Source organism: Myripristis murdjan, chromosome 2 (genome assembly GCF_902150065.1).
Source record: "Myripristis murdjan chromosome 2, fMyrMur1.1, whole genome shotgun sequence".
Classification (NCBI taxonomy): Eukaryota; Metazoa; Chordata; class Actinopteri; order Holocentriformes; family Holocentridae; genus Myripristis; species Myripristis murdjan.
Genome location: NC_043981.1, coordinates 15,667,906 through 15,780,829, shown reverse-complemented (window position 1 = coordinate 15,780,829; position 112,924 = coordinate 15,667,906). Strand labels below are relative to the sequence as shown.

Genomic DNA, 112,924 nt, shown 5'->3' with positions numbered 1-112,924 from the left:
TTTTAATTATTTTTACTTGTTTTCATTTTTAATTCATTTTTTTGGAATATTTTATATTTGTACAAACAGAAATATATATATATTTTTTAATTTAATGTTAATTGTAATTATTTTTTATTTAATTGTTTTAATTTATATTTTATTTTTTAGAATATTTGATGTATGTAAAAACAGAGAACTGCCAGGTATGCTACCTTATTTTTTTGTTCATTTTTTATTTTTATTTTTATTTCTATTTGTGTTTTTAATTTAATTGTAATATTTTTAATTCAATTATTTTTTTACTTCAGAATATTTGATTTGTTTGCTGCTGTTATCATTATCATTTCTTTATTCAACATGTTTATTGTTATGTTATCTTTATGCTAAATTATTGTTTGTATCATGACCAAATTAATTTGGGCTCTTGTTGATTGGTGTGACTGGTTGGCCACATTCTGTTTTAGTTATATCTTCCTGGACAACATATAGAGGAGCGACTAATCAGTAACCACCTGCAGATTAAAGTTCATTACGATGTTCATAAATAATGACTACATGTTTTTTGTTTTTGTTTTTGACTGGAAAGCCGTATTTTCAGCAGACATTACACCAACAAACCACCTCATCAGCCTGCTGAACGCCTGTTTTGAAAGAAGAGCAGATGGGTTCAGACTGGGACTGAGAGACGGAAACAAGAACCGGTGGAGCAGTTTGTGGAGAACGCCGCCGTGGAAGAAGGATCTTTCTTCATTTGTTTTTATTTGCACTTCACATCATATGGAAGTGGCTTGTTGGCACATTGGAGTTACTGGAAAACTAGTAAACCCAGCCAGTCAGCATCATCAAACAATACTTTTACTGAAATTAATAGTTTGGATTTTTATTTGTTTTGATGTTTAGTTACACATCATGTGAGTGTAATACATCCACCAAGTCTGGTCCCTTAAATTCCTCCCTGTCGCATAACGAGAGCACCACCAGCAGTGTGCCGCTCCAACAGGATTTAAATAGATAAACAGTAGAAAACAACACTGGATTTGTATGTAATTTGGTGTTACTGAAAGACAAAAATGATAATTTGTGGTGTGTGTCTGTATGTAAAGCACCTGGAGGCTGAAGTTAACTCTGAACCCAGAGGAGAAACCCAATCACTGACGGAGCAGGCTCAGATATTGAGGCTCACATATTGAGCTTTTCAAAAGGTATCGCCTTGATTGCGAGGATATTATGATTTCACTTCAGCTTCAAATGTTTTATCAGCCATGGTCACTGTAGTATCTAGATAATACTTGAGAAGCTGCTTATATACATATTTTCTAATTGTTTAACAAAATACAGATGCATAAGAAGCTGCTGACAGTCAGTTCAACATGTGTTTGATTGGCCTTTATGTTGTTTAATCAGAGAAGGCCACATTTTTTATTTTTCGATCTTTACTTAACTATTCCAAGAGCATCATAATTCCTCTTTCTGCAGTATTTTTAAGATCAGATCCCTCACAAAGACCCATTTCCTATCAACTAATCACTGCAGGCATAGCAAGTCAACTTGTTCCTGAAACATGACATCACCCATAGCAGCAAGGTCTTAGCTTAAGGCTTAAGGGTTTTCTAAGTTCCTTTTAAGAGGAAACTCCTAGTTAGGAGGTTTTAGTGACATTTAAGGGTTCTCTTATTGGTAAGATAAGAGGTTTTGTGTTCTCAGGAAAATGAGCCGCATCGTCCACAAGGTGGCAGACCGCAACTTCAACTTTACTGTCCGAGGTGATGAACATCAATGGGAAACGCTTGAGCTTCGGCTTACACAGAATCATTTTTCACTTTTTTATTTCTTTTTTTAAAACAAATTGCTCTGAAATAAAATGTTCATCTGCTCCAGAAGAGAAACCTGTGGATGACGTTCTCCTCAGTTGCTGCCTTTCATTGTGTTTCAGAAATGTTGTTATTAGATTTGAGTCTGTTTGAATGACACACACACACACACAGGCATGCAGCGGTGTGTCACCATGGCAACATGTCCTGAACTCTGTGGTGGAGAGACGATCAAACTGACCTGCTGTGGCTGAAACTGCAGGGATCGACCGATATTGATATTGATTAGTAATAGTCAGGGTAACCAATATTTAAGGCCAATATTTGTTTGCTGAATGTTTAACACACTAAAAAAATGTACCATTAAAATATAAATTACAGCGTGACCTTCTGGTGTGTTGGTGTCATTTTGTCTTTACTTGGAGTTTTTATTTACTTATTTACTTATTTGTTCGTTTGTTTGCGAGAGTTCATATCTCGCTCATTTTATTACTACGTTTATTTTTGCTGTTTTTTGTTTTGTCTCGTTCTTATTGGTCTTCACTGTCCTGCCGCTGCTGTTTCCTCAGCTCCTGCTTGTCTGTCTGTTTGTTTGTTTGTTTGTTTGTTTGTTTGTTTGTTTTTGGAGGGGTTGGCGTGTTGTTTTTTTAAATTGTTTTGCTATGTGCAGCACTTTGTTTTCATGTGTTTGTATGGAAAGTGCCATATGAATAAAGTCTGGTTGATTGATAGAGAGTGGTATCTGTTCTCCTCATGTTCTGTTCATTTTGGAAATATTATTTGATGTAGAGAGACAAAAACAGTTTATTAGAAATCCCTCATGGCCACCGTTCACTGTTAAAGTTTTTGTCATGAAATTATTTTATCAGGTGTTTTTTAAAGTGAAGACCTCTCCTCATTGTTGGTTTTCTTTTCATTTGAGCGGCAGTGCATGAGTAGAGAAAACCTGCAGGAACAAACTGAGAGTGGTTTAACCAACATGATCAGAGGGAATTGAACTCGCAACACGCTGAGGCAACACAGACCTGCTGGGTTTCAGACAAATTCACTGACATGCATCGACTTCTCTGCAGGGAAAAGAGAAACTTGTCAAAGAGCAGAAAGAAACTCCAGATCAGCTGTAGCTCAATCAGATGAAGAGCTGCCTCCTATGCAAGAGGTTGGCATTTTGAATCCCAAGTCTGTCAGCCTCAGTGTTAAAATGTTTCACACTTTTAGAAATAAATTGATGACCACCCACTGCAGAAAGTGAGGAGCAGCTGAGCAGCATCACACATGAGTTTCATCAGTCGTGTGAGATGTAAAACAAGAGAAAGAAACTCTACAATCTGTGATCTTTGGACTTTTTACACAGAGAAATGCTGGAACCGTAGATTAAACACACATTGTTGTCTAAAGCTGATAATATAATACAATATAATATACAAATTAAATGTGTCATTTGTAGCCAAACAAGAAAAACCTGGTCAATAAAGGGTTAAACTGGGAGGGGGTGGGGGCTTTAGTTTTAAAAACTGTTCAGGAGCAGTTCAGTCAAAGTCAGGGGAAAAATTAGGGTTAGAACTGTTTTTTGTAATTTTTTACAGTGCAGCTCCCCACTGTTTCCCACATCACCGTTTTAAAAACTGTCCAGTTTGACTGTTCAGAAGCAGTTCAGTCAATATTCTAAACGAATGTGGAAAAGAAAAACTTGTCAAAGAGCTTGAGGAAAGACTGAGCAGCTCATCAGCTGTAGCTCAGTCAGATAAACAGCTGCCTCCCATGCAAGAGGTTGGCAGTTTGAATCCCAAGCCAGTTGTTCAGAAATCCTTCTGAGCTCTTCAGACCAGTTCCCCACTGGAAAACTATGTTGTCAGGAAGCACAGCCTCCAGTTTGAGCAGCTGCTGCAGGGTTTTCATCAGTTTGTTGACTGTTATGTTAAAGTTGAGGATGAGGCTGGTTTCACATCTCAAAGTACTGATGAAGATCACTGTGATCCTGCTGAGCTGCTCCTCACTTCCTTCAGCTTTGTCATGTGATTCCTACAAAGGTTGAACACATAGAAAAACTTCAGACCAACAGACTTGGGATTCAAACCTCCAACCTCTTGCATAGGAGGCAGGTGTTTATCTGACAGAGCTACAGCTGAGGAGCTTGTGAGGCTTCACTTTTCCACACAGACACATCAATGAACTTTTAACTTTTTGCAGCGGGGAGCTTTCAAGTCAGACTGAATGTCTGCACTGGAAAAAAAAATCAGTTTCAAATTTCATTGACTGGACTGTCAAACTGATCAGTTTTACAAAATATGCAGACCCCCCCTCACCACCAGCACCCCCCCCCCCATACCCTCACTGCCCCCACCCCTAAAGTTTCACCTATTATTGAAGTGTTTTCTCTCTCTCTTTTTTAAAAAGTATGATGTTGTTTATATTTAGTTTTGTTTTGTTTTGTTTTGTTTTTTATGAACAGTGCACTTCAACTGTTAAGAACCAGTTCAGTCAAAGTCAGGCTGAAAATTAGAATAACAACTTTATTTTTAAAATTTTTTACAGTGCAGTCATGAAGACTCCCCGCTGCAAAAAGTCAACACTGGGTGAAAGGTGTGAAGATTTTTTATGCCACCTCTTTGGGTGATCGACATAGACAGAGACATAGAGAGCGAGTGCAAACGGTCAGTTTGTGCACCAGTCAGCTGCTCAAACTTCAACCTGCAAAAACCTTTTACAGCGGGGAGCTGTACTGTAAAAAATTACAAAAAAGTTCTCACTGAGCTGCTTCTGAAGTGTCAAACTGAACAGTTTTTAAAACTAAACCCCACCACGTCCACCCTCCACCCCCCATCCCCCCTCTGCAGTTTCATTCCTTATATAAAAAAATGTTCACAGCTTTCAGTCAAACTTTTTTTAATCTGCACTGTAAAAAATTCCCCAAACTGTGCAAATTCTGACACTTTTTCTGTCTTTGCTGAACTGGTTCTGAACTGTTGAAGTGCACTGTTCAGAAACCTGTTCAGAAACCCCCTCCACTCCACCCCCCAGCCCCTGTACCCCCTAACCCCCACCCCCCACCTCACCAGCCTCCTCACCACCCCACCCCCCTCCTCCACCCTCCAGTTTAACCCTTTATTGACCAGGTGTTTCTTGTTTGGCCACAAAATAAAATATTTAATTTCCCTAACTTTCTGAACTTCTGTAATATATTATATTATATTATATTATATTATATTATAGTATATTATATTAAAATAAAAAGATAGAAATATGAGTGTATTTATCCCTTTGGATTTTAAGGCTTTTTAAAAAAACGTTTCACTTTTTACAGTGGAGTCCTGTAGAAACAGACAAAGTGATTTAAGAAGCCTAATAAGAGGATTTGAACTCACAATGTGCTGAGTTCAACATGAACACTTCATCCTGCTGCACCAACAAAATTTCACTGGTGTAAGAGGCAAATTTGATGAAAACCATTGACTTGTGTGTGTGGAAGAGAGAAACTTGTCACAGAGCTGGAGGAAAGATTTAGCAGCTCATCTGCTGTAGCTCAGTCAGATAAAGAGCTGCCTCCCATGCAAGAGGTTGGCAGTTTGAATCCCACGTCTGTGGGTCAGAAATCCTTCTGAGCTCTTCAGACCAGTTCCCCACTGGAAAACTATGTTGTCAGAAAGCACAGCCTCCAGTTTGAGCAGCTGCTGCAGGTTTTTCATGGTTTTGTTGACTGTTATGTTAAAGTTGAGGATGAGGCTGGTTTCACATCTCAAACTCCTGATGAAGATCACTGTGATCCTGCTGAGCTGCTCCTCACTTCCTTCAGCTTTGTCATGTGATTCCTACAAAGGTTGAACACATAGAAAAACTTCAGACCAACAGACTTGGGAGTCAAACCTCCAACCTCTTCCACCAAAGGAAGCTGCTTATCTTTCTGAGCTACAGTTGAGGAGCTTAGGCAGCTTTCTTCCAGCTCTTTGACAAGTTTCTCTTTTCCACACAGAGACAATGAACTTAACTTTTTGCAGCGGGGAGCTTTCAAGTCACACTGAATGTCTGCACTGGAAATAAAATCAGTTTCAAATTTCAAAAATCTGAAATTTGTATTTAATATTGACTGAACTGTCAAACTGATCGGTTTTACAAAATATGCAGACCCCCCCTCACCACCAGCGCCCCCCCACAACCCACACCCCCCCACTGCCCCCCCACCCCTAAAGTTTCACCTATTATTGAAGTGTTTTCTCTCTCTCTCTCTTTTTTAAAAGTATTATGTTGTTTATATTTAGTTGTTTTTTTGTTTTTTTGTTTTTTATGAGAACAGTGCACTTTAATAGTTGAGAACCAGCTCAGTCAAAGTCAGGCTGAAAATTAGAATAACAACTTTATTTTAAAAATTTTTTACAGTGCAGTCATTCAGTCTCCCCGCTGTAAAAAGTGAACACTGGGTGAAAGGTGTGAAGATTTTTTATGCCACCTCTTTGGGTGATCGACATAGACAGAGACATAGAGAGCGAGTGCAAACGGCCAGTTTGTGCACCAGTCAGCTGCTCAAACTTCAACCTGCAAAAACTTTTTACAGCGGGGGAGCTGCACTGTAAAAAATTTTAAAAAAGTTCTCACTGAAGTGCTTCTGAAGTGTCAAACTGAACAGTTTTTAAAACTAAACCCCACCACGTCCACCCTCCACCCCCCATCCCCCCTCTGCAGTTTCATTCCTTATATAAAAAATGTTCACAGCTTTCAGTCAAACTTTTTTTAATATGCACTGTAAAAAATTCCCCAAACCGTGCAAATTCTGACACTTTTTCCGTCTTTGCTGAACTGGTTCTGAACTGTTGAAGTGCACAGTTCAGAAACCTGTTCAGAAACCCCCTCCACTCCACCCCCTCCATCCCCCCAACCCCTCCACTCCACCTCCCTCCCACCAACACCCTCAACAACCCCCACCCCCCAACCCCCCCTACTCCCCATCCCCTCCCCTCCAACCCAGTTTAACCCTTTATTAACCAGGTTTCTCCCTCCTTTTTCAAGTATGAGCCAATATCAAAGTTGTGGTGGGGGGTTGAAAATGTATCATTGAAAAATTATTATATTATATTATATTGTATTATATTATATTATATTATATTATATTATATTATATTATATTATATTATATTATATTATATTATATATTGTATTATATTATATTATATTATGGACTACAGAAAACTATCTAAAGTTCCAAAAATTCTCTATATTAAAAAAAAATCAAAGTTTCAACCATTACAGATTTTATCTTCCTGAGCTGTAACTGACATTTTCCGATCCATTTCCATTAACCGATACTTTCTCACCGATTATATTCTGTGATATTATAATAGATTACGTTGTAAAGTTCCCCATCTCAGTGTTTTTAACCGTCTGTTTTTCAAGTGTTTTTTGAAGAAACACATGTCAGCGTTGTTCTGTCTCCAGTTTTGTATTTATTTGATTGGTTGTGACTGATCAGAGAAGTCCTGTGGAAACTGATTTAACAAACATGATGTGTGGGATTTGAACCCATAACGTGTTGAACACATGATGAACGCTTCATCCTGCTGAGCCAACAGGACTCTGCTGTGCTGGAGGGAAACTGTCTGACATTCATGGACTGTGTGCATGGAGACATGTGTAGGAGGATTCAAACCAGCAACCTCCTGCTCATCAGGCAAACATTAATCTCAATGTGCAAAGACTCAGTGTGAGTTTATTTAATGCTTGTACATCACACTCTGGAGAAAAGAAAGGAGGAGTCCTGCCTCATGTAGAGCAGGACTTTAAACAAATTAGCTTCATAAGGAATATAAGGGGAATGTATAAAAGGTTTTCAATATTTTTTTTATTTTTTCTACATTGTTATTTCAGTGTTTACAGTACAATATGACTGAATACTTTCTTGATTACAGATGGTGGTGATATTCTCTGTCCAGTCCAGCTTGTTATCCACATAAACACTTTGCAGGAGGAGATTTCAGCTGCTTGTCCTTCAGTCTGGATCAGGGTCACCTCAGCTTACTTTCTTCTAAAATCAATAATGAGCTCCTTTATATCTTTATTTTTTTTCCTCACAGGACTGAATGACAGAAGATTCAGCTCTCGATCCCAATGGCATCAACCTAAACAGGAGCACTAAAAAAGCAACAAGAACAACAAAGCAAATACCAGCTGAAGAAGTAATAACATGACTCCAAACATTAATTTTGAATGAGTTTATTGGCCTTCAACCCTCCACTAAAACATTGCACATATTGTTCTGGATGTGCAGCTCATGTTAACATCAACACAACATACCTGACACCTGTTTAACACTGATCTGACACGTTTGCTGCTGTCTGGCCAGGATTTAAACCAGCACTTTACACCCTGCACCTCCTAGTTTTTTTTTTTAACCAAGCCATAGGCTATTATTTTGTTTATTTTTTAATTTGTTTTATCTATTTTATTTTATCTTGTTTTATTTTATTTTATTTTATTTTCATTGTTTTGTATTTTATTCATCCAAATTACTTCTAGTTTTTTTTTTTTTAACCAAGCCTACTTGAATAGGCAACACAGAGTACATAGTCTATATTTTGCATTTAATTTAATTTAATTTAATTTTTATTTCTAAATTTTTTATTTTAAATCTATTTTTTTAAATTTTTTATTTATTTTATTTTCATTTTGTTGTATTTTATTCATCCAAATTACTTCTATTTTTAACCAAGCCTACTTGAATAGGCAACACAGGGTACATAGTCTATATTTTGCATTTAATTTAATTTAATTTAATTTAATTTAATTTTTATTTCTAAATTGTTTATTTTTAATCTATTTTTTATTTTATTTATTTTATTTTCATTGTGTTGTATTTTATTCATCCAAATTACCGCAATTTTTTTTTAAGTAGAAAAAAAAAAAAAACCTTTCAAAATACATAAACACTGACACTACCAGCTGCTGGCAACTTGACTCCACATCAGTATCAGCCTCCTCAGAGCTGTCCTGGTCTGGACTGATGTGAAAACCTCATCGGGCTGTTGTCTCTGTAAAGTGGCTGGTAAACCTGGAGTGTCAGTCCGCGCCCCTCCAGAGTCACAGATCCACCAGGGAAAGGTCATTGTCATTTAATAATGGCAGTGGGACAGAACGAGCTGCGGAGGCCGGCTACTCTCTGTGTCACTGCATACATCAACTCCGCTGAGCAGAAAATTAAAATGGAAATTCGGGCCTTGAACGAGGCGGCGGGTCCCACCGACCTGCGCTGGATGATTTATGTGAGCCGATCACGACTCTGTGATGGGACCTCGCCGGCTGAGCTCGTTGGATCCCACTTTCACCACCAATCACCATCGTTTTCCTGACACTGTCACTTCACTGATCATTAATATCGTCCTCCAAATCTAAAAATCAATAACCATGTGCCTGTAACGTCTTAAACCCCATTTATATTAGTTTGTGGACACATTCCACAGTACCTGGATGGAGAAGTGGTTTATCATGGTCGTTTGGCTGGTACACAATAAAATAGTGATTATGGTTGGTTGCTATGGGAACGGTGCTCCTAGGTGTGCAACACATGTTTGGGAATGATGGATGGAGATACATTGTACTGTGGCTGCAGCCTAGAAGAAGAAATGAATGAAGGTACAATAAACATCTGAAGGTGTGTGTTTTTTGTGTTTCTAGACAACAGACAGGTAATCTGCTGAAATCTGATATTTGTGAGCTCCTCCACTCAACACCTGCAAACAAGCAAATATCATTACACACACCTTTAACTCTTAAATGTTACAAAATGTCAGAGAAAGAAACGTGTTCGTTAACTTCTAACAGCTAAATGAAAATTGCTTAAAACAAAGATTAAGTGCAACAATAACCAGCTATAAGCACTTCTACTCACCTGTGCAAAGATGATAAGACCTTTGATCCAACCTGCTTAACAAAAGGCAACAGCAGCTTTAAACGACGCCACCTAGTGACAGCTTGATTAGATGCAGGGAGACCAGTTTGAATCCACTTCAAGGTTACCACTTTGACCCAGAAATTTCTGTCCACTTGAGGATGTTGACTTTATTTTCCTTTAAGAGACAAAAAAATCGTTTCAAACTAGACACAAACCAAGGTTCGGCCTTTTGGTCCGGGGAGATTTCACGCGTGTGATTGGACCCAACAAGGTTGGTGTGAAAGGCTCCTTAGATTTCAGATTTTATTTATTTGCACAGCAGAACAAAAAAGCAGAACAAAGCAACAAATGAAAGAGAGAAAGTTCAGGTGAGATGTAAAAACCCCAAGATGTTCACAGAATGGATCTTAATAAAAATAAAAAGCAAGTAGAAACATTCAAGTTGCTCCGGTGGCAATGCATGTAGTAGTAAAAGTGTCTTTCCACTACTTTGGTTTTTGCTGCAAGTCCTGTAGTGGAAGTTCGCCCAACAACGGCGTCCTGCGATGTTGCTCGAATGGAAACGCCCTCACCTCCTAATGTGAAGGTGTTTGTGGGCGTGGCTTCAGTCAGTCAGAGCTGCTCCCCTCGCCATCTGCTGAGTGGTGTACGTACATCAAGCTCATGCGTTCATGCAGAGGCCCATTAGGCGGCTAATGGGGTTTGATAGCTGCGGAAACGAGCTGTGACAAATGAAGACGCGTGCTAATGGATGGACAGCTTCAGCGACACAGGCACAGAGCTTGATGGAGGGGACGGGACGCCTGGGCGCTGCTCCAAAATCTGCCTCCTCAGGGGTTTTACATATCAGATAAAACTGGACTAAAATTGCCTTTATTTAGGTTTATCTCATCTTCACTTTCAAATCACCTGGCCAAGCTCTAAAAAGAAGGACTCACAAAGTTTAATGGATTATGGGCTGTTGCTGTTGTGATTTGTTTTTTTTTTTTTCCTCTTTACAGCAACTTTGTTTAATTTTGCAGCTTGTAAGAGCATATTCAGTCTGCAACACTATCATATAAAGCTGCTCGCTGAAATCGCTATTTTTTAACACAGCAATACCTTCTTTTTTTTTTTTTTTTAACCAATGGCCAACTTGCCGTCTTCCTTTCAGTCATGTTTGTAGCTGGTTGCACAGGCTCAAGCAATAAGATTTAAATGAAAGTGCAGAGCAGGCACAATATTGTGTGCTGCATTTTAAAAAAAAATAGGTTAAATCAATTGTGATACCTTGCTATAAATACAATAAACGAATGGGACAAACGAGAGGTGATGTGAGGGGGAAGGAGGGCGGATGCCACCCCTCTTGTTAGCAAAATGACCAAAATGCATCTCTCTTGTTAAGCGACCATCCCCGCCTCTCCCTCCAGAGTAGCAGAGGGAGTGCAGGGGTTGTTTAGCTGCATATGTTCGTCTCATCTGCCTGACTCATCGATCCTTTATCCGACTGAAGTTTGAATCTCTGGTCCATCGGCCGCGGCTCTGAAACACCAACATCCTCACTGTGCTGTGTATTGATAAATCCATGGCGCTGTCCGTGGTGCTGAAGTAGGAAACTGATTTGTAACTGCGCCTTTTTCTCTCAATCCTGCCCTTCAGTCAGTTTCATCTTGGGCCAATAATATTCTTTAACCTTCATACTACTGTATAAATACTCTATTTTATGCCTTATTGTAGCCTGTGTTTTCTAAAGTAGTATCACCTTCATGATCAAAGTGACCAGTAGCTGCAGAAGAGCAAGTGGATCATAGCAACACACTGCTTCCTGTAGTACTCCTATAATATTTCTATGATCATTCAGTAGCGTCTGTGCTGCTGAAAATACACCCCACACTGAGCCTCCTCTATGACAAAATATTTTAGGGGATAAGTGAGATTTACAGATATAGTTTTTCCTCAATAGCTCCCCCGTCCCTCAGTTAACCTACTGAATCAGACCATGATAAACATCGATCCTTTGCCTGCCAAAATGACAGTGAACTGCCGATTATATGCATCCAGTTTGCTCAGAATAAAGCTTAAAGACCTTGTACGAGTTGTGGAGGCCATGAGGTCGTCCAAGAAGATCACACTAAACAATAGAGAAGAAAAAAATACATTTTGAGGCATGGTAAACTATGACATATAGCACTGCAGACATACTTAGCTTTTTTTCTATTTAACAAGGGATAAAGAGAAACACAAAGTGATATATGTCAAAATATGTCAATCAGACTCTGGTGTGTAAAAGTTGGGAGGCCAAAAAGTCAATTTCAAGAAACTTCTTTCAAGAAACTAATTCACAGACTGCTTTCAAAATCTCATGTTTCATACACGTATAATTTTGCAAACACATCTTATTATAAATCGACTGACTGTGGCTTTGAAGTATAATTTTTTGCATGCCATGAGCAGAAAATAGCCATGTGGTTACCTTGACACACTCGAGTATTATAAAGTGGTCGAATGGAAGACTTAAACTCGCTGAGGAGAAGGTCCATTTTATGTTTCACCTTTCAGAGACTTACCCCAGGAACATAATTTGCAGATAAATTGGGAGAGGGGAAGTATGAAGAGCTGTTTTCACTAATCCCACTTCACCTTGAAGATGTTTGACTTCTGACTTTTTTTTTTTTTTTTTTTTTTTTTTGCCAAACTCTAACCATCAGCTCAAATCCCAAGACCTGGAAACTAGACTAAAGAAAAAAAAAACTTTCTTTCATGCTCCCATATGTGGGCTAGGGAGGGAATGAGGCCAGCAATGCATGTGGAAAAAAAAATATCAATATAGAAAGGTCTCTTTTTGTCGGGGCTCGGCTGTTCCCTGGTGACGCAGAGAGGACAGGTAATCCACAGTGAGATTATCTCACTCTCTCATGTTGCACAGGTGCCAGTGGCTGATATGACACAAAGTAATAGGCCGCTAACACCCCGTGTGGAGACAGCGGTCAGGAAAGCTTTAGATAGCAGCCGATAAACAGCAGCTGCCTGGCATTATGTCAACAACAACAAAAGCACTGCACCACTGCCAATATTTTACCCAGGACTGACTTTTAGCATTTTGACATCACACCTGAACAGGCGGGGGACATCCACACATGGAGGAGAATGACTTGACAGCTGCCACGTAGTAATAATAATAATAAATAATTATGACTGACACACAAGAGGGAGTGCAGTTATACTGAATATCAGCACGGCTGTGATTCGGTTGGCCTCGCGCCTCCTTATCGTCTTCCTTTTAAAAAGTTCCTGTGGCAAGTCCCGTGGAAACAACGCCATTTTCTTGTCAAATAGTTCCACCATAATGCAAAATAGTTTATGTTCATTTCAGTTGAAGCCTGAGTTGTGACTGGGGACGTTCCCGAGCTGTCACTCCGATCGAGTCTGGCCAATAGAGACATGTCGGGCGAAGGTCCCGCCCACGAGATCCAGCTCAACATCAAGCAAAAACATTAGATTAGCAAACACAAGTTTTAGATTCGCAAATAAAACTCTTGGATTTGCAAACCAAACTTCCTGACTTGCACTTTAATCAAAAATTGCAAAAAAACTGCAGTGTTGATAGTTTTGCTCTCAAATCTATTTTTTGATTGCCAACCTACTCTGCATAATAAAGAAACCAGAAACAGTCCATGTGTTCGGGCTTTCATTGACCATCATTTCGTAACCAGTCTGCCTGGACACTCCTCTGACAACAAGTGACTTGAAGTAAGGCAAAACTCAAAACGTGGAGGAGCTACACACACTTTGTTTCCCCACAACTACATGTAGCTTCGATTCTGCTGTCAGGAAGCAGAACCCTGAAAAGCTCACGTATGTCAGCACATGAGCTGTACGAATAAAGTGAGTCCGTCGTCTTCAGCGTCCACTTCACTGCAGCCGACAGCAGATCTCTGGATGTGGTGACGGATCGGTTGTCGGTCAAAGTCGTCTTGCAGCTGCACCGATGCTCGCCAAAGCCTCAGTGTCATCTGTACGTACCGACGCTGCTCGTCTGTTGAACGGCCTTTTGGTTCTCTTGATGCTTTTTTCCTTTAGCGTGGCTGACCAGAGCTGCTTCCCACATGTTGTCAAACGTTTTAGTGCAAAGCCTACATCCAGTGCAGCTCCAGTCTGCCTCTATCAAGCCTCATTCTTGATCATATTTGTCGTTCGAAAGTTACAAATGAACAAAACACACACTTCTCGGGTATTTTTTGCCGATGAGCAAACTGCCAGCAAGGCTTTCTAGCAGTTTACTCACTTGTTAGACATTCAGGATCAGAATCTGAAATATTTTACTGATCCCCGAGGGGAAACTGGGTCAGCTGCAGTTGCTCAAATTCTCACGAGAAAAATAGATTACAAGCATATGTGAAATTATAAGAAATAGAAAAGAAATAAGAAATAGAAAAACAGGGGCATTAGAAATTTGTAAAAAAAAAAAAAAAAAAAAAAAAAGTGTGCATTGTGTATAAATATGTTGTTTTTGTAGTTTTAATTCCTACAAAAACATTACAACTATGAATACAGGAATAAGAAAATAAGCACAATACCCACGGTGTGTCAATGTGAATCATGTGAGTCAATGTGATGTTTCAGTATTTATGCAGTGCAGCACTAGATTTTAAATCTGTAATACGAGGAACTTATTACGTTAAGTTTTATGATTTTCATGACCAAAAATAGCCCAAAACAATGTGCCTTCAAAACTTTTCCAAAACATTCTGTCACCTCCAAACCATTTTTCCACAAATTTCATGACGGTGGGAGCCCTGCAAACCTCTTCAGATGTTCATCAGCAGCACTGTTAGTGGCAGAATTTATTTCCAAACACCACAACTGGAGCCTTCCAAGAAAAGCAAGGACAATCGTGCAAAATGACTACATTAGCATTTTATTAAACCTCTAGATCAGTGACTCGACTCATTTTCTACATCTTTTACTGTATATTCTGTATATTTTGATGCTTTTTTCATGCTTTACAGGTAGAGCTCATGCATTAGGCCCCACATTCTTGCTATATTATATGGGGGGAAAATCAATAACAAAGTGCATGAACCTATCCAGGACTGGGCCACCTACCACCGACACACAGACAGAGATTACTGACAGACAGTACACCGGATCATCTTTTCCCAATCATGAACGTCTGCTTGACTTTAAGGACAACATAAAAAAAAACTCATTGGTCTCCTTTAAAACGTGCCAGTAGGGAGTCTCCAAAAACCCTGAGGGCCTGAGCCTAGAGCAAGGTGTGCTGAAACAGGAGCGGGTTTGCACGTCACTGAAGGCGAGACGCGTTTCCACGCCTCAGCGAAAAAACGTACGTTCAAAAACATTTTATGGGACGAATTCAAAACACAGTGAATAAATTATGTGATTATTCTGCATGATCGAGTCAAAGTTTGAGGACTTTCACAGGGGTAAAAGATTTTAAAAAAATCAAATAAATACAAAGAGGAGCAGGATTTACAGACAAGAGGTTGCAAAACACAGCACAAGAAGGGAGTTTCAAAGCGACCAAGACATAATGTGACATTCAAATCGGATCAGGACATGAAATCCAAACAAAAAAAAACAAAAACATGATTCACAAATTTGGGATTCTGTCTTGTTTGGTATCAAAGAGCAGAGCTACACACGACTGCACACACGTCATCACAGATGTTCACGAAATGGCTAGAAAAACATCGAGTGTAGAGGCAGATCACTGACAAAAAAAAAAGTCATTTGGAAGTTTGGAAAACAGGAACAACCTGAAACTAAAAGATCTACGGAGGCAGGACAGATGCAGACGTCATCTTTGGTACGCTCTGGTGATGAAAATGACTTAAGCCGTATGTTTAAACTGTCAGTGGCTGCATTCTGCGATGTGAACGCAGGAGCACAGAGGTAACTCCCAACAGGGTTTGGCTCTTCTCTGGAAATGACTGCATATGGACGATCGCTGCGTTTCGTTGCATAAGGGCTGATCTCACCCTCCTCTAGTGCAAAAGGGCAAACGACAGGGGCTGTTTTGGAGTTTTAGGGTTCGTTAAACACCCAGTGTTTTCCTCTCAGTTCATTTTCTTTGGCCGGACAAGAAAGATGAGATTTCCGATTCCGATAAACTGCATCAACCACAGTTTCCACACTTATTTGTCACTTCAACTTCAACACTTTCCCATGATTTTTCCATGACAACATACTACAATTTCCATGATTCTGCCGTGTAGTTAGTAAAGAAAGATGTGTAACTGAGAGTGTGAGAACTGCAAGACAAATAAAACTGTTTCCTAGAGCGACAACAAGTTGATTTGGAGAGAAAAAAATCTATATTGTTTACTTAGTTGTCTTCCCTTTTCAGGTTTCACTCTTTTACCCCCCAAAACATTTTTAAAACGCCATGACTTTTCCAGGATTTCCATGGAAGACATTTTCAATTTGCATGACCTTTCTTTTTTTCCCCAAAAACATTTACAAGGTTGGCAAACATTTTTCACATTCCATGCCTTTCCTGGGATTTTTATGGAAAAAATGTTCAAATTCCATGACTTTTACAGGATCTTCATGAAGAAAAATTTCCTTTCCATGACTTTTCCAAAGTCTTGTCATCTTTTTACTCCAAAACATTTATAGGGCTGAAAAACATTTTCAAACTCCATGACTTTTCCAGGATTTTCATGGAAACTGTTTTCAATTTGCATGACTTTTTTGAATTTTTAAAATCTTTTTTTCCCCAAAACATTTACAAGGTTGGCGAATATTTTTCAATGACTTTCCATGACTTTTCCAGGATTTCCTAACTGTTGAAACCCTGGTCAAGATGCCGTTCATAGGAGTGGGAACATGATGAGGAATTATAGATTCAAGGAGACAAGACACTGACATCTGATATTAGGCTGTTAAATCAGCCTGAAAAGTGTAGAATAACAAAACTGATGCTCATATCCGGTTATTTCCTCATGTGTTCTTCACTGACATGAACACCTGAGAGGAGACAGACAAGTCCATCATGTCTGAATAAAGTTGAATCTGAATTGATTTTTTTTCTTAATCTAAACGCTGATCGAGTCCATGTGGCTCTTGTTTGAAAAGCCCTGGCTGGTTTGTAATTGGACATTATGAACCAAAATGAACCAAACACAAAAAACAACAACAACAAAATAAACATTTCATCATGGTCTGGCCCAAAGAAAACAAACTGTAGGTGTGATCTGTGACTGAAAAGCAGAAAATTGGATGGCAGAGCTGTACAATTTAGCCACAGCGGCGTGCAAATACAGAACTAATGTGCTAAAATAACATTTCTTTAGCAATTTGTGTCGTTTACCATGACGGGAACAGGAAAAATTCAAGCAACATTTAACAAAGTGTTCTCGACCACAGTTATGAAGTTAAAAAAAAAAAGAATCACACTCTTAGATTAAAATAAAACACAGATAGACCTGCGAACAAAACATAAAATAACACCGCTATAAGAACCTACAGGACATTAAAATGGTTTCACAATAAACATGGAACACAGAAAGTGACAGCAAACCTGGAGACATTAATTCATTTGGTATAATCACACATGCAAAATGAATAAATTAACATTACTTACACAGGCAAGTGCCATTTGCAACTGACAATACTGTATACAATTTTCCATTTCGAAGTATCGCTTTTCTTTTCAGTTTTGTCCTTTATATAAAGTTGCATAATTTACTGGATAGTAGCTTTCTCTTTTACTTTCTCATTTTTTTTTCCAAAGCAACATTTAATGTGTAGTGCTGGCTGTGGGGGAAGCAGCACGAGGTTGTATAAAAATTAAAGATTGAATGCAAAATTCATGGAGCGTGACTTCTGGATCGTCAGCGTTTGGTGCCAGTCGTCCCAACAACACACAACCCAGTCTTTAAAAAAAAAAGGAGTGAAAGGAAGAGTCCCGCCACTGAACTCGCTGCAGGTTTAATTTTGTTTGTTTTTTTCTTGGCGTCTGAACAGTTCCAGAAAGTAACGCAAGCGATCTCTGACTCACCCCACCCCTCCCGCCGCCCCGGCCGTGGCTCAGGTGGTGAGGGAAAACTGGTCCTGCTCGATGGGTTTCTTCACCCAGGCGCCCAGTCCGGCCTTCTGGAAGGCTCTGATGAGCGTGTGCTTGGCGACGTGGTACTCCACGGCCGCCTGCTTGGCCTCGTGGTAGCTGCTCGGCTTCACGGCTCGGATCCGCAGGGTGGAGAAAAGCTGCGGGACAAGGACAGACGGGATGCAGTTAGGCAGTGATGAACCTCGGTGATCCTGATGAGATCCTGATATTATTCTCTTTGTCAGGTGGCAGCCTGGAGGGGATCATGTGTTTTTAGCGTGCATCTGTATCTGTCTGCAGCTAATCTCCCATACCACTCAGCCTCACATTTTTTGTGCATAGTTATAACCTCACATTTTTTGTGCATAGTTATAACTGTATGATCAAGCACTTCTTGTGGCTATGGTGATTCAAAACTTTTCAGAACCTGTTTTATACCACCTCGGCTCGTTCCTCACTAAGCACCGGAGAAGGGGAGATATGCAGGCAGTGCATCCATATTTTCCCTTCTCCTGGTAAGTGAAAAGAAAAAAAAACGTTTAGGAATTGGGTTTGGGAATTGTTCCTATCCAGATTTGCACACCAGTTCAGACAGAACGTCTTCTGGTTTGTTTTAGTTTGTTTTTTGTGTGCCAAGAGATAATCTGCACTTCCAGCCGGGTCGGAAGTAAACGATATCGCTAAAGAAGGAAGTGTGTGAGAGTGGAGACTGACGCACAGAGCCGACATTTTACTTTTGTTAAAACTCAGATGTGGTCCAGGGTGGTTGATGATGCTCACCAGATGCCACATAAAGTCAGTGTCCACTTTATGAGCTCCACCTGTACAGTCTAATGCACTTCAATGCAGCAGCTCTGCCATAAATTCTACCTTTTAACAAAGTTTATAATGTTCAGTTTTTGTTGGAGAATGTGTAAATTTAATTCTGTGTTTATTACTGAGGTTGTAGTTTGCAGAGGTCTTGTACTGGACTACATTATATTGAGAGGTGTTTCCAATTTTTTGTCCTCATTTATTTAATATACATGAGGTGGGACAGAATAGTGGAAACAGCTGTCAGTAAAATGCAGTCCAGTCCAACAGCAGCACTAACTATGAGCTCAATGCCAAACATAGAAGTGAATGAACACCTCTGTTACTGTGACAACAAGACAAGCTGAGCATTATAGGCAGCAGGAGAGGAAACTTTATAGCACAACAGCTGGATTGGATTAGATTAGACAGTACAGGTGGAGCTGATAAGGTGGACACTGAGCCTCCACACACACATCAGTCAGTCCTGGTGTGAAACTGTGGATGCTCTGCCTCCAGGTGATGATGTGGCCGGTACCTTGCAGTGCAGGCGGACCCAGCGGCTGTAAAGGGTGTGTTTACAGAGTCTGGAGGGCCGGCCCAGGTCGTCTTTCCCCGTTGTGGCGTTGATGACCTCCAGTCCCTGGTCTCCCACCGTCCAGTTCACGCTGAAGTTCGGAGCTTTTCCTGGCTGGCGAGCCTCGGCGTTGCTGATCCCTGCGGAGCACAGCGACATGTGAGGGTTCCCACACAGTTGACTGAGAATTTGTCTGTGTCTGGCATTTTTTGTTTTTATTTTTTTTATTGAAAATGCCAATGACTTTTTTTTTTGCGACCAAATTTACATTGTTTTTCTCTTCCCCCCCCTTTTTTCAATATGGAAGAGACACCACATAACAAAATCAAATAACTGAAATATCGACACTGCATAACACAATCAGTTCACTGAGGTAATCACATATGCATTGTAAATGTACGTACATTTGCATACACATGAAGGGATGGACTGAAATATCAAAATTAATGAAGTGAACAAGACAAAAACAGGAATGTGTGCTCAGAAGCCAAGAGAAGAGTATTCGTGTGGTCGCCAAACGTTGAAAAAATAAAAAAAGGAAAAATTAAATCGCAATAACCCGCCCCCAATTTCATCTTTTCATTAAATCTTACATAGATATTATTACGTCCCTGGAGAACAGATTGTATTCCCTGCCTGGAATAAATCCTTCAATTTTATGGTAATCCAGGAACACCATAAAATAAAATATACAATATAGAGACATGAAGAGGGGGAATCTAGGGTTAGGGTTTAAGTGTTTTCTTTTTCTTCACATTTTCTTTACACAGTCTCTGTTTAATGTCCCATGTTAGTTATTATATGAATGCATGTGATGTCATGTAGCGTCTATCTGTTGCTTCACCAATAATAAAAAAGACAGAGTGTCAGGTGTAGCATCTTCCTCCTCTTCCTCCTGGGGGAAAAATTAAATAAAAACCTTCATGGAGATCAGTGAGGTGTAAAAGCGTCTCACCACTGAGGAGCGGCCGGTTCAAGGCGAACGGCGGCGGCAGGCCCTCGATCTCGGTGATCCTCTGGTACATGGCCCGGGAGAGGTGGTCGGCGTGGTACAGGCTGCCCAGGATGATGCTGGAGAAGTAGATGGGCTCGGTGAAGTAGCTCATCAGAGAGCCCTGAAATCCCACCACGTTCCACCTGCCGGGAAACAAAACAACAACAGGTTTATTCCATTTATTCCAGTCTGCAGGGAACAAATGCACAGGAAAACACATTTGACTCGACTGAATTTTGCTGAAGAGTAGTTTTACGCGTCAGTGACCTTTACACGTGGATTTATCTTCGTTTCTCATTATAGCTTCTCGTATTTCGATATGAAAAAGCAAAAGTTTGCCGACGCGTCTGTTCCCTTTCCAAGCTGAGGTCAGAAGTTGTGTTTTCATTTCTCACATTCTCCTGTCACTTTTATCTGTCCACGGAAAATGTCATGATATTTCGTCCGTGCTCGTTTTCATTTTTGTCTTCGAAAAAATTGTTGTTGACGAGCAGAACTGGAAATTAACGCCGGTTCAACGGTTCTGAAGGAAATCTGACCGCAACCTGGATAAAGTGAACGATTTCATGAGCAAATAACTTCAAAGTTATTCAACTGTGAGTTTTATTTGAATGTCAGAGATCAGTTTGCAAGAGCTGGTAATAATTTCATCAAACTTTAGAATAAAGGGTTTTCATGACTTATATTCCTTTTGTATGAAGCTACTGCATGTACTAAAAAAAGATATGGCCTTTATTTTCTTTGTGATTTTCTTTTATTGGTAAAAAATCAATATTAAAATAATAATCTGTGACATTTCCATATAAATAAATGCCTGTTTTGATCCCTCTGATTGCTACAACACAACAGTGATTCAATCATCAGTTCATGAAACTTTTATTTTTACTTCCTCTGGTGCACAGGAAGTAGTTATGAGCATTTAGCACCAAAGATGGCCACAAAATAAACATTAAAAAATTGTGGAGATTACCACTTTAACATTTGCCTTTTCATGCAAAAGCCTTCGAAGCCTGATTTTAGTGGAAAAAGATTTAAAAACACATTTGTATCCAAAATGTCATTTTATTCATCAAAATAAGAGGAAGGCTTTTATCTGGGCTTCAGTGTCGCCATTTGCCGTAAAAGTCGCATGATTAGTGAGGTTGTTCGCCCGACCCGGGACCTTTTCAGTCATTTTGTCAACATTTTGTGCTCCGTTTCGAAAAACCACCTTGACGTGGAGGGAAAAAGGGGGAAACTGAGGTTCACTTAAAAAGCAGAATGGGAGCCTGAGCAAGGAACGTAAAACACACAAATCTTAAAAAAAAATCAACATCATTGTTTGTGGTAATTCTCCAGATAATGCACAGTTGATTCTGGTCCGAGGGGGGGCCGGCGGCTCTGCGGCTCCCTGGCGATTAATCAAGAAGTCTAATCAAGCCTCCGGCGGCCTAATGACACCTCGAGATCTGCAGCTCCCAGCCGAGTGATTGCGGCATGACAGAGAGTTAATTTAGCCTCTTTTAAAATGCACCTAATCATAATCATTAGGATTCCAAGTGACTTTGATCAAACACACACTTCAACACCATAACGGAGAACGCAGAGCCCCTTTTCCTATTCTGAAAAGAGAAACCTATACAATGCAGCCAGATTATAGACCCCGTCGATCCACATGTATAATTAACTCATTCATATGTTTGACTGGTGCGATACAAAGACATTTCTCAAGCTGCGCGAGGGAACACTCATCTGTCTTCTCAGTCTGGGGTCGGGTAAGGACGCACCTCCACACGCCGGAAACCACAAATCAAAACTGCAAACTTGAACTCACCAGCGTTAGATCTTATTCCTCTCTCATCACTCTCAGCACCGTTTGCTCTTCTGGTATCATTTTCCTTGTACAAGTGACCCAGTTCTGATCTTACGCTCACGTGTCGTCCACATCGGATGTGCATTATGCAAATATGAGCGAGAAAAAAACGAAGAGGAACCAAACAGTGAGTGGTTGCCTTCCCCCCGGTCCAGACCCACACCTCCACACCTGCACACGTCCTGCTAAATGTCCCTGTTTTTCCACTTTTCCACTGTTTTTCCACTACATGGTACCGGTTGAACTTCACTCTACTTGCTTTACTTTGTGGATTTTGTTTTTCACTGCACTCGAAGCCTCGCCGGTCGGTCGTGGGCGTGTTCAAGAGTGTGTTCGAGCCCCCAGACGAGGTGTTTTATTTTCCAAAAATCGACAACACCACCTCGAAATGGCTGCTTCACATGAACAATGAGCGCAAGGAAGAGATTCACTGAGAAACCTATTTTTTTTTTTTTTTTTTTTACATGCATCCCTCTAAATGTCCCTCGCTGGTCGTCCATGAGTGAGGGAGTGAGCACAATTTGCCATGCATAGCCCACAGTGGCCGTGCAGCGTGCACTGTGGGCGAAAACGCATATCTGCAGATCCACTTTTGGCTTCACGGGTCAACACATGCCTACATCAGGCAGCCTGTCCTGCAAACAATTCGAAACAAGTTGGATAAAAGCAATGAGTAGGATGATGGAGGATGAAGGCTCAGGCCAGTGGAGTAATCCCGAGGTTATGTGCCTTTTGAGTCTATGGGGTGAAGAGTTAATACAGGCTACAATAAAGGGGAAACATCACCAACAGAGCCGCCTGAAGAGATTTCGATTGGAGAGCAGGGATCTAACACAAACTCAAAAGGCTAAAAGAAAAAAAACAAGGAGGTAAAAGACTAAAACAAGAGGAACCACAGTGGCCGTATTACAGGCCCTTTTTATGACCAAATGGATTGATTGCATTTTAGGCAAAAAAAAAACAAACTCTCATCTGCGCATGTGGGTAGTTTTATACACAACCTTTTTTCTTTTGACTTTTTTCTACTGATATAATCATGCTAATAAACATTTTTTTCAATTAACATTAACATTTGTGAATTCAAAGCAAGGTTTGCGATAGTGAATCTAATACTGAACACTACTATTTCAAATTTACTGTAAATGAATCTTGGTCCTAAATATTGGGTATCGGTGTCCTATTGGCCCTAGCAACCATGTCCAAACAGACTCTGCTTCCATGTGGAGTCAGAGGGAAAAGCAGGAGGATGAATTACAAACCTGGCAATTTTGTCGCTGCAGGACATGGTGAGCAGCCTCTCGCCCTGGAGGACCCCGTCCCACGTCTGGATGGTGTTGGTGGAGCGCACCGGGATGGTTCCCTCCCCCGACTCGATCTTGGTGCGCAGCTGCCCGCGGGCTTTCCTGTTTGGATGTCTGTCTCCCTGGTCTGTGGCATGAAAAACATCACATGCAAGCCATTTTGAAGCTCTTACAGTAACTTTTACTGCTCTACAACTTCATCCTATCGTGGAGTTAACAGACACACGAGATAAAGTGGGATTAAACATCATGTCTTAGTCTGGGCAAGTCAGAAAAAGGGGATTTTGCCCAAAACGTTGGAGTTTGGCCACACTAAACAACATTATTTTTTCACTTCATCCACTAACCCTCCGCTCCAGCCTCGTGAGGAGAGAAGATGCGGGCGTCCCCACATGGCGAGGTGCTGATGTAGAGGTGAAACTGGACGTTTTCCTTCAGCCGGAAGCCTTGTCTGTTGTCGCAGGCAGTGAAGACTGACTTCTGGTGCTCCTCTTTGTTGTTACTGGAAATACGAGGAATCAAACAGGGATAATGGGTAAGTTAGCCGAGACACTGCAAGCATCAAATGGCATTATTTTGCACCAAGGATTAAGGTTTTGTGTTCCCCCTAACAGAGTATTAATACATACTCAACATCTTAACGCATTAAGGAGTTATAGTCGTGTCAAGAAAATCTGTTTTTTTTTCATTTAAGTCCCAAAATCCAATCAGATCATTTTCAATTTTCATTTTCAAAATCATGTATTGTCTCTACATGAACATGAAAACATGTTTTACTTATTGTAGATTAGATTGGCTATACCTTTACTGAGCCCCCTAAGGGCAAATTCAAATAACACAGCAGCAGTAGCAGCAGTTGGCATCAAAGTTAACATTAAAGCAAGAAAAAGGGAGGTGATGTTGGAATAGAACACAATAGATCCATCTATATATATCTATATCTATCTATCTATCTATCTATCTATCTATCTATATATATATATATATATATATATATATATATATATATATATATACAACTATATCCTGATCCTATTCTGTACTGTTCTAGATATAAAACAAAAAGCATCGCATGGTGAAAAAAATAAGATGCCCAATAGCTATATGTAAGAGTAATAGTCCTTAATATCTGATTAATTTTTTGTTTAAAGTCTTCTTCTATGCCAGGCCTATTCAATTGGCGGCCCACGGGCCACATGCGGCCCAGAAGCAATTCCCGAGTGGCCCAGCTCGTGGTTCAACCAAAAAAGCAGAGAAAAACATTCGCAAGAATGAACTCGAAATCCCTGCAGTAGTTCAGAAAGTGAATGCAACACTCCACGTTGCCTAGCAACACACAACCAAGTCACACTGCAGCGCGTTGTTTTGAAAGTTACTGATGCTAGCGGCTCAAAAGTATGTCTTTTTCAACCCTTAAACGAAAAATTGACGATGAAAACCGCCGTTTTAACCCTGTCTGGACAGACAGATACTGTTTTATTTTACCACCAACTCCAAACGCCAAACCTATGTGTTTACTTTGTAATGACTGCGTTGCGGTACTTAAGGAGTACAATGTCCGGAGACACCACCTGGAAAAACACCCGACTTTCCGGGTAAACTTTCCCGAAGGATCTCAGCAGAGAACCTCAAAGGTGCAAAGTTTAATTGCATCTTACAACCGGAGCAGTACTACTTTGGTGCGGACATGTACAACACAAGAGAGAGCCACAGCAGCTTCCCTTCGTGTGATATGGCTGCTTTATACAAAAATTAAAATGACAAAATGATGAATAAACATCACTTGTTATTTCATTATGTTTCTGTTGGTTTGTAATTTGTCATTACCTCCTGCTTACTGACCACTGAAAATGCCTGGCCCAGCTTAAGGTCTCGGTTAAAAATCTGGCCCAACTGAATTTGTAATTGAATAGCCCTGTTCTATGCCATAACTAAGTCAGAGTGCTTCAATAATAATAAATGATGTCTTTCTTGTTTGTTAATGTTTTTCTTAACGGGTAGACTGTCTGGTTTGCATTCCAGTGGAGTTGAAAACCTCAGCATATGGAATATATATACATTTTCCTATATCCAAGTGACCAATTTGTAAAATTTGCTGATATTCCCCGACTCCCCAAAAGATTTTTTTTAATCATATTTTCTCAGTTTTCCAGGCTGGAATACACCATGATTATCCAGAAATTCTTTGAGCATTGACTTTTTAAAGACCTGCAGCTCTCCTGGTGCATTAGAGATGCACATAAAGACAGATACAGTACAGTAAACACAGTCCAACTAATTTTTTTTCTAGACACAGTCCCTCAGTTTTCCGCTGCAGTTGGACTCACCTGAGAAAGTGCTCCAGCTGGGAGTACAGGTACCTGATGAGTGACCGTCGAGCCACAATCTCAGCGTGGCAGTCGTTCAGTGCCAACCCCCGGTCGCTCATGTATTCACCGTTTATGCACTTGGTCCCTGTGGACACGCAGATGACCTGGGCCTCCTTCACATCTGTGCCTGGACACACAAATTTGAAGAGAGACATTTGCAATGGAAAACAGACATTTGTTCCAGTGAAGGGTCTGACAGCTGCTCTGTACCTGCAGATTGGACATATTCCAATATTTCTTGGAGGCCAAACTTCCTCAGAGGCAGAAATAAAGTCACAGTTTGAGATAAAACCTCAAAAGACAGAGCCAAAAAAAACATTTTCAGAATGCAAGTTAGTTGCCTGACAAATCTGAATGCTAAGGATGGAGCTCTGGTCAAAACTTGAATCAAACACACAAGTGTCAAATATTATTTCTTCCTTGGTAAGTAGTTTACACAGATCCCAATAGGCGAGCAAGGCCAGTTGTCCCCCATGTCTACGTGGACTTGCTGAGCCTCTGTTTGCCCAATTTAGACAGAATTTGGGGGAATGATAGATTGTGATACTGACATTTTGAATATAAACCTGACTGGCCCACCACAGTGCCACCACCAACACTCACTATTGTTATAATGTGTTGAAAATGTACTGATACTGCAAACAAAAGGACTCAATTCACCAAAGTTTCAAGTTTTATATTGAAAACAAATGAAGGTGCAACATTATGCACTTTTTGTTTGAATAAACATAAAAGTAGTCGTATAGCCAATACCTAATGTAAACATATAACAAACATATCAAATGTGCATTAAAGGGTAATTTCGGTATGTTTAAACCTGAACCCAGATGTCGCCATCATTTGGGGTCTAAATGACAATTACAGTTGCAAATATTACATTGCAGCCTGTTTTGCACCTTAGGTAATCTCACTCAGTACTGGACCAACAGCAACAATGTTTCCCTGGGGATCATTTGACCCAGCATAGCTCCACCAACAGGACAAAATGTTCACAGGCTTCAAGCAGCAGTGTCTCAGACACTGCTGTCCCAGTTTTGCAGATGACATAGCTTCATATTGTGATGTTGAGTCTTTATGAAATGAAACTGATTGGCCCACAGCAGCAGCACCAACAGAGCAATAAGGTTTGTGCTCATGAAGCTGCCTGGCCAAATCTGATGAAGCTTTGGTCACTGATGCATTTTTACACTGAAATGAATTGGCCCACCGCAGTGCCACCAACAGACCAACAATTACCCAAGCTTCAAGTGATCTCTTGTTTGTAGCAAAGCAGGATGAGTCAGTCATACCTGTTGTCATGACCACACCAGCCAAGACTTTCCGTCGAGCATGGGGGGACGTGAAGTTGTCGGTCAGTTCACTGAACTTGTCAACAACCAGACGAGAGACGGCGTCTGCAAGCACCTGAGACAGCAAAGCAAGAGACACATTTGAAAAAAAAAAAACAGCTTTTGAGGAAAAAAGAAATACAGGGAGAAACAGAGAAGCTTTTGGAGGTTTTGGTTTGAACCCAAAGGAAAAATTTAGACAATCTCTCCAAAGACAAATGACTGGAATGTGCTGAAAGTCCTCTTATCCACATTAAAACTATGACTAAATATTTCAATTAAGCAGGGTTGCACTGGTGTGAACGCCGGCCAAGGCGTCTGAGAGGCTTAACACAGTCAAATCCTCTCCTTCACTGACTGATCTGTAAATAAAACAGACTTTACGGGGGAATGCTTGTATAATCAATAGCTGTGTTTGAATAGCAGTCAGGGGTGATGTTAATTAAGATAGCACCATTGTTATCTGTGGCCAGGGATTACAGGCAGGGATTAGGTTATGTGTAAATAGATTCCCAGTGCACACCGTTTTGAACCTCTGTGCTTTATTGGTCTTATTTTCAATAAGACTTTGGCAGAGGTTTGTAGTTGATGTGTGACAGCTGTAGACACATTTTTTTTCAGTATTAATTAATATTCACCCCCTTCAAGTGCAACACTGATTTTGTTGTGAGGTGTTGCATGAGGCCATGATCGCACAGGACAGTGGTCTTCAAAGTGGCATTCGAGAACCCTCAGGGGCCCTTGAGGGGCTTCCAGAGGGCCCTCAGCAAAATGATGCAAGGTTCAGTTCCACTATAACTCACTTCGCAAGAAAGAATTACAGAACTAAAAATGTGTGAGTGATGTTTGAGTAATTATGTTATTCAACAGTGATAATTCAATATTTTTTACCATCAATCAATCAATGAGATTTTTCTGCTCTGATCACTACCCTGTCACATGCCACATTCACAGTCTGAGGTGCAGATTTTGGACGACATCTGCTGCAAACAAACCACTGAATATAATCAAATGGACAGATGCGTTCAAATGCAAGTCCTATGTAATCACAACCTTATGCATCACTGTATGCCATCATTAGCTTTGCATATTGCAGTTATCTTACTTAATTAGGCTCAACAAAAAAAGAATGACACTGGACAGCAAAAGAATGCCATCATTCAGAGCCTGCTTACCTGTGGCAGGTGAAGCTGCAGTCCTTCTCTCGGTATTGGTTGTCGTGATGGTGCTTGGTCCAGCTTCATGTTAAAGAGAGCTGAGAGAGCAGCCTGGGCAGCCCGGGCCTTGGCCAGCTTCTTGTTCCGCCCAGAACCCTGGAAGTTCTGTGCATCTACAGTCACCGACATGACAAAGTTCTTGGCGTGGCTCTCTCCGCTCTCAGACACAAAGTCATACTTGAGGCCCGGCCGCAGCTCGTTGAGGATCATGACGGGGTTCTTGCCATTTGTAGGAGCGATGAAGGTGGCGGGGGCCTGAGGTACCGGTAAAGGGGCCTGGACCAAGTTTGGGACAGGGGAGGCTAGCAATGGGTACTCTATTCCCAATGAGCTGAAGGAACCATTACTGTTGGATGCAAGGTAAAATGGGTCATCCGCTGGGGGAGATGTTTCAAAGCCATTAAAGAGCATGTCTGGAAAGTCCGCCTGGTCAGAGGTGAAATCCGTGTGGACGGACAATGTCCGACCCATGGCCATGTGGGCTTCAGATGCGTTGGGGAACTGGACGAAGGAGCGCAGCGCCTTCTCAGCTGCGTTCAGCTTGGCCTTCTTCTTCGTAGGACCTGAACCCTCAAAGAGCTGCCCATTGACCTCCACAGTCATCACAAAGACAGGAGCATGGACCGGCCCGGTCTGGGAGAGCAGTTTGTACTGCAGCCCCGGCTTGATCTCATTCAGCTGCATGAGGGCATTCTTAGGTAGAATGGGCCCGGGGACTTTCTTACGCTTCTTGGGCCTGTACTTGGAATGTGTGTGCCCATTATTGCCCTCCTCTAAGGGCCGCTTCCTCCCACCCCCACCGCTCCCATTGGGGAGCTGAGCAGCCTCAGCTGCAACCCCCTCTTTGGAGAAGAGGTTGTCCAAGTTCCGATTTTCCTTAACATCAGTGCTGCATGAACCTGCGGTGCCCAGAAAGAGTAACTTACAACGCCTTCGTTGCAGGATCTTGTAAATGTAAAATTTAGAGATTCCTTTACCTCTCTTTGTAACTGAACAAGTGATGTGTGTTCCTTATCAATATTTTAGGGGTGGCATTGGAATAATCAAGTGACAGTAAATTATGTTGGCACACTTACAATGGATAAGCAAGTCTACAAAAGATAATGATACCTTAATTTATCACATCAAAATAGTAATTGTAACATAAAAAACATGATTAACCAAGCGACACAACATTTAGAAGAAATGACAATGAAAATTTTCTACTTTTTAATACTTCCCTTAACAAGGTAACATGAGCTTTGAGAGTTTAATTGCCATTAAAAAGTATTTATATGACTTTGTTTATTGCAGTGAGTTAGCCTTTGTCTTCCTCCAAATGAAGAAAACTACAGCACAAATTTAAACTAAGCCTTCTTTAAAAGACAAAAGGTATTGTTGCTATTCTCTGGAAGATCTGTGTTTTAGGAACACATATCACCGGGCCCTGTTAACAAAGCCGATGGAACTTAATGTAAATTTCCATTTATAACATCCTCCAGCAAAAGCTCGATAGGTTACTCCTTTCGGTGCTCAGGACAGAAAGTAATCCTTCTATAAAATGCAGGTTTATGGGGGTTGTGGGGGGAAGATGAGGGTGCAAACAAGGATGTCAACTTTCCCAAAAATGGATTTGCACTTGAAATAATGATGCCTGAAGGAAGCTGCTCAAGAGACTTAATCAACTCTCAGGATTCATTTGGTTAAATGTGGTCATTTCAAACAGGAAACCAGGAGCCACACTGAAAATGAATTTGGGTAAAAAAAATTAAAAAATAAAAACAAAACAACAAAAAAACAAACACTGCTAGCTCGTCTGTGTTAGGCGGTCAAGAAATCTTGTGGCAACCAGCTGGAGACAGACGGGCAATTTGCTTAATAAATCAACAACAGTTTACACATTGCAATAGAGTGACTTCGACACATAAAAATCTATCAATGTAAATCGAGATGTTCATGTGCCGGCTAACAATGCAAGACCAATTTATTTTACTGGAAGCCAATATGCATTGCGAGTCACTATGTCCTGAAACAGAGTGCACAGCGCCCAGACAGAATTGTCTTTGGCTTGCCGTCACAGCACAGTAGGCTATGCAAAGTAAATAACATGCATGCGAGAGGGGGTGGAAACTCAAACAAGAAAAACACAATGGCAGTTAATGCCCTGAGCAACAAGAGGGGGGGAGTGATTATAGGCCTATTGGGTGAAGAGAGAGAAGAGATTTAACATATTGTTGTGACTTCACTGAAATAGCAACTGCTGCAGCTTGGCAAGGAAACCGCTCCGAACAACAAAAAAATCTGCAGGAGACACATCAACATGAAGGTCAGTTGTCCATGCATCTAAATGGGGTGTCTTAGATTTAAACGGTCCGATCAAAACTGTTTTTTGGGAGTAAAGCTGCATCAGAAAGCCCTTGGACAACCTTGACGACTTCCATCATCAGCCTGCTACCGACCCTCCCCGTGCTGTTAGGCATAATCCACATGCTCTCCCGACTGGTTTCGCTTTGGCTTACACAGAACAGGGAGGGGATTACTGGTGTCCAAACACAAATAATGAAGCATATAAAAGGGGCCCATCAGTTAGTGCTGGGGCAAAGCAGCATCGGGCCAAAACACGGTGCCAAATTGGCGATCCGGTTCATGTCTTCAAGCACATCCATCTACCCGGACAAATGGATCTCTGTCTCTTAGCTTGATGATCACATCATTTTTTTTCCAACTAAACTTGTGTCTTTTCCCTCTGAATTAAACATTCTCAAAAGCTCAGGCTTCAGGATTGAATGGTGTCAGTTTAAAGTGAAACATTTTTTTTTTCTTTTTGCCCGGCCTTGCATGCGTTTTAACTTTAACACAGAATCCTGCTCCATCCGTATTTTCCATTCACTGCTATGGGAGGTTTATTCTGGGTCTGGGGCGGTTTGAGGCTGAAATAGACCTCTGCTCTAAATCCAGAGGTGGAGCTCCAGGGGGCTTTAGGGAGCTTTTTTAGTTGAGAGCAGGGGGGGACAAGCTTAGAATCGGTCATCAAAACGGGCTGAAATAACACAGCAGATACACTCTGACCCTGGGATTAAGCTCTGATCCTGCCACCTGAGCTGGGAAAAAATGAATTGGAAGCCACATTTTCAAGGACAATCCTTTAACACAGCAAAACAAAACTGCGCAACAATGGAAACATAAGGCATTGGATTCCTTTTTCCTACATGCATGCATCTAATATTGCGTGTAATTTGAGGCACATAAAAGGGTCATCGCATCTAGTGAAAAATCACACCACAATATTCTACGAGTCAAAACTGAATTGTTTTCAGAGCTTAAAAAGGAAGCTACAGTTTATAGGAAGTTGATACAAAACATGTGCATTAATATTTCTGACTGGGACTCACTCATACTCTCCTCTTCGTCCCCCTCGATGGTGAGCAGCCTCTGTTGGTTTCGAGGTGGCCGGGCTCCAGCTCGACCTGCTGGAAACACACAAATAAAACCAATTTCGTTGCGGCATGCCATATCCTAATCAAACTGAAACCAGAGGGAATTCTACTCTGGTGTTCTTCTTTGCCAGGAATTTTTGTACGGAAAAACTTTCGGTACATTTTTGTCATTTTTCACTGGAACAAATAAGTCTTTCTGACAATCTTAAAGAGGCCTTCATGTAATCTGTAGTCTTTATCAGCTTTTGCGGTGGCCAGTAGAAATTTTAAAACTTATATCAATAGAAGCTGTCGCCTCCAGAATAGGTTTTAACTGCATGATACCTCAGTCAATACATACACCGACAATACACCGACTGTTATGAAGCCTGTTTTCCTCCTCTTTTTTCCTTTTTTTTAATTACTGAAAGGTAAAGAGGATAAATAGAATTCATGAAAACAATGGACAGACTAATACACTGAAATGAAATTAGTTTCTGACATCTAAATGTTTGTGAACGCCGTCTGAACGTGCCTATTTTCTGATGGTTGCTAATTTCTTGCCATATATTGGGGTCATTTCTTGCTAATTTTATAATTATGGGGGAATTCTTCCTTCTGCAAGATGTTCTTGAGAATTCTTTGTTTTACGTGCATCATGGGAGAGCCACACTTCTGCGTATCCTGTATTTATTTATTTTTTTATGGTTGAATAAAATCAATCAAGCAATCAACCTCAGAGATGAAATGCAGTTCTCAATCAAGCTGAGGATTCTTATCCAAACTCAGACAATAAACAGTCATAATACGAGGCAGTTTCCTCATGAAACACACGATGAAGGCGATGACCCTTAATCTGAGAATTCCCTCTTTCCACAGGATTAAGGTAACTGTACCCTGAGGCAGCACAACACCACGTGTCTCGAACATGAGATGGGACACACACCCAGTTCACCCAGAGGTCTCAGCTATTATCTCTTCCTCTGACACACAGATAGATTCAGGAGTTCATCACATGTCCAGCGACATCTAGGTCCCTTGCAAAGCTCGTATAGAGCACAGTTTACCTCTGCAATGTTTCAAGAATTAATATTTTTCCCACATCATCAACTATTTTACCATGGGTTTTTTAACTATTTAACACAGCAAAACAAATGATCTTTTTTTTAATATCAGGGCTCCAAGGACAAAATCATTTCAAATGTGATGGGTGGCATAATAAAAGTCAAGTTTCTGGATCTGGAAAATGAAAAAGTATGAAAACCCCCAGCCAACAGTAAGATACCAAACTTCACCAAAATATTAAAGTATGTTCAGTCTGCATGTAACTGTATTTCCTCAAATAGCGGCTGGGGCCTTTATTTACCTAAAACTGCAGAGGATACGAGGCCTTTACTAGAGAAATGCCTTTATTTGTAACTTCCTGTTTCATAAGTATATTTGTTCATATTTTAGTGCAAAGCCTCCTTGTTTTCTGATCTGCTTCTGTTTTGGGCAGCTTCTTGTAAAAGTGCTTTATATCCCAGTTTCAGCGAATGCCACACCGTTAGCCGAGTGCAAGTGAAAGCATCATTTGAAGGCGTGACAGCTATACATAGAGGCTCAGCGAGTTCGGTGTGCAGGAAACTCTCGACAGAAAGTGGATCATCTCAAGAGTTACTGGACTAGATGGTGAGTTCAAAACGAAAACAGTTAGAAAGAAAACCGGACAGTGAATCCACTCTCTTTTTATCTCCGACCATGACGACCAAACCCCGGGCAACATTTATGCCAAATGATGACATTATGATATCTAAAATCCCAGATATTATCTAGCCTCAAATCACTATATTGATATAATATCATTATAGTGCCCAGCCCTAATGTAAGGTGACAAGATGCATTTGATAGACAAAAGTAAAATGTAAAAAAAATGAAAAGGTAACTGTTGAGAAGGCTTGAAAGTTATTTTTTTAAATATGTGAAGGATGAAAACTTGCTTGTTTTTTTTTTTTTTTGGTGTTACACACAGTGAGAAGTATTTTTAATCACACCAAAATGGGGTTGATTTTGTGGTAATTATCATTCCAAACAAATGACATGGGGCTGGGGAACCTTACAGCAGTTACCGTCAGTCTGACATTTTCCCACCCGCTCTCGTCTCTCAACTCCTTCTTTGCCAACGTGTCGCAACTCGTCGCCAAACTCCCCCCTTCAGCCATCAGCCTGCCTGGAGCCAGCCCTCTCAGGCGGAGGGACTCGCCTCTCGGGGTGATAAGACACACCGAGCCGACATTATTTCCTGCAGCCTAATCAGGAAACTGTCACTCAACATGTCATTCTCGCACATAAATAAATAAACTCCAGCCGGGATTAAATACAAGATAATTATTGCTGATTTGTGGGCTGAGGGTGGCAGGTTTCCGCTCCTCTGGCTGGCTGAGCGGAGTCAGTTTTCCAAAGTGACCTGGGACTCTTATTTTGGAGGGATGAGAGGGGCTGTCTTCATCACGTTACTGCCCAATCCCAATCCCACAATTTCACAACAGAGGCCATAAACTTAAAAAAAAGACCTGTGAGGCAAAACAGGTTTAGCTACCTGTAGAGTCCAGGTGTATTTTAATATATTTTCTGATATAATCTGATATAATAAAACAGCAACAGAAGCTGATCAGTGTTACTTGACAAAGATAATGCAAGAACCACTTGTGTGAACACATGCAATTGTACATGGCACGTGAGAGAAGTTACCGCATTCACCAGGTTTATGAAATATAAACCTGTTGTATTATTTCCACAATCAGACTGGATCCCTGAACATAAAAAAAAATGTGTACATAAAATTAAAAAAATTAAAATTGAAAAATTAAAATTAAAAAATAAAATTGAATAAATTAATTGCCATATTGGCCTGAGTATAAGACAATATTCATCCCTCATATGTTAGAGAAATTCATCTATCATATCTTACTCACCTCGTTTTATCCCATGCTTTAAATGCTAAAACATTATTAACAAGGTGTTATAGAAAAGACAGTATAGAATCAAATGAATTTGTTGTCCACCTCACAATATTCACAATTTTTTTCACCTTCAATCACAATCTCTGCATCCTCCTGTTTCAATATATAATGATCTCTGACTTTTAGGCAAATTAAAGGCTACTTAACATATTTTTCCACATTTGTAATCTTTCTTAAATAAACAATAAGTTCTCTTTTTTGCAAGATTAGAGAGAGAGAGAGAGAGTGCAAGGGAGAGAGAGGCCACATTTCAGCACCATGGACAGCAGCCCCAGTTTAACCAAAGATCCTCGGGTAAAGGAAGATGACCCACTACCAAAACCCCACAGAGAACCACAGGTGGTGACATCACCTGCCACCAAAGAGCAGGTGCCCTCCTTTTTCCCACCACTAGAGGTCAGTCTTCACACAGACATGGGTTTAGGGTAAAGTTCCTCTTTAAGTATTGTTTCCTGCTGCAATTCAGATGTTACTTGACGTGGTTCATGAAACCAGAGATTAAAATTACTGCCTGACAGAATGGCAATTAACATTCTGTTAAAAATGTACATTACTATTGCCTCATTGTTATTATTATTATGAATAGTAGTTATGCCAGTGTATCACAATTAAGCTTACAGTGATATATTGATTTTTAACAGTGCAGCCACACTACAACACCTTTATCGTATCATGTCTCAGCAGCAAAGCTTATCTCATCTCGCCACAGAAACTTCTGGAAGTATCATTCAGAGCGATGAACCGCTGACAGAGGCTCGTTAATTCTCCTGTGCACAGGTTCATTTGAGTGTCGAGTATTGAACAAGCAGTCAGATTAGAGATTAATGAGCTCTATTTGTGGACAAATGATAGTCTCAATCTGACGGTCGCACCCCCGCCTCCCTCTCCATACATCCATCATATAGAAACAGGCTTTATATATTCATGTTATGCCGATCTGAGGATTTATTCATGCAAAACCAGCCCAAATAGCCTGTCGTACCGCGTGTGCACGACACACTGATCGCAGCTAAACAGTCAAGCCGAGTGTAACGCATCCAGCTTCTAGCACGGGATTGTTTTTTTGTGAATTTTTTAAAAATGTCTTGACATTGTCTGGCAATCGAAGAAATACATCCTCATTCTGTGTTATTTATCCTGATTTCAGCAAAGCTAAGAATAAACAGAACAATCTAAGCTTAAGTATTGATTCAAAAATGAAATTAATAAGTACAAGCAGAATTTAAAAGCATTTAAAATATGTTTAAATGTCTTTTTGTGCTGTGACAACATGATTATTTTCACTATTTATTAATGTTTTGACTGTTTTCTTGATTAATTGATTAGTTGTTTGGTCCATAAAATGTCAGAAAACAGTGAAAAATGTTGATCACGGTGCCACACAGCCCTCACGGAAACATCGTCAAATATCTTGTTTTGTCCACAACCCAAAGATATTTAGTTTACTGTCATTGAGGACAAAAGACACCAGAAAATATACACATCTGAGAAGCTGGAATCAGAGAATTTGAACATTTTCTTATTAAAAATGACTCAAAATAATTAATTGATGAATGTCGATTAATTTCTGACCAAATGGCAAATGCCAAATACCTCAATATTGTTATTGTAGGGGTGACTGCTGGCAAGATACTTACACAAGAGATTATTGATAAACAGTCATTAGTCATGTGAATATGACAGCCAATCAGGTAGAGGCGAGTAACACAACAAGATCTGTCTATTAAGTTCAGAAAACTGCCTCCCTTAACTGTTAAGAAGCCTTTAAAACTAGAATATGACTTAAATGGCGTATCATGATATTAGGATATCCAAAAGCCCAGACGATATCTGGTATCATGTCACGATATCAAGTGCAGTTTTCATTCGCAGCACAACAAAACCTTACCTTAACCCAAGTTGTTCGCCTTTCTTAATTAAACCAAACTAATCTTAACTTAACTTTTCTCTGTGACAAACTCTTGAAACTGGCCTGATCAACTTCTTTTATTCATTCACGGTGGAGGAATCTTTACATTATTCATATCACAACACCTGACTGGTAAAGGAAGAGATATTGAGAATATGAAGCAATTTTCGATTTTTTTTTTTCTTCTTTGTCTCTGCAGGAATCCCCTGTTTAAAAGCTGGTGGTTTTCTGTGTTTTTATTCTCGGCTAAGAGTGACAAGAGCTCAATTAGACCCGACGAAATGGCTAATCTGCTTTGCCCCGGCTAGAAGAACAGAGCGAAACTCCAAACCAATGGGATTGACAGGAGAGGCCTCCTGCTCGGGTCTCCATAATCGCTCCTCTGTTGGTAGATATGGCCTTCTGCCCCACTGCCACTCAACGCCGGGGCTCCAAACATTATAAATGACAATGTTATCAGGGTGGCGGGCTGAGCGTTCGACTGGCTCTATTGTGAGAGACGGGTGGAAGGAGAGCAGGGCTTAGGTTGCCATTCCCAAGATAATGGAGGGAGAAAATTAGCTGTGGAACGACGCAAAATGTCAACAAATGTAGTTATCGGGGAAGTTTGTGTGATGTCGTCGAGAGGAGGAGCGCAGAAACTTTTGAGGATACTGAAACTGCATTTTGTTCAGTGAGGAAAAAAACCCAACATAAATCAGGGCTCCTGGTTGCTGTTTGCATGCCGATGCTGAAAGAATTATTGCTTTAATTTCACACGTGAGCACATGAGGTATCCTATAACACTGGATCTTTAATGTTCATCTTCCACGTTACATGCTGTTCACATCCTGCAGAATCACCGAAGTACAAAAAAAAAAAAAAAAAAAAAAAAATGAAATGCTATTTGTTGGGGAGTAATGCAGAGGTCCGTCCAACAAATTGGAAACAAAATGAAATTCCTGAGGATAAACAGCCGTGGGAATGGGAAGTGGCATGTATATTAAAAACGGGAATACGTGGCCTGCCATCCATGTCGTGTGGAGAATCAGCTTATCAGACAACCAGGACCAAGCAGATGAAAATCTATTTGTGCCGTCTCTCCCGCCACGCCGCGACACACTTCTGCCTTGGAGATCACGCGCCGCCGCACGACGAGCGCCACGCCTTCGCAAAACGAGCCGCTTCCTGCCTGCGACGCCGTGACGGGGGATTTGTGCCACCGGACGCCACAAAATGACCATCAACCATCTGCAGACGTTTCCAATTTTTCTTAAATTTAACCTTTAATTGTACAAAGAGGCCAATGAGAGTCAGCCACTCTCTTTCACAGAGTACAAATACAAATACATACACATACATACAAGAGAATACAAATAAAAACAAAGTAAGAATAACCAATAATCATAATTAACAGGCTACAGTTAGTTAAATCATCATCATAACATGCAATTAAACACTACAGGTAGAGGTTTGGTTAAGTTATTTAGGTTATTTATTTATATAGGTATTTATTTATTAATTCATTGTATTTGGCCTAACAAATACGGTCTCCTGATATTGTTCCTCGACATGTAGAGGAAATGGTGCATATGCATATGTTTTTACTGCTTGGGAACATCTTTTTAGCTTTTTAAGATTCAGATAATCACCTTGAGGTGCAATAATCAGCCCTATACTGGGTACATTTGTGTAGATTGTACCATGGTGGGGCAGAAATAGACTTGTACGGTACCTTTATGTCTGACAGTGTGTAGCAGTGTGGTTGAAAACCCACCACTTGACCCAGAAGATGGTCCTCTTCCACAACTTTGCTTATTCAATAACTCTAAAATATTTACTATATCACCTTAGTCAGAGTACAATAAATTAAAATCTGTATTACACCTGATTTTATACCTTTCAATTACTGGGCCAAGATCAAGCTCTCTGCCTGCCACTTTTTTTTATTTTTACAGTCAGTATGTCTTTCTACACCATTAAATTAGTCAACATAATGGTGTCTAAGGTTTGCATCCTTTACGAAAAAAACAGTAATAATATCTATTTATGAAACTCAACACATCAGATTACATATCATAACTACATAAAAAAGCGACTTCTGTCATTACTTTGCTTATAGCTCCTGTGTTGAAAAAAAGAAAGAAAATAGACAAACTGATATGAGTAAAAAAATGCAAAAATCATGTGCAATGACATCAGGAGGGATAAATCAAGAGGGTAGACATGATCTGGATTTCGCAAAATGCAGCTAAAGCAGTTAAGGAGGCAACAAATCATACAATATTGTGCATTTCTTGAGCACGGAAAATAAAGTCAGGCACATTTTCCTGTGTGAGCCCCTCGTCCAGGCCCGAGGAAACCCCGTCAGAGAGGGGCGAGGGCGCTCGGACAGCGGTAACGAGCGAATGAGCCGATGGTGACGAGGTGATAAATGGATTTCGCCGCCTCGTTCTGGCGCTGGAGGCGAGTTCCCGCCACAGCCGGAGAGGGCAAACAACTGCAAAACAACTGTCAGGGAACTATTCCAGCGCCTTAATGCAGACGGATCGATGTGGCGGGCGGGAAAAACCGCGGCCTCCGACATGCGACGAAATAAAAAAATAAATAAATAAATAAAAAACTTTCTCGAACACAGCCGGCAGCACTGTGCCTTTCTCACACACAAACTCCATTTTCCACCCATGAAATGACATTTGGAGACGTGCTGAATTTGGAGAGTGTGACATATTGATAGGCCGGCGAGAGGTGATGAGATGGTGGATGTGACGGGGCGGAGAGAGGCAACCTGGAAACACTGGAGGGAAGTGTGTGTGTGTGTGTGTAGGGCACCATCACATCCAGTGGGGAAAAAGTGTGTCAGGCTATAGCGTTAAGAAAATGAAAAGTAAAACTGTTTTGTGAGTCTATTACAAACACTTAATAGAGTATGCATTCAATTACTAAACTGTCCTAAATCAAATAATGGGATCTACAGTGTGCTTTTCCACCAGAATGTAAATCTAATTGAAGATTCGACAGAGAAAACCGACTTCATGACGGTTTGCACGGAAGTAAAGGCGCTCAACAGAGACGTCGTAACTTTATTTATATCAGGGGCCACGCAGATTACATTAATCCCAAACAAAGAGGAAAGATGCTTTGTGCCAAATTTAGTGACGAGCTCATTTCCGTCTGTCGTCGCCGGGAAGTCACTTCAACAAGCTTGACCTTTTCAGCTCGACAGGCGCAAACAGAGAGATTATTAACCTGGAGGTCTTTGGAAGTTTCTATTCATATATTAATTTATTTTGGTTATTTATTTATTTATTTTTTTAATTTCAGATTTTTTTTTTTTTTTTGTGGTGAGTGAATGGAAATGTGACATTTGCAGCAGATTAGGACAAAATCCAGTTTGTGAGTGAGAAACAAATACCAGAGTCTGCCTAACACATCCCTGGCATAATTTAATCAACCTCAAATGATAAAACGCACATAAATTAGCAGAATACACTTAAAAACACAATTCTGATTTAACTGCTAGGACTGGGATATGTTAGTGTAAAAGCACTGTGATGCTTTTATTTGTCTTAAAACACTCCAGCCTCACATCTTTTATGTTTGATGCTGCATTTTAAGATTCATCTTAACCTAAAAAGGTGATAAAACTCTGCTCCACAAATAAAAAGGTGGTTCAAATGACTGTTGGGTTTTTTTCCTTCAACACACTTCACACTCCCTGTGAGCAGAACTTGTGCTGCAGCATTACAACAGCTCTTTAATATAGGTCAGCTGCACCGGGGGTGCTGAACTACAGGAAGAAAAAAAAAAAAAACCCTCACCGCTTCTCAAGGACTCGTGGTGGGTCATCTATCTCTCTAGCATTTTCACAGGGGCTGTGTGAAATCTTTATGACGGCTTTAATTTGCTGTGCGGCCCTTACAGTGGCTCCGGGGCCAGGGGGACTGCTGTGTCGATTCCACACGCTAATGCGAGTCACTTAACCACCAGGACCTTCACGCAGACCACCGCCTCCAACCCAGCCCGGCAGATCTGAGCTGCTGACAGCAAACTATTCAAACCTGCTCTCTTCTGGGGGGGCTGACCAGAAGTGCCGGACCTCCCGAAGGTGAGGCAATGAAGTGGATTATCTGCTTCCAAACTGCGGCGGAAACAGAGGGAGCGCTCTCAAAGTTCATTGCAAATGAAAGCCTCGAGGAACGACCCTCCGACTAATGTAGTCACTTCTATCAGAGCCGAACAGTTTGAGGTCCCGCACATCACCTGAAACGACGTAACTCAGCCTTTAAAGCTGCAATCTGCAACGCCACAGCCTGAGGAACTGTTAAAGGGACAGTTCACCTATTTCGAAAAATGATATTATTACTGGACAGTAGTGGTGCTGTCTTCCTTTCATTGTTACTGAGAGGTGGATACTGGCTGGATGCTCCAAATGCTAACTGTTAGCCTCCTGCCACTGAGGTGGGCTTCCCCCCGGCTAACACACTTAAAAAACAAAAACAAAAAATACCTTATTTGTTCATCTGACCTTATCAAATGAACAAACTTTGAGTTTGATGATGTGTAGCAGAACTTTTGCAGCCCAAAATGGTGTTTGCCATTCTCAAAAATTAAATTATCAAGCCTCCTGCCAGTGCAGTGACCCAACAGAAAAGCTCATTTTAGGGCAAATACCCTGATATGCTAATTATAAGGAATAGATCCTGTTTAGTTTTTGTTATTTTAATACGTATTTTGTTTGCTCATGTCATTTTTTATTTATTATGAGACTCATTAATCACTTGTAATAATATAATAAGCAACATTATCATTGTACTTAATATATCATTATATAGGTAAGAGTAATGAGGGTATAGGCAGCATATGAATGAGAAAATCCTCCTTATTTTCCACAGTGTGTGAGGAGCACAGCTATACACGGACTTGACTTTGGTCTGAGTTATGTAATCCGATGGGAATAAGCAGTCCAAGCTACATCATGTTACCTTGACGATTCAACATATGGCCTGTATCTGCAGGACCAGATGATGCATTGGAGATCACTTTAGGACAAGAAAAGGCAAGAAAAGGCAAAGGCAGCGACTACATTTCAAAGATTTCACCGCAGCTCTAACACACAGATTTCCACCGCGATATTTAACCCGAGTCACCCTCGAGCCCGAGCTGAGCGGCGTCTCCTGTGTGAAACTTTTCCCAATTTATTCCCGCTCCTCTCCACTGTTCCGCTGGCACACACGCTCTCATTTTCATTTAACGCCGTTGCAGGTAGCCGTGGCCTCCTGGGCCTGAAAATTGCTGCCAACTCCATGCTCGTGAAAGCTCTGCTTGTGGTCGCCAACTGGGACACACGGCCCCGCGCCTTCCTGTGAGAACACCACCGTCTCACAATGTCATTTTGGTCGACGGAGAAAGAAAAACTCCTCCATGCATCCTGGGATGAAGGTAAATAAAATGTGTTCAATTCAACATCCAGCATCGATTCTGCAGCTGTTGGCCGGGGTTTTCTTTTGGGTCGGTTAGTTCGGAAAAGTGCCTTGTTTCTCTTTTTTCTCCAGTAAAGATTTCCAACAATACACTTAGGAAGGTGTCATATTCAAACACTTAATTTTTTTTAAAAAAGGTTAGGAATTTCTGTGCTTTAGTACATAATTTGGTAAAATCAACTAAAAGACACAAATTAAATAATAATAATAAAAAAAAACACCGGTGTATGATTACCTAAATGAAACCTGACCCTACTCATATTTAATAAAAAACAAAAACAAAAAAATGTACAATAGTTCTTTGTTCACAGTTCACTGACCTCCTGTGATATTTGATCTAGAAATTGAGTCCTACTCTTGCACACATTGGAAGTTTCTCCGGATAGAAGCACGAGCTAAATGCCTAATATGTACATTTTTTCACGTGGTTTCCTCTTTGCCTGAGCGGCGACCCTTCAACTCTCTGCCAAGGTAAACCCAGGTGACAGGTTCTGGCCTTGGTTCGTGTCAAGTCGAGTGTACTGGGGCTCAGTCACTTTCCTGAGGGTTTGTGTTTTTCTTGAGGTCTCGGAGGGAACTAACCCCCCCCCCATCGCGCTCGCCGACTGTCCTCCAACCCCATTCTCTCTGCATCAGTGGCCTCGCTGCTCACAACAGATGGCTATCGCTGTATTCCTCACCCGAGTCAAGGCCGGGCCAGCTCCTCCGCTATCTCCCCGGGAGAGTGAGAGAGAGAGAGAGAGAGAGAGAGAGAGAGAGAGAGAGAGAGAGAGAGAGGGGAAAGGATGGAAGCTGGGGGCTGATGTTGAATTTCACACCCCACGGCCTCGGGATTAGTGAGACCAGAGGTTGACGGACAGGCAGGTGGTGGTGGTGGTGTGTGTGTGTGTGTGTGTGTGTGTGCGCGTTAGGGTTCGACTGATATGGATTTTTCGAGGCCAGTATCGATGCAGAACAGGCGAGCTCTGTCCTCACAAGCCTCCACCTGCGCAAAAAGTGCATGTGTCGATTCATTCATGAGCGCATGCCGAGGGATATGTGCTCACCAATCGATCGACACACACACACACACTTTCTGCGCAGGTGAAGGTGTGCTGATGTCTTATAGGATCCATATGTCACAATTAGCAGGGTGACGGTTCAATAAACCCACAGTTCGGCTTGTATTGCAGTTTTAGGGTCACGGTTTCGGTTAGTTTTGTACATCAGGTAGAAAAAAAAAAAAAAAAACACAACCATTTCCATTGTTCTCTGTATTTTGTCTTATTCACAAAAATAACTATATGAAATCAACAATTATTCTTCCAAAGGCAATCAAATGTTTTTTTTTTTTTTAAGGGTTCAGTTCTACACCCCAGCTAAAAAAAGGTCCTCCTGATACCCTTTAGATAAACTAAAGGGTATCAGGAGGTTCCTACTTCTGCAAAATCCTCCTCTCATGCAGGGAGTGTATCCATCCAAGCTGCTCGTACCGGAGAAACACACACCTCATGACCTGCGGGACTCGCCTTTGCAGCAAAATTTGAGCGAAAACCTGTGTGTTTGGTACGCACTGAGCATGCGACCGGACTTCAGAGACTTGGATTACAACAGCAGGGCGAACGAGAGCTTCGCAAACAGAACTTTGGATCGCATTTTGCCGTTGTAAAATTAGGAAATCCGTTGAAGACTAAAGGCAGCATTCATAGGAAGCACTTGATAGGAAAATTATGCATTACGGGTGAAATGTCCCTTTAACCCCTTACTGTTCTGACAGTAAGGGGTTAAACACCTGACTTACTGTCTTTCAGAGGCTGTAAAGAGCTCATTTTTAAAAGGTAGAGTGAAGACACCGGTGTTACATGAAACTACACTTTGAAACGATATTGACCATAAGGAGTTTCTGAGCAATTTCCAGACAGAATGCCCATCATCAAAAAAAAAAACAGAATTCTTACAGAAATCTCCAAAAGTCCAAAATTTTGACACCAAATCACAGCCTGAATTTTTCTATGGCGTTCCTCAACATCTCGGTGTCCTAATGTAGTGTGACCATTTTTATTAACCCTCATGTGGTCAAAATGGTTAAATTTTGCACAAAATATGTGTAACAAATAATATCAACTCCAAAAAAACTCACCAAAAACATAACTGAGCATGGGAATGGCCATCATATACTTCCATCACAATGTTCTACACACTAAATAAATTTTAAAAAATAATAATAAATAGACATCTAACCAAAACACTGTGTTTATTACTGAGCTGCATCTCAAAACAATCTTCAGATTCCCAGATTTCAGATGATGTTCATCACATCTATGTGGCAGTTGTTGACCTTTTATTTCCCTCTGAGGATCGCCCGTCCCCACACTGAAGCTGGTCTGAGAAAGGGCCAGAATAGTGAAATCTCTCTGAGTGAAACTCGAATAATAATAATAAAAAAAAGCCAATATCGGCACACTGGTGTATCAGTGTGAGCGTCGACGGCGTGGAGGAGGAAGTGGAGCGAGCAGAGCTGCCTCCATCTCCATCGGAGGGGGCAAATTGATAGAGGGTGGAGGCGGAGGACGACCCCGAGCCTCTGGGTTTTCGGTGGAGACTCTGGTTATCAGCAGAGCCTCAGGCAAAAAACCCGGGCGGGTGGGGGGGGTGGGGTGCGAGGGGGATGGAGGGGGGTTTCTGTATCAACCGCACCAAATCACAGAGCGAAGGCTGTTTGCCAGACAGAGATCTGCGGCTGAGGTTTGGGCCGACAGACACATCCCTTAGCGCCGCGTGCCGTACACGCATCACGGAGCACATCCGCTTATACCTTGTCTGAAATTCACTTTCGCTCCCAGTAGATTAAACTCACACCTCAGTTCATCTCACAACACCCCGCTTGGCAGGGACACGGAAATGATGGGCTTTTTACTCTCCCCGCATGCAAAGTATGAACAATGGCTACAAGTTTGTTGCCTCCTCTTTTTTTTTTTTTTTTTTTTTCTTTTTTTATTTTATTTCCCAAACAGTGTTTTACCCTACTTTCTGTGGATAATAGTTAGGGCTAAACTGACTGTTCCCCCAAGTGGGATGAAAAGCTGAAAAATCCTGCAAATGCTGCGTAGGCTTTTTAAGAGGACACAAGAAATCTGAATAAATGTGAGGATTAAGTGAGCTGGAGTTCTTTAACTAGTCAAAATATTAGCCGTCGCCTGCAATCACATACAAACCCAACGGAGCAGGAACGGAAAATTACCTCAGCAAAACCATAGATGACCCAAAAAAAAAAAAAAAAAGACTCAGATCAAAATAAATACGGTGTGTCACATCTACTGCTTTAAATTAAGAAAGCGTGAATTCAAGCAAAATGCATCCTCTCTTAAATTTGGCCCCATTCAGGCACTGATATTCATGAGATTATGTGTCATTAATGGCATTTAAAGACAGGAGGGGTTCGGCTGCTCTGACAGGGGGGCTGTAGTCTACAGGTTAAAGGCTTGCATGCATAAGTAAAACTGAGCTAAAGGGCTTCATAGTGAACCGGAGCCTCCTGAGACAATTACATTATTAGAAAGATAACAGGATGCAGGCTGCAGGGGCTCCAAAATGTCTGTCAACTGCTTAAAAAAAAGCAAAAAAATAATCACAATAAAAGAGGACGTCCATTTATGAACAGAAATCCCTTCCAGTTTCTGTCTTAGCCGGTGTTAAATCCATCTGAGGATTTCTTCATTGGTTTTTAATCTTTTTGCTGTAGAGCTTTCTGATTTTTTTTATGGTGATGATGTCACCAAAAAGCACAGAGAAGGTTATGTTTGCAATGTTAAAGGACCCCACCAGTGATTTTGAATGTTCGGCCCATTTACTGCAGTTTCCACACATTTTACATGACAACAAACCATTTTGTAAAGCATGCAGGGGAACTAAAGATTTCACAACATGTCATCAAAATGTGAATTTCTGGTTGAAACAGCCACCTTATAATGTTTTGTTTATGTTGCTAACAAAGTCGTCAGCATTCATAAATCACAGAACTGATAATTGGCTGTGGAAAGCAAACATTTGCCCGGGACTATTTTCCTTGGCGGAAGAAGCATTTCACTGTGCCTCCAGTTTCAAGTCATGAAAACCCAACAGTGCTGCTGCTTTTAGGAAAACTAATGTGGAGGACTTTATTCTGGTGATGGGATATGGGTGTGAAGAAAGTTTGAAGTCTCTGAAAGTTTATTTTCATATTGTAGTGGAATGAATGGAAACCAACGGCTGGAGAAAAGGGAGGAAAAATGATACCGCAGTTTTAAAATCTGACTGCTTGATTTGGGAAACGATCAACAGAAATGTGAAGTGAATACTTTTGTAGATATTACGCTGAATGTGCAAAATCACTGTGCTGGTCCTTTAATTAAGATTAGACTTTATTGTTTCTCAAGAGAAATTCATCACAGGACACAGTATAGACTCAAAATATATATCTGAAAATATCACACACTCCCCTCAGTTATCAGTGTTTTACACTAAGACAAGCAAAATGAGGAATAATTTAATTTAACTCAGTACAAACTGTTAGGGCGCAGAAAATGTATGAAAGATCGTTTTAACGTTTCCTTGTTTGTGGTTTAAATCTTACGACGATTTGTCAGTGTTAAAGTATGACGTGGAAAACAGTTTAACACTTTGAAAGCTGAGCGAATTCACCTGAGTCACGGGAAAAATGGTGGTTGGAAAATTGGCGAAAAATAACCACAACATTAGTAACAAAAAAACAAAAATAAAAAAATAAAAAAATGAATAAATGGATAAATGAATAATTAAATAAAAAAAATAAAAAATAATAAAATAAAAAATAAATTCTTATTAAAATTTAAATTAATTAAATTAATCCTTTTGATAATGTGTCAGTGTCAGATTTCTGAACTCAAACCAAAATATCCCTAGATATCAGGGATCCTGTAAGGGACAATCACATTATATGGGGGTCCACAGCTTGTTGAAATTTGACTTGGGGGTCCACAACATGAAAAAGTTTGAAGATCCCTGCCCTCGGTGGTGCAGTGGATCACACAGCGGTTTCACACTACAACATGAGCGACAGATGAAGGTCGAGCCCAACCTCTTGGGAATAATTTCAGACCTAAAAATTGTTTTCAATATCAGGAGACAAACATTCAGCTGTCGTCATGGAGAAAGACGCAAAAGTCAAGTGATCTGTATTGCCCCAGCATGACAGAAACTTATCATTACCTGCATTTAAAGCACTGTATGACTATGTGATAGGTGGTTGGTGGTGGGATGTGTCTGTACATCTGCATGCAAACACTAAAATAAAGAGGCTAATCCCCTCTTTAGTCCTAATTACCTCCTCGGAAAAAAAAAAAAAGTTCATGAGAATCTAGCCTCAAACAAACTGCGACTCTCTACTGACTTTCAATTACACATTAAACAACCTCATGGACAAAAAAACAAACAAAAAAACATAACTGTTGTGTACTTTCTACAACCTATAATAATAATAAGAATTTAAAACATCTAACTACACAATCTTAAAGTATCACAGATCATGAATATGTCAGGGCTTTTTTGATTAAATTTTAATTTAAGTCAGATTTTACAGGTTCACAGTTTGGTAAACTGTAAATTCATTGCCTATAACTCTAAAATATTGCATATATACCAATGTAAATCTGTAAATTATGACTGGGGAACACAGGCGATGCCTAAAGAAGCCAATCCATTCCCTGTTTCTTGTTTCCATGAACAAAAACAAAGAAAGAAACTCAACAGAACGACACAAAGAAAGCAAAAAAGTAAAATGACTTTTGGTTCATCTGAAATCTAAAAAGCACACTCACTGATTCCTTTGCATGAACTCATATAAAGTGTTTTCATCATTTGGGAGGCAAAGTCATTGTCAAAAATATTATCCAGAAGAAGAAAAAATATATAAATAACTGCCAAATCTCAAAGCTACAAGATCAAATGAGGGAGAAAAGATCACTTTTTGTTCATCGCAAGAAGAGGGGAGCACAATTTCTAATCTAAAAGACAACAAGAGGCTGCAACACAGATCAGTTAGTTAAAGTCAGTAACCTGCAGAGATTCATCTGATGAGAAAAACAACATCTTCCACGCTTCAGCTCACGCAAACCAACGCCATCCTCTGCTTGGTCAAACACAAGAGCAGCATCTCTCAGCAACCAAAACACAGAGACGGTCTCACAAACGGACGCCCGGCGCCCCAGCCCGGGTCAGCCAGGTATGGTGGCGTACCTTTGCGTTCGGAGCGCTTCTTGCGTCTCCTCTTGAACCTCCGCCTGACGAGGCAGTAGTAGGCCGCCGTGGTCTGAGAGCCGTCCAGCAGCAGAGCCATGGAGCCGTGCGGGGAAGCGGGGAGGGGGGCTTAGAGGCTTTAGAGACGCCGATCTGTCCCCTGAGCTGTCCTGGAGGGTCTAACGGGAGCCTGCCTCTGAGCCGAGCGCTAAGTGCAGATACAGAGCCTCCCTGTGCAACTTTGAGGAAAGAGGAGAGAGAGGAGGAGGAGGAGGAGGAGGAGGAGGGGCAGCCGGTCGACCATGACGAAGGCGGAGAGCTGCTGGCACATTGACTCGCCGTGGTAAATGGCTGTCAAATAAATGGGCTGGGATCCCTCTCTGTCTCCTCCTCCTCCTCCCTCCTGCGTCCGACTTTCCTCTTCTCCGGCTTCCTCTCTGTTCCCGCTCCCCGCTGTGAAATCCATCCATAAAAACGCCCTCTGAAAGTCCCTTCTCTCTCCTCCCTGCAGTAATGACTCCCCTCAGCGCCGGCCAAGGTAGATACAGTGCACGCGTATTTGTACCGGGGTTCAGCCGAAGGCCAGCGCCGGTGCTTTGGATTGAAGCTGCTGGTGTAACTCTTGAAATTTGTCAATTTTCATGCCAAAAAGTTTCAAAATTCAGTGTTTCCTCCAGGATGTTAGTGTCTGGTGATGGTGCAAGCACATCTGCAAAAGCTTCTCCATCATCACAAGACACTAAAACTCTTCATCAAAACCCAGGACAGCGATTATAATAATAATTACTATCACAACATGCAGTATTTCTACTTACGCTCGGTGGCCACTTTATTAGGTACAATCCAACTATGGGGCCATAAAGTTTCCTTTCCTGCTGCCTATAATGCTCAGGTTTTCTTTGTGTCACAGTAATAGAGGTGTTCATTCACTTCTGTGTTTGGCACTGAGCTCATAGTTAGTGATGCTGTTGGACTGGATTGCATTTTACTGACAGCTGTTTCCACTATTCTGTCCCGCATCATGTATATAAATGAACGAGGACAAAAAATTGGAAACACCTCTCAATAAAATGTAGTCCAGTACAAGATCTCTGCAAACTACAACCTCAGTAATAAACACAGAATTAAATTTACAAATTTTCCAACAAAAACTGAACATTATAAACTTTGTTAAAAGGTAGAATTTATGGCAGAGCTGCTGCATTGAAGTGCATTAGACTGTACAGGTGGAGCTCATAAAGTGGACACTGACTTTATGTGGCATCTGGTGAGCATCATCAACCACCCTGGACCACATCTGAGTTTTAACAAAAGTAAAATGTCGACTCTGTGCGTCAGTCTCCACTCTCACACACTCGTTCTTTAGCGATATCCGTCTACTTCCGACCCGACTGGAATCGCAGATTATCTCTTGGCACACAAAAACCAAACTAAAACAAACCAGGAGACGCTCTGTCTGAACTGTGAATCTTATTTTCCTGAGGAAGCGGGTCAAGAAATCTCAGGTTTGACTGTGAGGCCGAAGCCGTGATGCTTTGAGAAACAATAATATGAGACAACAAGCGAAAAACTCTGACATTAGAAACACTTGAGACTATTTTTTAAAGGTGAACAATTAACTGCTCATTAATCCAATGAAGACACATTTATTGATTCTATTTAAAATCACTACAGGTACCTTAACATATCAAATCTACTCAGGTATTTTTATTAACTTAAAGGGGTAGTTCACCCATTTTTTGGTTTGTGTACCTATCAGACACCTTTTTTTTCTTGGTCAGGCTAAAAATTCTGCTCTACATCATCAAATTCAAACTTTGTTTATTTAACAATCTGAGTGGATTAAAGCGGTTACTTTAAAGAGTGTCGAGCGCAGGGGTTTACTATATTATGCAGCCCTTAGAAGGCACTCACAATGTGCTGATAATGCGTTTATGGTGCGTTATAATGCCATTGGGAGAATCACTTCCAGTGTGTTTACATGTGGCAGTGCAGGCAGTGATATCCACCAGTACAGTAATGTCCTCGTCTCCCAATATGACCAGTTCATATCTGAGAGAGCCATGCCACTGCAGCTGAGCGCTCAGTAGGAACAGGAGTCCTGGTGGGCAGACGTGCGTTAACGCAGCGCACGGTGGACAGAGGTGAGCGAGGTCTCGTAGGTGAATAATGGAGATTTTATTATTATTTTTTTAGGGGGAAGACTGAGTGTGAACACAGCGGCAGAGATAACAGTCAGGGAAATTATCTGCTATTGGCATTTCACTCATTCATTTCAGCTATGAAGTGGTGAAGTGAGAGAGGTGAGCGTCCAGTGATGCTCTGCCAGTTGGAAGGCTTGCATCGCCCCCCTGTGGCCTGGACCGGAATCACAACCCCAGTGAAAAAATAATGTACTGACCATTTAAAATGCACTAAAATGCGGTGCTCAGTATGGTTTAAGTTCATTGAAACAAATGCTCTTAATCCTAATGTAGCAAAAATTGATTTATTTTATGCTTTCATCAAAACTATATTTTGAAAATCCTTAAAATAAAACTGATATATATAGTGTTATGTCTTTTAATGAATACCTTTTAAAAAAATGCATGATAGTAAAATATATTTTTCATTAAAATTTAATGTAATATCTTGACTACACTTTACATGATGTCTGTGTATTTTCACGAAGTGTGTTAAACATGATTAGCAAAATAATAAGTTAAAGCACTTCTACAATGTAAATTTTTAATCTGCTGTTCAGAAATTATACATATATATATTTTCTAAGCATATTATACTAATACAGTGTTAAATATATATAAATAATAGTTCCAAAGTCACACTACTTAATGGTAAAAATATTTTTTGTATTTCGCAACATATTGTATTTACACTTACAGTAGAAGTAGTACAGCACTAATAGTACAGTTTGTATTTTAAATTGACTGGAAGTTTCTCAATACCACCAACTTAATGTAAATATATTTGCTATCCGTTAGTGGTACATCTTATGTCCAGACAAAATGTAATTAAAACAGCTTTTAAATGTATTTTAATTGCACTTCAATATAAATTAAAGCATTTGCAATCTTACATTAAGTAATACTTTGCAGTTTGATGCAGCTTTCATAAAATTTAAATTTAAAAAATATAAAAAATCCACTTTAACACACTTAAAGCACACTACTTAACAGTCTGTGTTGCAGCACTTTAATGTGCTGCAGCACATTAATATTTATGGTGCTTTAGTCTATTTTTTTTTCACTAAAGTGCACTTACTATTGTATTATGATAATTTTTATTCAGATTAGATGAAACATTAATAATCTTGCAATATGATTCAATAGTGAAATTGGGGTGTATTGCACATAATGCAACTTACGTGTCCTTCTTATTAAAAATAGCAAAAGTTATTAATATTAATATTAAAAAGATGAAAAGTGCAAAGTTGGACATAACGTGAATCACAGCCATGTGAGGATGTGCAAAACAGCAGCAGCTAAACATCCTGAGACAATCAAGAAATGCGATTCAAAAGTGTGTGTGTGTTTGGTCAGATAATAAGTTTTCTTGAACTTGTTTACTGCTGCTGTATAAAATAAAGTGAATTCAACAAACACATAAGCAAACTGTCAGCCGCAAGAAAGAATACTGGACACGTCAGTAACAAATTAAAGTGCTGCATCGTGACTGAAACAGCTGAAAATCAAATGTTCGCTGGTTAAACACCAGTCTGACATCGAGCAGAAAGTCTTACCAACTATAGAAATATTACATTTGAACACACGGTTGAAAAATAAGAAATTCCCAGTTGACCAACCTGGTTTATGTCTGTTTTGCTGCAGGATCTGGACGGACTGGAAACCGGATCTGAAACAGAGAAAACAGTCATGTTACCGACTGAGAAAATGTCAAAACAGACGAAATATTAGACTAAAGCCTATTACAACAACAACTACTACTACAACTACTACTACTACTACAACTACTACTACTACTATTACTACTACTACTACAACTATTACTACTACTTCTACTGCTACTACTACTGCTGCCACTACTATTACTGCTGCTACTACTACTGCTACTACTGCTGCTACTACTACAGCTACTACAGCTACTACAGCTACTACTACAACTACAACTAATACTACTACAACTACAACTACTACAACAGCTACTACTACTACAACTACTACAACTGCTACTACTACTACACCAGCTACTACTACAACCGCTGCTACTACCACTACAACCGCTACTACTACTGCTACTACTACTGCTACAACAACAAAAACTACTACTACTACTACTACTGCTGCTGATAATAATAATAATAATAATAATAATAATAATAATGATAATAATAATATTGATAACAGTGAATAATAATCTTTATTGTACAGCCTTTGCTTTAGAGGCTAATAATCAGAAATTGTTCTGCTTCCATATAGGGTAAATATCATCCTTTTATTTATCATTTCATTGATTACATACTCATTGTCAAATTGATTAATACTGTGCTGGTTGTCTGTGGGAAAGCCTTAAACTGAACTGATTGTAATTCGATGTTTTGAACTTTTTTTTTTTTTTTTTCATTATTCATCATCTTGTGTTTCAGTGGAGGTTTCAGCGATAGTCTAAATGCTGTTTCCAGTGCAACAAGCAACCAAATGTGAGGACAACAGGGAAAAAACTGAATTCTTGTTTTGTGTTGTTGTTTATTTAACACTATAAAAATGGTTAAATACACAAATACTAAATACCAGACATAAACTTTTGAATTTTAATGATGACTGAGGTGTAGTCAGTGAAACTTGTAGTTATATAAGAAAGCCTGTAGGTGGAGCTGTTGTCATTCACATCCACATGTGGATTTGGCCTGAGAGCTCGATGTACATGTGATGTGATATTCCTCCTCTCTACACGGCTCCCTGTCCTCTGACTCTTATTTGGAAATCTGAACATTCGTCACAGCTGCAGGAGGAATGAAAGCAGGGTTTTCACAATAAGAGTACAATGTGGAGTGACAGGGAGGGAACAGACACACACACACACACACACACACACTCGATGGCAGACATAAGTAAAACCACATGTGCTAATTGCGAAAGCAGACCGCTTACACCAACACAGTACGAGACAAGTGAATGACTCCTGTTACTATAATTGAGCAGAATACCTTTTGCATTATTTGTTTTTTAGTAAATCTGAGTAATTTTACTTTTACAGAGGTATGTTTTGACCGTAGATTCACACTTTAATACATCTGACATTCATTATAATGCAAGAGTTTGTGGTACTGCATCAAACCTCCACAAGAACGAGGGAAATGTGAACTGTAACATCAACAGCTCAAATTTATCTGCATGTTAAAGCAAATTTAGACTGTGTAGAGTGTCGTGTTGTCTAGTTCCCTGGGTGTGATTTGATTGTGAGTCCACACTGGTTGCTGATTGGTCCAAAGGCCCATCATTCCCAAACCCCAACAGCCCGAAAAATGTCCGCTTGGCCCGAGACGCTGCTATCCTGAAAACAAACGCCCATTATTTCAAAACCCCAATCGTCTGAAAAACGTCCACTCTGTAACTTTGGTCAAGTTTCCTCGGGTTGAGGTCAAAGTGAAAATGGGTAGATGCATTTCCCAGCAGGGATATAAAACTCGAGTGTGTATTTTCAGAGCAATGGGCCTCTGGAGCAATGGGTAGTTAGTTTTGAGGACTAACAGGCTTTTCGGACTAATGGGCCATTGGACCAGTGGCGCGGAACCCCAAATGGCTACAAACAACACCAAAGCATACATGAAACGCATGTATAGAAGCATTTTGGATCCTACACGGTTGGTGATAAAAAAACAAAAAACAAAAAAACACCACCTTTCAGTCCAAAACGAGCCACCGGACGACCCAGAGCTTCACCCGACTGCCTATTTTATGATTTTTCAAAAAAGTTGACATCCCTAATATGGACTCATGACACTATACCAGTTCAATTTTGCCTGAACATCCATCCAACTAAAGTATGATTGGTTTCCCGTTAGCCTGTTTGTTGTTCGGCGAGGTTGCTGGCATTGCTAACTTTGATAAGTAAATAACTTTCTGGTCCTTGAATTGAGGCATTTTAAGACATCTTCTGAACTTGCAGTAAAGTTGCAAGTTGCAAAGCTCTTACGTACGACACCGGCTCTCCAGACGCCCAGAAACTCTCAAAGCCTCCGCGAAAGCCATGCATACGCACATAAGCACATCATAAACACTAAAATCTAAATTTAGTGTTTACAATCTGCAGTTGCTGCTCATTAAAATCCAAAGGCATGTGCCGTGCTCCGTCCCAGACGTTATAGGAGGAATGTGCTGCTTGGTTTGTCAGGAAGCCACGAGGATGAACCGTCTGCCTTTCTCCAACCTGAAACAACACACTAATCAGCATCTGAAGGGCCACTGTCCTCCCATCCAACACTAACAGAGCACAGCGCAGAGCCTTACAGCCGACAAGCTCCAACAACCTACATGAAGCCAGCGAGGCTTAAGGCTTGATCCCGCGCAGAGAAACCGGTCCAAAGCAAGTTCATCGTGAAATCAAACCTATCGTATTTTAATCAAAGAACTGGTTTACCTCCATGCATGACTTCATTCCTGCGCGACTCGACATCTTTTTAGCATTTTCGCTCAATTTCAAATACATTCATCCTATGGCTGTGATTCTAATTGTGAGAATTCAGCTCCGCATTTCATTTTGAGTATCTTGCAATACTCGGCGTACAGAGGGCCTAAACGGGGGCACTGGAGCCAGAGGTTGAGACACAGTCACACATGAAGTGGACGGAGCTGAGCCAAAAATGCGTTGGCAATAATCTGAACTTGAGGAGTTCTTGAACTTGAGGAGTCCCCAGACGTGTCTCCTCTCAAAAGTGGAGACATTGATTTTAGACCTTGAGACTCAAACAGACTTTGAATGTGTGTTTCTCAACTTGTGGGTCAGGATCCAGAAGTGGGTCCTCTGAAATTTCCCCACAATCTTTGGCCGTCACATAACCATGAAGAGTGACTGTTAAACCCCAACCTTTCCCAGTAAATGGGGCTACACCAGTGCAGATCCACCACCATGTTTACCAGTTAACCAACCACCCAATGCTTCCACATGCACTTCAGTAATCCAGTTATTCCTCGAGCACAGCTGTTATCCGATTTCTGAAATGCCATGTAAGCAGGAAAGCAGGTTTCCACAACCGGGTTGAGAGATTAAGAGAAATCGGGTTAATGCAGCTAGTTTCCTGTCAGAGGATTAGACCATTTTGACCCTTCCTCTGACTTGTGAACCGCTTTTTATGTGGTCAACAGTCGATAAAGAAACATGATAAACACTGTATAACACTCGGGTGGATAAAAACGTCAGTCTGTTCCACAGGGTCATTAAGAATTGCTTTATAATTTTAAGTGAACATTACTACAGATGAAAATATAATGAAAGGACAAACGCCCAAAAGTGAAAACAGGCCGCCACACACTCCAGCTCCACCAGCAAAAAGGATTTATTTGAATGATTAAAAAAAAACATGTTTCTTCAGCAAGACTGCCTGACGAAGTCTTCCATCATTTGCCGTGTTACGTCTTGCATCTGTTTCTGTGGAAAAGCGCCGTTTGGAGAGCAGACAGATTTGTCACGGATTCCTCCTGGTGAAAGATCGTGTAATGCCTCGGTCAGTCACGTAGCGCACAAACCACAATGACTTCAGCATCCCCGTTCTGTGATCTCAAGACTCTGAAAGCCGCGTGTATGTGTGTGTGTGTGTGTGTCGTGTGCAGCCGCAGTGATTGACACCAACGTGCAAAGCAGCGGCGAAGAAACTTTTTTTTTTTTTTTTCTGGAAAATTTAATTCCTCCACTCTGACAGCCTAATCTGTCACCGCATCGTTTCCTCATGGCGTGATTTTGGGGAGTGATTGCAAAATTCAGCGAGGTTTTGAAACAGGACACTCTGAACTGCAGCAGATGTGCATGAAATCATGGAAGCCCTCGAGACGGAGTGGGTTTCTTCTCTGGTTTGGTCGCATACATCAACAGGGCAAGCTCACAATCTGCACTCACTGATGGCATGCGAAGACGACAGGCTTTATCACGAGGGGCTTAACAGACATGAAAACTATGCAGCGATTTGAATTATCGACCAGGATGGTAGCAGATCAGGATGATTACTGGGTTTACAAGAAAAATCACAATCAAAAGATCTTAGGATGTATATGTAACACTGATTACAATGTCCTAGAAAGGGACCGATTGAATTTGTAATATCCTCCCTTCCCATTTTGGTTGGATTTCTGCAGAGGGAAACAATTCAACAACTAAAACCAGAACAAAACAGCTCCAGAGCTTAAACTCCAGCTGGATAAAAGTGCTAATTCCCCACTCAAAAGCAACAAGTATGTCTTTTGAGGAGGGGAAAGGAGGGTAACAGTGGTGGTGTTTTTTTCACCGCGGCCGCCGGTGACGCAGCACCGCACCACGCGTCCAACGAGACATGACTGCGGCTGCCAGCGGGACAGAAACTGGCAACCTCACGGGGACTGTTGTGTATGAAGAAATCCCACATTCCTGTCGTCAAGTGTGTGCGAGGCAAACAAGCCTCCTTAGTTGGACGTTGCTTATAAGTGAAGAAACAGGGCATTTAACACAGCTCCCATTGTTTACCAGAGGCAGGCCAGCAGATGGCCTTTAAGGAGAGGAGGAAGCCATCAGTGGAGGGTGGAGGAGGGAGGGTTTGAAATTTCCACAATGCTGCCTATCGCTTGCATAATCAGCCGATGCAAACTGGTCAGGAACACAATGTGTCAATAATTTAACCATTTCCACGCCACAAAAGTAGAACTCACTGTGTTCTTCTGAGACAGCTTGGATGAAAGCTGAAACTCTCCACTGAATAATTTCCCATGTTCACCAGTGAGGAACCTCTGGGACTGATTCTACCTTTAAACGATGGACTGACATTAATTGGCGAGACCATCACTGAATAATACAACAAAGAAAATGTGTCAGGAGAAAAAAAAATGTGGGTTTTCCAGGCTGTTTTTGTGCAGTTGTGGAACCTCTAATCCCTCAACACCAATGAGCCACCAGTGGAGTTTTATTCTTAAGAAGGCCGGTTAATCTCGGCCTAATCAGGATGTGATACGGCACGGAAATGCATCATCCTCTTAGTATTTTCCAGAGCTGCTTGCACAACCTTTATCGGTTCCGCCCACATATCTGAAAGCGATGATTCGACTTTCGCCATTTGCCCCCCCTGAGTCCCTGAAACACATCTCAGCTCTGGCCTGTCCCGTCTGGGGCGTAAACCAGGGTTGCCAAGTCTGCGTTTTTTCCGCCAAATTGGGCTACTTTTTAAGTGTTGCCACGGGTAACAAATTTTGTCTGTGGGTTGGGCTTGGGCAGACATGAATAAAGATTCATATTTTGAATGATTAATGTTTATACCCAAATCCTGTCAAACTGACTCCGGGCCAGATCAGCATATAAACTATCCACATATGTCACCTGCTCCACAGACAAATAATATGCCAATGCTGTGTGAGGCCACTCAGCACATGACCAATCACATCATCAGCACCACTCAGCTGAAGTAAGGTATCCCATATTATATTTTAAGTTCTGATATACAGTAAATTAAATAGGTGAAAGAACTGTTTCGGGAAATTGCCTTTAATGTTTATGGTGTTATTTTATAGATATTATAGTGCATTTTGCAATTATAGCAATGCTGTTGGACTTTAAAAAGCAACATATATGGATTTTTATGGGCATATTTTGAGTTCTGGTATTGGGCTGATTTTTGGGCCGTTTTTATACCCGGTTGGGCGGGTTTTGAGTTGCTGTTTGGCTGCTTTTGTCTCACAGACCTGGCAACCCTGGTCTAAACCCAGTTTGAAGCTCCTCCGTGTCCCGTCTGAGGCCAGGGTCAAGAGGTCAGCACAAGGCAGGAAATCAAAACAGCCAAATCAGACAGAAGGATGCGCTGATGCCGGGAGAGCGAGTGTGACTTCTGCAGGCAGATGCAAAGTAAACACCGGGAATGCCTGTAGCCTACTTTTGCACATTTGCATAATTTTCAGAGTGGAAAATGCAGCAGAAGTGGGCGACAAGAGCAAACATGCATGCGGTGCAGTTTAAAACCACAGTGTTGATGTTTTATATGTTCGAACACCTTGTAAATTGTACTTTTTTTTTTCACGCATCATCATTTCACTCGTTAGATTGTGCTTTTTCTGGACGCTGAATACTGAATAGCTGCAGCGTCGGAAATTTTGACAAGCGACGTCCCACTCCTGCCCCTCGCGCCGTTAATGAGCGCCACTATTTTAATCATCTGCTCATGAATAATTCATGCGGTCGCAGATCAGCGCGTCAAAGGGACAATGCAGACGATCCCATAGTGCACACATTAGCCAGTGATTCTATGTTCTCTCTGTGTGTGTGTGTGTGTGTGGGAGTGGTGGGGGGTAGGCAGAGAGGGAGAGACAGATGGGGCTTTCATTTCCCCCGCATCTAATCTGTTTTCTAAAATCATTTTCAAAAGGAAGAGATTAAGTGAAGAGCGCTGCTGTGGGGCTGATGGGAGCTGCGTACCTGCAGCGGGGCGTCAGCACAGAGGAGACTTGTGCTATATAGTGTGGCGGGGATGCAGGACACACACACACACACACACACACACTCACACACTCACACACACCCCAAGCTGTGAAATCTTAAGGTTACTCAGACCTGGCAGGGGTGCGTGTTCCCGTGTTTCTGACTTCTTCACCTTTCCACGAGGACACAAACTCGCTTTTCTTTTTTTTTTTTTCCAACAACTATGAACTCAACTGACCTGCATAGAAGCTGAAATCGAGTGTAAATTTTACTTCATATGTGAGATTTAAACATTTTGCATCCCTTTTCATTTTGCAAAGGGTTGCATGACTGAAAACCAGGAACAAAAGCTCATCACTATCAAATATCCAACTTAAATCGTTTTCTTCACAGATATTTATTTAGCTTTTCAAACTTTGCTTTAAACATTATAAAGTATGTCCCAAATAATGGAATACTCTTTATCCTATTAACACTTCAGACACCACTGTATGATATTTCTGTAGTCACTTTCCCAGTCTTAAAGGAATAGTTCACCTTTGTCGAAAAAAGCCTGCTCCTTTAAGAGCTTTGGCTCTCCTTGACCCCCACTGCTGATATAAAAATACATTTTCAAACATATTGTTCTTTACTGTGCATAACATGTCAGCTCTAAAGCCCACAAGAACTCAGAAAGCACATAAAAAACAAAGAAACATATTTTTACTTCACTTTTTCCCCAAAGACAGAGAGCTACCTTGAAATTTTTTTCAACCCCATCTTCCCAGATTTTCCCTTTTCCCCCCCTGCTGAATAAATCTTGTTTGTACTCCGCCAGCGCTCCTTTTCCTTTGCTGTTTCTACACAAGCGCAAGTTTTTTGATCTCACCCCGCGGCATTGATGCTGCGCCTTACAAGGGTGCTCGAGTCTTTTGAACCTTTACGAGGTGAAATTAGGCCAAAATCTCTGATACGTGCCGAGGAAGAAAACTCCGCCAGTGTCAGCGCGGTATATCAGTCGGACTCCAGCGCTGATTAGATTTAGAGAGCGAGAGCCTATGAGCAATGTGTTGCAATGCTGAAGGTCGCGGGTGCCCGACCCCTTCCTGGATATCGAGGGCGGCAGAGCGTCCCTCGGGGCGCCCGCACCTTCATATTTCACCTCAATGTCAATAACGAACGGGAGCGAGAGAAGGAGAGGGAGAGGGAGAGTGTGTGGCATAGAGTCTATGTGTGAGCGTGTGTGTGTGTGTGTGTGTGGGCTTGCAGTGTGTGTGTCAGACACCATCAGCAAATGTCCCTTTGGCACAGCTGCTACCATCAAGACAGACATTTTCCAATACGGTAAGAGACAGCGCATCGAGCGGCCTCTGTGTTGGCGTAATTCAACAGCGCTCTGGGGACTCATTCACTGGAGTGGCTGGAAAGATAAAAGCTCGGGGAGAGGAGGAGAAGAAGAAGAAGAACGAGGAGGAAAAAAAAAAACAACGCATAAAAAGGCCGGGAACCATGAGAGCAGCTTGATAATAATAATAATACCTTAATTCTGAAGGATTTTGTGCCTCATACACAATTATTCAACTGGCTTCATAGACCAAAAGAAAAAAAAAAAACATAAAAGGTTTTCCCTTGCAGCTTTGCCTGTATTCTGAATTATTATACTAGACTATTTATAGGTTATGCATATATTCATATTAATTAATATCCACAGTTGGTCCACCAGGTCATGGTACATATATATTTAGAGATATTTTTCATTTAAAATTAGGCCGATATATATTTATATACAGGAGATATTTCATATTTAATTAGAAAGTAAGCATTCAAAACTGTTTGTCTTCTGTAGTCTTCTTACTTTGTATATATTTTTTTATTTATATTGTTTTCTTTTGTCTCAGATTCTAATTTGTGCCGAGGTGTATTACATTCACTGTAGATAAAAAAAAAAAAAATCTGTGCAGTTTTTCTGAATTAACAAGATAATTATGGCAGAGTTCAGAGAAAATACCTCATTAAATCAGCAAAAAAAAAAAAAAAAAAAAATTTAAAAAGCACATTTTTTCCTCAAGCGAAGGCAATATGCTTCCATAATTTTGTGCTTTTGTTGTCATTTCTTCTTTTTCTCCTGCTGAATCCTGTTCTTATCTGCTGCATGCAGGGATCAGTGAAGTTACCGATCTTATCAAAGTTAATTTAATTATTTAATACAGAAAAATAAAACTCTGATAATATTTGTCTGACTTCTCCAACTTCCTGAATTTTGACGTCACCAGCAAGGAGGTACCAGTATTCCAGTGTAAGGAAAGTTATATTCACTATTCCCAATTTCCATTCCATAAATCATGTGATCACAACTATTAATCATCACTAATTGAGTGTGTTGTGTGTGTGGGAAAGCAGATCAGGACCAAATGTACAGAAAACAGGTTGAAACACTTCGATCAGTGCAGAGCTGCAACAAACAGGGAAACAAAAGAAACATTCAGCATTTTTTCCATTTGAGTAATTCTGCCCATATCACAAATTAAACCCTGTATACAGCTCAATAAAAGAAAAAAGAAAAAACACCACACACATCCTCTGACACGAGTGCCTGTGCACACTCGCTCGGCTGTCCCTTTCCGTCGGCGGCGGCGGCAGCGAGGATGCGATACCTCGGCCTCTCGCCTGTCTCGTCTGCGCGGCCGGCGGTCATGTCATCTGCCAGCGCGGGACGGAGGCCGGGGCTGTCTGGCTGTCTGGCTGCCTCGTCTCCTGCGGGCTGCCGCCTCGCCGACACTGACAGTCGCAAGCTGGAGGTGCGAGACGGGGGTGGAGGTGGGGGAGGAGGTGGAGGTCATGGGGGTGAATCTGCCACCAACCCCAGAGGTAAAGACAGAGTTAACCACTTACTGCTGCGACAGGCCGGGCTCAGTTTCAAAGTCAAGACACTGGTATCGTACGAAACCAGACAACCTAAGGAATCGAGAGGAGGAGGATGTTGGCCCCCACAGCAGCCATTTCATTTCAGTGACGTCACTGTATTAAATGACCTGCAGTGACCTCTGGGATGATCACAGCCTCATGAAACTTTACAGCCACAAACGAGAGAGTGAGGGCGTTCACGGGAGGTCTGGTTTTCCAGGTGTATTGATAATAACGGGGAGTTTCTGAGCAGTTTCCAGAACAGAACGCTCGCCACCCGATCGCCGAAAAATGTAATTCCGACAGAAATCTCCACATGTTAAAAGTGTTCTGACACCAAATCAACGCATTCATTTTTCTTTGGCATTCCTCAGGTCCTCATGTGGCATTTTAGAGGGATTTTTGAGCATTTGAATTCATTTTTGAGTGGTCAATTTTCTGCCAAATCTATGCAATAATTTGGTATCAACATTAAAATTGTCTGCAACAACCTATGAGACAATCCACACGTCAATAGTTTTTGATACCGAATCAACTCATGAATTTTTCTTTGGCGCTCCTCAAGGTCTTGGTGTCCTAATGTGGCATTTTAGAAGGATTTCTGACCATTTTTATTCATTTTTTCAAGGGGTCAAAAATTGTTATATTTTGCACCAAATCTATGCAATAAATGGTGTCAACGTAAAAATTGCTGCACAAACTTATGAGACATGATTGAGCACGGAATTTATTTACACTGAAAATAAACAGGCACCTAACTAAATCATGACTAGAGTATGCATGTCAAATTCATCTTCACCTTCCCTGCTTTCAGATGATGTTTACGACTTTTCTGTGGCACCTACTGTCGACCTTTTATTTCCCCCTGAGGATCTCCTGTCCTGTCCTCATGTGTGTCTGAGGAAGGGCTGCAGTGGCGAGGGGTTAACCGTGAGGAAGCTGCATGAGGACGCCGTCGTTCAGGCCCCGGTGTGGCCTCCGAGGCGTCTGCAGTGAGAAAGTCACCTTGTCCCCCGTGCAGCAGCAGCACCCAGGGGTCCAGTCCGAGCCTCCCTGTCACAGTGCGTATTCGTATTTGTCTGGAGCCGCAAAGGACATCGCCGTGTGGCCGCCGTGAACGACACAGGGAGGAATGACCGACTGCTGGACCGACGGAGGCCCATTTCAAGCTGACCGGCTTAGAGTGAACAAATTTTCACCTCAGTTTAAAAAGTACTTGTGTCCATCTTCCCTGTTTCGCCTCCCTCCATTGACTTGAATGGAGAATTTGCAGAATTTGCACTGTTTACTGGCACTGCAAAAATTAAAAAGCAGTTCCAAAGGGGAGGAGGGCAAATCACTCTGTTATGATTTGCTAAAAAAATTAAAAAAAAATTTAAAAAAATTAAGAATGCAAATTACCTCTCAAACAGGGTTGATATATTAAATTTGATTTTGTAGTGAAATGGTGATTATTTAACACGTTGAAATTTTGAATGTGTTGCTTTCTGATGACAAAAAAGGCAAATTAATCCTTGATAATTTTGACTTATACATGCACATGTAGAGATTTCCCTCCACGTGTCACTGTGAATGATATAAAGCAATTTTCATTGACGTCTTGACTTGATTTTAGTTTTTTAAATCATTCAGCAGTGACTGCAAGCTTTTACGATGCCTGTAAATGAAATTACTGTTGAACGTTTTCAGTTGATCGGTGTTGTAAAACAGTGTAACGCTCCTTTTACCTGGACAGGTCGCCCGCTCGTTTGTGACCCACATGAGGCGCGATGGTACAGGACAGTGCTTAACATTTTCAGCAGGCAGCCCTAGCCTCGGTGTAACCCTAACCCTCTGTAATATGATAACACGCCACCATGTTTCGGAGCGGACGGTGACTTCTGATCGCGGTGCAGGTGTGATGACAGACCGCCGGGGCCCAGCGTCTCAGAAAACACTGCGTTTCACTCCAGTTTAAAACAAAAGAGATTTCTTTTGGGGAAAAAAATGCTAGAAACCATCACAAAGGAGCACAGTGCAAGATGAAATGGGAAAAAAGATTGCTCAAGTGAAGAGTGGGGCTGTATAAAACGTTAAATATGCTATTATTTATTTATTCATTCATGGTTTATTTGATAGGGACCAACTGAAAACAGCTATCCAGTGCAAATATTATAGTCTTTGTAGCTAATTTGTAACACCCGTCCATAGAAGGGTTTTTGTAAAAAATGAGATTAAAATAAAATTTTAAAAAAAGAGGTAACAAAAGGTCAACTCTACCTTTTATTCTGTCATATGTTTATTTCAGCTAAAAATTTATTGATTCTTGCAATGTAATTGTGTTGAACTCCTTAAGGGATAGTGTCTATTTTTTTCCTCTTTATTATTATTATCATTATTATTATTATTTTAATCTTTTTGTGAATTTATAAGGGTGGGGTGTCCTTATGTGTGTATTATTTGCCTGTATAAGTTACTGTATGTGTGTTTGTGTGTGTGTGTGTGTGTGTGTGTGTGTGTGTGTAAGACAACACTTAACCTGGAGGCAAATCTGTGAAACTTCTGCTCATGTAAAAGTTATTCCCAAATTTTTTTTTTTTTTTTAGTGCGTATGGACCCGTTATAGGATTTTCAGTCAGGACAGATGCAGCCGGTTTATATCGATTTTATATTCCTATATTCCAATTTTAAAAAATCTCATCACATTTAAACTATGGAAACTTTCCACATCATGCAGGCTATTCCACCAGTGGATTTATTATTATTATAATTATTATTATTATTTGACCAGCCAGTACAGTGGAAGCCTGTAGTTCTTGTGCCGATGCTCAGATCCGGATGAGTGCTGCTGGAAATGAGCCTCAGGACAGGAAACTGGACTCCTTACAGTTCACTTACTAAATTATGAATCACTGTAGTTTTGTAAGTCACGCAAACAGCCACCAAGACGGGAGATAATCATTCCTTTAAAGGAAAAGCGAGAGACAAATCCAACATATTAAACAGTTTTGTTTTTCGTTTCCAGTGCTAATTTGCATCCTGTCCTCTTTTGACCCTGTACAGCAAAAAAATCTCAAGTATAATCATGATATTCACCGAAAAAAAAAAAAATCCTCCACAACAATGAATCAGCGAGCACAAGCTCATTTGGGCAAATCCTGTAAGTGTAAACTGCCACCGGCTGCTGTTTTTAATTCGCAGGTGAACTGACTTACTCTCCATGATTCATCAAAACACACACACACACACACACACACGCTGATACAAGATTCAGAGTACGACAGAAGACCTCATGACTGTAATCGCTTCTTTTTTTCTTTTTTTTTTTTGGCTTGTCAGAAATGATTACAGCAGGAAGACTGAAAGAAAACAATCAGCCTGATTCACTCTGCAGCTCTTACATAAGCAGTTTGTGGCAGCAACCAAAGTTAGCCCACATCTCCACTGTCATATCTGACTCCAACACACACACACACACACACACACACACACACACACACACACAATCTGCAGAGCCTGTGCAGCCCTGCAAAAATCCACCTCCAGGCTCTTTAACTTTAATCACAGCGTCTTTAAGAAGTGGAGCAGGCAGAGGATCGGGTTGAGTCAGGAATCGTTTACGCCGTGCCAGTCACCAGATGAGGTTGCGGCCGGATTACTTTCTAATCATCGCCGCCTCTGCTCTCCGACATCAAATCCTACCAGGCCCTTATCACTTTCCAGGTTCCAGTCGGAGTTTTGGGACTTTTATGATAATCAGCGGATAACCTCGCTGAACTGATGGGCCGTCAGCGAACAAGGTGTCCGGCGTCTCGCTGACCAGATTGAAATCGTCCTGATCGGAGAGTCCAGCTTCACTCTGTACAGGGACGCTGCATAAAACCAGCTGATAACGTGTGTGTTCACACGCCGCAAAGCTTTTAAATATAAATTCTGACCTGTGGAAAGTGGCTCCGCCTGCTGGGAAGCGTCTAATCTGCTGGAAATATTAATATAATCCAGGATAAATTGTGTTGGCCAGTGGTGGCGCCCCCTTCAGGTCATCCATCAGACTGTAAAAATAACACCTAGCCAGCTGGTTTTGACTTTTATTCTTGTAACAGGCAGCCTTCAGACTTTTGGGGTTTTGATTTGCTCAATGGTTCGGTGATTTCGTTATTGTTCATGTTTCAAACAACGAGCTTGAACGACTTGAAGTTTCCACGCTTTTTCCATCACGGTGACGTTAAACAATCCTTTAAAGATTTAATCTTTATAACAGAAAAGTTGTGATCAGTCAGTTGTGATCAGTCAGTCACAGCCCGGTTGTGTTTCTGTCCCTCCTCTCACCACATGGGGCAAACATGAGCAGAGAGAACAGATTTATTCCAACCAGAGAGAAACCATCAGATTAAGAGTTTACATGGTTATTAGGTGCTGATATTTTCCTGCTGAACAGGTCCTCAACTTGATTAAAATTGCTTCTGATCAGGCCAGTCTCTTCTGATTGAAGTAGTTACACGAGGCATTTTTCACTCTGATTGGCCTGTTATTCTGATTATCAGTGGAATATTAGGGTCCATGTCAACGCAGCTTCTCCCAATCAAACACAACTTCTTACCCCTGATGGACAGGAGACTATTTTGTTGTGGAAAACAGCACTGATACTTCCATCGTGCCTGATGCCTGGTGCAAAAATGCATCAGCCATGATTAAAATCTGTGATTGAGAATCAAACGCTTAGGCAGGGACAGAGCGATCCCATCCACTTCGTCCAAACAACTCTAAAATAAAGCCGAACGAAAAAGGTTCCTAGACAGAAAAAGTTAATGCGGAAAACTTTACACAGTCATATTTAACACTATATAATAGCTTTTAAGGTCTAATATTCATAAAACTGAATTTAAAGACATTTTAAGACTGACTAAAGAGCTGCAGACACCCTGTGTACATCAGGCCAAGGAAAACTACATAAATGTTGTTTATGTTACTTATTGCAAGGATCCCCCTTTTTAGCTTCTGCAACTGCATTTCTAATTTCGTCAAACTAGTCAATCACACTTAGGTGCCGAATATTTTAAAATCAAAGATTACAGCCAAAAACAAATTGAAAACAAAATCTAAACAAAAAAACATAAACTGCATCAGATCCAAAGATCGGGTGTGAACTTCTAAAGGTCACACCAGAATTGCATTTTGCATTTTAAATCTGTTTTTGATCGAGATGCCTTTAAAATCTGAGTCGGCAACAAGCTCCACTCAGAGACAGGCTCGACAAAGAAGGGATAAATCACCCCTCTTGACATTTCTGCTCGGATATTTGTGTAAACACCATCTAATTAATTCATCAGTTTGACGCCGGGTAGCCGATCAGAGTGTGTTATCAGGGTTGTGTTTGATATGTTAATGCCCTCCACTGAAGCTGGAGAGGATCCATGCGCCACACGCAGCGTATTTATTGTGGGTTTCCTTATGTTTCTCGGCATACGGAGAGCAGCTCGAACGACCTCCTTTAACAGGGACTCGAAACGTCGTCCTAATGAGACGCCTGCTTCCAGAGGTGGACGGTCCAGGACGCGTCTCACTGCTCGTTTTGCTTTTCCATCTCTGTCTCGCCCTTACTGGCTGCTGCAGTGCACCCAAATCATTTCAAAGGAACAAAATAAAGACCACACAAGTCCAATTTGTTAAGACGCTCAATCGGCTTAATTATAACACTGTGTTAGAAGATTTGCCAACATAAAGTGATCCACTAACCTTTCAAATGCCGATAAATATGACTATATTATATTGATTTTGAGTTGTATGCCACTTTTTTTTAATCTCTTTTGTTTGTTCCCATTTGTATCTTTTAATGTGAGTACCCCTGAAACTACATTTATGGCAATTTTGCGCTGCTGCTGATGTAGTCATGCTGAAATAAAGGCTTTTTATCTATCTTCCTTCCTGTGCTTTTTGAGAGCCTGGATGGTCTCAACCTTTTCTTGATGATGATAAAACTACTTGATATTTCACTGAAGAATGAGCGGCGATGTTCAGATTTGTTCTTAAAGCTATTGATCTCCTTATTCGTCAGACACCGGTGAACTCCTTGACTGTTCAAGGATCAAAAGGAAGACGAGGCCTCCTTGCTTCCCTCCTTCCTTCCTTGCTTCTCTGTCTCCTCTTGAAATGCGGCATCGTGGATTAATGACAGAAAAACTAGGTTACATCCTATAAAAAAAAAAAAAAAAAAAAGAGAGAGAGAGAGACTCAAACAAGCACCTTCGGCTCACTGTGTCTCGAGCAACAAGCGCCGACCTCAAAGCACATTCCAGCAAAACTCTCAATCCCTATGTAACGCACCGAGCCAGGGAAGGCGAGCCGGCCTGCCAAAACGCCTGAACGCTTCCAGAGCCAGTTTGTGGATTTGTCCCACATCCCCCGGTGAGCGCTCTGCTTCTCGTTTCACGGTCCCGTCTTCAACAGCTGGGAGACTTTTGGCCGAATACGACGACTTCAAAAACTAAATCCAGTCAGCTAGAATAAACTCTCGCCCAAATTAACGCCACTGGAAAGGCGAGACTCCTGAAGCTTGTTTTTTGCAAAAAAATTTTTTTTTTCAAGATTTAGAAAAAAAATACGTTTCATGAGTGCCAGACTGATGCAACTTATTCAGGTTACAAAGGTCCATGTATTCATGGGATAAAGCACCAAAAATAGATTTTCAAAACACAAGAGCAACGTCGTGCTGTTACCATGGAGACCGGGACTATATTTTACCCCGTCTGACTGGATTAGATACGACCCATCGACTTCTGATATTGGAAAGACTGCATGGTGAACAATGGATCATTGCTTTAAAAACAAAACAAAACAAAAAACAAAAGGTTAGTTATCCCCCACTGCAAAAAAAAAAAACAAAAAAAACATCATATTTCTTGATTTTTATAATTTTTATATAATTAAAAATGATGAGGCTAATGGATAAGATAAGTACAAGCTCAGTAGTTAGTACTCACGACTGGAAAAGGTGATTTTACTGCTGTGTTGGAGAACGAGTTGAGCATTTTGCCATTTTATTTTGACAGCCTGCTGCAGCTGAAAATGTCAAGATGTTGATACGAGACCCAAGTGTTTACCGAACCTCTGAGACGCGACGGCGATCCCACAGCAATCAGGATTATCGCGTTTTGCGGCGATGACGCGGCGCTCGTCCGTCTCCTGTCTCTTTCCCGAGATGCACCAACTAATTAGATGCTCAAGGATGAGAGTGTGAACTGCCAGAGCTCATTAAACAAAAAAAAGAATATCTACCAAGCCAGTTGTCCAATCTGTGGACCTCGTCTCAGAAAAATATAAAAAACATCCGACAGCAGGGAAACGACGGCCTCGATCACTTCAGATTAGAAAATTAAAGGACCACACAGGTGATTTTGAATGTTTTGCACATTTTACATGGCAGCAAAGCATTTTTCAAAGCATATTGGGGTACGAAATATTTCACCCCATCTTCAACATTCATAAACCACACAACTACTGGCTGTGGAAAGTTTCCCCTGGGACTATTTTACCTGGCGGAGGAAGCGCTTTTATTGTGCCCCAATATCAGAAAGTCTTGAAAACCCAACAGTGCTGCTGCTTTTAGGAAAACTGATGTGGAGGACTTTATTACAGTGATGGAAAACTGGTGTGAGGAAAGTCTGAAGTCTCTGAAAGTTCATTTTCATAGCGTAGAGGAAGGAATGGAAACCAACGGCTGGAGAAAAGGGAGGAGAAATGATATCGCAGTTTTAAAATCACTGGGATGCTCCTCAAAATCAGTGGCAGAAATGACATGTAATGCAGTGCACAGAAACAGGTTTATGCGTTATAAATGTCATTTTATGCGTGAATGAGCCTTCCCATCAACATGGCAACAAATACAATGGATTAAGAAAAAGGATGAGGGTTTAACCTATATGGGTTTTTAAAGGCCAACGAAGATATTTTTGGATAGCCGGTGTTTCAATATCTTTAAATTTGATCATTTTCATGCCAAAAATAGCAAGGATGTGGTGTTTGATCCAGAGTTTTATCACTTTAAGAGAGGAAAAACTTCTGAAACAACTTTTGTACCATCAAGAGAAACTAAAACTTTACCCTGAAACACAGACTAATGTGAGTGAGCAGATCCCACGGGCCAATACCAGCTTGAGCCCGAAGACGACAAACTTTGCTCCCAAACAGAGTCTGGGGCTGCAGAGTGACTTTTGTGAGGCAGAAATCTCAGCAGCTGGCCAGAGAAGGGTTGAGTCAGTGGCCAGCAGCTGATCCAAACATATTCCAACTCTGTTTGACACTTCAACCAGAGCACAGGCCGGACTGAACTGACTGTACATGATGGTAATTTTGTACAACAGACCTATAAAACCCTCCCTGACTGCCTTGTTAAAAGTTTACTAGACAATGTTTCGGTTCGGTTTGTGCATGTGGCTTCTGATCCAGACCTAACATGTGCTGAAACTATTCATCTTTGTGTGCGCGCGTGTCTTTTGACGTTGTTGTAGCCAGAGCGATAATAAAATCACAGACACTTCCAAAAAAAAGTAACCAGAAATGGCTGATGGTTTAGCGCATAAACTTCAGGTTTCTGCTAATCTTCTCCCAAAAGCAAAAAGTGATATTTTAAAACTGGCAGATCATTATTCCTCCCTTTTCTCCAGCTGTTGGTTTCCGTTCATTCCACTATGCTATGAAAATGAACTTTCAATCTTCCCTCACACCAGTTTTCCATCACCATAATAAAGTCCTCCACATTAGTTTTCCTAAAAGCAGCAGCACCGTTGGGTTTTGAAGACTTTAAAATTGGGGCAGAGGTGAAACACGACCTCCTCCGCCAGGGAAAATAGTCCCCTGGAGTGAAACGTTTGCTCTCCACAGCCATTTATGAATTGTGTGGTTTCTGAATTTTGATGACTTTATTCGCCGCAGAGGCAGAACATTATAAGGCAGCTAAAAAAAAAAAAAGGTTAATTCCAAATCAAAATCACTGGCATGCTCCTTTAATTTCGAGCCAAAAACACCAGCAGGTCAGCATGTGCACCTGCACCCGGAGGTGAGGCTTGTTTGTTTGTTGTTGTCCTCGCAGTGAGTATCACTTAGGAGGGGAAGAAAAGCGTCTTCGTGTCTCTGCTGCCTTTTAATGCAGCTGGATGCAACGCGACGCCTTTGACTCGATGACTTGGTGTGTCGACCTGTGAGCCTCTGAATGCTTACGAGAGCGAGCGGTAGATAAGGTGAAGCCAATGAGGGGGAACAAAAAAAAAAAAAAAAACTAAACACCACTGTGTGTGATAAATGATTCAGCATCTAGACATCTAAGCGCTGACAGTCCGACTCCCATTAATGAGGGCCGGTGCTCCCTGTGCTTCATCAAAGCGATGACTTATGAAATATTAAAAGCGAGCTCAACAGCAGCGCGACACGACGCTGGAGAGGCCGGGCGTGACCTCATGCACACACACACACACACACACACACACACACACACACACACACACAAAAAGAAAAAAGTCAAGAAAAAAAGAAGAACAGAGAGACGGGAAAGGCAAAGGAATAGCGCTGACTCGAGCTGGGATTCAGGGAAAACTTGCATCAGCGTCTCGGGGACTGAGGCAGCAAAAACGAGGCGAAAACCAGAATATTGACACAAAAGGCTGCGTGGCAACATTGGAGAGAGGGGGAACGGAGACTCAGGCACTGTGATCGCACTAATATATCCCACTAATAATCACAATAAAAGGCCAATCAGAGCTTTTTTTTTTTAAATGTTGCACCACAAACACCACAATCGGGTCATTTTGGCAAACTGATGATTAAACCCAGTGTCAGAGGTACCAACTTCAGGCCTAATTCTGTCATCCTGGTTTGGATGTGAAGTTCAGATTAACTCGGTGCTGACTCAGCAGATATGTGGGAGGTGGTGGTCAAAGTGGCTCATCTTCTCCTGTGAGCATCGGTAAGGTCTCTCCTGGTCGGGCTGCACGGCACTGACAATATTTCAAACTTGGCGGAGAGAAAAGGGAAATAACACGACCACAAACGTGTGTAAAAGAATCCGCTCATGTGTATTAGAAGTTAAAGAGCAGCTCGACACGGCTCAGACGCTGAAAAACTTTGGATTTTTTTTTTTTTTTTTTTTAAACCGCGAGAACATACTTTTGGTCACAATAACGTTTCCTTTCCTCCTTTCCAGTTCAGTTCCCGGCCTCCTGTGGTTGACCTGTGGTTGTTTGGGTAAATCTGAAAAACGCTCCCCCGGAAATATGTCAAACTTTTCTGATTTGCATGACTGGAATCAGAACGAATTGTCATGTAAGAGAGACCAGAGCATGTGTTTCTAACAGAGAGTCCACGATGACCTTGAAACAGAAGAAATTAAGTCCCGGTTTTCATTCAAACCTCCATTAAACCTGAACATCAGCTCTCTGTCTGTGATTCCTGTCCCCACTTTGTCTTCAGGTTGGTGCAACAATCAGAAACTAGAAATCTGCAGAAGTCGTGAGGAACTGCTTTGTCGCCTTCTCTAAAAAACATTAAAAATTAAGTCTTACAAATATGAATATTCAGCGTACAATAAACAAGAAACTGCCACTAAAACTATCCCAGCCTGAGTGTTTCTATTCATTTTGCACTATATTTCTTTTTTTCCCCACCTCTGCTTCTATAATTGTTATTATTGAGCTGTCTGATATCTCCTCACCTCTTGCTCAGAGTGCTATTAGAAATTTAATTGCAGCCAATGGAAACGGCTTTGAAGTATCTGCGAAACACACAATGCGTTCCCACTTTCTCCACAATTAAAACCCATCCAGCGCGCCGCCGGCGAGAGATCAGCATTCTGCTCCCTGTTTCACCCCAGCTTTCCCTCAGACTCGCTAAGCAGATCTAATATTAGCCTTGGTGATTGACTCGAAAAAAAAAAAAAAGAAAGAAAAGAAAAACGGAGAGGGCTCTACTCGCTCTGTATCTTCATGATTAAGAAGCTAATGAGGTCTGGACTGCTGGTGCTGCAGCTTCATGACCGGAGAGGAAACACAATCACGACTTTTGCCTTCAGACGGACTCTTTCACAACTTAAAGGACAAATCCAGTGATTTTGAACAGTCGGTGTAATATCTACATCACGTTTCTGTTCATCTTTTCCCGAAGCAAGCAGTCGTATTTTAAAGCTGCTGTATAATTTTACCTCCCTTTTATCCAGGTGTTGGTTTGCATTCATTCCACTATGATATGAAAATGAACTTCAAACTTTCTTCACACCAGGACTTCATCACCAGAATAAAGTCCTCCACATTAGTTTTCCTAAAAGCAGCAGCACTGTTGGGTTTTCAGGACTTTTTGATGAAACTGTAAGGACTGAAATGCTCCCTCCGCCAGGGAAAATAGTCCCCGGGGACCCGTTTTGCTTTCCACAGCCAATTATCAGTCACGTGGTTTATGAATGTTGAGGACTTTGTTCGCCGCAGAAGCAGAACATGATTTGTAAAATGGTTTGTTGTCATGTAAAATTGTTGTAAATGGGCCAAACACTCAAAATCACTGATATGGTCTTTTAATGGCTCTTTCTTTGTCACATCAGGTGGTGCCACGTCCTTGACCACGTTCAGCTCTGCGATCGAACCGCGATCCTGCCGCAAACCGTCGAGGACCGCAGCGGGCAGATCTACCCGCCGTGCAGCTTTTTGTCCTCCGTCACACTGTCACCTTTCTCTGAGACGAGGGCACTTCCCTCTCGTCCCCGAGGTCGCCCCGGGACGAGGCTGTCAGAAAGATGAACGAGGTGTGCTTTCTCATCTCGGCTCAAGTTCAGAGGCGGCTGAGAAAGTCACAAAGTTGCCAGTTTGGGTCAAAGGCAGCGCCGCTCCTCCGACTGGGGACGAGGACAGGAGGACAGGGGGACAGGACGCTGGTCACCCGGCACAACAAGGCTCTGAGATAATGGGACAAGGCTGCATGCACTAGTGAAGATACAAATCACACTTTTCAGGGCACTTCGGCTGCAGCCTGCACTCTTTGCTGCACGTCATCCCCTCTCTGCCCTGTTTCTGTCCACTGTCACCGTCTAACAAGGCAGAGAAGACCCCAAAAATCTCTTAAAAAAAAATAATGCTTTAAACACATACTCATGCACTTTCATCCCCAGATTCTGCCAATGTCATAATGCCACACATAAGTTGTTTTATTATTATTATTTTGCACCACTATCCCTGAGATTTATATCTTGTATTCCATTCTTTTTTACTTAAAAAAAAAAAAAAAAAAACTCAGTTATTTCTACTGCAATTTTTCTCTGTAGATTTGCAGGTACACTCAGTACACTGGGTTTTAGTGCATCCCTAAAATAAATCCTCTGGCATTAATAATGTGCACAACAAACACATTGCTAGTAACAGTTAAAAATTGAATAAATAAAAATAAATAAATCAAAGTAACCATTTTCATTTAAAAAAAAAAAAAAAAAAAAAAAAAAAAAAGTAGAAACACAACACACTTGAGCCACTCAGAGTCCTGCCATAATTAGGTGATATTCTGAGATGGGCATAACGAAGGTGGTTTATTAATTAGCAAATAATTCTTATTTTCACACAGCACGCTGGTTGTATTAGCATGAACTCCATATTTTAAAGTATTAAAGACATTCAGTAGTTTCCAGAAAGTTGTTTTTTCCTCATTAGTATACAAACCAAACCAATCATCTACCCTCTAAAGGGAACTTATATAGTGTTATATTGTTTATATGTTTTGCTGCCATGATGCCATATTTTCCTGCTTACCAACAACACAATAGAGAAAGTGAAGTGTTTCCCTCAGCATTTTGTTCCTGTCCGGTTGGAAAAGCATCTGGAAAAGCGTTTACACTTTAATGGGACACTAAAACCATTCAGAGTGAGACTAATGACATGTTCAGGAGTGTTCAGGTGAGCCAGGGTTCACTGCAGGTCTCACACTCTGACAGCCACGAAGCTGACGAGGAAAAATGTCACCCTCACCGCCGCCGCCCCCCACTGACACGCCGTTACTGCAAGGTCATCATCACGTCGACGTTCCAGATCGATCCAAGCCCTGACTCAGTCTCTCCCGCTTTGATCCCAAAAAAACAAAAAAAACACAAGAGCACACGCCTTGATTTGACGTTTGACATCAGAAAATGCCATCCACGTTGTCTCTCCATCACTGCACATGAACCTGAACGCACAGCGAGGTGAAAGAGACCCACTGCACTCTGGTTAACAGCAGTGATCGACCAGTGAGGATTATTAAAGGGGCAATATTGATTATTAGTAATCATGGACACCGATGACCGATAATTTACGCCTGATATTCATTTGTAGTGAATTTGAAAAATGCAGTGTCAAAACTTCCAGTGTAAGCACCGGCAATACAAACTTTACTTTGAATTGTTTAATTAACATTATTATATTAGTATAAAAAAATGTAAAATAAAATGAAATAATAATAATAATAAAAAAAAAAAAAAAAAACAAGAAAATTACCAGAAAATTTTGGAGGAAAAAAAACAAGAAAAATTTGCACAAAAAATAATGAACATTTAAAAAAAAAAAAAGAAAATATATTCAGAATCACATGTCAGATCAGTGATGCTGGACTGATCTGTGTCCACATGCCACCATCTCAATGCAGTAAAACTCAAATGAACATGGTGCAGTAACCTTTCTGTCCTCAAAGGCGAGTAAGCAAAGGCAGCACCACATTATCGGAAACCCCACCCCGCCCACTGCCTTGGGATTGGTCAATCCCTAATCTGGAGACACATTAGTTGTTTGAAAGGTTATTCTCCAATCCCCCAAAACCCCGACCACCCAGTGTCCCAGGCTAATCCCCCAGTCCGTCGCCTCACAGCACCCCACCACTCGGGCCAGGATTTATTTCAAGGAGAAGAAGCACAACACAGGCTATTCAGAAGAAGATTCATAAGCAGGGAATTTGTTTTATATTGTATTTTATTATCATTTTTTTTTTTTTTTTTTGCCAGGATATAGATTTATACAGATATAGCCTTTGAAGGATTTTTGTTTCAGTGTTAGAACAGCTTAATGGAAAAAAACTAAGTCCAAAATGTCACAGCTTCCCTCTGTAAGGACGGGATTAGAGGTTGGCAGAAATGCAATTCCTCTCATTTTTTTCCCCTTAAAGCAGATCCACTTGTCTGCATGTTCTCATTTGACTGTTACCTTCAAAGTCTGAGCCCTGGCACTAACTTTGGACTTACGTGAACACCGAGGGACGAGTCATGTCTCTGTAACCATGGCCACTGACTGAGTCACGCAAAAAAAAAAAAAAAAAAAAAAAATGATGTTGAAACAACACGCATGCAAGTGAACATGCATTATGTCATCTGCCTTTTCAGTTCTATTTCGGTGCATGTAGGCTAAGTGGAGGACAAGAGCAAAACGCCTGTGGGCAAGTTGAGCCGAGCCAGGCACGGGCTAAAAGTGACTGCAGCACAAACAAATCTGCCAAATAAGCATTCTGATGCAGTTCCTCTCATGAGGGAATGGCGAGTGATGATAAATTGTTCTTGGTACCAGAACAGTTTATCAATGTGTCAGGCATAATTATTAATTAATGCATGTTTCCAGAGAATTCAATGTCTAATTATTGCAATTTGTGGACTGTGCTGGTTGTGTTTTTTCTCCCCTAGGTTAAAATGATTGGAATTTCTTTGCAAATCAAATGGATCAATGTAATTTTTTTTTTTTTTTTCAAATCATGGGACATCTGTTTGTATTGAATTGCATTAGGCCTAATGACTTTTCAAATGACTTGACTGCACAAAAGAAATGAAACCCCCATTTCTCAGTCCCAAACTCACACAAACAGTGTTGGATGCTTTGTTGGAGCCTACCAAAATGAAAATGACAAAACACACATTTTCCTCCCGTGAACAGGCGATAATCATCATCAAATCAGAAATATCTGATTTTGAGACTTGTGCAGTTGATCATTTTCACTGTGTTCACATCATATTTAGATGTTGGCTCTATTGTTTAATTATTGATTCATAATAGTCATTAGGCTGTGGACATGTAGGTTGCAACCTCTCTTCCATAAAGCCAGAAAAACAGAGAATCAGGTCTTGTAATAACCAAACTTTTAAGGAAACCTTTGACAGCTGATGTCATTGGAAACGCAAAGTGATTGTTTCATAGCTAAAATTGCTTATAATGGATTTGTCAGATTAACAAAACAAAACTAGTCCCGATTCTCTCCAACAGACAGAATTTAACGGCGATCTGCGTTCATACATTTGGTAATTGAATCCTTCCATGCTTATTGGCAAAAATGTATAGCTCGTAAAAACTCAAATAAGAGCTTTAAAGAATCAGTGGGATCCTCTCTCCGGTTCGGCATGACTCCCATTCACAAAGCAGCAACAGCTTAAATAAAATGACAACTTCCATAACCGGCTCGCGTGTCATTTCTTCCTCCAAAATATACATCGTGGGCGGCAGCGAGCCCCGTGAGCCACCGCTGAAAATGTGAGATTTTACTGAAAAATAGCGCTGCTTGATGGGTCTTATGTATGCCGAATTTATGTGCGGGTACAATATATTTATTAAAGTGTCAAATCGTGCTCAGCAAGCGACATGCTTTCTTTGATATGAAAAGCAACACCAAATAGACATTTTTTTTAATGGGAGTTCGGCATCCTCCACAGAAGATAGACCATCACTTGCGGGGCTACCCGGGTCTGACATCTTGATGACATTATGGTAGATCCAAGTCTGAAGGTCCCGTTATCTGGTCTGTAGCGTCGTGAGGGACTTCAGTTCATTTAAGTAAGGATAAAATGTGTATTGGAGTCCTAAAACATGCCACTGTACCGCTAAAACACATAGTACTTCTTGGCGAGTCGTGGTTCACGAGTGTCACGCACGCTTCAGTGAAGCTTCTCGTGAGGAGAACATACCACCAAATCCCCTCAACATTTTGTCAACATAAAGTTTCCGTGATTACTGGAAATACGCATACATTTACAAACATGTTTCAAGACGTCCTCTGACTGGTTAGAATCCAGCCTTCAATTCGGCATCCAGACAATCCATCCAGCAGCTCTTGGTTCAATAAAATTGTAACTTGTACACTCTCTCTCACCCGTGTTCCCCAACAGCGCTCTCCCACCACAACGCACAGTAGTGGGCAACAGCGAGTAGCGTAAGCCTGTACTACAAGTTGAAATGTTATGAAAACAAACGGTGCTTTGTGGCTCATGTGTAAGCCGGATTGATCAGTGTCCCGTATTAATTTATAAAACATCTTGACTTATGTTTTGAGAGGCAAGTCGTGTTGGATACAAGCAAGCCAAGCTTTAACTGCCAGATTTCCTAACGGGGTTCGGCACGTATTTCTCTCCAGTGGAGCTCTGGGTCTATATGCATTCAAGCTCACACACGCACACAAAAATATTATAGCCAAACACTGTACTCACGGTGAGCTTGTGTGCAAAAGGTGCTTTCAGTCACAGGTCGGAGCTGAAGCCTCTCCAGCAGCAGGACAGCCGGTCTGGTGCAGGTGATGCTGCAGCGGAGAAAATGCGTAAAGCTGCGCTGTGCCCAATGGACGGCTTGGAATAACACAATGGTGGTGGGTAGAGAGCCTACACTATGCTGGGTGAGGGAGGGAGGGAGGGGGGTGAGCACAAATCACTGGGCAATATCACCCTGGCAAGGTCTTTCCTGGCTGCTCCGAGAGCGGCCTTTTATTGGACAGGAGGAAAGAGGTGGGCGCAGGAAAATGAGGCCAGATTGGCGCATGATGCAGCGACAGGCACCGTGATTGGACACACGTTCCTTAATATTGTCAGAAAATTGTTTTTATGAGCCATGTGTATCACTGGTTTAAAAAAAAAACAAAACAAAACAAAACAAAAAAACACATTATAGACTACTCTAAAATGTTCCATATGATCATTCCCTGAATAGCAGAATTCCCTCAATATTGTCTCTTATTCTCCTATTACTCTCCTATTAATTGTACAGATGAACATAAAAGGTCATTTAACACACCCTGGCTGTATATCTCCTGCAATTTCACCTTTTGACCTCAATTTCAGTCTTCTCGTCATACATTACTTATAACTCTAGTTATGGCATCATTTTGCACTCAATTTGTACTACAAATAGTTCATATTTTGGCTATATTTGCATGCATTTCTCCTGATATTAGCTTGCATAGTGCTACACCATCCAAGTTTTCCCTCTATAAATACATTTCTTAATAGCTCTTATTCATATGTATGATAATTAGTGTCGAAATGGCTCTTTATGTTATTCCCCCCATTTGCCATCAGTCTATTTATATCCTGTTTGGCTTTACTGTTTCCTATTACTTGCTGCATCAATGACCCCATTTCCCCACAGGAAATTTTAAAATTTAATGTACTTTTCATGTTACATCAAGACAACAGCATTTGATTGAATTTGCCTATACAATAAAGGAAAAAAAAAACAAAAAGACAAATGTGATGACAGTTTCCTAACCCTCATGGTTCATACAATCCGTGAAATCTGTGAACCAGAACACGGACTCCGCATCCCGACACGACATCTGGAATTACTACCAGTTATTAACATTCCTGCCCTTTCTCTGGAACCATAAATTTAGGCTTTGAGGAAACTCATTACAATTTAATAGTTCAGGCATTCCGCATAAACATCATTTAGGAAACTGAGGGCTCCGGCTGTATTTAGATGCGGGGATTACATGCGGTGCTGAGAAGAGGGTTTTGGGCATGAATTAAAAAAAATGAAAAAAAGAAAGAAAGAAAGGGTTGCAACATCCTCATGTGCCTCTGCAAATGTCTAACAGCCTCTCAGTGACCACAGACCTGATTTTATTTCAAGGTCAAAGCCGGACATTGTTTTTTTTTTGTTTTGTTTTTTGTTTTTCTTTAATATTCAGTTTTTGTTTCATGGCTTTATTCAAAACAAATGTGAACACAAGGAAAGATGAATGGAAAAAATGCACTGTACCATCGACTGTATGGGGCAGTAGTGGAGGGCCAATCAGCGTGAACGTGTTTTAACACATTTTTAGGCTAAACATCAGTCTTTATGATGGAAATCCAAACTCAGGTTATGATTCTTTTGATTCAACCCGACACACCATGACATGATACAGGCTTTTCCTCAAAAGATACATCCTCTTCCTCAATTTGATGTAAACTTAGATCAGCACTTCTTAAAGGTAGGACACACACACAGAGGTGTTGTGAGGGAATATAGTTAATAAGTCATCAAATAGCAATTAGGGTAGATGCAATACAAATTTAATATTTGTGCCTTATTTAGTCGCTCATTCATCTGCTCACTTAATATTCGATATCAACCCAGTACAAGTTCATAGCCGTAATAATATTCGATTTTCCCCTCCAAAAACCGTTAAATAAAATATTAATAGTATCATTAACTAAATAATGCTGAGTAATACTGAGTGTTGCTGAGACAGAGACAGGTGTCTAATTAGGTTAATTTTCTCCTGATTTGTGTCTGAAAAATGTCATTTCAGTGTCAGAACATCCAGTTCTTGTGAAAAAATGGGTCCAATATTTATTTTGGTGTCCATGCTCGCCTGTTTCTGATCCCCCGACTAGTTTGGTTGATTGTTAGTTTAACTGCAGTTTGGCGTCACCTTTTGTTCAACTTGTGCTTGGCTGCCTGCGTCCCTGCCTCCTTTTCCTTCAAGGAAATCTCAGTTTTGTGCCCAGTGTGTGCATTTGGGTCCACTTGCCTCAAAATTCACCCACTAACCAATAACCAGTCCTTTAGTAAGCACATCAGCAGCGATTTAAATCACTGAAAATGACAAGGTTATTGAAATCCACCTATTCAGGCCACTTTGTTTCAAAAGAGAGAGTTTGAATGCTGCAGACGGGCTGATGTCACTGCCTTGTGAGCACCAATTCTTCAAATTCATTCAATAAATAGTCTTTAACTAAACTCAGATTTGTCCACGAAATAATAAAACCGACCAGTACGGTACCTTTAATCTTGTTTTTTTTTTTTTGTGTGAACTTTCCCTTTAACGTGAAAACATACATGGTTCAGGTCAATCCCAGTGCACCGTGACTCATTCACACTGTGTTTTAAAGGAGGCAGCCAGGCGAGAGAGGAAGCCCTGCGGCAAAGTTACATCTGCTTAATCACCAGCCCGCGCTCAGCATGCAGAGGAGGACTTCTCTCTGCGCTCTCGTCTCTCGTTTCAGTCTCTCCTGTGTGCCTGCCGCCGCCCAGCCACGCTCTGCTGGCCTGACAAAGTAAAAAAAAAAAAACCTTGTTATGTTTCTGTGGCCAACAGCGGGCACAGAAACATAACAAGGTCTTTGCCTTTTTACTGCACAAACAGGTTTAATATCACCTCTAATTACAGTGGTGGCTCTCAAACGGGGTATGAGTGCCCCTAGGGGTATGTTTGAGTACTTTAGGGGGGATGTGAGAATTTTAAAAAATGTTAATTTAAAAGATACCAGTCATGCATATGTCCTAAAATAATTTGACTGTGCTGTAAGGTGTCAGATGTGTGTGTTTGTGGTGTAAATGTGTGAGCGAGGATGTGTGTTGACAATGAACAGGAAGACCAAAAAAAAAAAAAAAAATCCATCTGAAAACAAAAAGAATGAACAGCTTTATGGGTTTTGGCAGAAAGTAAACCCTTACTTACCATGAACTATCATAGTAATATTTATTTTTACTTATTAAATCACCAAATTGAATATCTGTCTTATTTTCTTTTTTAATATTTAATTAATTTTATTTGCAATTTTTGCTTCCTATTGGTAATCAATATTAAAGAGTAATTAGTGTGAAGTAATTGTGTTGTTGTTTTTTTTTACAAATATTTTAATAATATTATTTATTAATAATTCATGTTGATCAAGAAATGAAATGTTTGTATATTTTTATTTTTGATGTAACTGATTTTTTTCTGCAATTTTTCCTTAAATTAATGAATCAATCAATATTAGAGGGATAATTGGTGGAAATGAATTCTTCATATATATTTTTTTTAAATTAATAATATTACTTACTGAGCAATTCTAATAAATTTTTTGCTTCATTTTGGTGATCAATATTAAAGACCGATTAGTTGAAATGAATTCTTTATATTTAAAAATATTTTAATAAAATGTGAATTTTTTAAATTTTATATTTAATTCAATTTAAATTTTTTTTGCAATATTTATTTTATTTAGTTCATCAGTATTACAGAGGTAATTGGTGGAAAATAACTCTTCACATTTTTAAAAATATTTCAGTAATATTACTTATTGACCAATTTTAGTTTTTTTGAAAAAGTAAAACTATTCAAAGTAATTTTTGTTTTCCTCACAGACTCCTGTGTTGCGTGTATGAGATGACTGCACAGTGGATCACATCATCTTGCCTCTCCTGCAGCAGCAGATGTGAGTGACTCATGGCTGAGAAACAGAAGCAGATCCCAGAGGCAGACGGTCAGCAGCCATTTCTGTCAAGTGCACAGATCACTGACAAATCAACAAAAGACACTCACCACATTTATCATCTCCTCATAGGAGGGAATTTAGAGTTAATTAAAGTCATGTCTAATGAGAAAAGTGAAAGATTTGGCAGGAAAAAAAGGATCTCTTTAATCACAGGACATGGAAAAAATAACAGGAATGCAACGAGTCACCACACTGTCCTGTTAAAAAGGAGCGTACTGTTGGTTTTCAAAGTTTGGACTACAATTCATAGTGATTTACCCACAAACCATTCTCCACATCATGTGGGGGGATTAAAGGGGACCCGCATTGGACTGTTTCAACACTTTCTGGATAAGCTATAAACTTGTCTATCAACCTAAGCTTTGCCTTAACCCCAATATTACACCTACAGTTAGCCCTCACACCTAATTCTAACTTCAAACAGAGATGATTTTTGTTTTTCAATGTTGTGATCATTGATTTATGAAGATACACTTTTCTCTCCTTGATTTTCTCTCCTTGTTCTGCAGACATGGCTGCAGCTATGACTAACATATTTGATCACCCGTTATAGCCTGTTAGGCAGATTTTCAAATTACTTTTACCTGACTGTTGATAAGCTCTCAAACGCACCATCGTAAGGTTATCCTGGAAAATATTAACAACTAAACAGTGCTGTAATATATCGACACTCACATTTAGATGGACAAAATTATGCTCAACAACAAAAATCTCCTCAGATAGGAAGTCTTATATCTTTGTATCTTCATCAATAGAAACCCAGCCCAAACAGCTGTGTGACCAAACATACAAACTACAGGAAAACATGATTTGTATGTTTTGTATACCTTGACATGCCTTAAATAAACTGGTCATGTTGTATATGTGCATTATTCAGTCTAGTTTGCCTACTTTTAGAGCTTTAGACACAAATCAAGCCCTTACTTTGCCACACAATTGTAGTTTGGTCGTCATCAAATCATAACTGAGGGTTTTGGCTCTAAGGTGCAGGCGGGTTGTCATATAAAGTGCAATCTTATTAACACGAAGGCCATTTTTCTCTGACATCACACTGTAATCACAAGGATAATGTCGTACCGCTGTGTTCTGAGTTGAAAATCTATAAACGTAGGAAATCTCAAAATAGGGACATCATACCTCAAAATAAAACAACATGAACATATTTGATCACCCGTTATAGCCTTCGTTAGACAGAAAGTGTTGCATGACTGGAAAGGTGTAAATTAAGTATGAAATATGAGTGATCATCTTCTTCTCTTTCTCTCTCCATGCCACAGGTAAACACTGAACCACTGACTTAACGTAGGTGCAGCCTCAAGTGTTATCTATTTCATGTGCAGGAGTTTTTGTCTCGATTCCCAGTTTCAGCGTGAGTTGGACGAGTTCCTCTGCCTGTCTGGAGACTTGTTACAGCACGGCCCTTTAATCCCCTTCCTCCCCCATCTCCTGTGTTTACTCTGGGTCGCTGAGCCTCCTCATCCTCGGCTGTCACCGAGGATCAGCCGGAGACGAGCCTGAGTGTCTCTGTCAAGTCTGACTGGACTCGAACGCCAGCGCAGGAATGTGGGACATTCATAAGGCGCAGCGTATCACTTAACATCCAAATCGTTAAAAAAAACAAAAAACAAAAATGAATGAATGAATGTCCCCGGCCTGTGCTGACAGACAGACAGCTTAGCCTCAGTCTGTCATGGAAGTAAAACCAGATCTTATTTTCTACCTCCACTTTACATGCTGCAGCTATTTGCTCATCTGACTTTTACACGGCATGTAAGTGAAGCCAACACTGGCTGCAGCAAAGCAATGCTTTGACTTGTCTATACATACTGTATATATAGAAGGCAGCCAACAAGCTCTAATTACTCTTAATTTGACACTGCACTCTTCCCCCTGTATTCATTATTAATGAGTCCTAATGGGCCCAGCCAGCACTGAATCTTCTATTGATTAGGTTTTTCTTACCTCAAATCTAATCATAGCAGGGACCGGGGGTTGAAGACAACTTCTGTCTAACGTGCAGTGTATGACACACAGATGCGGATACACTCCTTCATCATTTCTCAGTGTGATCATCCTCTGTTCTTTCTCCTGTCTTAGCTCCACCCAAGAGGGACGTAAGGATATGCTGTGCTGTGAAAAAGCGCAGAGGAGGACTGTTTAAATTAAATCAGACTTACCTGCTGCATGTCTCAGTGCTGTGGTTTGCTCGGGAACCAGACTGGAGCCTTTCTGAAATGCCCTTGTTGGTTAAACGAACAAGCAGTTGATTAAAGACAAATATTGGGTCTGTAATTATTTCGCTTTCAGTGATCTAGATTGGATTTCTTGAGGTTTGGTTTTACCACTGAACTCTTGAAAGCTGTATCTTGTAGAATTTATTTTAAAGCTCCTATAAAGCTTCAAATTACCTCGCTCCTTCATATATCAGATTTTTTTTTTTTCATTTTTTAATGTTCAAGCCAGCTTAAATGTTCCTTATGTGTCCCATAAAAGTCCATGTGAGGCTTCCTGGAGTTTTTATACCCCTAAACTGAGGAACACCCCCCCGGATATCAGAATGGCAAGCTCGCTTGGTATTTTTAAAAGGGAACTAAAGACCTGTCTTTTCAATCTGGCTTGTATTTTGGAGTAATGTTATAGCCATAGTTTTTCAGTTCAATCACCAGTCTTCCCATTTACTGTCTTTATTTTATTATTTTAATGACTTGTTTTTTTTGTCTTTGTTCTTTTAATCTTGCAATGTGAAGCGCTGTGGCCTGCATGTTTGTATGAAAGGTGCTCTATAAAGTTGAGTTGACTGTAGCTAAACCCTACTCATTATATTCATCTAGGGAACGACCAGTAACATAGTATTCCCTAAACCAAAAAGGCCCAGCACCACAACCTAACATTTTACATTTATCCTGATCTCGATGGTGAACATGGAGGGCTCACCCGACACCAGGGCACAAGCTCTTTCCATCCACAAACATCAGGCCAGCTGTTCTTCTCCTCTCTGGATGAGCTCTGGTGGTGGTTCCTGTCTTCCTGCATGGCTGACAAACTGCACAGGGTGTTGCTAAAGACATTAAGTAAGGTTCAGATCCATTTAAGTGTAGCCGAGTCCGTCCAGTGAGCCAACACAACAGCGGGGCTCTGCTGCACAGACATGGAGCAGAAGCTTCACTGATGTCATCAGTATCACCTGAGTTCACCTGCAGTTTCATGTCAGAGTGGCTGCTGTGAAAAAGGTATCACACACTCCTGTCAAATTCATATTTCTCCGTTCACCTCCATCATGCCTAAATATCTCCCAAAATAACACTTTTCGCAGAGAAACAAATGCCAACAGAGTGGATTATGTCCAAACAAGTCAGAGGACCTATTTTTTTCATGTAAATACAATAATTTGTTAAAGTATTAGGTTGTTTCTTCTTGGTGCAAAGTTACTAGGTAAATCTTTCCTGCAGACGCTACTTTCCAGTTCAAACAGGAAAATAACAAGAAAAGAAATGTTGAATTTCCTCACACGAAATGGGTACTTTAATACGTCAAATGTGAATCCGCTGACAGGCAGACGGGGCAGTGTGAAAGGGGAGGGCACACCACTTTGTTGACTGATGTTCGAGACGAGCCTGAGGAAAGAGGTTCATGCCAAGACTAATAACCCCGAGAGTTAATAGAACACTTTTACATGTCTGTCTTCAATCTAATATTTTGGTGTCAATTGTGCACAAAAACAACAATGGAGTGAAATGCTCTTGTATTTTGGGTTATGATGGAGGAAAAGATTTGGCCTGAACTCCTGAGGCATTTCTATTATTTTGAGAATTGAGTGGCATTCATCCTACTTTACTGCATCATAACAAGGTGGGATGACCTCGCATTTGAAACTGCCTTTATCTAATGCGAAATGAAATATGGCGATTTCTTACATAAGAGCAGAAATGGTGATGTGAGCGTTACGTAAGTGTGAACCATCGCAAATGTAAACTGTGACGATTAAAAACAAATCAGACGCAGAAAAAAAACTGAATATAGCACAATTTAATGTTGCCTCGGATATCTCATGTGATAGACCTCCTCGGCATTTGTAAGCTTTTACTACAAAAAAAAAAAAAAAAAAAAAAGACGAAAAGCCCAAGCACACTTTCCACATCTACTGTTTTTACACGGCCACTCGTTGCACCTTTCTCCCATGATGCTGCGGTCTGGGATCGTGGAGCGTCACACGTCAAACGGTGCGTCTCTCCGCCAGGTTGAGACGGGTGAAAGGGGTGCAAATTACTGGGTCCCGTCCCTGTAAAGCAAGAGTGGACCGGGTGGAGGTTTCCCCCGTTCAAATCATGGACAGTAGTACGGAGCGGGGCTTGGTTCAGTCTCTAGGAGCCTCGCGGTCTCACTAAGTCCTGCTGCCGGTGTTAGCTGGGGTCCTGCTCTTCCTCCTGCCTCATCCTCTTCCTCAGCTGCTCGCCGATGTCGGCCAGGGGATTCGTCTTGGCGGCGAGGCTCTTTACGGCGTCGCTAAACCGGCTGGTCTCCGTTTCCCTGCAAACAAAATTAAGTCAGAGAATAATACTGTTTGTCTCCAGTGGTGAGCATTTCACAATAAAACTGAAACTTATCTGCAAATTACTTCCAATTAAAGACATTTGAATTGAAGATTTCTGCTTTTTTGCCTCCTTTTGGCCTTTGGGGTTTTGTGTTTGTTTTTTTTTTTCTTCGTCTGCAATGAGGGTTTAGGTCATGTTGTGTCGTTTAGTTTTCTGTGAATTGTGGGTCAGTAAAACCCTTCAAGACTGAAACTGTGATAAAGGGCTCTACATACACTGCAAAAATGCAAAATCTTAGATTATTTGTCTTATTTCAAGTCAAAAATGTCTTATTACTAGTCAAAATGTCTCATTACACTTAAAATAAGACATGATCACCTCAGAAGTGAATTGTTTTTAGACAATTGTCTCTTGTTTCAAGTGAAAATTTGCTTGAAACAAGTGAAAATTTGCTTGTTTCATTGGCAAAATTCTTGTTTCTAGCTAATTTTCACTTGTTTCAAGTGAATTTTCACTTGAAACAAGTGAAAATTCAAAATTGTCTAAAAACAATTTACTTCTGAGGTGATCATGTCTTATTTTAAGTGTAATGAGATATTTTGACTAGTAATAAGACATTTTTGACTTGAAATAAGACAAATAATCTTGGTAAGATTTTGTGTTTTTGCAGTGTAAAAACGAACTGTGGAACTGGAACAATCTGGTTTATGATTACGACCAGTCATGCAAGGTTAAATAAAAAGGCGGATGATTCATGACCTCTAAATGGTCATTTTCACAGGCTAAACCACCATCAGCATGAGCAAATTGGCGATAATCATATTCATGTTCTTTCTCAAATACCCTCACATAAATTAAACCAATTTGCTTCCACTTATGATTTCAATGTATTCTGATCATGTCAGCCTGAAGTGTAAACTCAATTCCAACAAAAGGGCTGATAAACTGAGTTTAGGTGGGTTTACCGTCCATTATGTACAATTTAAATGAATTAATAATAAGAGACACTCAGACTGTCTGATGTCTCACCATATACATCATGATATATTAATCAAATGAGGACATGAGTGAAGTTAGTTAATGTACACACAGTGCAATGACAGTATTAATAAAGGCCCCGTCACTTGTCTTTTCCAGTTTGCATCCTGCTGCCTGTCAGCAGTTTCCGCCACAAACCGGCTTCATCACAGCGGCATCAGATTCCTTGCAAAACGAGTCATTTCCAAAACAAATATGTCCCTCCGTCTGCTGTTTACGGCTCAGGTTGCCCGCATTTCTCCTGTTGATTGTGTTGATACCTTTTTTTTCTGACCAAAGCAAAATTATGTCCCGTAACGTATTATAATACTTAATAAACTGCAGCTTAAGGGAAGTTTCAACCCTCATCGCTTTGAGGACTTACATCAGTGTAGCCCAATATACTGATTACAATAAAAAATGCACCATGTAATGATTTAATACAAAGAGGGTGAAGAAATCTTGTGAATTACGTTGTGTGAGGAAATTTAACTAGAAAACAACAAGACATCACCACAATAGCGAGGTAAAAAAGACATCTGTGTTTCAACAGTAACGGTGTAACGGTGTGATAAACCCATGGTTCAGTTTGTTTTGTGGTTTTTGGGTTTGGCTTGTTTTGTAGATAAGGAGGGAAAAACTACCACTGCCGTCAAAAATAAAATTTTTTTTTCATCTAGAGATTTGAGGAAAAAAAATGACATCAACAAATATTCCCTCAAAAACAAAAGTCAATTTAGACTATTTAAATCAAGTATAAAAAAAACCTTTCAGCATCTTCATTAATTCATCAGCGGTGTTGTTAGATGTCTCTGATACAGTGGACGTGTGTGTAACACTGCACTTTGTAGGGTGTGTTGTGCATTAAACGGTTTGGTTTTACACCCCTATTCTACAGTCTTGACGTGTTTCGCAGTTGAATCTTCCTTTAACAACACATCTGAGCTGTGTTCGCTCTATATAGTGGACTAAAGAGACTCTAAAGCTCCCACACACCGTCGCTTATCTCAAACTAAATAAGCTGACAGTCTACTGCAGCGGTGTCACACACACACTGTCAAGGGGAGTGTATTGTCGGGGTTGTATTCACTATCACAGATGTGTGTCTATGTGGCAGCTGTGACTTCACTGGACGCCTTCAGGCACCTTTAATTAGGAGTGAAGAGAAACCAAAGGGGAAAAAAGGCCTCTTACAGGAGTTTGCGTTTCTGTGACTGTTTCATCAGGCTGAAATCGGTCGGCTCGGGCTTCTTCTTCACCGGCCTGGAGGGAGAAGAGACGAGAAAGAAGCAGGGTCATTTACAGGATACACAGAGGACTAAACACACACCTGTTGTCCTGCAGATTTATCACCATCCACCTCGGGCATATGCGCTGTGAAACTGCTCAAAATCTAGCACATGTGAAAGTCCATCTAAATCTGTGTTGTAATAAAAGTCATGGAAACCGCTGCAAAAGGTGAACCCAGAGCGTGTTGCGGGGCTGCGTACGTTTCCAGAGGTTCACAGAGGACAAACAGGGGGCCTCCGGGAGTTCAGCCGAGGAATGATTCAGAAATTGCACCGCAAATACCGGCGTGGCCTGCAACAACACCAGGGGACAAGACGCAGAGCTTGACATTGGCAGACGAAGAGAGAGAGCCCCGCGTTTTCTCTGGCTCCCAGCAGGGCCCTGGTGCGAGCTGTGTGGGCCAGCAAAAGCAATCAATTGATCCTCTGCAGTGGGAACTCTGACCCGGTTAATTGAGGCCACCAACTGGCCCCAATTAACTCTCAGTGCTTGATCATATTCAGGGCTTTTATACGAAAAAACACGGTTGACAAATTACAAAAACAATCAAAAAAAGGTTCAAATAATGTGTAAAAGTAAATCTTATTTTTTGATTGTATGCTGTTGACAGTTTTTGTCGATTACATAAATGCTAGTAAGTGAATTTTAACAGGTTAAAAAGGCTTTTCCTCCATTCTGATTTGTGTTATTCACTGCCCTGAACCAGGCAGGAACCAAAATACACCAGTCAAAGCTGCATTCACTCTATTCTCGATTATTTTTCCAGTCTGGTGTCTTCACCAGTAAACTGACGCTCCAAAGTGGCCCTTTGGCAGTCGATCACACTGTGAAACCAAAGTCCACTCTGTCAAATTGTACCTTATTATACTCATTTGCTGCAGCTCACTCCATTATTGGCTTGCATGGCTAAATCTTTGAAATCGCAGTGGTTCTTCTACAATTATTTCTCTCGGCAACTACTTCTTTGGCTTGAAACCCAAAGAAATGACAAACATACAGTGAAATTTTGTCTTTGTGCAGCCACATCTTGTACTTTAGTGTATTTTTTTTTGCCCATTTTTGCCAGACCACCTGAGCAGGGCTGGCTAAAAATGCCTCCAGTCCCTGAATGAGTGAGTGAGTGAGTGACTAAATGGCCTTTGTTCCACTGCTGAAACACTCGTTCTTGAACATCCAGAGAGGCTGGAGGTGTACCTGGCAAGCTAACTGGACAAAAAAGAAGTAAACTGTATTTTCAACGACTTTACACTTTGGTGTGCATGCTCGCTTTTATGTACAGACCATTCAGTTTCTATGGTACACACCTGTAGGGATGCTTTCAGTCATGGTTGGTGGAATTTATCGTTATTTAGCATTTTCAGCAAAGGAAAAGAATCAATGTTATTTTCCACATACTTGCTTTTTACTGAAGACATTAAGATTTGACCCCTTTTGCAATATTTTTCTCAATAGCAGTAACAGTTATTTTGTACTTTCTTTCTATAATGCTGTTACATGTAACCTGTGCCTACCCAGCCTTGTATGTATGTATGTCTATATCCCTCGTTGTGTGTGTGTGTGTGTGTGTGTGTGTGTCTGCAGCAGCCACAGTGGTGTAGCCAACTTTTCATTCATTAGTGCAGAACTGGATCACATGAAATCAGGCCTTTGCTCTGAGCTGTTTATGACCGAGTGAATAACGGCTTCTTCACAATAAAAGCCTCCCCTCCCACCCCGGCTGAACTGGATTAATGTGTCACACAGCCTGGATGGAGAAGCACTGAACCAGGTTTGGAGGAAGGACTGGGCGATATATTGATATTATGTCGATATCATGACATAAGTCTAGATATCATCTGGGTTTTCGGATATCGTAATATTGTGGTAAGTGATATCTTTTCTTGGCTTAAAAGGCTGCATTACAGTAAAAGGTGTGCAATTTTCTGAACATTATTGCAGCTGTTCTGTTTTTTCATCTACCTGCTTGGTCTTCATATCCACATTACTAATGGCTGTTTTTCAAAAATCTCTTGCATGTAAATATCTGATGAAAGCACCAATAGTCGTCCCTGCAATATCAATATCGTGCTGTTAAGTCAAAGATATGGTGATGTTTGGTTCTGTCCAAACTGGAGGCATGTGTAACTCCAGACCGAGGGTGGATGGTTGAAAAAAATCCACAGAACAAGGCTGAGACTGACATGATTTAGGCTGCTTGTCAAATTGTCCGTGAAGAGAACTTGCGGCTTTTCCATCAAATCAGGAGGCTCGTCTTTGCCAAGCCGCTCCCTCTCTCCTTCAATCACGTAAAAGCCCCTCCGCTGTTTCGTAATCCACACAATGCACCTTTACAGTCACCTGCCTGCGGTTTGTAAGTCTGAGCAAACCAGCTTGGACGCGTTAAGATGTTAAATTGGCATCTTAAAAGTCTTAAATCTATGCTTCACTACAATACTGAGGATTGTGTGCCGGAGCCTGATAGTCCTGACAGACGAGACAGAGCTGCAATACTCCAGCCAACACAAGCCCTTCTGGCACGCTTCATTACCCTGGGCAACACTAAGTAGTGAAATCACCGTCTTCTCTTCTAGTGGAGACAATATTAAATTACTAATTTTGACAGTAGACTGAAAATACGAGTGTAGAGGAACACAAGCCACACAAATGTCTGGCCATGCTTCGTAAAAGGAATCACCTCTGTGAAGGCAGGAAGGGAGGACACACTGTCAGATTACATGAATGAGGGGCCAAGGCTTCCTGTGTGATTTGGGAGCAGAGGGGCCCCTGTGGTGTCCAAACAAAAACTAAAGCGTGATGGGCAGGTGTGGCATTACGCTGGCGCAGCGTCAACCGGGATGAAGCCGTAGCGATGCGCGTCCAGATGTTTGAATGTGTGAGACAGACACGCTCTCTTTTCTCAAAGGAAATCGGCAGGAATCAAGCGTCCGAAACCCTCGACAGTCGCCTCGACACTTACGCTGTGTTTTTGCGGTTCTTGCGGCGTGACGTGGAGGGCGTGGCGGTGGGGCCCATGAGCTGGGAGAGCTCGGGTAAGGCGTCGGCCAGGGGCCTCATGTCACCCACCACGGGCATGGCCTGCCTCCGGGCCTGGGCCACCTGCTGCTCCCTCGCCTGCTTGATGGAGCTGATCTCTGAAAGAAGACGGAGACGCAAACACGGGACAAGAGAGGGCAGGTTACATCCAAAAACAAGGAAACAACGAGGAACAAAGTGAAGTGAGCAGATTCAGAGGAGTGTCCCATTCATTCTAAGCAGCATTTATTTAGCCCTTCATTTGATTGTGATGGTGCAAATGACAAAATGATATTTCACGATGAAAATACAAAAGATGTATCGCACATAGAGTTTGTAGCTCTTGCTATATTCCAACTCTAGCTCCTAGTTTGGCTTTTAAACAAACAGCAACAACCTAAGCATCACACACTAAAAGTACATGCCTTTTAAGATAGCCTATAAAACAACATCACAACATAAAGTGCATGCATTTTTCGACCAAGTGAGTCCACATCTGATTAGATTTGACCCAGCACTTAACTTTTAGATTTGTTTTTAAAAATATCTTTCTTTAGTTGTATTTCATGGGAAAATTTTTCCACATTTTAGCACCTTTTATAGAAAATGCCATCTGCACAAATGCTGCTCTCGCCCTACATCTTGTAACTCGATTTCCCTCTTGGCTGCTAAAACACCTGCTTATGTTCTCTGGGGCTTATGTACTGAGACTTAAAAACAAGTTTATGATATGAAAACGGCATAAAACTGATGAAACTGAGCGGGTTGTGCTGTGAACTGCAATGAATTACAGATAAAACAGGGCGTCTTGATGTTGCTTTGCTGTGATGGACACCACAGAGAGAGAGAGAGAGAGAGAGGATCGCTGGCCCTGACTTAAACAATCTGATTTATCTGATTTTTGAAGTTGTAGTCTTTAAAAGTTTTTAATGATCCAAAAACCCCAGAAAACTACGGGAGAGCTTCCTTATCTGAGAACGAGCCAGGGAGCTTGAGGCTTTCTGGATGAAGGTCTTGTCTTTGTGTCTCTCTGTAATTACAAGTCCCCTCCCCACCCCACCGCCGCCATCCCATCATCTCCTATAATTGCGATCAGGCCTGTAACTCTATCTCTCCGCTGAGCCAATCAATTCCTCGGTAACACAACACGTATCCTCTTCATGCATATAATTAGGCGCTAATGGCCGTGTGCCTCGCTCTGACTGAAACCCAACACAGGCTCCGTGGGACTGACAGTATTTGGAAATTACACAGAAGGAATTTTATTTATTTATTTATTTTTTGGTCTTAAACCACAGGAATGGTGTTGGGCTCTCTGATTTTGGAGTTAAGCTGCCGGTAGCTGGTGGTGTTTCTGCCAATGCTGTGTATCTTTAAATTTAATTATTCTCATCTCATCAAGATTTAATGAAGGGGTTGCCTTGAGTGAAATACTTTGTAGGGTGGAAAAGCTTAACTTAAATTCCTTGTATGTGCAAATGTATTTCTGACGTGAAATAGCAGGTAAGCACAGGTGTTACTAATGACATTAATGAACGCTCTGCTCCATTTAAGCCTAGCAGAGCCTCTCCAGTGTGCCAGCATGAGCAGCAGCAGGTTCCTGGCTCTGTCTGACATAAATAGAAATATTATAAATAATTTATTCATATTTACTTATATGTAGAAATAAATGGAAAACGCAAATAAAATATGAAAATAAATAAATAAAATATATAAAAAATAAAAAAAAAAAATACTGGAAAAGAAAAAATTAAAAAGTAAATAAAATAAAATTGCTTAAAAATATATATAGAAATAGAAATAATTTTTTTTTTTTTTTTTCCAAGGATATACATACAGACAGTTATTTTTGCTGTTTACCAACATTTGGTCTATGTGAGTTTTTCATCTGTTGAGCCTGTAACAAACTTCTATCATGGAACCTTAATTAATGTCATTAGAAACAGCTGTGTTTAGCTGCGATGGCTGCAGTGAAAAAGCTCTACTCTGACTCTGGTAAAACTTTTAGACCACGAGTCACTGAAATCCACCACTGAAACTACTTTTACTATGACTGTAAATACTACTTTACTATTACTTCTGGTATTACTGCTAATACTGTGCTCAGCCCACAAGGAAATCAAGTGGCTGAGTCACTGATTTCTTGAGTTTTTAGTTTCTTTTAACTGTCTTTTATTGGTTTTTATACATTTTTTGTAAACCTGATGAGTTCATGACTTTATTAGTTTATTTCTTCTTTCTTTATTTATTTGCTGCCTTTGTGAGCAGTTCGTAGAGTGGATTTTGAGAAGTGCTTTATAAATAAGGATTATTATTATAATTGCTACCACTGCTGCTACTACTATTATGGTTACTACTACCATTGCCTCTACTATTTATACTATGATTCTACTATTATTGCTCAGCCAGCAGCTTCGCTCAAGGTTGAAGATACGTCTTGGATGATCTGATCACAAATGGAGAGCAGACTCAGATTAGTGATCAGACTCAATCCCATCTGATTTACCTCTGTCCTTTATTTTCTTTTCTTTGGTTCCTCTGTACTTTTAACTCCAGCTTCAGTCCCTTTCTCCCTCCTCACTTCTCCATGCTGTCACCGTCGTCCCAATATTCCCCAACCCATCCTCTTCCTCATCTGGTGGACCGTTCATTAGCGTTTCACTTTTTGTTGAACTGTGTCTTCTCGATGAATAAATTCACCAGAATTTTTCAAATGTGTTGAAGAGGTTTTGTGTTTAGGATTTTTTTTTTTGGCCGGCTACGAAAGAATTTGTGACTTTTCTGGGGCACGGAGACGGCCATCAGCACAGAGGAGGATTTGCTCTCCAGGCTTGAGCACCAGTCAGTCGTGACACCTGCCGTCAACATCAAACCTCCACTTCTCATTAAAACTCCTTTCCCACCTCACTGCGTTCCTCTTCGACATTATTAGTTGTCTTCCTCTTTCCAACATTTTTTTTTTTTTTATTTATTTTTTTTTACCCCCGCACTGTGTCGACACATCATTTCTGACAGCGAAACTCCTGTTGGATAATTTTGCCTCTGGTTTTCACAGGAATCTACAAACTAACGTGCGTTTTCTGCTCAGTACCGCTGCAGGAGACGGTAGATGCGTCCAATCAGAGAAGCCTAACAGCTGCAAAGATTTGTGGGAGCCGACGTCGAGTCTTCTGTGGCTGCTGTAACCGTGTCAACTCGCGCGTCTGTTTTGGGGATTTAGTTTGGCAGCTTGATTCCTACACGACAAACCGTCTGATTAATTGGTTCCGTTTACCCGGCGCTGACATAATCCCACATTTGGCAGATCACCTCAGATACATGTTAAAGGGACATGTCTTGCACTTTGAAAAATGTGATAGTATTTCACCTCCCCCTTTAGCTGCTATGTAGGACAGTAGTAGTGCTGTTTTTCTCTCATTGTTACTGAGTGCTGGATACTGGCTGCATGCTCCAAATGCTAACCGTTAGCCTCCTGCCATTAAAGTAGACCTCCCCCCGGCTAACATTGTTAAAAATAAGCACTTTAATCCTCTCAAATAAGGTTTAACATCACTTTGCGAGTGTTGCTTTCCCCAAATTAAATTGCAACTATGATTACTAGGCGCACACGGACACAAATTACTGTTTACAATTGCATTTTTCCGAGTATCAACATCCAGAAAGATTCGGTAACCTCTGCACTTCCTGTATCACTCCGCTCAGAGCAGCGGTAGCCACCACAGAGACAGAAGCAGATTGCTTGAGTTTGCTATCCTTTGGTTTCTTCATTAAATACGTGTAGGCATGTTTCTTTGGAGTACGAAAAGATAGCTGGTAGGTAATGTTGTGGCACCTGCCAGCCACCGTAGTAACTGAGGGCCGGCACAGAGAGCTGAGGCCACACAAGAAAATAGTTCCAGTCAATTTCTTTCTTTTTTTTTTTTGGAACAGGCGACACATTTTGGGCTGTAAAAATTCAGCCACACGTCAAATTCAGACTTTGCTTATTTAACAACATGATATGCAGATGAAGCTACAAGTAATTATTAATGGATGAATATAAAATAGAGGAGCTCGGAAAGTCGTGGGAAAAAAGAAAAAAGAAGGGTAGGGAGAAAGAAGAAAAAGGGGAGAGGGGAAAAAAGAAACCTAGCAGAGTTTTTTGTTTTGCTTTTAATTTGATATTGTGAGGAAGGAGCAGGACCAGATAAGCTTTTTGCTTCCTTCTGCTCCGTGTTTTCTACATGTTGACTGTTTGATGTCTTGTTTCGTAAGATATTTTTTGTACCCTTGATTTGGTGATTTATTTGTTGGTTCTGTTAATTCTCTGATCATCAGCTCTAACTTGGTGTGTGGTAACAGGACTGATCCTTAATAAGGAGTTTAGTAAATAAAGGTGGCGGTGTTGATTAACCCTGGAAGATACACTCACTGTTCAGCCAGCGCTCTCTCCTCTCCTTCATCTTCTCTTTCTTTGACTTGACTTTCTTCTCCTCTGGGCCTGTCAAAACACACACACACACACACACACACACACACACACACACACACAGACAGAGTGTCATGACAGCACACATCAAACGGCTTGGCTCCACTCAGCGGAGGGAAAAGCCTTCTAATTAAACATGAAGAGAGGCAAATTCATAAATGTGTTAAAGATACATCAAAGGCGCTGAGGGAGCGGGTTGGCTGCGAGCTACAGCAACACTCCACCATCTCCCAAAATGAACAGAGCTGAGCGGGCCGTGAGAGGGCAGGCGATTACACGTTTAAAATAAAATAAAAATAATTAAAAAAAAGGAACAGGAACACAACAAACGAGCCGAGCCCTGTGCACCACAAAACCAGTACTTCATTAAACTATCTTAGCTTAGCTATTTCTTTGGTTTAAACCATTTTATTAAAAAAAGAGATGTGGAGTCCAGTGACCGACTTGATGAATATGATGCAGTTTGATTGATTACATGTTTACAATACAACATAACAGTGGTCGAGAGTCATTGATGCCGGTTCCAGCACTTGTTTGCTGTCAAAAACGTGAGATAAAATATCTGAGAAGTAAATATAAAATTTTTATTATATACCTAGTATGTGTCTGCATTTGGTCACAGTTAAATTATTTTTTTTTACTGCACTTGTTGTCTATGGGAAGCATTTAAACCAGACTGATTCTACCAAGACATTTTGTTTGTTTGTTCTGTTTGTTTGTTTGCAGGATATCTCCAAAAAGTATGGAGGGATTTGCACAAAACTCGTGCATAACTCCTGCAAAAGAAATACTCCCTAAATCAACCACACACATGCACACACACACACACACACATCTGTTCAATGTTGTGTAATGGGAATTGATTCAACAAAAACATTATCTTCAATGAAAATGTGTGTAATGATGCTTGTAAAGCTGTTTCAAAGGCTTTTGACAAGGCTAAAACAATTTTAGAAAACACTGAATGTGTGTTTTTTTTGAATTTGTTATGGTTCAAGATACTGGTACAAAATATTTTCCACTGCTGGTTCAAAGCCAATACAAAAAAACTGTATTAGTTCTAGGGCTGCACGATATCAGAAATGGTTTTTAATTGGTTAAACCCAAAAATTAATTTGCATTAAATCATATTTGTTGAACCCCAGGTGTATTTCCATATGTTCCTGGATAGTGGGAACATGTAGATTGAACTTGTAAAGCTCAGACCAAGAATTTCAGGATTAATAAACTGTATAAAAACAAAACGAGCTGATAATTGGATGACTTGTTCCAGCATATGGGCTGCACACCGAGGAGAGTCAAAAATACCCAGCGGCCTTCGCTATTTCCCCCCCGCTTGTGGGAAAAAAACATCGTGAGCTGGAAGTTGATCTTTTTATTGGGTTTAAAATGTTATTTTATCAGTGCAGCCACCTTGAGGTTCCCTGTGGTGAGGACATCCTCAGGGGCGAATGAGGCCCGAGGGCGCAGAGAGAGATTGTGTGTGTGTGAGTGTGTGTGTGTGTGTGAGAGAGAGAGACAGACAGGGAGAGTGGATGAGAAGAAACAGTAAGCAAAATAAATTCTAGATTTTCTAACTGCAAACCAGCGGAGATAAACTATAATCCGGCAGAACTTTTAATACCCACGGTCTCAGTAAAAGACTTTGGGGAATCAAGGACCCTGACTTGGCTTAACCTGAAAAAAAAACATTGAAGTTTATGCCAGGAAACATCTGAAAATCATCACAGATGAGATTTTAAGTGATACAACCAGGGGTTTCCAAGAAAAAATGAAAAACGAAGATAGATTTTGTAATCCTGTCATAGAAACAACCTTGTGTAAACCTTGTGGTTTGCTGGTTTTGACCCATTTCATTGACTCAAAGCAAATCTGTAAGTTTAACAAGTACGTGAACTTACTTTTACCTGAGTGCAATTCATTTTAATCCTTATTTAGTTATTAATATCCATGAGTGCAACTAGACTGGTCGTGCTAATAAGCGGCTCTGACTCTGACAGACAAAGCAAAAGCACAAAAGAGTGAATGTTTGTCTTCATCCCTGCCCTTTGTGACGGGCAGACGAGTTAACAGCAACATGGGCTGATAATCCCAGAGGCTGGCAGACTGACGTTTGGCTGACATGCCGTGACAAAAACCACATGGCACTTCCTTAGAGGCCCGGGAAAACAAACTGAGGTGTTAAGATAACATAACACAGTGTCAGAAAATGCACAAAAACAGCTCAAAGCGGAGCGGATCAGCTGCTGACGTCAGGGGAAAGGGGAAAAATAACCGCAGCAACAAAAGCACCAAAGCTGGGACTTTTCCACTGTTCCAAAACCAACTCTGACGATTTCCCAGAGGTCCACTCTTACGTCCCATCTTTTCCTCCTGCCTCAGTATCTTCATTTCAACATTTTTCCCCTCACTGGTGGTCGTGGTCAAAGCCCAGAGGATTACAGATACGGGCTTGTAGACCCAAGGTCACTGGTTCAAATCCTCTTCCTGACAGAAAATGAACTGCCACTTTCAAGTTTAGATGACTGACACCTTCAAATCTCATCAGACAAACAGTGACAGAGGACATTTTGCTTTTAGGTAATGTATATATATCCACCATCCAAGTGATTAGTGGCAGTATTGCTGCTGTATATTTTTAGTGGACCGATGGCAGTGCCTTTGTAAACAGCAAGGCAGTAAAGACCTTGGCTGTCATGTTCTAAGACAGGCCTGGGGTTAAAAATGAGATATTAGCCAATCAGTGCAGACCCCCTCTCATATGACCGGTATGATATAATTTCTCTTTTGCAGAAATGATCCATATTAAACTGGTTGGAAGCTCTTATTAACATGAAATCAATTCTAATGCTACAATCAACATAAGCATGAATATCATGTATATTTTATGACCATTAATATGTACATGCAAAAGTAGAAATATTTAGAGTAGAGTGCACCAACGTCCACCAGCGCTGCACAATTCATCACACAGTTGACCAAATTCAACTTTGGTCAGTTCTTGCTTCCCATGCTTTTAATAGAAGGTATTGTTTTTGTTTAATAAATTCAAACTTTAAAGAGCTGTGTGTGTGTGTGGTTGATTTAAGGTGTATTTCTATACTCTTTTGGCCAATCAGTGTGAAAGGTTAATCAGCTCCTCTTTGCCCTATCTCCGAGCTTTCCACAAGGTTTTTCCATGTTGCATGAATCCATTTGGAAGTTGTATGCTTTTTTGTGATCGGCGATGTCACCATCACACCCCGTTTTGATCAATCAGCATGAAAAGCGAATCTGCTCTTTCTTGGCCCATGACCAACCTTTCCATAAAGTTTCGTCCAAATCCATCAATCGCTTTTTGAGATTTCCTACCAACAAACAGCTCAAGCATCCCTGCATTACAATGCCTTTTCCTCCCTCTCTCCATTCATTCTTTCATTCTTTCCCTCCATCTAAAAAAGCAAATCCCTTTACTCCTGCTATTGTTGCCTTGTCATTGGAGATAACGTAAGAACGACATGTTATGTTTACTGGTACAGCTGTAGAGCGAGTGCTGTGCTGGTCATGAAGAGCTCTTTAGGATCTACAACAGTTTCTGTTTGGCCAGCCCTACAGATCCCTAAAGCCAATCTTTAAAAAGAAAGAGAGAAAAAAAAATGCTACACTATTTAATAAATGAAGATCAGTGCACTCCAAGAGCCCAAAAAGAATCCCTTGCTCTCTGATTGTGAACTACTAACATCAAAACCCTGTTATTTAGGTTAGTTTAAAAGGTCTTCCTATCAAACTCCACTGTAAATATCTCATGTGGTGTCACGTTGTCTAGATTTGGAATAAGGAAAATACACCAAACAGTGAAATGGACCAAAGATACACCAGCGTTTTTCAAGTGTTGAAGGTATATCTCTCTTAAATATAGGCTAACTTATTAGCACAAGAGCAAGGAAGGTGTAGAGGTGTTGTTCGCCGGTCTGCTTTCTGACTATTGATCGGCAGCAGCTCCAGCTCCACACAGTTCAAAGGTCACAGGCAGCGAACAGACCACATGTCATTTCAATGGCCGCGGCGGGATATGATGTGTTTTGTCCTGGCCGAAAACAGCCGCAGCAGAAACTGGACGCTCTCGACTATTGATACCCCAAAGTCAGACTCGGGGACCGTGGCGGCTGCTGCTCAAATATCTGTGGTTGTCAACGCGCCTCTCCAGTCTACAATAGGCAGGAAATGGACTCCAGAACAATAGGAAAAAATTGAAACGGCCTCAATTCCCTTGCGATCACTTCAGAGAACAGACAACATCTCATAAAGCGCGACTGACTTGAATCAGCGAATGATGTGATATATATTTGAATTAACTGTGATCCTTTCCTTGAAGTTTGTCTGATCAGTGCATTTTCAGTCATTTTAACAATCAAATCTCCCAAATCTCTCCAAAAGCGCCTCATACATTTTCTCTCAGGCGCTTTTCAGAGACAAAAGGGCAAGAAATGTGTTCGTCTGACCCTCTGAATTGATACATTTCAAGGATGCTCTTCAAAAACGGTGCTGCTTGTATAATGAACACCTCATTACTCCAGAAAATCCTAACCTTAACTCAGCAGCCGCATTGGAGATTGGTTAATTTGGTTCCTTGTTCCAGCCGCTGTTACCTGACCCAGAATGCTCCGTGCTCTCTCTCTCTCTCTGTTATCCATATTGTTTTTCATCTCTAATGGTTTTCTGTGCACAGCCTAACTGGGGCTATTAGCTTGGTGTATCAATTAAGATTCAGTTTCTGAGGGGCGGCTTCACTCGGCGGCGGCTGCCAAGGATGTTCAACCACAGGACGAACCAGGGCCAGAGAGATTTGTCCGAGGCTCCAAAACGTCCAGACAGTGTTGATAATGAGCTCTGGAGTCAAGGCTCAGACTGACGTATTGGGCTTATTGTTTATCACATATCAGCCGGTCATTGGTATGCACCTGATATAATACAGATGATGCAGGTGGAGCGTTTTGGTTGGCTTCCACACATGTATTACACCATCATCACCAGAATTAAATAGTATCCAATGATGACCTAAATGCTGTTTCTGGGGCTCTTCCACTTTTTTTTTTTTTTTTTTAATCTTATTTTCTAGGTATTAAAATCCAAAAATTTAAACAGTTTGAATCCAAAAATATATTAGTGCTGACCTAAGAATGGGCTCAAAGTTGACACTGGTGACTTATCAAGGTAGTGGTTCTCGAAACGGATTAGTGTTTGAAATGTAGCCGCGATACAGCTGGGAACGAGGAGAAAGAAACGAAAAAGAGGCAAAATCAGTATCAGGTTGTTGTTTCAGACACTGATGGAGCCGGGTTGGACCTCTTTATATAGGATTTTTTTTCTACCAAAACTTTTTTTTGCACTTGTCAGGTGGCTGAAAATTATTCTACAGAACAAGTTTGAGAACCACTGTATTAAGTGATATTGATTATGCAGATAAGCAGAATATTCCCTATCTGTTAAAAAAAATAAGTGACGACAAAGACCAAGAAATGATGCAAATCCTAATAAGTCCTTTGGCTGAAGACAGACTCCTCTCTGCAGCAGACTGGTTCACATTCACACTGACTTTTGCGCTCCGTCTCGGCACACACGCCGCCTGCCGCCCCGACAGGAACAGGATCTCCAGAGTGTCCGTGCACGCCGGAGATCCTGGCGAGGCCTTTATCTGCCACCACAGCGCGAAACAACAAATGTGTTTGTGCAAGAGAACAGGCACAGATAGGCATCTGCTGCTGTGCTGCTGACTGCGGATGTGGGCAGAGGTGGGAGGAGAGGCCGGGGCCTGAGGGGTCTATAGTGTTTCTGGAAGGGGGAAGAAAGAGGAGGGTGCGTTACCACCACTCCGTTCCCACCGGGAGCATCGTCTTCTCACTGTTAGGTGAAATGGATAGCTGTAATTACGGGTGGCTTGAGACGATCCCCCCGCCTCGCCCCCGCCCACCCGACTCTCCTCATCCTGCTGAGCCTCGTTCTACTTTAAGGCCGGATTGACAGCTTGTACCTCGGAGGCGGTGGGAGGCCCAGAAGATGGAGCGTGTGAAAGAGGACAGGATGGATGGACGGGTTTAAAACACCTAAGATGGTATTTCAGCCGATCCGGGAAGACGGTGTTGTTTTCCAGCACAAACGGAGCGAAAGCTACAAGAGCTTCTGGCAAAAACAGACAGTAAAGGAGTTCTGTCGGCTCTCTACAGCCATCAGAAACTGACAAAAACTGAGACAGAAACTGAGCAGCCGTCATAAATTAACAAATTGCTGAACCCTTCACAGTGAAAAGTGTCATATCAGCAGAGATGAGATGATGATCTGCTTTAACTTTGCTGGTGCGTATTTTGTGTAATTTCCAGATTTACAGTTCAAAGAATGTAGTTTCAACTTTATACTTTCTTTAAGACTCATGTGGAAAAGAGGGCATGTAACAGTGTTACTGTTTTTAAAAGTAACTCAATATTTACTTCTCCATAAGTATATTTTATTCTCCTCAGAAATTAGCCAAAGGTGCCAGAGGAGAGGAGAGGGGGCACAGACAGGAAGCAATGGGGTTTATGGGAAATGTAGTGCCAAACCTCTCTGAATTATCAACTTTTTCTCGACTTTCAGATTAAAAACGTAGCTTGTCTGTGGGAGAAATGAATGGTGCATTCCTCATTTCTTAAAACAATGTATGCATTTTAACAGCTATATATGAAAACTAAATTTCTTCCGTATTTTTTTATAACCTGAATACGACCTGTGTAGTTTTAAAAAAATTAAGCACTTGCAGCTAAGTGGTAAACCACTCGTCACACATGATAAATACTTAAATACATAAATTTATCGGGACAAAGCTGTTCATAGAGCATTCAGCTCCTCTGTGTTCGCTTTTTCTTTGCAAACTCAGTGGGTCCGGTCCCTGTTTTAAGAGAGAAACGTGCAGATAAAGCTAATCCAAGTTTTAAACCACAGCCCCTGACAGGGACATGGATCTTTCTCATAGAGAAAATGCACTGGATGGATCCTAAATTCCATATTTGGGCAAAAGTTTGGAGTCAACGTTACGTCGGACGTCTGAGTTGAACACTAACAACACCACTGTGTGGGACAGCGGCGACCAATCATCTCAACCATTTATCTCATTAATCTCTGGGAATTACAACAAAGTGTCACAACTGATTTGACAAAGATATTATTCATGTTGTGATCCACATAGCACCTTTAAAAAAAAAAAAAAAAAAATATTCTGTGCATTCACCCAGTTACATAAGCCATTAAAAAAAATGTGTTATATATTATTCCAGGTGTAGATGAACACCGGTTTGTCATCGTTAACAGCATCACAGAATTTCACATCTGGATATCTGACTCATTATTCCTGCACTGCACGCTCTGATGCACTTGTGCAGTCGTATTATAATGATGCAAGGAAACGTGACAGCTCTGCACGGAGGCGGTGGAGGCAGGCAATGAGCCTCGTACCAAACTACAGAAAGACACAAGAGACGAGTTTTTTAAAATAATAAATAAATAAAGACAAAGAGAACGTAGGAATGGTGCAGGAAAAACTGATTTTGGCTTAACCAGGGAATTATCCCCATCCCAAAAAATAAAGGAGAATAAAATGAGAACGGGGACAGGTGGGGAAACGGGGAGAGGAGAGGACTGAAGGCAACAGGAGGAGGCTGTGGTGTAAGGAGGCAGGAGCGATGCAGCAGGAGGAGAACGGAGGCGAGGTTGTGAGAGGAGGGCAGCGGGCCGGCGGGCAGGCAGTCTTTAGGGAGCTGACCTTAAAATAAAGATGAGACGGGGGCTCGTCTCCAGAGTCTGGTAGTGATACGACACCTCTAATTAGACTGCAGACAGAGCACTTCGTCAGAAAGCCGCGGGGCTCGTCTGATCAGCCGACAGAGTCATCACTTCTCGGTGTGTGCTGAGGCCGAGGGAGGGGACTGATATTCACCCCAACAGATCAGCTCTGACGCCGCATGACGGAGCTGGATCAATCGATTATGTATTTATTAAAACTGATCAATATGATACCGGCTGTCTACGGGCCGACCTTAAACTCAGCTGAATCCGACAAGACATTTTGATCAGATTCCACACAAAAGTTCTGCAAAAATGTTGAATGTCAGCAGAAAATATCAGCAGATTCAGTCCAAAACATCAGCACAGTCGCATACATGTACTGGTGGGAATGTCAGAAAACACAAACAGTTCTGGACCATTCTGTCAAAAAATTTAATTAAATCAAAGTAAATTAAATTATAAAATAAAATAAATTAAAATAATAAATAAAATAATTATAAATAAACAAATAAATAAATAAATACATAAAAAGAAATTAAGAGCCACCCCATGACTCAAAAGGATTGCTAAAAACCAGGCAACTAATGCAGTTCTTATCTGGTTAGTGGAAGGTAAATTCGAGATTTTTTAATTCTCTTTGGAATTAAATTTAAAGGATAATCTGTCCAAAAAAAAAAAAATTCTTATTGTACATACATTCTGAAAGTTTTGAGGCAGCGCGGGGAAAAAAGAAACCGAGAAACTAAAAATTACGATACATAATTTCCACCATGTTTGTCATATCGTATTGCCCTTGTCCTGTACTTATCTCAGAGTGAGCATATATTACAAGAGTTTACAACACAAGAAAATAAAACCAATACTGACATTGTTTGCATTCATATTTTTGGTGAAACTACAAATTATGCATCTGTCTTAGTATCTAAGACTGCCTAAATTCACTGAGCATAAAGAATCTAACCCTCTATTTAATTTTAGAGCTGCATCACAAATAAAATGATATTAAAAAATAAGTAAAGCCCAATAAAATGTCATATGTAGACAAGCTGACACTTTCCCAGACGTTTTAGAGACTGGCAGATACTCTGATGCACTGCCTGGGCACTGGGCTCAGCACCACAAAGGGTTAATGATGGCGAAGCAAATGTGAGTCGGTGCCCTGTGGTGGCAGGCCGGCGAAAAGGAGGCCACGCTCACTCCCTCTCCCTCTGCAGGGAGTTACAGCACTGCAATGGAGCCTCTGCAAATATGTGCAGCGTTTCCCCGTGGCGTGTTGGCTGATGCTGAAAACCGTTCATACTTCACTGCACACGCAACGAGCAAGTCTGAAATAAAGGGCACGGCCTGAGCTGCAGCCGAATCGATCAGTCGAACTGCATTCAAGCTCTTTCCAACAATCATTTAGGAGAGCTCCAAGCCATCGCCTGCACACTCCGGAGGTTAACGGAAAAACTGCAAGAATGTAAAAAAAAAGAGCTGTGATTTGTTTGTGAATTTGAGTGGATGCAAAAGAAGCAGATGAAGGCCAGAGGAAGGTCATACTGGAATGAGGAGAGACAAAGAGAGACACAGCCAGGCAAAAATAAGAGAGAAGCTGCTAAGGAAAAAAAAAAAAATACAAGAGTGACTTGACTTGAAAACTACAAAAAGCTGAATAAAAATTCTAAGGAAAAAATAAAAATAGAAAGAAGAAAAATAAAAATAAAAATAATGATAATAATAATAATAATATTAATGATAATAATGTTTTTTTTTTTTTTTAAGAATAAAAAATTGAAATGTTTTATCAGAAAATTAGCATGAAATTGCAACAAAAATAGCCAAAATTCTACTGGAAAATTAGCAACAACTTTGCTTAAAAAATTTAAAAAAATAAATTAAAAATTAAAAATAATAATAAAAAAAACACACACAAAAAATATATTATAATATAATATTGTATATTATTCTAAATAAAAAATATATTCTAAATACAAAAATTAAAAATGACAAACACAGATGAACAAATAAATGCACTCTGCTCACAGGGTGGAAACAACCCCTTCAAAATCAAAGCCCACCCACAGGCTCCTGGGTTTCAAAGAGTTGAGCAGTTTACTTTTATACAACTTTTGTTTGCTTGTACTCTTCTATTCCATCTTCTGTCTTACATGGTGGCCGATATTGTCACTGGCATCCATTCCCACCTTACACACACACACACACACACACACACACACATCACCAAAGCGTAGCTAAAAGTGCCGATATCCAGGATCTTTCATTTCCATGCCAAATAATTCCAAAACATAAGGGATTTGCACTTAAACCCTCCAATAATAATAAAACATCCATTCAGCCTCATGTGGTATCTGATGTTCACTATAATCAATTCAGCTTAAGAGCTTCCCAGAGACACCAGTGTGACGGTATTGATCAGCTCCTCAATATATATGCCACTAATCAATTTGCATCATGTCCATCATATCTGAGATGCACATTACTGACCCGCTGATGTTGGATATTTCCTAACAGCGCAGTATCGACTCATATATTGTCAACTGTAGAGTCAAAACAGGGCCTTGCAACAATTTAAGCTGCACAGCCTGATGTTGAAAAGAGTGAGAGACCAAAAATCAGGTAATAAATGATTCCATAAATAAATAAATCAACCCAACAGCCTCATGACGGTGGGTGTGTATTCACTGCTAGACACTCCTGAATGCACACACACACACCGTCACTGGCATCAGCAGCAGCCTCAGCGCCCAGCGAGTTGAAGTGGGGAAACACTGATGCAGCTAAACCTTGATTTCATGCATGAGCTAAATTTATCCCACGCCTGCTCTAAAAATAGCGCCGGGCCCTCGTCTGGCAAAGGCGTCATGCGGCACGACGTGCTTAGCAACCAGGCTCAGATCCAGCCCTCCCTTGCACAGACACCAGGAGGATGCTGCAACTGGCTCCTTCTTCTTCTTCTTTTGCTCGCTTGATTTTTTCCCCCTCACCCTGCACTTCACGGCTCCGATAAGATTTCTGCACCGGCTTTTTTTTTTTTTTTTTTTTTTTAAAGCTGTTATTTCAAAGCTGGCACAAGATGCTGCAGCAGCCTTCATTAGTGTGGCAGAAATCCCAAAGAAGCCTTCACTGTGGCCTGCTGTGGTGCTGCTGCTGCTCGAGTGGGAGATTCATGAGCTTCACGCACCACCTAGTGGCCACAGAGGGAAGTGCAACCAGACAAGACAGTAGAGTAAAGCAAGGTTATTCTAGTTGAGTTTTTATTTTTAACTTCATTTTGATTTTTTGTTTTCAGTTTAGTTTAAATCATTTTTAAAGCTTGTTTAGTTTATTTTTTATTTTTTGAACAGATGTGGTTTATTTTCAGTGTTAATTTTGTTTTATTTTCATAAAACAAGGGCGAGATTTAAAAAGGTATGATGTTTCATGAGTATAAACAACAAACAATAAATGAAGAAATTTTATTACTTGTATAGTAATTATTCTCCAGCCACTGGATTGTTTCAGTCTGCCCAGTTTCAAGTCATCAAAACACAAAAGTGCTAGGGCCTTTAAAGGGGTAGTTCACCCATTTTGAAAAATGTGATATTATTTCACTTTCCGCCCTCCAGCTGTTGCTGTCGGACAGTAGTGGTGCTGGATGCTGGCTGGATGTTTGTCACATTTTAGTCTTTGCAATTTTACTAGTTTTACATCTACTTCTAGTTCTAGCTTAAGTTTAGTTTTTGTCAATGAAAACGGCAATGATATGAGTTTGATGAAAATCTCTACTGAATCTTTTGTAACATTTTTGTCTCTGTCAGTTCCTCACTAAATGATTTGTTGGTCACCTTTACACACACAGCGCTTTGCGTAAGTGTTAATCCCCACTGGATTTTTCCACATGTTGCAGTGGAGCTGGCCAAATAAGTGGGGTGAAGGCACTCGAGACTGATACACACTCCTCTTCTTGTCTTTTCTATAGCTTTTTGTTATTACTGTGGAAAGTTTGTTCACAGCAGCTGGATCTGTATTATTCAGCGGTTTGCAAACTAATGACCAGATCCATCCCAATCTGAGGTCAGGAGATGTGTTTTCATTTGTTGAACTCTTACATTTTCATCTCATCATGACATTTCGTTGTTTTTTTTAAGTCCTAGAAAAAAAGTGTTGTTGATGAATATTTTTTGTCATGGCCTTAATCAACAAAATAAACAATAAGGTCACACTCTGTCACTAAATAACTCCTGGTATGCACTGAACTTCACTAATAAATGAGCAGTGTAATATCCCTTTAAGTGAGGCTTCTCCTGACCGGAATATGGGCTTGACTGGTGCTTACTCTGTTTTGGAGGAGCCGTGTCAGTGTTGCTGCGATTCCTATTACTCACCAACAGAGGCTGATAAAAGTCACAGATTAGCTGAAACCCTAAACTCTGTATTATTAACATCAATATCAAAAATTATTCTCAAATTAATTTTGCTAGTATGTTAAAGGTAGTAGAAAAAGACAACACTGCACTGTAAAATACTGCTTTCAGTCATGTGTTGCTTTCTATGTATTTAATGTGTGTATTTGTAATTTATGTTGTCAAAGAACCCTGTCCTCTTTGTCCTTTCTGTGTAGTAAAAGAAAAACAAAATGGAATAATAACATACGAATTTGTATTCAAATAAATCAGTAACTTATATGCTGAGTATAACTGAGGTAAGCGGCTTTTTCCTGTTGTCATGCTCATAATTTTACCTTCATCTTTGAACTTAAAGCCAAATTCCATTAAAAAAACTACAACTTTTATATTCCCTTGCTTTAAGGAATACCTATATACCTGAAAAAAAAAAGATAAAATAACATAATAATAGCAATACTTAGGCTACACATGATCAATCAATCAGAAATATCACTGTGTTTTGATGCAGGGAAACTGTAGGATTAAAATTGAGTAATTCTAAAAGGTGAAAGAATATTATAAGTGATGCTCTAGTATTTACCAAACTGATAAATATCTTCCAAAACGTCACCTATCACCTTAAGCCATACTCAATCAGGTGTGTATTTTTTGCCAATAAGAAAGACTCGATTTATGCAAAGAAGTTTTAAATGTTGTTATTTCCCAGCAGAGTGAATGGCAGGTGCAGTGTTGAGGGAAACCTCGTACCTTTTTTTGCCAGTATCGCCACATCTGGAGGCTCCTCAAACTTCAACGTCTGCACCAGCGCCTCGGCGGTGATTTTCGTGCCCGCAAAGATCCCAGTGGGGAAGGAACTCTGCATCTGTGTCTGTGCCATTCAGAGCAGACGTGTAAGTAAGATGCATCCAATGTGGTTTTACTATCATCGTCATAAACAGACATAACAGATGAACAGGCAATTTAATTTAGAGGAAGAGAGACATAAAATTAAGTGTTTATCAATAAAAATAACTTGTTGTAAAATATCCTTACACATGTTCCCTGCTCTTGTTCCTGTGTGGATATGCCAAGACACCTTTAGAAATCTTTTAATTTAATGCATTCTTGCATGGTATGAAAATATACTCCCTAAAATATAACTCAAGACCAATTAAAATAAATCATTAAATACCCCTTTTATGTTCGGCATACACTGATCCACCAGGTAGGAGTTATTTCAGCTGGATTTCAACATGTAACTATTATGACTGCCACTATCACCCTCTTCCTCCACAATACACGGCAGGGGGCGGTAGCGAGCAGCAAGACAGCTGTAAAAGTTTAATTTTAGCCAAATAAAAGCCTTGTGTTATGTCACTCCAATGGGGCACAGACGAGAAGACCATGTTAATACGTAAAACATCTTAACTTGTGTTTAACCGGGTGTGTACAGCTGCCGATAAGCGAGACAAAATGTAACCGCAAGATTTTTGAATGGACTCTGGTGCGACACTTTAAATACAGTTTCTCCTGAGGAGTTTCCAGCCAGAACGCACACGTCCGTTGCACTACTTCACGATAGAAGTTAATTTTCCAAACTCAGACCTGTTTATTATCCTTTGAGCCGTCATTCCTCTTACTTTCCAGCAGCGGACTGGTTGTTTTGTGTGGATCCGGGACAGGTTTCGGTGCCTTCTCCAAAGTCTGGGGCACTAAGGGCGGATGTGTGAGGCTGTTCGCCCTGTCAGGCTTCACCGCCTCCTGGTGAAGCTTCTGACGGACATGTTTTATCTTTCCAACCATGTTAATATTCACAAAATAACTTCTTAACCCGTGCTAATGTACACACAAATACACATTAGTGCTTTCCCCCAGTAGCATGCGAAGTCCGTCAAGGTACCTACACTTAGCGAGACTAAAAACGGATGTAAATACGCGCTAGCCTTCAAAATAAAAGCATCTGACACTGGAGCACGTGTTCTTCGGTCTTGAAAAACATTTGTGTGACAGCCATGGTTTGAGTGAGCCTTCACATTTTAAAAGACAGCCAACGCCATTGGGTTTACGTGCATTTGCATAATGTGGCGTCTTTTCTAGCGAGTTTATAAAAAAGGGAGCGTTGATTCTGAAGCGTAATACCGGATATTGTATTTTTGATTTCACTTGACAGATATCACAACAAGCGTGACTGGTGTCTTAGTTTGGTGGCTCCGTGGGAAGCAGCGGGATCGTGTTGAACGTTCCGCATGGTTTTGTTTTCCATGTGAAACAGCACTACTAAATACTGTGGATTACCTTGTGCCCATATTACTACTGTTTTTTTTTTTTGTTTGTTTGTTTTTTTGGCGTGGAAGTTATTCTCTTTTCATTAAGATTCATGCATTCCTTCTAACAATTTGGCTGACTTTCGTATGGCTGTTGTTGGAAGTAAGATCCAGCTTCTGGATCCAAAATTCCAAGAAATAATAACATTGAAATGCGATAATTGCACAGTCACAATACATATTGAATGGGCACCCAAATATCATGAAATTAATTGTCCCTGCTGATTCCCGTCTGTAATTGTTACTATTATTATTTTGACTTAAGTGTCACTTAAAATTCTCTGCAGAAACTAAACCATACAATGATAAAGACAGTGCATTAGTTTGCTGGTGATTTATTGAGGTAAAGCAGAGGGGAAGAGGGCTGGGATGGGGTGGGGTAAGGTAGGGTGTGGGGATTTCAGAGGAGATGGTGGCGTCTGCAGAGTCGAGTGAAGAGGCCCGGCTCAGGGTTGGACGGGCTCTCGTTGCTCTCTTGTTCTGCGAGGCGAGATTTCAGTTCTGCTACTTCCAGCTCCAAGGCCTCACTCCTTTCACGGAGGGCCTCTCTCTCCCTGCGAGCGTCGTCCCTCTGCTGCTCGCAGGCGGCGAGCTGCCGGGCCAGGCCCTCCGCTCTCTGGGCCTTCTGGTTTGCACGTGCATTTCGCCTCGTGAGGTACTCCACTCGTTTGTGGAGGAGGTCGTTCTGCCTCTCCAGGTCGTCCCTCTGCCTTTCGAGGTCGCCCCTCTGCCTCTCCAGGTCGTCCCTCTGCCTTTCGAGATCGTCCCTCTGCCTTTCGGGGTCGTCCCTGTGTCTCGCGAGGTCGCCCGTCTGCCGCGTGCAGGCGTGGAGCTGCCCGACCAGCCGCTGGGCTCTCAGGATCTCGTTTTGGAGCCTCGAGTTGAGCTGTTCCCTCTCAAGATGAAGAGCCTCACTCTCTTTTAAGAAGTCCATCAGAAGAGTGATCCTCTCATGGAGTCTTGGTAGGTCGGGTTCGTCTCGAGCACCGCGCTGAGCAAGGTGCAGGCAGCCTCGGTGGGATGTGACCCGTGTGGGGCTCGTCTGAAGCTCCTGCGAGACGTTCAGTGGACGGCTCTCGTGGGTAAGCATCGATCTGATGGGTCGAGTGATATAACAGGCAAACGATGGAAACATTTTTGCTGATGTTATTGTCACTGCAAAAATGGAGTTGGGGGGAGGGGGAGGGGTAGCTAGGAAGTGAGGGTCTGTATATAATTTCTCATGATGTTACAGCAGCGCTACGATAATGTCACAGACCTCACAAGTGGCTGTCAATGGGGTGATTATGACATCACAGACCTCACATGTGGCTGTTTTTTATTTTTTATTTTTCACATTTAATGCATTTTTTTATTTTGTTAATCAGTGTGAGAGAGAAAATTCCTTCTATTAATAATAATATTATTTATTTGTATTTTCTAATATATGGTCTCTTAATATTACTTACTGGTATTTAATATTGATTATTAAATGAAATGCTGGAATGGTAAAAGGTGTAAAAAAAAAAAAAAAAAGCTTTTTTGGACAGGTCTGTTATTAAGAGATGAAGAGATTAAGTGATAACTTTTCAGGAAAGGAAAAACTGCTTAAAGAGTAAAAAACAATAAGAACATCTCGTGTTTGGCGAAGAAATACATTTCAGTGCAATACATTTCTACTCTCTCTGGAGCTTTAATGAGAGCAGGAACATGATTCACATTGAATATTTGTCAGGGAAGTGCAGGAAACATCTCTTTAAATTACATATTGACCTTTCTGTTTGAATTTACAGATTTATCATTTGAATCACTGGTGAAGAATCACCCCAAGCTAATTGTTCAGGTGATTTCAATACATCACACTCTGTCGCGTGGATATTGAATATGTCATTTTCTGAGGTTTTAAATAAATAAAGTGATGATCATTTAATGTATTTAAACCTCAGAAAAACACCTTTAAGTCCTTGCTTTTGTATTCTGTAGATATGAAGAGTATCTGCAAACTGAAACTTTGACTGAAAAACGTTACAGTCTCAAG

The 112,924-nt window shown here is 40.9% G+C and overlaps 2 protein-coding genes across 3 annotated transcripts; both read right to left on the bottom strand.

The window, feature by feature from the left end:
- Positions 1-14,545: 14,545 nt before the first annotated feature.
- LOC115373902 (double-stranded RNA-specific editase 1-like) lies at positions 14,546-78,212 on the bottom strand. Of its 2 annotated transcripts, none has more exons than XM_030072539.1 (11): positions 78,072-78,212; positions 51,954-52,003; positions 31,524-31,601; positions 28,111-29,051; positions 26,897-27,011; positions 25,566-25,734; positions 23,586-23,740; positions 23,197-23,365; positions 20,047-20,228; positions 19,053-19,231; positions 14,546-17,880 (listed from the first exon to the last, which is right to left on the bottom strand). In XM_030072539.1, exons 3-11 carry the CDS (start codon positions 31,525-31,527, stop codon positions 17,704-17,706), a joined length of 2,091 nt encoding a protein of 696 aa, XP_029928399.1. In that variant the 5' UTR covers positions 31,528-31,601; positions 51,954-52,003; positions 78,072-78,212; the 3' UTR covers positions 14,546-17,703. The 2 variants fall into 2 exon arrangements, with proteins under 2 accessions (XP_029928399.1, XP_029928407.1); XM_030072547.1 differs by having other exon boundaries at positions 31,524-31,598.
- Positions 78,213-86,114: 7,902 nt separating this feature from the next.
- On the bottom strand, positions 86,115-110,506 carry slx9 (SLX9 ribosome biogenesis factor). The gene is made up of 6 exons (XM_030066765.1): positions 110,189-110,506; positions 109,352-109,472; positions 96,366-96,434; positions 91,899-92,073; positions 88,847-88,915; positions 86,115-86,630 (listed from the first exon to the last, which is right to left on the bottom strand). The coding sequence occupies exons 1-6, from the start codon at positions 110,384-110,386 to the stop codon at positions 86,504-86,506; spliced, it is 759 nt and encodes a 252-aa protein (XP_029922625.1). The 5' UTR covers positions 110,387-110,506; the 3' UTR covers positions 86,115-86,503.
- Positions 110,507-112,924: the final 2,418 nt, after the last annotated feature.

Excerpts from the sequence above, each read along its gene's own strand:
- LOC115373902 (XM_030072539.1), bottom strand. Across the intron at positions 23,741-25,565 it reads CAGCTGGAGCACTTTCTCAG|TAACAACAAAGAGGAGCACC; the intron begins GTGAGTCCAACT and ends TCGTATTTCCAG. Across the intron at positions 17,881-19,052 it reads GGGTCCGCCTGCACTGCAAG|CTTTTCTCCACCCTGCGGAT; the intron begins GTACCGGCCACA and ends CTTGTCCCGCAG.
- slx9 (XM_030066765.1), bottom strand. The coding sequence starts at position 110,386 with ATGGTTGGAAAGATAAAACATGTCCGTCAGAAGCTTCACCAGGAGGCG. Across the intron at positions 109,473-110,188 it reads GCTCAAAGGATAATAAACAG|ACACAGATGCAGAGTTCCTT; the intron begins GTCTGAGTTTGG and ends TGAATGGCACAG. Across the intron at positions 92,074-96,365 it reads GAGAGAGCGCTGGCTGAACA|AGATCAGCTCCATCAAGCAG; the intron begins GTGAGTGTATCT and ends GTCTTCTTTCAG.